General features: G+C 34.7%; 5 protein-coding genes and 3 long non-coding RNA genes across 11 annotated transcripts; 2 read left to right on the top strand and 6 right to left on the bottom strand.

Moving 5' to 3' along the window:
• Positions 1 to 9,064: 9,064 nt before the first annotated feature.
• On the top strand, positions 9,065 to 9,502 carry LOC114309191 (uncharacterized). Its single transcript, XM_028254883.2, has one exon. The coding sequence runs from the start codon at positions 9,065 to 9,067 to the stop codon at positions 9,500 to 9,502; it is 438 nt and encodes a 145-aa protein (XP_028110684.1).
• A 4,691-nt stretch (positions 9,503 to 14,193) lies between these two features.
• LOC145813835 (uncharacterized) lies at positions 14,194 to 15,441 on the bottom strand. Its single transcript, XM_082909957.1, has 2 exons — positions 14,545 to 15,441; positions 14,194 to 14,437 (listed from the first exon to the last, which is right to left on the bottom strand). The coding sequence occupies exons 1-2, from the start codon at positions 15,341 to 15,343 to the stop codon at positions 14,409 to 14,411; spliced, it is 828 nt and encodes a 275-aa protein (XP_082766083.1). The 5' UTR covers positions 15,344 to 15,441; the 3' UTR covers positions 14,194 to 14,408.
• Positions 15,442 to 45,978: 30,537 nt separating this feature from the next.
• On the bottom strand, positions 45,979 to 47,054 carry LOC114257991 (oleosin G). The gene has a single exon (XM_028197823.2). It carries the CDS (start codon positions 46,809 to 46,811, stop codon positions 46,314 to 46,316), a length of 498 nt encoding a protein of 165 aa, XP_028053624.2. The 5' UTR covers positions 46,812 to 47,054; the 3' UTR covers positions 45,979 to 46,313.
• Positions 47,055 to 53,794: 6,740 nt separating this feature from the next.
• LOC114257946 (Adenine nucleotide alpha hydrolases-like superfamily protein) lies at positions 53,795 to 63,432 on the bottom strand. Of its 4 annotated transcripts, none has more exons than XM_082909953.1 (5): positions 62,967 to 63,432; positions 62,725 to 62,846; positions 60,241 to 60,405; positions 59,228 to 59,371; positions 53,795 to 54,063 (listed from the first exon to the last, which is right to left on the bottom strand). In XM_082909953.1, the coding sequence occupies exons 1-4, from the start codon at positions 63,186 to 63,188 to the stop codon at positions 59,269 to 59,271; spliced, it is 612 nt and encodes a 203-aa protein (XP_082766079.1). In that variant the 5' UTR covers positions 63,189 to 63,432; the 3' UTR covers positions 53,795 to 54,063; positions 59,228 to 59,268. The 4 variants fall into 4 exon arrangements, with proteins under 4 accessions (XP_082766079.1, XP_082766082.1, XP_082766080.1 ...); XM_082909956.1 differs by lacking the exon at positions 53,795 to 54,063 and adding an exon at positions 54,687 to 54,717; XM_082909954.1 differs by lacking the exon at positions 53,795 to 54,063 and adding an exon at positions 57,143 to 57,222.
• Positions 63,433 to 65,481: 2,049 nt separating this feature from the next.
• LOC114262963 (uncharacterized) lies at positions 65,482 to 68,033 on the top strand. Its single transcript, XM_082908580.1, has 4 exons — positions 65,482 to 66,029; positions 66,525 to 66,921; positions 67,391 to 67,686; positions 67,804 to 68,033. The coding sequence occupies exons 1-4, from the start codon at positions 65,486 to 65,488 to the stop codon at positions 68,031 to 68,033; spliced, it is 1,467 nt and encodes a 488-aa protein (XP_082764706.1). The 5' UTR covers positions 65,482 to 65,485.
• A 787-nt stretch (positions 68,034 to 68,820) lies between these two features.
• Positions 68,821 to 69,525, bottom strand: LOC114263784 (uncharacterized). The gene is made up of 3 exons (XR_014357051.1): positions 69,325 to 69,525; positions 69,093 to 69,220; positions 68,821 to 69,007 (listed from the first exon to the last, which is right to left on the bottom strand). It is a non-coding gene; the product is annotated as an uncharacterized LOC114263784 (long non-coding RNA).
• A 665-nt stretch (positions 69,526 to 70,190) lies between these two features.
• Positions 70,191 to 70,737, bottom strand: LOC114303292 (uncharacterized). The gene is made up of 3 exons (XR_014356570.1): positions 70,681 to 70,737; positions 70,460 to 70,550; positions 70,191 to 70,336 (listed from the first exon to the last, which is right to left on the bottom strand). It is a non-coding gene; the product is annotated as an uncharacterized LOC114303292 (long non-coding RNA).
• Positions 70,738 to 92,256: 21,519 nt separating this feature from the next.
• Positions 92,257 to 95,352, bottom strand: LOC145813486 (uncharacterized). Its single transcript, XR_014356601.1, has 2 exons — positions 95,322 to 95,352; positions 92,257 to 92,576 (listed from the first exon to the last, which is right to left on the bottom strand). It is a non-coding gene; the product is annotated as an uncharacterized LOC145813486 (long non-coding RNA).
• Between the last annotated feature and the right edge of the window lie 48,827 nt (positions 95,353 to 144,179).

Genomic DNA, 144,179 nt, shown 5'->3' with positions numbered 1-144,179 from the left:
TGTAATTATTTCAAATGTATGGATGTTATGTATTTTCTTCAAACCTTTAAAAAAAAAAAAAAAAAAAAAAAAAAAAAAGAAGAAGAAGAAGATGATGTGATTTACTCTTATTTTAATATAAGTTTTTTTGGCCAAACTAGTCAGTTTTGCTGCTACAAATGCATAGGGGAAATGGGAGATGACCTAACACTATGCCTAATTTACAATTGTGGATTTTTTATCTGCAAATTCATGACAATGTATATATGGATAACCTACCACTACCACAATGTTAAAAATGACAGCTTTTGGTTCTTAATCTATGCCACATTTCCACTTATATATCTTTTTTTTGGTCCTATTGGAAAGTTGCCCAATTTACCATTTTGTTCAATCTACTAATGATCACATATGACCCATTCATTTTTTTTAAATGTCTTTCATATTTGATATAACATATTCAATTCTACCATTCAATTCAACTCATTTTTTTAAATATATATTGAAATTAATGTAATCTTACTAATGTCTTAACATGTACGCAATTTTAAATATTTAGAAACATATATTTGAAAAGGGTGCTCTGGAAAGATGGTTAAAAGTTGAGTTTTTGATTTTCTTTTAGCTTTTTTTAAAAAAATGTGTAAAAAATGTGACCCAAAATAGGTTAAAAGTTGAAAAGTAATTTTTAACTCATTTTTCAAAAGAGACCAAAGTAATTATGCTGAGAAAAATAAGAAGAATGATATAAGTTAGCCCACTCAGTCAATTGACTTTAGTTGGGGGGTGATTAGTAATTTTATTGCAAATTTTGATACAAAGATTTTTTTTTTATTTTTCATAATATCTCTCAAGCATGATAAGTTGATTTCACTCTCTGCTGGATGGGATGGAAGAGAGTAGAGGGAAGATGACAGAAACGATACAGAGAGAGAGAGAAACAATTTTCAGAGATTCTGAACATTTGATATTTTTTCCCCTCATTCCATGCATGCTAAAAAAATATCAAAAAAGAAAATTCACTGATTTGTAAACATTTTTTTTCCATTTTTCATTTTTTTAATATTTTCATCTCATTTATGCTATCTCACATTTTATAATGCCATGCATGTTAGATTATATTGTTTATTAAATACAAGATAGTGGAACTTTGGTGAATATATATATATATGTAAAATCTATTTATTCAAATAGGAAGGAAAACAAGAAAAGAAAACTTACATTCATAATAGAAAAATGCTTGGGAGTACTAATTAGTGCTCCCACTAATTAGGTGGCAGTGGGTCCCGCCATTAATGATGTGATGTTTTGATCTTGGAGTTGTATTTTTTTTTTTTTTACTTTTTTAACGCATTAGTGCTATTAGTGGTGGTGTTTTTAGTGGGATGAATCATTGTTGTTCATAATAATAAGACTTGAATTCGGGGAAATAGGAAGGAAAACAAGAAAAGAAAACTTACATTCATAATAATAAGACTTGAATTCGGGGGGGGGGGGGGAGGGGAATAAAAAATAAATAAAAACTTCAGACATGTTGAATTTGAAAAAAAAAAAAAAAAGTAGATAACAAAACAAATGTCGGAGTATTTTGGGAAGATGATTAAAAACTGTTTTTTTTTTATTTTTTTTTGATTTTTTTATGAGAGAAAAAAGTGAGTTAAAATGTGAGAAGTGACTTTTAATTCATTTTTTAAAATCGGCCAACGTGGATAGTTAGTGGCATAGCTTACCCCATGAGTGGACTCCATGGTGTATTAGATTTATAGTGAGATATTGCTCACACAAATGGTCCACTTGAGAAATTGGGTGGTAGTTCCATCAACAATTTTGGTGGAGCCAAGCGTGAGAAGAACCCTAAATTTCAAAAGTTGCAACTCAGTCCAACTATGAAGGGCCTCCCAACCTTACAAAACTTAAAAAGAGACTACTTGCAAATGGTGTAGGCATATATCAAGTCAATCTCACTACATCTACGGTTGACTCAACCAGCTCTTCCCATTCATTGAATGAGGTTAAGGTATTGGTGCGTTTTTCATGAGTAATGTTAGGGATACTAAAATTTTTACCAAATATTTTACTAAATATCTCGCATGAGATGGGTCCCACATAAATGTGAGATTTACATCTATGTGAAATATTTGATAAAATATTTGATAGAAATTTTAGGACTTCTACTATTTTTCTTCTTGGATAGTCTATGTTCACATATTACCATGAAGTTTTCACTCACTATATTATTATAGAAAAATTTGTAAATAAAAAAATTAAACAAAAAAAAGTTATAAAAATGATATGGCAACAGCATTTTAAAAATTGTAAGACATGTTAATGGGTCATTTGACTTGAAATGAATTGACGTAGACGGTGTTGGAAATGGTTATAAAATTCTAGATAAAATCAGAATTTTTTCTTAAGTTCGGTCTATTTTTTAGGTGGACCCCGAGTGTCGATTTACTCGGGTCAAAGTGGTAACGCGTTCTATGCCGCGTTGTGATTCACGTGGTATATTTGGTTGATCAAAACCATTACCGAGTGAATGGGAAATTAAAGCCAAAGTGTGCTCCATGGAAATGGAGTTTTGGTGGAAATTCCTTAAGGTTGTAAATTGGCTTGTCCCACATTGATTTGGTGGGAAGGTTTGAAAGGGTTTATAAGGCTTAGGGTGAGATACTTGGGGTGTGCCCCAAGGGGTACCCAAGTGTTTTAGAGGGAGAGTTTATGGGCAAAATGGACTAGACCCATTGGACCCAAAAATCACTACACGCGCGCCGCCGTCCGTCCGGGCAGGGCTGGGCTTGGGCGCGGGTGTGTGGTTGGGTTTCTAATCTTTTTGGGCCAAAAACATTTGAATTTAATTCTATTTTTTATTAAAATAAAATCCAGAATTCAAATTAAATTGGTTTGGATTTTTTGTTCATCCAAACAGGGCCCTTCCCGTTTTCAAACAGAAATAAACTGTTTTGGAATTAGTGCACACCCAAACAGGGCCCTTCCCGTAATTGCTATCTGTTTGAATTGTTGAATCTGTTTGAAATTCAAAACCCAACAGGTATCATACCTGTTCAATTCAAAACCAAGAGCCACATACCTGTTCAATTCAAATCCAAGAGCCACCTTCACATCTATAAATAGGACCACCCTTATTTGATGTTTTCCATTCAGAAATTTCGTATTTCACTTCTGCTATTTATATTCTTCATCTTGCTGCATTTTATTTCCGAAAGAAAGAGTATAAACACTTAGTGTGTTCGTAAGGCAAACAATTAGTAGTGCTGCTATTGTTTGTGGTAGATCATTTCATTCTGGGAGATAGACGTCCGAATTCTGAAAGCACCGTGGAGAGGACGAATCTGTCTTAAGGACACAGTGTCAAACACTGGACTTGATCAGAAAATAATTCAAAGAAATTAAATCAAGTAAGTTATTTAATTTATTTTCAGTGTTGTTTTTATTTATTTAAATCAGATTTTAATTTTGTTTTTGTAACAAAATAAAATCTGTTTTTATTTATTTATTTTTATTTCAAGTTTGATTTTTGTAATCAAACAAATTCTCTCCTTTTCTTTATTTCTTTAAATTCTAATTGTTGTTGTGTACACAATAGAATTAAATCTTTTAAATACAGTGAAGATTGTCCAACAGACGGCTCATTTGGCACGGTGGTTAAAAATCAACTTTTAACTTTTAACTTTTTAATTTATTTTGAATCACATTATTTCTTATATTTTTTATTTAGAAAAAGATTAAAAAAAATTAAAAAATTAACTTTTAACCAACTTTCTAAAACACTTCATATTTGTCACCTCATTTTGTGTGGACTTTTTGTATAATTTTTGTTTGTTCGTTGGTATATCCCAACTAATTATTATATAGAAAAATTCCATTCTTATAATTTTTTTTCACAAAAATAACAATTCTATCGTCCTAGAGAGAAAAAAATTCAAAACTTATATAAAAATATTAAAAATCTTAAAAATTTTATTAAACATTTTATCAAATATCTCATATAGGTATGAGACTCACACCATATAAATTTTATGTGAATCTTACACCCATATAAAATATGTGCTAAAAAATTTAATAAAATTTTTGAAATCTATAACCTTCAAATTTATTATCAACGGCCAAAATTTATTCTCGTTGCGGGGTCACATCAAGAAGGGTAAACCGACACCATTGACCTACAATCTAGGAATGTTTTTGGGCATTTAATTGAGGGAAAATATTATGAATCTCAAATAATTTATTAAATTTTTTTATTAAATATTTTATATGAATGTAAATTTATATAAATTTATATGTGTGTGAGTTCTACACTCATATGAGAGATTTGGTAAAAAAAATTAATAAATTATTTAGAATCTCTAGCATCACTCTTAATTGAGTCCCTAGACTACCTATTGAAAAAATAGAAAAATGTTTTATACACTAATAGAGTATCACATGATACTATTTTCTACTAAATATAAACATATATGTTTTCTATTATTTTTTAAACACTTAATATAAATATAGTATATTCTATTGTCAAATCCAATTACAATAATAGAAGGTACTACATAACATATACTCTATTCGCATACAAAAATTACTCACAAAAATGGCATAGCAATATTATTTTTGTAAATAAACTCATCTTTGTGGGTATTCTGCTTTGAAGTGAAATATTCATATTAAACTACATTATTTTGTATGAATTTTTTTAATTATATATCATTACTCTTATTATATTTATAATATTAAAAAAAAAAGAATTGAAATTTGATGTAATCGAATTCTAGCACCTCGAGCTAGCTCTTGAGGTGTACTCGTTTCAAAAAATATTTTCTGATACCCCGCTCTTGTCTCCAAACCTTATCAAATGGGAAAAATTTTTAGTATAATTTGAGATGGGTATGAACGAGATGGACTAGAGGGCAAAATAGTCATAAAAAATAACATAAAATTACTATAATATAAAGATCAAGGATATGAAGAAGAGGGGGAAAAAAAATCAATACAGTTTCTAAAATTTTAACCATGGATATTGTACAAAAAAATTTGAGAGTCATAATATTTTTAGAAATGTAACAAATAATGTTTGAAGAATCAAATGGCTAAAGTTCTTCATAATATTAAACCAAGTTTTTAAAGAGTAAGCAAATTTCATAAAAATAGATCATTATTTGTAAAAAAAAAAAATTAAATAACAATACTTTAGTGACACTATTTCATAAGGGAAAATAATATAGCAACGAACAAATCTCGCTACGGTTTTTTTTGCTTACAAACGTGACACAAAATAATAAAATTGTAGATTCGAAATAAAAATCACTAGAATAATATGATAAAAATAACTCACTTGCATTCATAAGTAAGAAAAATCAATAAGATTTGTTAATTTATTATAATGTTGATTATCAAAATTCAAATACATATTAACTATAACGGTAATGACATTTTATACACCAATCAATAAAGACTACAAATAAGATTAGACGGAGATTCCTCATTACTGCAATAGTAATCTTCATGATAAAATATAAAAAATTTCAGTAATATGTCTTTTGGGATACACCATCAAGCACAAATCACAGCTGAGTGGAACACACGTGGAAGTCACACGATATATAGTCATGTCATGCTCATCTTCTCTTGGTGGAAAGATGAGTTTCCACAAAGTTTAAGGGATGTTTGAAACAATTTTTATTAAGAATATACCTTAAAATTTAATAGTTTAGCATTAGCTTTTGATTGGAAAATGTGGATAACTTGGATGATAAATATGTTTTGATTTTGAAGGAAAATAATTTTTTTCGTGAGATACACTTGGTTCGTTTTCAAAAAACTATTTTCTATTTTTGAAACAAAAAATGAATTTTAAAACAATATTTAACTTTTAGTGCATGAAATTTTTTTTAGCAAATTTTATTTTATTTTATTTTTATATATAGTTTTTTGAGCTTGAGGCTTGTGATTTTTTAAATTTTTGATAGAGAGTTTTATTGTATTACAAACAACATTAGAGTTACAATATGATTTTTAAAGGCTTTATTTTTTATTTTATTTTATTTTAATTTTAATGATGGGATGTTAGTGAATTTGTAAATTAGGTTATAACGAAAGGGTCACAATTATTTTACCAACTCGAATCATGAACTTCTAACTTTTTTTAAGAGACAGTTATATAGACTACTGTACTGGGCCATCTATCATGTCCACTAAATTGGGTATAGATTTTTTTTATACTAAAAAAATTTGTAATTACAAAAAAAAAAAAAAAAAAAAGAAGAAAAAAAATTAGAGTAAAGTACCAATAAATCTCAAAATATGATATTGTAAACTGTTTAGTCATTCCTTTTTTTCTTATGAACCTAAAGGTCCCACTAAAATGAAAATTATATAAAAAGGTAGTCACTTACGTGTTTGGATTTAATTTTCTAAGAATAAAAGTGAGTTTCTCTACATGTAAAATTACACATTTAGACAATTCGCATTATAAAGGTTTTGGATTTTCCCTCCTAGAACAAATCTCACATTACCAGGGGAAAAAAATGTAATACTCCAATAACATAATACTCTAATGTAACACTAACGTGACATCCAATGCAAAACACTAAAAAACTCCATGGTGCACTTTTTCTAAACATAACAATGTAACACTCCAAAAAAACTCATTAATATACTTTTTTCAAACGTAATACTCCAATGTTACACACAAAAAAATTCCTTAGTGTATTTTTTCTGAACGTAACACTCCAATCAATATAATTCCAAACATAATACTCCAATACAAAACACATAAAAATACTAAAAAATTTCTTAATGTAATTTTTCTAAATGTAACACTCACAATTTGAAATTATACATGCTCAAAACTTATTAAGGAGTTTTTGTATTCCTTTTGGAATTGTTTGAAGAATCACACATCCTTTTGGAATGGTTTGAAGAATCTCACGTCCTTTTTTTGGAGTATTACATTGAAGTGCTACGTTTGAAAAAAGTATTTTTTTGTGTGTTACATTAGAATGTTATATTAAGGAATTTTTTTAGAGTGTTACGTTTGAAAAAAGTACACTAATTTTTTTTTTTGAGTATTATATTAGAGTGTTACATTTGAGTGTTATATTAGAGTGTTACAATTTGAAATTATACATTTGTTCAAAGTTTATTAAGGGATTTTTGTACTTCTTTTAAAATGTTTGAAGAATCCTACATCTTCTTAGAATGTTTGAAGGATGCCATATTTTAAGTAATTTTTGTACTCTTTTCAAAATGCTTTCCAAATAAAAAAGATTTTTTTATAAAAACTCATCACAAATTTGATTCTCATAAATTGTGTACATTACATTTCTAGTACAAAAGAAAAAAAGAGAAGGAAACATAATAGAAATAAAAATATAACCGTAAATCTAATTTTTAAATAATATATTAAATCTATCTTTCCAAAATCGATGGGACTAATTGGTCTGTAAAAAATCCTTGAGACTAAATAGATCATCATTTCTCAAAAAAGTAAAACAAGTAGTAGATTCAACAATTTAAAATTTCGTTCGAGTTCCGTTTATTACGACGGAACTCATTTTTGTTGTTTGGTTGAACGAAAAGCATGTAAAACATTTTTTAAGAAAAATATTTTTGCATCATTTTTTAAAAGATAACTTACTTTTAAAAATTTCATAAATCAAATTTTACAAAGTTGATTCTCACTCATTACATTTTTAATATATTTAGTATTTTCAAATAAATATCTTAACTCACTAAAAAGTCATAAATGACAAGTTATTAAATCAAAATTTATTGTTTAGGCAATAAAATATTTTTGTTTTAAGTGTCAACTAAATGTCAAAAAAATAAAAAATAAAAGATTTCTATGTAAAATCAATTTATAAGAAAAATAATTTTTTGCATAAAATATTTTACGTTAAAACAAACATAACCTAAATGCATTCAAATTTCAACCAACACGATTAGTCCAATTGACTAAAACTCATATATCTCACTAAGAGGTTAGCGATTCGAATCCCGTCACCTACCTATGATTGTAATTAACTAGACTTCATCATAATCAAATAAAAAAAAAAAATCATTCCAATTTCATTAATTGCTGGTACACTCCTTAAAATAAACTTCTTACTTTATTTGTATTTTCCTTTTGTTATTAATGGTAGTTTCTATTGAATTTTAGATTTACTTTGGAATAGGGATTCATCGCATCCACCCCTAGATCTCTGTAATCTTTTTATTTTTTCATACTTGTCAAATATAATCGCCAAAACATCCGCAAATAAAAGAAAATAACAAATTAATTATATATTCAAATAAGTGTTATCGAAAAAGATGGACAATATATTAAATTGTGTCAATCAAATTTGAAATTACCGCAAAAAATAATGTCAAAAGCCTTATTACTAATAGGAATTTTTTTAATATAAAAATGTTGGAAACACGGATCAAATCATAGAACAAGTATAATTGTATTTTTATCTATACAAAACAATTTATAATTTTTGATAGATTTCTTTTTTGTTTGTTGTTTTAAATAATTGATTACGTATTTCGCAATCTATCATCATAAAAAATATGCTTAGAGAAGTTTGTTTTTTTTATTATAAACGAGTTGAGTCCAACTAAATAAGTAATTATTTACATTTAACTTGAAAATTAATCAGTTTAAAAATATGTCCAAGTTTAACATATTTTAGGTTGATCTTAAACAAATTTTAATTAAACGGTCACGATCAAACTCAAGTAATTTATTCTTTATAATCGACATATAACTTACTCAAGTCAAATTTAGTCTGAATAGTAATGTTGTTCAACTTTAATTTATGAATTTTAAAAAAAATAAATTACATTTATTAACAATTTAACCTGAATGATACTCAAGCTAGACTAGTCCAATTTATTACCTTATTATCAAATAATATATTAAATAAATTTCAAAAAACTTGCCATAGAAATACAAGCAAATATTAGACCAAGTCAAAACAAAGTGCCACCGGCTATAGACAGTAACCGGTATACCAGCCACCCTCGACCCTATAAATACCCAACCTCCTCCTCATTCCTCTCCGGTAATCCTAAAACCACCAAAAACGAAGCCATGGCCCGAACATTCACAAAACCACCAAGCTTCACCGGCTCACAGAAGCGGCTCGCCACCGGCTTACTCGAGTCGGTCACTTCTCTCTGGGTTCTATGCGCCAAGCGCGCCATCCGAATTTCCAGAAAGCTCCGAGTCGAGAACTCGACCGGCTCGCCGAGGTCGCCGAAGCAGCTTCTGGTTACGATTAGCAACAAGGCGATTCAATTCAGGCTGAGGAAGAAGAGATCTTGCTCCGCCGCCGCCGAGGAGTTTGAAATCGAAGCCGGCGATGGAGAGCTGTGGCAGAGGACGATCTTGATGGGGGATAAATGTCAGCCGTTGGATTTCTCCGGAGTAATTTATTACGATAACAATGGAAATCAGCTTTCCGAGTTGCCACTCAGATCGCCGCGTTTGAGTCCGCTTCCGAGTTATGTTTACGCGAAGCGGGACTAGTAGTTTTTTTCTATGGTCACCGGCCGGTCACCTATTCAGGTCACTCCTCATATTTGATAGGTGAACATAGCAGTTATGGGTGTGTAAAATGTTCAGCTTTTGTTTTTGTTCTTGTTTTTGTTTTTATGAAAAATTAGCGACACAAAACTCAATCACAAAAAAAAGGGAACACAATCTCTGGCGGGAAGTGAATTTTATCTTTTTGTTATTCCCATGTAAGAATATCATGTTTTGTTTTGTGATTGTTTTTTTGTGTAAATAAAATTATCCTAGTTTGGTGATTAGTTATACCGCAATGTTATTGTGTAAAGGATTAGTTACTCTTATATTAGAATGATATTCGATTTTTTGATTTATTTTTCTTTCTAATATTGATTTATTTTTCTCTTAATTTTTATACAAATAGAAGTATTGTATTGTAATTAGTTGAATCACACGCTTCGTTTGGGAAGTATAGCTTTGTAAATTTTTGGATTTTTTTGCTCTTTTAATCCGGAGCTAAAAAATCTCGTTCGGATTGGATTTTTTGATTTTTTTAACTTTAATGAGAAAAAGAATAAATTAATTATAATTTGAATGTGATATTTTGTCTTATTAATTTTTTAATCTATTTTATTTTTTATGATCATTTTAACCTGATAATCTCATGCCATACGATGACATAGTCACATAGTTTAAAGAATTCTAAATTAGCACACACAAATCAATCACAAAAAAAAGGGGGCATAATTGTCAACATAAATTTCAGAACATAAACCTTACACTTTGGATTATTTACCATGTGTATTATCAAGAAATCAAGATAAAATGACATACCTGAATCCATTGATGAACGGTTAAACGGAAGCGTGATTATCAATGAACTCTTTGTTATTAATTATGTTATTGCCTTCTAATCTTTTCCCCTTTGGTGCCTTATGTTTCTCCTTGAGAGGATTTAGAAAGAAAAATAACAGTGTTCTTATTTTTCCACTTGGGAAGGAATAGGGACCATAACCTTTTAAAGGTTGTAATTGGTTTTCAAAACTGAAAGGTTGTGGAAGTTCAAAAGGAATGAAAACCAACTTTAACCATTATTGGTTTTAATTTCTATTTATTGGTTTTCAAAACTGAAAGGTTGTGGAAGTTCAAAAGGAATGAAAACCAACTTTAACCAATATGTTTTAATTTCTATTTCTGCCCCTCATAGAAATAGAAATTATACAACTAGTATCTACACATTAGATCCATAACACATATACCCTTAAGCCTATTAACTAAATTGAATCACTTAAATTGTAGGCTTCTTATAAATGATAACATCACATTTAATTATGTGGTCCCATTGAGACATTATCTAACAATCTCCCACTGGACCACATATGTATCTTGAAAAATGTGCTTAACTTTAGTGAGCTCAGAAATTTGTTATCATAACTTGAGGGTATCCAAACAATCATGTCCATTAACTATATTAACATAGGATCAAAGCGGTCTTCGTTACATCAATCGTAACTCGAGCCACCAATGGTCACGTATACTAATACAGCTAAATGACATAGATCAATCATGGATGCGTAGCATGGAAATTACATGTGATGTGATCCATACATGCCTATTTCCAACTGGTCCTACTTAACTTTATTGAGATCAATACTTCACAATACATAACAGAGCGTAATAAACTGAATATTTCATTTCTGCAGAAATTAATCTAATTACATAGATAAAACTCAAGGCTGACATAAAGCAGTAATATAAATACAAACTCCCACTAAACCAGAATGTTCTCAAATAGAACAACACCCATCTGAGCAGTGTGCTCATGAAAGACCTTGGGTGGTAGTCCTTCGTAAGTGGATCCGCTATCATGGAGTTTGTCCCAATGTGCTCTATGGAAATCTGTCCACTCTGCACTCTTTCTTTTACAACTAGGAACTTGATATCAATATGCTTTGATTTTGTCGAGCTCCTGTTGTTATTGGAATATAAAACTGCAGACTTATTGTCACAATATAACTTAAGTGGTCTTGCAGTGCCTTCCAAAATACGCAACCCAGTGACAAAATTCCGCAGCCATATCCCTTGGTTTGATCCCTCATAACATGCTACAAATTCTGCGGCCATGGTGGATGAAGCTATGAGCATCTGCTTTGCAGACCTCCAAGAAATTGCTCCGCCAGCTAACAGATAAATATAGCCTGATGTGGATTTCCTACTGTCTTGGCATCCAGCAAAATCGGAGTCGGAATATCCAATGACCTCTAACTTATTCGATCTCCTATATGTGAGCATATATTCCTTTGTTCTCTGTAAATATCGCATAACACGCTTGACTGCTTTCCAATGATCCATGCCAGGATTACTTAAATATCTGCCTAACATGCCAACTATAAACGCAATATCCGGACGCGTACATACTTGAGCATACATTAGACTCCCTACAGCCGAGGCATAAGGAATCTTCTGCATTTCTTGAATTTCAAGACTGCTCTTCGGGTATTGGCTGAGACTAAACTTGTCTCCCTTAGCAACCGGGGTTTCACCTGATTTACAATTTTGCATGCCAAATCTATTGAGTACTTTTTCGATATAGCTCCTTTGTGATAATCCCAGAATACCCCGAGAACGATCTCGGAGTATTTCGATTCCTAATACAAAGGAAGCATCACCAAGATCTTTCATTTCAAAATTCTTAGATAGAAATCTCTTGGTGTCATGCAATAAGTTTATATCGTTTGTGGCAAGCAATATGTCGTCAATATATAAAACCAAAAATATGTGTTTACTCCCACTGAACTTGTGATACACACATTCATCAACAACATTAGTTTCAAAACCATACGAAGTGAGAATTTGATGAAATTTGAAGTACCACTGACGAGAAGCTTGTTTGAGTCCATAGATGGATTTAGTCAATTTGCAAACTATATTCTTTGGGTCTCCTGACACAAAGTTTTCTGGCTGCACCATATAAATTGTTTCTTTAATGTCACCATTAAGAAAAGCTGTTTTGACATCCATCTGATGCAACTCAAGATCAAAATATGCAACAAGCGCCATAATTGTCCTAAAAGAATCTTTCGAAGAAACTGGAGAGAAAGTTTCTTTAAAGTCAATTCCTTCTTTTTGAGTAAAGCCTTTGGCTACAAGACGTGCCTTATACCTCTCCACATTACCATTTGAATCCCTTTTGGTTTTAAATATCCATTTACAGCCTACGGGCTTCGCACCAACTGGTAATGAGACAAGTTCCCAAACTTTATTGTCTTGCATAGACTTATATTCTTCATTCATGGCTTCTATCCACTTATGAGAGTTGGAACTTTCCATGGCTTGACGAAAGTTGATTGGATCATCTTTCGACATTCCATTTTCTACCTCATGTTCCTGGAGATATACAATATAATCATCTGAAAATGTAAATCTCCTTTCTCTGGTGGATCGCCTTAATGGCACAGATTCTTGAGGTTGAGGTTGTAGAGTTTGTTCCTCAGGAACAATTACCTCATCTTGAATGGGGGTTTGAATTATATTATCTTGAACAACATTGTCTGGTTAAGGATTCGAAATTACTTCTCGAGCAATGACAGGTATAGGAACCTGTGATTGGTCAAAAGTAGTAGTAAGAAATGGGATTACTCCTCCTTCCTCCTTAAAGACAATGTCTCTAACTGGATTTCTCCCCCCAAACTCAACATCCTCAAAAAATGTTGCAATTCCCGTCTCAAATATTGACCTATTTGTGGGATCATAAAACTTGTAACCCCGTGATCATTCGGCATAGCCAATAAAGTAGCTGCTAATGGTTTTAGAGTCCAATTTTCGTTCATGAGGTTTATAAGGCCTCGCCTCAGCAGGACACCCTCATACATGCAAATGTTTTAGACTAGGCTTTCGCCCAACCCAAAGCTCATAAGGTGTTTTTACAACTGCTTTAGTTGGCACCCGATTTAAGATATAAGTTGTTGTCTTTAGAGCCTCACCCCAGAGGGACTCTGGTAAAGTAGAATGACTAATCATACTTCTTACCATATCCTTAAGAGTCCGGTTTCGTCTCTCAGATACACCATTCATGCTAGGTGATCCTGGCATGGTGTATTGTGGGACGATTCCACATTCCTCCAGGTATTTTGCAAACGGTCCTGGACGTTGTTCACCTGATCCATCATATCTGCCATAGTATTCACCACCACGGTCAGACCTAACACTTTTAATCCGTTTGTTGAGTTGTAACTCAACTTCGGCCTTAAATTTTTTGAATACGTCCAAAGACTGTGATTTCTCATGGATAAGAAATAGATACCCATATCTGGAATAGTCGTCTATGAATGTGATAAAATATTGTTGACTATTCCAAGACGCCATAGGGAATGGGCCACAAATGTCCGTATGAATTAATTCTAAGACATCTGTAGTCCTATGGGCACCATATTTCTTTATTTTGGTCTGTTTTCCCTTGATACACTCAACACAGACATCAAAATCTGAAAAATCAAGAGAATCCAAAATTCCATCAGACACAAAGCGCTCAACTCTAGATTTAGAGATGTGACCTAGGCGTTTGTGCCATAATGAGGCTGAATTTTCCTTAGTTAATTTATGCTTTGTACCTCATGATTCCACGTGCAAGGTTGCAGTATAAGATGCAATAGTTTCGAGCAAATATAGATTATCAAACACATTAAGTAAACCAGTACCAACAACATTGGAATTAATAGACATACTAAACTTCATATTTCCAAAAGAACAATAATATCCCAATTTGTCCAATACAGAAACAGAAATTAAATTCCGTCTAAAGGACGATACAACAAAAGTGTCTAATAAATCCAAATAATAACCGGTTTTCAGTAATAATCTAAAGTGCGCTATTGCCTGCACTTCTATTGACTTGCCATCACCCACAAAGATGTATCTTTCAGCATCAGTTGGCTTTCGGTAGTTCAGGCAACCCTGCATAGAAACACATATGTGAGTAGTAGCATTAGAATCTACCCACCAAGTGTTTCTTGGTACTGAAGCTAAATTTATTTCAGAACAGACCAAAACATGAAATGTACCTTTCTTTACACGCCAGGCGACGTATTTGGCACAATCCTTCTTTCTGTGTCCGGGCTTGCCACAAAAGAAACAACCATCCTGCACTTTCTGTTTCTTTGGTTCCGGACCCTGAGGAATAGCAACTTCCTTTCCCTTATGCTCTCTTTTGCCCGTATGCTTGGAGGTGCTTGCCAGATGAGCACTTTCAGTCCTTTCTTGCTTCAATCTCTCTTCCTCTTGCACACAAAATGAAATGAGCTCATTGAGAGTCCATTTCTCCTTCTGGCAGTTATAACTGACCTTAAATTGGTTAAATTGTGCAGGAAGAGAGATGAGAACTAAATGCACGAGCAAATCATCAGATAGGTCGAGCTTTAGTGCCTTAAATTTTGAAGCAAGATGAGACATTTTCATGATGTACTCGCGAACATTACCCTTGCCTTTATACTTTATTGAAATCAAGCTTGCTAAAAGCGTGCTTGTTTCAGCCTTATCGTTTTTAGCAAAACGCTTTTGAATTTCTGAAAGAAATTCATCGGTAACGGTAACATCCTCTGTTATTGCACCTCGAAAAACTTCTGGAATCCCACGCTTCATGATCATAAGACTTAGCCTGTTAGAACGATCCCACTTTTCAAAGTACACAGTTTCCTCAGGAGTACTTTGTGCAGTGAGAGCATTCGGTTTTGGCATCCTTAATGCCAAGTCTATGTCCATGCAGCCGAGAACAATCAATATGTTCTCTTTCCAGTCCTTAAAGTTTGTTCCATTTAACATTGGAACATTGTTCATGTTGGCAGAGATTGAAGTAGTCGACATTAAAGCTGAATAGAAAAGAAAATAAAAGGAATAAACAATTATGCTCACATTAAGTTACCAAACAGATAATCTCTAAATAAATTAATTTAATGACAACATCTCAAAATACCTAGCACAACATTAATACCAAGCCTTTGGGTAGCGATATTAACTGTAAATGGTATTCTTGTTGTAATGATTAAACATTGACAATAAGTTATGTCAAATAACAAATCTATCTTTTGATGGATTTATTATTCACATTAGGTTTTCTTGACAATTGGCACATGTTTATCACCACAAAATGTGTGTGTAATTCTGCCAAGTCTTAATCATGTCTTTGGACCGATAAATACCCGCATGAGATACACAGACATGAACTTCAAAACATTCCATATAAAACAATCTAGACAAGAGAGATCACTTTTGTGACATCTTTTTTGAATTGACTTATATTGAGAGTGTTAGAAAATTAAATTTCTGTAGACGTTGTATGAAATTACATTAAATTTAAAAATTTCTAAATTTGTGACCCCGTATATATAATATAATCTGCAGCAATTCCAATTATATATATACATATAAATAAAATTGACAGGTCCAAAAACAAATAATTTTTTTTTTTTTATGATGTTCAAAATTAAACCGATCAAATCGCAAGATATATCTATATATATATAAATACATGATGTTCATCCATTTGAGAAAAAAAAAAAAGAAAAAAAAACTGTCCACCGAATCATTTTACAATTCCAGAAAACAGATTGCCATTTTCACAGAACAAAACAGGGAAAAACGGAATTTACATCCATAAGAAAATTCAGAATTTGATTCCAGGAAACTAAATAGAATAAATAAAGCATATCAATTCTGATAAGACATATGATATGCATGCTCTGATACCAATTGTCAACATAAATTTCAGAACATAAACCTTACATTTTGGATCATTTACCATGAGTATTATCAAGAAATCAAGACAAAATGACATACATGAATCCATTGATGAACGGTTAAACGGAAGCGTGATTATCAATGAACTCTTTGTTATTGATTATGTTATTGCCTTCTAATCATTTCCCCTTTGGTGCCTTATGTTTCTCCTTTAGAGGATTTAGAAAGAAAAATGGCAGTGTTCTTATTTTTCCACTTGGGAAGGAATAGGGATCATAACCTTTTAAAGGTTGTAATTGGTTTTCAAAACTGAAAGGTTGTGGAAGTTCAAAAGGAATGAAAACCAACTTTAACCATTATTAATTTTAATTTCTATTTATTGGTTTTCAAAACTGAAAGGTTGTGGAAGTTCAAAAGGAATGAAAGCTAACTTTAACCAATATATTTTAATTTCTATTTCTGCCCCTCATAGAAATAGAAATTATACAACTAGTATCTACACATTAGATCCATAACACATATACCCTTAAGCCTATTAACTAAATTGAATCACTTAAATTGTAGGCTTCTTATAAATGATAACATCACATTTAATTATGTGATCCCATTGAGATATTATCTAACAATAATCTCTCGTTAGAAGTGAACTTTTTGTTAGTCCCACACTTATGTTGTAAGAATATCGTGTTTTGTTTGGTGATTAATTTTTGTGTAAATAAAATTAGGAAAATGATTTAGAGCCCTAAAACCCCTCCCCCTAATCCCCCTAATTTCCTTTTCTAGAAACTGCTTTCTTTTTCTTTTCTTTTTTTCTTTTTTTTTTTTTTTTTTACTTGAAATGGAAATTCGAGAGATTCGAGTTCCCCCTTTTCGGGGGATGAATCACGGTCCATAAAATTATTGTATGGGGATTAGTTATGCTGCAGTGTCATTGTGTAAAGGATTAGTTACTCTTATATTAGAATCGTGTTTGATTTTTTAATTGATTTTTTTATCTTAATTTTTTTACCAATAGAAGTACTGTATTGTAATTAGTTGAATCACAGTCTCATCGTTTAAAGAACTCTAAATTGTGGTTTATTGTTATGTGTTTTAACTTTAAAATCATCTATTTGGATTTTTTTAAACATGTTGGTTACACCTTGTATAAGGGTTGTTTGTATTAAAAAAAAAAAGAATAAAAAAATTATAAAAAAAATCGCTTTAGAAAATTTAAATATATAATTTTGAAATTAAAAGGAATAAAATAATATTTAGTGATAACTGAAAAATAAATGATATATATAGAAGGTAATTAACCCTTGTTTCATAATACAATTGGTTTGTGTTGATTAAAAAAAAGATAATACATTGGGTTTGAGCGAGAAGTAAGGAGAACAAAAAGGGGAGTAGCTTCCCTCTAGTCTTATAGCGGATTGAAGAGTGTTGTTGGCTTGTGGGGATCCATCACGGCTTTCATTTTAATAATATAAATCGTTTAATGTGTACAACTCGTCAAGTATTATATGTTTGTAAAAAATCTCATTGATCGAATATCGATAGGCATCTCATCGGATCAGTTTTCTATCAACCGTTAATTTGTTCACCATTCATTTTTTTTTTACAAAATTATTTTGATCACATAGCTATCGATATCCGATCAACATGTTTTTTTACAAGCATATAGTACTCGACGAGTTCTACACATTGACAGTTCGGATTATCAAAATAGAACCCATGATGGGTCTTCACGGATTCAACAACACCATCCAATCTGATCTAGGAGTGGAGATGAGCTACTCCGTAAAAAAAGTGAAAAAAAGATTCAAATTCTTAGAGGTAAAAGATTTTACTCGCACAAATCAAGTGCATGAATCATTTATACTTTTATTAGTTTGAAATCATTTTTTTTTCTTTTGTTTTCAGCGAATGGCGTGCTGCCACGTCACTGGGGGTCAGAAGCAAGGTTCTTTTCTTAAGAATGAAGCTTCCGATCCCCAGTGGGGGTGCTGGGGGTCGTGCGTGTCGAGCCGGGATTGGCCAAAAAAAAAGCTGTTTTTTTTTTTTTTCCTTTTGTTTTCAGCGAATGGCGTGCTGCCACGTTACTGGGGGTCGGAAGCAAGGTTCTTTTCTTAAGAATAAAGCTTCTGACCTCAGTGGAGGTGCTGGGGGTCGTGCGTGTCGAGCCGGGATTGGCCAAAAAAAAAATTATTTTTTTATTTTTTTTCTTTTGTTTTCAGCGAATGGCGTGTTGCCACGTCACTGGGGTCGGAAGCAAGGTTCTTTTCTTAATTCTTGCCTTTCTTTCTTTATTTAATTTTTTTTTTTGTCATGTGTATCATGCTTTTAATTAAATTTAAGGTTTTTTAAAGTTATCTTCCAAATTTGAATCATAAATTTACAGAGTCAAAGGAGAAAAAAAAAAAGAAGAAGAAGAAGAAGAAGAAGATAGCAAAAGGACAGACAAAATTATAACGGAAGATTTTTAAATGAAAAATATTTTTCAAAAATATAATTATTTTATTCGGTTCTCATAAAAAAAAAAATTGAGTAAGTATATATGATTTTTATTTTCCTTGACAAATCTAAAATTAAAATATAGCACTAGTTTCATTTTTAAGTAAGGTGGTCTTCAAGAGGAAAATATTTAAGACTCCTAAACATCAATCTTAAATTTAATCTTAATTTTATGGATTATCATATTAGTTATTGATTTGTTTAAGAATACCAGCAAAAGGCCCAACCCGGCCACCTTCAGGAGTGATGTTAGCAGATAGTTTTGCAGAATAAAGCCACAAAAATGATCTCAGAATTGTTTTTTCTTCTTTTCATTAAGGTTCTCCTCCTAAATTCGAACTATGAACAAGAAAAAAATAATAATTTATGGCCAATTTTACGCAGGCATACCATATATTTTGGTTATGATTAAAAATAATGTTGGTTATAAGTCATGTACATTGTGACTTGAAGCTGTGCTGATGAAGTAGATTTATGTTGGTTCTAATGTTAAGTTTGGTTACGAATGTTAATTATGAGTTAAATTAGTGATTTTGGTTAAAAGAGAAACTGGCAAGGTTTTAAAAAGCGGCCGCAACCGTTACGTAACGCCGTTACGTAACGGTTTTGGCAGTTACCACCACCCGTTACGGCCGCTTTTGCAGTGTGATTGAGATTCACAGGTGTGTCGGCCGTAGCGGCTGCCGTAGCGGTCGTAACAGTGCCGTAACAGGCGTAACGGCCTGTTACGCACCGTTACATAACAGTTTCAAACTGTTTCTTTCGAAAAAACACAAAAAAAAAAACTGAAAATGGGAGAAGAGGGATAGAGAGAAGAGGGAAGATAAAGAGAGAAAATGGAGGAGCAAGAGATAGAGAGAGAGAAGAGGGAAGATGAAGAACATGTTATTGATTTGTTAAAACTGTAAGACCTATGCTATTCTATTCAGCTGCTATCACTAAATCATTTTATTTGTGTGTGTCTATCTATATATTGTTTGAAAATAATAATAACAATAAGTGTGGTCATTATCTATTTGGCTTGGTTAAAATATATATATATATATATATATTTAAGCTCTGATTTATTCTTTTACTTTTATCATTGTTTATCTTATATATAATAGTTAGTGATTGATTTTTTATATAATATAAAGTCATTAATTATTAAAATAAAATGTAAAAAATTCAATTTATAGTTATTTAAATATATGAAATATATTGCATCATACTTAAAATTTACAAAAATTGATCAATATTTATTTTTAATCCAATAAATATGATCATGGAAAAAAAATATGCATATCGGTAAGTTTTTTTCAAATTGTGCAAAAAATAAAACAATTCACGGTTCCGGTTACCGCAACCGTTACACTACGGCCTTTACACCCCGCAACCGCAACCGCGTCACCGCCACCGTTACGGCGACCGCAACCGCTTTTCAGAATCTTGGAAACTGGTGTTAGTTATGAACTAAATTGACTATAGCTGATTCTTCATTATTGGTTCAATCAAATTCATTAATTTAGATCTTATGATGGCAAGTCTAAATACATAGGGTATGTGTGGGGACATATTTTCTGAATACCAACACGTGGCATGGTGACGCCGACGTGTCAGCCGAGGTGCCACGTGCCCTGGTAGTTAAGCCGAGGTAATCTCGAATAAGCCGAGGTCATCTCCGAAGATGTCGGAATCCGAAGATAAGGGACAAGAGTCCTGAAGCAAAGAGGGGACTTAATTAAGATAAGGATAAACCTCTTAGGGAGTTTATCTCTATCTCCTAAAGAGTCCAGAGTAAGTACTAAGATTGGGGTACACAGAAGTCATATTTCTAGTTGGACTTGGATTAAGTATATTATAAAAGAGAGGCACCCCCGTGGGTCTAAGGTATGTAATTCATACTTTGAGTATTTAGTTTAATACTTGATTATCCTTGAGAAACATACTGACTTGATCGTCGGAGTGCCCCCGGGTGGAAGAACCACCGCCGGAGCTTTTCCTTTCTGTTACAGGTTGTTGGAGCCATCTATTCTGCCGGTGCTTAGCTGCTGATCACTAAACGGGCAGTGTGGTCAGATTTTTACCCACACAATTTGGCGCCGTCTGTGGGAACGAAAGAAGAATAGATGGCCACTAACGGACAACAGGAAAATATTGGGGATGACGCTCCCACTGGGAATGGCAGACCAATTGGCCTCGACATTGAAGGAGACAACCACGATTCAGAAGCCCGTGGCCAGGGCCACAGGGAAAACGACGTAAACCTGGAAGGCGACACGTCAAAAAGAACAAACCAAGGAACGTACTACAATGAAGATAACCTCCAGATATGGAGGGACAGGTGCCTACGGAGGGATGAGGAAGTAAAAGAGTTGGCGGACAAGTTGACAGACCTTCAGTCAGTCGTCAACTTCATGATGCAGAATAATGTTATGCAGCCACCATACCCGCTGCAAGATACGCCGATACCAGCGAACAACACACAGAAGGAGGTAAGAAAAACAATCCCCGAGGTCCCTCAGCATACCAGAAGCGGAAGGCATTCACACCGACCTTCCAGGGAAGTCGGACGGGAAAAGCCAAGGCAAGAGGAGTCCCGACGGACACACCACATGAAGAATCCAGACCCCAAAGAACATCGACATGTTCAGGGGCAAGTACTCCATTTTGACACATCCCACGAAGAAAGATCCAAACGACCCCACCACGAGGCCGAAAGCAGTGTACCAAAAAGACTAAAATCCAAAGACAGCCGAGCTCCAGGGAGGAGCAAAGAAGACTTGAGGGACTACCTCAAGAGGAGGCAACAGAACGGAGAAGCCGAGGTAAACTCCCTAGTGAAACCAAAGACAGCCTTCTCGGCGAAACTGGACAAATTCGAACCACCCAAAAGATTCAGTATGCCGAGGTTTCAAATCTATGACGGTAAATCAGATCCGAACTTTCATGTTGGGTTGTACCTAAATTCAATGGCGCTATATAGCGGAAACGAGCCGTTGCTCTGCAAAGTATTCCCCTCGTCCTTTGGGGAAATTGCATCTGATTGGTTCCACAAGTTACCAAAAGGAAGTATAAAGACATGGGAAGGCTTGGCCGAGATGTTTGTGGCCAGATTCGTGACCAACAAGCTGCAACCCCTGAGGGTTGATGCTTTGATGGCTCTACGAATCACCAAAGAAGAAGACCTCAGGGCCTATGCGAAGAGGTACTACGAGGTGTTCAACCGAATACCTGAATGCAACCAGGAAGTAGCAGTCGTATCCTTCAAGAACGGCCTGAAAGATGACTGCCCACTACGGAAATCTTTAGCAAAAACATTGCCAAAAAGCATGGAAGAACTCATGGCAAGGATTGAGAAATACGCCAGGGCCGAGGAGGATACATCGGGAAACAAGGAGGTGAAACAAGAAAAGGGAAACGGCTCGCCAAAGCGAGGCCGAGTCAACAGTGGACCCACCAGACAAGAAATAGAATTAAGAAATAAACAGGCGGTAACCACGGTATTCCGGATCCCAATCCATAAAATCTTGGATCGGATTCGAAATCAACCATATTTCAGGGCTCCGGAAAGAGCACCAGGGGAATTCATGGGAAGAAACGTCGGCAGACGTTGCGCCTACCACAATGAAGAAGGGCATCCAACTCAAGGTTGCAGAGCCTTAAAAGCACACTTGAAGGACCTAGTAAGGCAAGGCCTCCTGAGGGACCTGGTCGATGAGGCCAGAACAAGGGAAGAACAGGCAAGGTTGCCTCAAGCACCAGCAGCACCCCCTCCCCCAGCACAGCTACCACAGGCAGGAGAACCAATGGTGGTCAATGTGATCCACTCAAGGGTCAACGAAAACGAAGTCAGAGGAGAAACCCAGAGGGTAAGACATTTACAGCATATCTACCAAGTTGGGGACAAGAGACATCGGCCGGAAGAATGCCAAGGGCCAATGATAGCCTTTACCGAAGCCGACCTAGAATTGGTCCAACATCCGCATAATGATGCCTTGGTAGTATCCCTCCAAGTTGGGGAGTGCCAAGTAAAACGCATCCTAATAGACCAAGGCAGCTCCTGTGATATCATGTACGTCAGATGTTACAAAGAGCTAGGCCTTCACCCCGATGACCTAGAGCAATCCAGCGGCCCGATGGTCGGCTTTAATGGAACGCCGACATGGCCACTGGGTGCAACAAGCTTGGAGGTACAAGCCGGCACTAAGAAGATCAGGACAGAATTCCTGGTCATTGACACACCCTCACCATACAACATCATCCTTGGAAGACCGTGGTTGCATGCAATGGGGGCAGTTCCCTCGACGTTGCATCAACTACTCCGGTTCCCAACAGAGCATGGGATTGAAGAAGTCAGAGGGGATCAACTACAAGCCAAAAATTGCTCCATGGCAGCAATAAAGTCCACCTGTAGTATACGGGAGCCAAAGAAAGCAGAAGTTGAAGATGAGGACATAGAAGTCCTGGAAGATGTTGGGAAAGAACCAGCCGAGAAAAGCGAAGAGGCGCTAAAGAAAATCCTCGTCCAGGAGGGCGACGAAGAACGATTTTTTCTTCTCGGCTCCGGCTTAGCCAGAGAAGAGGAAAAGGAACTGGAAGATTTTTTAAGGGCAAACATAGAGGCGTTCGCCTGGACACCCTATGAAATGCCTGGCATTGACCCCGAGGTCACTTGCCACAGTCTGAACGTCGACAGATCGGCAAAACCAGTGATTCAACGAGCCAGAAGGCCGACGTTATTGCACGTCGAAGCAGTGGAAGAGGAGGTAGACAGACTCCTTGAAGCCAGGGCCATCCGAGAAGTTCAGTACCCGACATGGCTGTCCAACACAGTAGTAGTAAAAAAGAAGAATGGCAAATGGAGGGTTTGTGTAGATTTTACCAGCCTCAACAAGGCTTGCCCAAAAGACAGCTTTCCTCTGCCCAAAATCGACCAACTGGTAGACGCCACCTCGGGACATGAAAGGATGAGTTTTTTAGATGCATACAGAGGGTACCACCAGATTGCTATGTACCCTCCAGATGAGGAGAAAACCGCGTTCATCACCCCGAAAGGCCTGTACTGTTACAGGGTAATGCCTTTCGGGCTGAAAAACGCAGGAGCAACCTATCAGAGGTTAGTGACAAAGATGTTTAAACACCTGATTGGCAAAACGGTGGAAGTTTACATCGATGACATGGTCGTAAAGACCAAGAAATCAGAAGGTCATCTTGCCGACCTAAAAGAAGTCTTTGACATACTCAAACGATATCGGCTCCGACTCAACGCCTCGAAGTGTGCCTTCGGAGTTGGGTCAGGTAAATTTCTAGGGTATCTGGTAACAAGAAAGGGCATTGAAGCCAGCCCAGACCAAATCAAGGCCATCCTGGAACTACAGAGTCCAACATCGGCAAAGCAAGTTCAAGTGCTCACTGGAAGGGCCGCAGCCCTAAACCGATTCATCAGCAGAAGCTCAGACAAGTGCAGACCCTTCTTTAACCTGGTGAAAAAAGCCACAGACTTCCTGTGGACGGAAGAATGTGAAGCTGCCTTAGCCGACCTGAAAAAGTACCTGACCACAACCCCGGTCCTTTCTAACCCAGTCCCAGGGGAGGAATTATTTTTATACTTAGCAGTCTCTGAACACGCAGTCAGTGCAGTGCTAATCCGAGAGGAAAAAGGGGAGCAGAAGGCTGTCTATTATGTAAGCAAGACTTTGGCTAACGCGGAAACAAGGTACCTTCCACTGGAAAAATTAATGTTAGCCTTGGTAATGGCCTCAAAGAAATTGAGCCATTACTTTCAGGCACACAAGATTGTGATTCTAATAGAGCACCCATTGAAGTCCTTATTACATCAAGGAGACTTAACAGGAAGGATAGCAAAATGGGCAGTAACACTGGGCCAGTTTGACCTGGAATTCAGGCCAAGAACAGCAATAAAAGGCCAAGTTTTGGCCGACTTCGTCGCAGAACTCACCCCTGAAGCCATCACACCTCAGGCTCCGTCGAGCCGAGATAAGCATCACCCCGACAAACAAAAAGAAACCCAGTCAAAGACAAAACAGCAAGAGAAAGAAAAGCTCAGACCATGCAGCATCTACATCGGCGATTCGTTCAGACTATTTGTCGATGGAAGTTCAAACTGCCAGGGAGCAGGAGCAGGAGTACTGCTGATATCTCCAGATGGAGAAATTGTAGAACAGTCCATCCGGCTGGGGTTCAAAGCCTCCAATAATGAAGCGGAATATGAGACATTAATTGCAGGACTAAAGCTAGCAGCAGCAGCAGAGGCAAACGAGGTAATTGTTTTTTGTGATTCACAATTAATTGTTAACCAGTCAACAGGAGAATTTGCAGCCAGAGACGAAAGAATGTCGACATATGCAAAGGAAGTCATCCGACTGGCGGCCCTATTCCAGAACTGCAGATTACTCCAAGTAAGCCGAGATGACAACACCCACGCCGACGCATTAGCCAACCTGGCCAGCTCAATTCAAACTGGAAAAACAAGGACAATTATGATCGACTACATGTCGGCCCCGAGCATAAATAAACAGAACATCGAACAAGAAGCAATGTGCGTGGGCTTTGGACCAAGTTGGATGGATGCAATCATTGCATTCCTAAAAGAGGGGAAGCTGCCAGCAGACCATAAAGAAGCACATAAAATTAGACTGAAATCGGCCAGATTCAGTCTAACAGCGGAAGGCCATCTCTACAGGAGGTCCTTCACTGGACCACTTTTAAGGTGCGTACACCCTTTACAGGTTGAAGATTTTCTTTATGAGATTCATGAAGGAATTTGTGGAAGCCATACTGGGGGCAGATCGTTAGCCCATAGGGCCATTACCCAAGGGTATTGGTGGCCCTACATGCAAAAGGATGCCGAAGCCTATGTAAAGAAGTGTGAGCAATGTCAAAAGTTTGCACCTCTAATACATCAGCCAGCTGCCGACCTAAACCCAGTATCCAGCCCCTGGCCGTTTGCCCAATGGGGCATGGATCTGGTTGGACAACTTCCCCAGGCAACTGGGCAGAGAAAATACTTGTTGGTAGCAACAGACTACTTCACAAAATGGATAGAGGCAGAACCTCTTGCCAAAATCCGAGATGTGGATGTCAAGAATTTTATTTGGAAAAACATAATCACCAGATTTGGGATTCCGAGAGCTATAGTTGCCGACAACGGAACACAATTCGACAGCAAACTCATCAAAAACTTTTGTGCAAAATTCAAGATCAAGAATTATTTCTCAACACCAAGTTTTCCTCAAAGCAATGGGCAAGCAGAGGCGTCCAACAAAGTAATCCTGGATGGAATAAAGAAGAGGCTCCAGGCAGCAAAAGGAAAGTGGGTGGACGAGCTACCCAACGTACTTTGGGCATATCGGACTACACCAAGAAGATCAACAGGAGAATCCCCCTTTGCCATGGCCTATGGCACAGAAGCAGTCATCCCATTAGAGATCGGCATCCCAGGGATCAGAACCCAGGGAGTAGAAAATGGCACCAATGACATACTCTTAGCCCGAGACCTGGATTTACTAGAAGAACGAAGAGAGAAGGCTGCAATTCAGCTTGCAGTATACCAGCAACAGCTTGCCAGAGCTTACAACAAGAAAGTTAATCCAAGGGATTTTCAAGTCGGCGACTTAGTCCTAAGAAAAGTCGTCGGAAACAAGAAGGATCCCAGGGAGGGCAAGCTTGGCCCAAACTGGGAAAGACCCTACAGAGTCACTTCAGTATTAGGCAATGGAGCATATCGGCTTGAAGACAACGAGGGCAAAGCATTGCCCAGACCTTGGAATACTTGTAGTTTGAAATTTTTCTATCATTAGAAAAACATCATTGTTTGGCCGATGTTATCAATAAAATCTTTTCAGAATCCTTTCAACATGATCGATTGATAAAGTTATGCATGGATGTTTTTGAAGACATATCAAACTCAAAGATAAGCCGATGTTATTCCTTGATCCACTTGTTGAAATTTGTAGCAATTTACAAGTTGGAATCAAGCTGATTCCTTATCTTCACTTGTTGAAATTTGTAGCAATTTACAAGTTGAAGATAAGCCGATGTTATTCCTTGATCCACTTGTTGAAATTTGTAGCAATTTACAAGTTGGAATCAAGCTGATTCCTTATCTTCACTTGTTGAAATTTGTAGCAATTTACAAGTTGAAGATAAGCCGATGTTATTCCTTGATCCACTTGTTGAAATTTGTAGCAATTTACAAGTTGGAATCAAGCTGATTCCTTATCTTCACTTGTTGAAATTTGTAGCAATTTACAAGTTGAAGATAAGCCGATGTTATTCCTTGATCCACTTGTTGAAATTTGTAGCAATTTACAAGTTGGAATCAAGCTGATTCCTTATCTTCACTTGTTGAAATTTGTAGCAATTTACAAGTTGAAGATAAGCCGATGTTATTCCTTGATCCACTTGTTGAAATTTGTAGCAATTTACAAGTTGGAATCAAGCTGATTCCTTATCTTCACTTGTTGAAATTTGTAGCAATTTACAAGTTGAAGATAAGCCGATGTTATTCCTTGATCCACTTGTTGAAATTTGTAGCAATTTACAAGTTGGAATCAAGCTGATTCCTTATCTTCACTTGTTGAAATTTGTAGCAATTTACAAGTCGAAGACAGGCCGAGGTTATTGCTTAAGTTTTCATAGCAATATGTGGGTTGTTTAAACCCTAGAGAAGATGCTTAACACTTGTTGAAATTTGTAGCAATTTAAAAGTTTATGTTAAGCCGACGAATGATCACCCACTGAGGTATACAGAAAATTAACAGGTTGAAGCAAAGGTTAAATATATTGTTGAAATTTGTAGCGATTTACAAGTAGATTAGAACGAAATCATTGTTTAAATACTTGTTGAAAACTTGAAAAAAAAAAAAAAAAAAAAAGATGGCAAAAGTATACATTGAGTAGTATATGTTTTGTGCTTATCAAAATTTATACAAGGTTTGCAGGTCAGTATCTTGCCGAAGTAAAAGCTTTGCAGTTATACCCGAGGTATGTAACCCCGAGAAGATCGCACAAAGAAAGCAGAAAGCAAGCAAAAATTTCTAAGTATAGAACTACGCAGAAGCAAACAACAGAACATCATAAGATTGACATATCCATAGCAAGAACAGTTGCAAATACATACTAAAAAAGGCACATCGGCCATAAGAAGAAATATACATTGTCCAGGAATTGAAAGAAAAAACAAAGTCCAAAATCCAGAAAAGAAAGAAGGGAAAATCAAGACTCTTGAACATCAGCAGCAGCAGGAACTGGAACCTCGGATGATTCAGCTGGAATCTCCTCGGCCACCTTCTCCGCTTGTATTTCAGCGTCTATCTCTGCCAAAGTTGTGTCAAGACTTCTTTCAGTCAAAAGGAGGTCAGATGATAGACACCCTGGAACAGACTCCTTGGACACTTCCTCAGCATCATCACCCCCCTCATCTTGAGTTAAGTCCATAACCAATTCAGCGGGAGGAGGGGACTTGACTTCGGCAGCATTCTTGGGTTTTCTCACCAAGGCCTCACCATCATCATTTTCTTCATCTTCCTCCTCGGCCTCGGACTCTGACTCACCAGCAGGAGGAGGTGGAGGAAATGGTAACGGAATAGCATCGGCCTGACGCAATGGCGAGTCAGCAGGAAGGTCAAGCTTCTTTATCAAGGACATCCAACCAAAGGAAAATCCCCTGTTGCATGCCTGCCTGACTTGAAGCTTGTAGTCTTCTGCAACGTCGGCCATACCTTGAGCATAGGCCTTTTCATCGGCCTCTTTGATTTCGGCCTCCTTGGTGGCCAGCGCTTGTTGAAGTTCTTTTTGCGCTTGGACCTTCTGAGCCTCGGCCTCCCTTTTCTCGGCTTCAGCTACTTTTTTAACGGCTTCAGCAGCTTCGGCCTTTTCAAGAGCTAAGGTTTGGTTCTTCGTTGCAGCCTCGGCTTGATCCTCTAGTTTTTTCATTTTTACTTCAAGGGCCCTTAATTCTCTCTTCATTGAAGTTGCTTCCCTCTTCATATCAACCAATTTTTGACGATTCTCAAAGGATTGCATTGAAAATGAATGGGCATGTTGGATAGCCTGAATGAAAACAGAAGTATCAGAAAATTTCCTCAGAAAGGAAAAGAAGGAAGAAACATAAATACAAACAGAAATACTTACTTGAGCGGAGTGTTGGAGCATAAGAGCATAATTTTCATACTCACTAAAACTGGCATTTCGCTCCAAGTCATTCGGTAGGAGGAGAGTAGTGCTAAGAGCGACAGCAACATTAATGTCGTCAGCACTCTCGCTAGCCATAATGGGCCTGTCCTCCAGAGATAGATCAGGGGCCCATGGGACGTCGGGCTTCTTTGAAGCCGAGGTCGTCGCAGACGATGACCTTGGCCGCTTTGTTTGTGTAGACCCAGAGGGTTGACCCTCAGCAGATCTCTTGGTGGAGACAGAGGCTGATTTCTTGCTTTCTGCCAGCTTTGAAATAGGCACAGTATCTTCAGCTTCGGCATCTGTAGCCTTGGCCTTAGGCTGAGCCCTTTTTACTCTCTTTTGTTTGGGTGGGAGCATTGTTTGCGCTGGTGCGACTTCGGCGTCAGTTGAAATATCGGCAAGAAGATCTTGGACGACAGGCTTTGAACGAACCATTTCGGCTGTTTTTACAAGCTTTCTTCGGCGTCTACGTTCTGGAATTGGAATTAAGTAGGGGGCCGAAGTTGATGGAAGATCGGCTGGGGCAGATGTGGATTCTTGATCCGTTCGGGATGTAGAAGCAGTTAAGGTTGTGGCTGTAGGTGGAGAAAGGCTCTTTTTCCTTTTTCTTGGGACGTCGGGTAAGGTGGATTTGTATGTAGGGATGAAGTTTAGTAATACTGGGGCTTTTCGTTTATGGATTGGGAGGCCAAGAAGTGTTTTCAGATCTGTTCCTGGGAAAAAGGATTGACGAAAATTTTTCGGTGGTTGATGAAGATCTGCAAAGAATCAGACGTCAGAAACAACAAAGTATTTAAGTGTTGAATGAAAACAACTAAGTATTGACTCAGGGCTCTTACTCTTGCCCTCTGTAAGTGTTCGAGGAAGAGGGTAGAGGTGGACATCTTCATCTGGGCCAAATTCCCAATTTCCAGAGGCAATAAGAAAGTCATCTCCAGCCCCCTTGTTGGAGTCTGGAAGGTCGGCTATAATCTTGTACTGAGTGGATCTCGGCTTAAGGTAATAGACAAAACCCCTATCCTTCAGATCGAGAGGACACATGGTATAACAATATTGAAGGTCGGCTAGGGTGATTCTAAGGTTTTCTTGCCTAGCTAAGGCAATAATACCGTTAATTACCCTATAGGAGTTGATAGTGAGTTGCATAGGGTTCAGCCTATAGAAATGGAGAACTTGACGAAAGAGGGGATCGAGTGGAAGCCGAAGTCCACATTCGGTAAAAACAACTATTGGAAAGGGCATTGTATGATCTGTGGGCACGATGGTATCATTATCCCCAGCCAATTTAAGATGAACATCGGCTGGGATAGAAAATTCTTGTCTAAAGTATTCAAGTTTTGTTGGGGTATTCACTCTATGCCTCCACATACCCATTATGTCGGCTTAGACTAAGAGGAATATGTCTTAAAAGATGGGCGTTTTTCAAGTTTCCCTAAAAATTAAGGGTTCTACAGACAAATCCCAAATCTATGAACTATGAAGATAAAGATCGAGGGCACAGATCTGGGACAGATACAAAAAAGAAGAAAACAAAGACGAAGTTTCAGATTCAAGAACAGAGGTATAGTTCTCAGAAGCAATAGAGATACAGAAACAAATCAAGAAACAGCGGCAAAGAGAATGATGAAAAAGCATAGAAGCTCAAAGTATAGCCACAAATTCAAGAGACAAATAAATCCCAGACCTCGAACAAAATCAGTAATGGCAGTAGACAGACAAAAGCACATAAAGAGAATTGAAGAATTAAAAGAAAGGGTCTTACCAGAACAAATGAAGCCAAGGCAGTGCTCACCGAACCCAGAAACCAGTTGCAACAACAAAGAGGGCTTTTGCAAGAATGAAGGATCAAAAGCAGTTCCAGAAGAAAGTTTGAAGCAATGGCGGATTCGAAGAAGAAAAAGCTTTCAGAAAGAGAGAGAACGAGAAGACAGAATAAAAAAGTAAAGGAAAAGAAGAGGCAAAAAAGAGTTTTGTCAAAAATTTGAAACGGCGGCAAAAATAGGGCAATTATTGCGCCTAGAGCAACGCACGCGTCAGACGGCGCAGACGAACGAACAGACAGCTTCAGGCGCGTCACTGACACGCTCCAATAAAGATAAAACACGTAAAAGAAACAGTTAGATATGCATGACAGCTCATGCGCGTAGGGGAGTACGACCGAAGCCTCGTTCTCCGAAGAGAACACGTCGGCTGAAAGAAGATAATCTTGGCAAAACAGTTTTTTTTAGCCATTGCCCAGAAAAGAAGTGACAAAATTTCGGAATAGATTCCATCACCTCAGAATGCCGAGGTAATGGAACCTAGGGGGCAGTTGTGGGGACATATTTTCTGAATACCAACACGTGGCATGGTGACGCCGACGTGTCAGCCGAGGTGCCACGTGCCTTGGTAGTTAAGCCGAGGTAATCTCGAATAAGCCGAGGTCATCTCCGAAGATGTCGGAATCCGAAGATAAGGGACAAGAGTCCTGAAGCAAAGAGGGGACTTAATTAAGATAAGGATAAACCTCTTAGGGAGTTTATCTCTATCTCCTAAAGAGTCCAGAGTAAGTACTAAGATTGGGGTACACAGAAGTCATATTTCTAGTTGGACTTGGATTAAGTATATTATAAAAGAGAGGCACCCCCGTGGGTCTAAGGTATGTAATTCATACTTTGAGTATTCAGTTTAATACTTGATTATCCTTGAGAAACATACTGACTTGATCGTCGGAGTGCCCCCGGGTGGAAGAACCACCGCCGGAGCTTTTCCTTTCTGTTACAGGTTGTTGGAGCCATCTATTCTGCCGGTGCTTAGCTGCTGATCACTAAACGGGCAGTGTGGTCAGATTTTTACCCACACAATGTAGTTTATAATTTTATCACATATAGTAAGTTCGACTTGAAACTCGTTCGTAAAAATCCTATTAATAACTCTTGAGTGACAAATACTTCTAATTAGTGCATTTCCAATGGACCTGTCATTTGAGTTGCTATTGTAACAGATATAACATATTGGGCATACCATATTGTTCTAATGGACCTGCCATTTGAGTTGCTATATGTTAGCACTATCATCCCTTGTTGCGCCAAATTGGACACAATTTTAGCCAAATTTTGATAAAATTTTTCTATCTCTCTTTTGATGCAGCTACAAATAAAATTTGTATTTATTTTTTTTGTAAAAAAAAAAGGAAAAAAAAAGAAATAATATTTGTTTCACTAAAGCAAACTTGTCAAATTTTGACATTTTAAATACATTAACATGTCAAAATTTAAGACTTTGGTAAATCAATATTGGATATGCTCTTTTAAGTGTGGATGATAATCACCTACACTTATGGGTTTAACTGTGATCCTGTTCGCCCAAACCAACCCAAATCTTGTATCGCAATCAATTGGGACTACATAAATCATTTTTCTTTGTTTACTCTTAAGGATTATATGTTTAGTTAAATTAAGTATATTAATTTCATTTTAACCTTAACATCTTGTATCAATTTAAATCTTCCTCTCCCCTAGTGTGGTCTTGTTCCAAGAAATTTTTTTAAAAAAAAGAACAAAAATACTATTTTTTAAATTTATAATCTAAACCTTAAGAAAACTAGGAATATCAGATGGATAAGAACTCATTTTTCATCCAATTCATCCCGGGGGAGGTAAGATTGCATGCTAAAAGTCATGAGGAGGATAGGGTCCTTTTCAAACTTCAATTGGAATTTCATATTTTTTCTAGTCATGGCTTATTTTGGAAAGGTTCCAGCTTGTCTCAAGTTGAGATCAAGACTGGACCCGTCCAGTTCGGCTTATGGGATTCATTTTTTTTTGCTCGTTTTGATAATCCGAACCGCTGAATGTGTAGAAATCATCGAGTACTACATGCCTGTAAAAAATCACGTTGATCGGATATCAATAGCTATGTGATCAAATCAGTTTTGTATAAAAAAAATGGACAGTGAAACAATTAACGGTTGATAAAAAACTGTTTGTTCACATAATTATCGATATCCAATCAACGTGATTTTTTAAAAACATATAGTACACGACGAGTTCTACACATTGAACGGTTCAAATTATCAAAATGGGACCCGTGGTGGGCCCCTACCGGTCTAACAACACGGTCCAATCCGATCTTGGACTGGACCAAAGCCACTGCCTTTTGGAAAGTAGGTTAAAAGCAAATTTTTTTATTTTTTTAACTTTTTCTAAAAAAACATGAAAACAAGTAAAGAGGTATTGTGATTTAAAAAAAATCAAAAAGTCAAAAAGATAATTTTTAACCCAATTGCCAAAATCAACAATACTATAGACTCCCAAAAAACATAACTCCTACAATCCCCACTTACTTGTGATTGGTCCATAAAGGAAAGAAAAAAAAAATAAAAACAAAAAAACAAAAACATATAATTAGTTCACATTATTTTGAGGGCCATGGGGGCCTCCAACTTTAGGGGTCCCAAGCATTTTTGTATTATACAAATAGAAAATTTATACAAAATCATAAACCAAATCAATGTGGCTGCCTCAAGTTTTCTCATTTTAAAATCACAAGTTCACCAAAATAATTTTTATTTTTAAAAACATTATTATCATAATATTTTATATAAAAATTTTGTTTTTAGATTATTTTTTAATATTAATGGTTTGTCCACATGAGCTGTATCTTGTTGATTCTTAAAGAACAAATATTCATTAAAATTAGACCAGTTTACGTACCTTTTCACTATGGAAAATTTTAAGCATACAAAAAATTTATAAAAAAAAAAAAAAAAAAAACTTGATAAAAATGATGTAATAATATTATTATTATAAATAAATTTATCTTCAATAATATTTTATTTTAAAGTAAAAAATTCATAATAAATCATATCATTATGGGGGTGTTTGGGAAGGAAAAAAATAGCCTAATTTAGGTTAAAATTCACAAAAAGACAAAATAGGTTAAAATGGCTAATAAGACAAAATATCACATCAAACCCATAATCATTTCACTTTTTCTCTCACATACATCACATCCAACCATAAAAAAATTCAATTATCTTCCCAAACACAAAAATTTTAGCCTACTAAAATAGCCAAAAACTAAAATAACCTACTAAAATAGCAACTTTCCAAACGAAGCCTATATATAATTTTTTTGTTTATGTAATATTACCATTTCACTATTCAATTAAATTATTTTAGTGTCATTGTCTTCGGACTATTTTAAGAAGTGAGTTAAAAATCACTTCTTAACTTTTAACCCACTTTATTCTTTTATAAAAAATCAAAAATAATTTTTAATCATCTCTCTAAACACCGCTCCCTATTTGTCTTTTGAGGTGTAAAAAGCTGGTGATGTGGTAGGTTGTGTTTTCGATGAATCTGGGATCATGGGTGATGTGGTGGGTTGTTGAATGGTTCAACTTCGCACTCCCAAAAAATTATTATTTTATTGTGGATGAGAGAGAATCTATGGAAGTTTTTGGTGGAAATCCAAAATTCACTAGTCAATGTCAAACTGAATAAGAATTTTCCAGCAAGACACGTAAGTTATAAAAGTGTCATAATTTTAATGGTTGTTTTGCTATGTTTTATAAGCGTCCGTTTGGAGAGTGAGTTAATTTTTTATTTTTTTTATTTTTTTTGACTATTTTAACTTAAGGTTAAAAAGTTTAATTTAGAAAGAGTTTTTAATTTTTTTGGTTTTGTTGACTTTTTTGTGAGAAAAAAATGTAATGATTATGGATTAAATATGATATTTTGTCTTATTAGGTTAAAAAATTTATTTTATTTATTGTGACTAAAATAACAAAAAAAAACCTGGCTTTTTGGCTTTTCAAACGAAACCTAAGTTGATTTTTTTTTATTATAAAAAGATACGTAGAAAAAATGTATAAATTGTGTTAATCAAATAAGTTAATAAGTAGTTTATTTATGGTGTTGTCAAATGAACCCAAATATCAATTGAAATAAAGGCATTGCTTGGCATTTTCTTTATTTTAGTACACTTTATTATATTTTTATGTTTTTTAAGTCACACCATCTATTTATTTTTTTACATATTTTTTCGTAAAAAATTAAAAAAATACATTTATTTAGATCATTTTAAACACCCTCATAATTAAAGACACTTTTAGGTTTGGTTTGACAAGTGCTTGTTTTAGCCTAAAAGTTAAAAGGTTATTGAAAACAAAAATGCTGGAGATCCTAAAAATTATATTAAAAATTATATCAAATGTCTCAGTGTGGAACCCACATGGGACGCACATTGTGTAGGTCTCACACCCATGTGAGATATTTGGTGGAACTTTTGGTAGAGTTTTAGAGTCTCTAGCATTACTCTATTAAAAAACACTAAAAGCTTATAACCTATACTAAGGCCTAGTTTGGGAAGACTAAATAAGTGTACTTTTTGACTTTTTATGAAATATGGATTAGGTTTGGGTTGGGTTTGAAGTGATGTGTTAGAGAGGTGATGTGACTTAAATAAGATGATGTGACTTAAATAGGATAGTGACTTTTTGACTTTTTATCTTTTTTCAATCATGCCAAACTTGGCCTAAAAAGTCAAATATTCTCTTTCTTTCTACTTTTTGAACATCTTTTCATAAAAAATAAAAAAGTCATTCCAAATATATATATATATTTTTACCTCATATTTTAGCTAAAAAGTTAAAAAGTTACCAAAATAACCTGTTCCCAAACAAGGCCTTAGTTACAAGAAAATGCTACAATATATGCTTGCACATTGTAAGAAAAATAATAATTTTTGTAAAAAAAGTTACTAATTTTTTGTGATGAAAGTTACGATTTTTGTAATAAAAATTATGAATGATGAAATTATGATGTGCACATAGTTATACTTTTTGTGAGAATTAAAAAGCTTTATTTTTCGTGGAAAAAGAAAAGAGTTTTATTTTTTATAACAGAAGTTATATATTTTGTGATAAAAGTTATGTTTTTGCCTAAAGTACATATCATATGCACCCCCAAAAAGGTATACATAGTAGGTTTTTGGGAAAATTATTTATAAATTCTATTTGAAAGGCTTATTTAATGTGAAATTTTATGAATATTCTTTTAATGTTTGAAATTCTATTTAAATATAAATGTGTTCCATAAAATCTTATGAATTGTAAATGAATGATATTAATGTATTATTATACCCTTAATTTGGCTCCATATTGTACCTTATTTTCTCATTCATCATATCACGTTTGGGAAGGCTTTTAGGAAAGACAAGTCTACAGACAATAACGGTGTGAGTTTTTTTCGCCTTGATCGCAGGATTCCAGCGCATTTTAAGTTTGTGAGTTGTGTGTTGATTTCTTCGATAGATTTCGACTCCAATCAGATGAGGGGAAGAGGTATATATTTATTTTTGTTGTTGAAGTGTGGATTGTTCATTTTTAATAGGGTATTGACAATCTATTACACTCATTGATAGGTACACTTTGGCCAATATCCTAATTGAATATGTGTATTTGACATTGTGATGGTTGATGCGCTTTGATATGTTTGATGTGTGGGGTGGTGTGTATGGGTTCAAGGGTTGGGTTAGGGGTATTTGGTTTTGATTGTTAATTGGATGTCGAATTTGAACCATGTCATCAGATGACAATTGTACATTGGGACCTGGATGATCATGTTACGATGCATGTTACATTTAGTGTGTAATCCACATATACCATGTAGTAGATGCCATTTTTGTATTTGTTCGGTTATAGATGTGTTTAAATATGTATTGTGTCTTTGTCATAATCAGTGTTTACATACATGTCACAGTACGTTATGCAAAATTATTGGGGATTTGGGTTGTAATTGAATGTGGATTGAATCTCATCGCTCGATATTGAAGGTACGCTAGGTTGGGGGTGATGGTGGTTCAATACATGGGTTGGTTTGGGATGTTATATGTTATATTTAGGAGGTTACATTATTCATAATTCAACGGTGGAGTATTGGAATGTTATGTTGGATTTGAGATGAGAAGCATATGGGAATGTCACGGTGGGTTTGGGATGAGAAGCATATGAAAATGTCACGTTAGGTTTGAGAATACCACATTGAGTTTGGGATGTTAGATGTTAGATGTTACATGTTACGTTTATGTTTTGAATTTTAAATTTCCAATCATATAGATATGATCGCAATCCTATGGTAACATTGGATTTCCCTTATATGGTATTGTCATTAACCAAGTTATTTTGAATTTCAGAAACATATGAGAGTGTCACGATGGGTTTGGGAATGTCGCATTGGGTTTGAGATATTACATGTTACATTTACGTTTTGAATTTCAAATTTGCAACCATATATAGATCACAATCTGTGATAACATTGAATTTCTCATATATGGTATTACCATTAATTAGGTTATTTTGAATTTTAAATTTCTAACCAATAGATATAATCACAATCTATAATAATATTGGATTTCTCATATATAGTATTATCATTAATCAGGTTATTAATTAATTAAAATTGGGGGTAGATGTATCCACAAGAAAACCACACGACCAATTGGGTTATAAGTTTTTTCATAAGATCATATCTTGTATTTTTCAAATAGGACTTATAAATTATTTACCCTAGATTTTTCTTTAGTTATAATCAAAATAATAATTACAATAGGTTATAACTGAATACTACTTGAGGTATAATCAAAGACACTTTCGATTATAATTAAAATAATAATCACAAAACATCACAGTAACTAAATTAGAACTAAAATAGTCAATAAAGACAAAATATAATAAAATAGTTAATAATGGCCTCGTTTGGGAAGTGGCTATTTTAGTAGGCTATTTGGTTTTTTGGCTATTTTAGTAGGCTATTTTAGTTTTTGTGTTTGGGAAGATGAGATGAATTTTATTTGAGTTGTTGTATTAAAAAATGTGTTGAAATGATGCTTGAAATTAAAATGACAAATTTATCCCTAAAAAAATATTTTTTTAAATTGCTATCGAGGGGTAAAATTATAAAATGCTCATTGATGGAACAAGTGACAAATACACTGCCGCTGTGCAGTACTATATATATATATATATTTTTTTTTTTGAAAAAGCTAGCCATTTGTGGCTTTTTGGCTAAAAATTTTTTGTAGGCTATAATAGCCTCTTTAGGCGGTTCCCAAACAGCGCCAATATAAAATATCACATTTAAATCATAATAATTTTATTTTTTTTCTTATAACTATCAAATCAACTATCATGTTAAATTTAACTTTTTAAGTTAAATTAAAATAATTAAAAAATAAAAAATCAACTAAAATAAATCTTTCCAAGCGACGCTGTAAAAAGTCCCATTTAGCACTCCAAAGGGACGATGGAAGGAAAGCTTGCTTCTAAAAAGTTTAAGGTGACATGACATGACTAGTTCAACATTCAAATTTGAAGGCCATGAATTCTAATAGAGAGGCCACCATCTCACGCACCACTATCACCCTATGAGCTTTGAATGTATATATAAATAAGTGGTGTTTTGAAAAGTTAGTAAAAAATTAATTTTTTAATTTTTTTTAGTAGTTTTTTTTGACAAAAAGTTGGATTATTTTGAATAAAAAAATTAATTTTTTTGATTAAAAAAAATTAAAAAATTAAAAAATTGACTTTTTTGACGATTTTCCAAAAGAGCCCTACATGAGAGCCGACCATCTCAAACAAAATTAATTAAATAAATGAATAAATAAATACAATCAAACTTCACTACGCATAGGACTTGACACAAGTAACCGAGGGGGTGTTTGTTATGAAGGATTAGACTATGAGATTGGATAATTAGTTCGGATGGATTAATAATTTGTTGTTTGGTATTAAATTTTTGCTTCAGAAGTTGTGCAGTCGTAATTGTTGACTTTTGGTGAATAGTATTAACTTTTTAACTTTTTGAGTAACTTTTTAACTTTTTTACAAGTTGCCAAACATGACCTAATAATCCTTTCGGACTATTAATCCTATATTTGTTGGCTTATTGTATCTGGGAAGGGGGGGGGGTTGGGACAAAATTTGTGGGATGAGTTATCCCATGCGATTAGCCAATGAATTACATTTTTGACCCGCAGTATTTCAGCCAGTGAATTACATTCTTGACCCGCAGTATTTCATATCTCTTTCTTCATCTTTTGTCCGTTTTGCTTTCACAACAGCTTCATCTTTTGCCCAAGGGAATTTCTTGCATCTGTGTTGTATTTTTATTTTTATTTAATACGTTCTTCCCTTGTGACAGACAAAACAAATTAACTTTACTCTCATCTCAAAGATTTGGAAAATTATTTAGTAGTGCTGGAAAATTATTTAGTAGTCATAAAATTTAAAAAACTTAATTACAAATTAAAATAAATTTATGTAATATTTATTAATATTCTATTTATTTAATTTTTTAAAAGTTCAATTAAAAAAATTAAATAAAATTTATAATTCAGATTTAATATTCTTATTATTTAGTAAATAATTCAAAAGGGTAAAATAGTCTTTTGAACATTTATCTTTCTCTATAATATCCCAAACAAATATGGGATTCAATAGAATAGTTCAATTCAAACATCTAATCTCATGACTAAACATACATAGGATACAAATCTAGTCCAACCAAATAGTCCAGGGACAATGCATCTCAAGACTAACAGTCCGATGGATTGCAATCTCCCCTTATCCAGTCCGTCCAAACAAACATGCTCTCTGAGGGTTATCCCATTTGATCCCAAAAAATAAAAATAAAAATAAAAATAAAAACAAAAATAAAAATAAAAATAGTACAGGTAATGTTAAGTACAAAAAAAAAATAAAAAATAATATACATACAAAAATTCAATGCGTCACCCAAACATATTTTTGTGCGGTCTTCTTCACACTTAAAATAAATTTAAATCATACATATATATATATATATATATATTTTATACATTTAGTATTTTTATTCTCGATAAGGTAATTTTAGTTGGGCAGTTTATGTGGAAGGAAACAGATTGTCTCGAGTCTGTTTGATCGACCAGTTCACAAAATTCATCACGAGTTGTACTTTGATGATATTATATCTATTCATTTTGTAAGTTTTACATGTAGACTGTTCATGAAAAAAATCACTTTTCAAACAAGTAAATAACAACTATAAATTTAAAAATAGACTGTTCTTTTTTTAGAATAAACATAATGAAATAAATGTATTACAATTAATTGATTAATTTTGATTTTTTTTTTCAAAAAATCTACACCACTTATAAAATAAACGAATTGAATCATCAAACTAAAACTTGGTATGTACCCCTTGAGCCCAACTCTAGGGCAGTTCTAAAGTTCCATAACAAAACATTCAAAATTTGTAATAAATGGCTAAGATTTATTCATTCTGTAGTCCCATGTCAACAAGTTGAGTAATGTTAGAAACCTAAAAAATTCAATCAAAATTTCTACCAAAAGTCTAACATTGGTGTAAAATTTTAGAACTTTTAGTAGAATTTTTGGGGTTTTTAATATTTTTGTAACAAGTTTAAACATATGTAATAGATCTAAAAATCTGGACAATTTTCTAAACACTTTTCTAAATACTTTCTCGTAATCTTACAAAGATGATTTAATGGTGGTTTGTAATCTTACTATGATGATTTAATGGAGTTTTAAATCTTAAATTAGCCTAAAACCACTCAATTGATTGGCCTATGAAAATTCGTTTTTCAAATATTAAGAATGTGTTTGAAGTGTAAATTTAACCAATAATTTGAAAAATGAAAGAGAAAATATGTGTAAAATATAAGTGAAGTGTAATTATGTTTCACCTAATTTTTTTTTTCTTTTCATTTTCTTTTGTAAGAGCACTGCATCAGTCTCAACAAATTTTGAGTCAAATTATAACTCGAAATTCACTTTTGTATTTTAGCTAGCCTCCTTTTTATGTACACACTCCATCAAACTCTATCCTAAAATTCTATTTCATTAAAATATTATGAACAAGTAAGCATAAACAAATCAGATATAATTTTTCAAAATAATTACATACTCATAAAAAAAATTTTAACTTTAATAATAAAATTTATCATTAATTGTTTTTTTCTACCAAAAATATATCAATTTTTCATTTTTTCTTATTTTTTCATGGTTAGCAGTGCTATAGTACGTCGTTAGAAGTAACTAGCAACTGTAGTTCCACATTAAATTACCGAACATGGAGCCAGGCTGTTGAAACAAATTTTCTTCTATTTTACTCGTTATCTCCACTAAAAATAAGGTTTAATAAGATTGATGAGGATGCTTTAAATTCATACTCCAAATAAAAGACTTTTAATTTTTAATTGTTCATGGTGTGGTCTCCATTGACTATGTTTTAAAACTTCTCTCCTCCCTATGTCGACAGTTTGAAAATCAATTCAAGTGCTTGTAAATAACGTTCAAAACAAAAGTGCCTATAAATAAATCAGTTAGACCTTCACTATGCATTCAAAGTCTTGTACTACGACTATAATTTACCTTTCATAATACATAATTGCACATCGAATTTTAATGTTTAATTAACAAATAAACTCAATGAACTACGAAAATAATATGCTTGATTCATTTGACCAATAATTCTAGTTAATTAACCAACTTTTACCCTAAAAATGATGTATAAAGGTGTACATTTAAAATTAGAATTTTGTAAGCCAAATCCAAAATAAAACTTATCCACATATTTTAATTTTGGATAAAAAATTAAATATTTTTTTTGATGATGTAAAACAACTATTATTTAATAGATCAAGTTTATCATGAAAGCATCTATACCCCGGTGGTGCTATACGCACAAATTGATATGCTAATTAGTGTACCAACATATATCATGACATTGTCATTTCAAAATTATGACCCCTCTTATTCTACAAATGACAAAGACTCAAAACCTTTAAAAATATATCACATCATTTGTTAATACACTAATTGGTATTCCAATTAGTACCCCGCAAAAAAAAAAAACCTGCCTATCATTATAAACCTCTAATTTACATATTCGGCCATTTAAAAATTTGTATGTCAATTTTTTTAAAAGGCATGTCAAATAAACATCTGTAAATTTGACATTTTTAAGAAAAATACTTCAATTGATATGTCAAATTTATTATTTTTACTTTAATCTTTTTTTAAACTATTTTTATAGTTCCATACTATTAAAATAATAAAAATAAAGAATTTGACATCTTCTTTTTGCTATATCAAATTTGGTATTGCTCAAGACACGTTAATTGCTAACTCACTTTTGCAAATTTGGGTAGAGCACAATTGGATGCCCAATTTTAGTTATCAAATGTACTACCTCATAAATATTAATTCAGGTGGAGATACTCTTACACTATGTTTGGTTGGAAAATTTAGAAAGGGATTAGGAAATGAAAAAGAAAAATATAGGTCAAATATAAATAAAATATACCAATATTTTATTTAATTTCACACACTTTTTTCCTTTCGTTTTCCAAATCTCTCTCTAAACCCCCCAACCATTATTTTTTACCCCCATCAAATCCAAGTAAAAAATTAATTAAAGCTTAATTTAATATAGAATATAGCAATCCTTATTACTCTCTTTCTATTTTCCATCAAATTTGAGTAAAAAAACAGTTCAAAACCTCCAATCCTTACTATTTTTTAATCAGAACTTTTTAAAAATTTCTAAGGTTAGTTTAAAAATCTGTTTTAACCATTTAAAGAAAAAAAAAATCTTCAATTCTTACTTTAAAAAACAAATTAAATTTGAATAAAAATATCACTAATACAAATTTAGTGAAAAATTTATGCGAAATGATTGTAGCTCATTCCTTCCTCTTTTAAAAATTTAAAACAAAAAAAAATCATATTTGAGTAAAAATATCACTATTAAAAATTTGATGAAAATTTTAATTCCTTCTTGATTTGGTAAAAAAAATTGTTTATTCCTTAATTTAGGTCTCGTTTGTCAACTATACATTTTAGTTAAAAATTCAAAAAGTCACTATAAGTTGTCATATCACTCTCTCTACTTTTCTGCACATCTTTTCGTAAAAAGTCAAAAAATTATTGCACGCTCGCAAGTTTGATAAAATAATTGAAACTTATTTTTGGTTCTTTATTTATTAAATTGAAATTTGATATATAAAAAAATAAAAAATAAAAAAAAATTGGTGAAAGATTTTGAGATATTCTTAGAACGTCTCTAACACTTACTCATTTCTTTCATCAAACTTAAATTTAATGAAAAAATGTCCAGTTTTGGTGCTCTAATTATAACATCAAGCTAATATCAAATTGATAATGTCTTAAATTTTTTATCAAATTAAGGATGCCTGGAACATTTCCTTAAATTTATAGGTGATTGTTAGGTCGGATGTCTATTCGAACATTATCCCGGACATCTTCTTGAATAATCTCTTCCTTGCAAAATTGTCTTGCAGGTTGTGATCAATTTACACCAAATTGGTCGACCAACTGGACATCTGCCCGATCGTCCTCCTGGTCGATTGGTGCTTTGATAAAAAAAAAAATTTCTCAAATTTAATAAGAAAATAAATAAATAAATAAACATTAGAGATGTTCTTAGAAATTAGTACTAATGAAAATCTTCCATTATTATCCTCGAGTCCTTATCATCATTATGTAGTGTGAGCTACATAATAATGTATTGGGGAAATATCAAATTACTATGACAATAAATAAATTATTGTCCTAGAGATGAAATTTTTTTTATAGTGTAACTTTGACATACAATAAAGACCACCATGCACACATAAGATTTGGATCATCCACAGAGTAAAATTGCATCACTATAAAAATGCAAATAATCTTTAATTGTATTTGATATTTCCCCTAATGTATTTTCCAATTTTCATGATTAACATTAGATTTAGATGTTTGGCTTAGTAGTTATGTAACCATTTTTTGTAGTGTGAAATCTTAGATTCAATAAAGAAAAAATTAATATCTTTTGTAGTGAAAGATTGCATATAATTAGTAGTGATTGTTAAGCTTGAACTTAGACTATACAATTGCCCAAGCAATTATGGAAAGGGTTCTTAGGTGCCAAAGTGAGTGAAATTTCAAATTTGAGTCTATGAAGAGATGTTGATCTGAATTGTAATATAACTATTAACATACTAACTGCAATCTTGTGGAAAAAAAAAACAAAACAAAACTTTGTTGTGTTTGGCTTTGTTAATCAAAAAATTATTGACTAATTTGTTTGATAATATAAATGTTTCTCATATTCTCCTACCGTTTAATAAAAAATTCTCATATCTGTAATTATTCTTTTATTGTTTAACCAAAAATTTGTTGACTTTCTAGGAACTTCATACCCTATAAAAAAATAGTGATAATAATATTTTTACAATTCTAAACCACAGATTACAACAATAAGTATTTTATCTTGGAAAAAAAAAGAAAAAGAAGTCACGCTATAAATTACATAAATTTACAAATATTTTATGGTCGATACCTCTACATGTGCATAACTCTTTTTTTATTTTTTATTTTTTTTATTTTTAAAGTTATCTCCTAGGATTGAGTTATCACGTTGTTTGGTTCTAATTTCTTAAATTTAATTTTATAAAAAATTAATTTTTTAATTTTTTATATTTTAAATAAAATTTTTAATATTTTTTGTAATTTTTATTTTACTTTTTAAATAAAGTTAATATAAATAAAATTAAAAAAATATAATATTTATAAAAAAAATTTAAAAATTCACTAAATATAAAAAATATAAAATATATAAAAATTCAATACATTTTTGTGTTCTTATTTATTTATTATTTTTTTTATAAATATATTTAAATTAAATATATCTAAAAACTAAAAATTATTTAAAATATTAAAAAATTTATGAAAAATAAAAAACTCAATTTTTATAAAATGAAATTCAACAGATTAGAAATAAAGAAAGTGATATTCAAACTTACAAATATTATAACTTCCCTATGATATACACCCATTGTTCATTGGTTGTGAGTCCACTTCGGACTCACTTCGGTAATCGGTGTTCATTGGTTGGGAGTCCAGTTCGAGCTCACTCCGGTGATCATAATTATTCGAAGTAATCACTCACTTCGTGATTGTAATTATTCATCTTCCAACATAGATTATTCATGTTAAAAAATAATAATAATCAAACATCAAAAATTATATAAATGAATCACATTTATTTTATAAGAAAAAAATAGACACTATGTGATTTTTATTTTTTTAAATGATTCAATTCTGCGGTGACAGGAATCTAATGTCTAAAATAATCTAATATTTTAAAGGAATAATCTACTCAATACTAACAGATAAACATGTCAAGATGAGCCCAAATTGGGTCACGAACCTCCAACGGTAGTAGGCATTTTAACTATCTAAATATTACTATAAAATATATATTTTATTTTGCCTATCAACTGTTTTATGTTTTTACTCCAACCATACCCTTTAGTTTAGCCATTTATCCAAATGCTATTAATTTTATAGAATGCTACGTCAACAACAAAGATGGAGGGAAATGATCATAATGATTGAATACATTTTGCCTAGCGTTGAAGGCTAACTACATGTAGCTAGTGAATATGAGTTGAGCAAAAATGCCTAATCATATGCCTAGTGCATTGGAATTGAAAAAAGTGAATCACACTAGGTATTTTAACTAACAAGTATTATATGTCTAGCGCATTGGAGATGCACATAGTGCACTTGGAAGCTTATTTCATCCCAAAACAAATTCTTAATTGACTCCATAAAAACCAAATCCAAATCCAAATTGAGTGTTGGTTTAATTAGCATGAATCACATCATGATACCTAGGATCTTTTTGGTAGAATTGTGGGAAAGTGCTTATAGCTTATGCCTAAACAGCTTATAGCTTATAACTATGAACATAAGCTGATTTCTGACTTATAAATTAAGCATCTTCTGTCCCACTCAAAGAATAAGTTGATTTCTGACTTCCAAAAAGTTATAAGTTAAAAACTATAAACTAAACCAAACACATCAAAATAACTTAAATTAAGCTAAAAACTGAAATAAGTAACTTTTAAACTGCACCAAACAGGCACATAATGCAATACACAATGCAAGGATGTTACCACACAAACAAAAGCCTTGCTTATCAATCTCACTCTCTACTCCATATATGTGATTCTTTTCCGCTAAATCCAAAAAAAAAAAAAAAAATGTATATATTTTTATATTACATCGGATCAATTAACGTACAACTCGATTAATTCTAAAATCTATTGATCAAATCTTTCGCATCAGTCAAATCTTTATGCGTGAGCCCAAAATCAATCAAGTGCAAGACCAACAAACATCCCCAAAAAACCACATTAAAGTTAACACAACTACCCCGATTTCCGATTTCCATACCACACATGAAGGATTCACCTCAGAAACATAAACACACACACAAAAAAAAAAATAAAAAATAAAAAAATTAAGGTACACAAACCTAAATTGAGTACCAAACATGTCCAAATAAAACCCGACCGGCTATTAAGCGCCCGGCGCCGCATCCTTGACCCTACTATGCAAATACCCGCCGTACACTCTCGCATAGTCCTTCACGTGGTTGGCCGTGTCGGCAATCCGGTTCCTGGCATAGTCGACCTGATCCGACCCGGGTGGGTGAAACCCGCGAAAGTAGCGGTACATCCAGGACATAACCGCCATGGTGACCATGCCGAAGCCGCAAAGGGATAAGAATCCGGCGACTGCGACGAAGATGACGGTGACGAGCGGGACCCATATGGGGCTCGTAATGAAGAGCAGTGGAGTGAAGAAGATGAGGCCGAGGAAAGTGACGGTGACGGTGACTCCTGTGAGGAAGAGGAGTATAGCTCCGGAGATAAGGAGGGTTAAGAAGCCAATGAGTCTGGTTGAGTTTGGTGAATTTTCATGGAGTCTTCGAAGAAATGCAGTGTGGTCGTTGGTGGTGGTGGTGGGTCTTGTGGGTCTCTGGGTTTGGGTGGAGCCGCCTTGCCGATCAGCCATTGTTGAGAGAGAGAGAGAGAGAGAGAGAGAGGGGTTTGATTGATTGATGAAGATGAAGATGAAGATGAAGAAGAAGGGTGAGGAAGGGGGTGACACGTGTGTGGAGACATGCAAAGGGTACACGTGGGGGTTGGAGTTGTTGGAGGCTTTGGACTTCCCTATGCATATGCATATGCTGTGGGGAACTCTTGACTTTTTCTGTGGGCTGGGGTTTGAGAATTATTTGGGTGAAGCACAGACCACAACCTTTTTTTTTTTTTTTTTGTATTTAGCCCATTATTATTTAGGTTTAAAAATTAAATTTATTTTTTAAATTTAATAATATAATAATTAATTAAAATATTTAAGATATATTTATATATATATTCTCTAATTATTAGTGGAGTTATCTTACCCATCTGATAAAGGAAAAATAATATGGTGATTTTAAGACAAATTTATTTATTAGTTAAGGGATTGTTTTGCATCCTCTATATTAGTATATTTTTTTTTATCTTTTTATTTTTTTAAATCATTATCTCTCTATTTTTTAAGTATATTTTTTCATAAAAAAATAAAACATACACTTATTTAGGAAAAAATTACTCATAAATCCCATTTGGAGAAAAGTTATTTCATTTAGTCCTAAAAGTTTTCTTTCAAACCAATTAGTCATTTTTATTTTGGGTATGTTGCATTTCCATAATTTGGGGTTTGAAATTTTACTTATTTGCCCTTATGTGTGATTTTGTTTGAATTTTTTTCTAATGTTGGGTATGCGTGGGTAAGGTAATTTTTTACGTTTCTATTTATTTATTTATTTTTGTGGGAGATTAGGTAGAGTGATTTGTAGGTGGATGATGTTACTCCGTTTGTGGTGTTATTGGTGTGATGTTTGTTCTTTTTTGTGGTGTTTGTCCTTATTGTAACATTGACATTAATTAACATTCAAATATAATACTAATGTAACACATAAAAAAACTCATTACTGTACTTTCCCAAACGTAACACTCCAATATAATACTAAAAAAAAAATTCCTTAGTATAACACTCTGAAGTAACACACAAAATTTTTTTTTTATTGTAACACTCTAATGTAACACACACAAAAATTCTTAGCGTATTTTTTTCCAAACGTAATACTCTAATATAACACACAAAAAAACTCCTTAATGCAACACTCTAATATAACACACAAAAACTCTTTAGTGTAACATTCTAATGTAACATACAAAAAAAATTTCTTGATGTACTTTTTTCAAATATAACACTCTAAAAAAACTTCTTAATGTAACACACAAAAACTTCTTAACATTCTAATGTAACACCAAAAAAAAAAAAAAAATCCCTTAATATACTTTTTTCAAACGTAACACTTCAATATAACATCTCAAAAAAAAAATCTTAGTGTAACAGTTTAATGTAATATACAAAAAAATTCTTTGGTGTACTTTTCCCAAACGTAACGCTCCAATGTAACACAAAAAAAAAAAAAAAACCTTCTTAGTGTACTTTTCATAAACGTAACACTCCAATGTAACACTAAAAAAAAATATGAGATTCTTCAAACCATTCCGAAAAGAGTACAAATATTCCTTAATAAGTTTTGAACAAATGTATGATTTTAAACTATGAGTATTACATTTGAAAAAAGTACACTAAGAAATTTTTTAAAATTTTTTGTGTTTCATTGGAGTATGTTACATCGGAGTGTTACGTTTGGGGTTACACTAATTGAAGTATTACGTTTGGAAAAAGTACACTAAGTATTTATTTATTTATTTTTTACATTGGAGAGTTACGTTTGGAAAAAGTACACCAAATAAATTTTTCTTTTTTTTTTTGAGTGTTACGTTGTCACGTTTGGAAAAAGTACACCAATGAATTTTTTAGTATGTTATATTGGAGTGTTATATTAGAGTTTAGGTTTCTATTCGTAATGTGTGAAAATCTAAAACTTCTATAATACAAATTGTCCAAATGTGTAATTTTACATTTTGAGAAAATCATTTTTATCCCTAAAAAATTAAACCCAAACATGTAAGTGACTACCCTTTTATGTAATTTCCACTTTAATGGGACCTTTTGGTTTATAAGAAAAAAGGGAGGACTAAACCGTTCATAATATCACATTTTGAGATTTATTGGTGCTTCACACAAAAAAATTTCTTATTATAACACTCTAATGTAACACACAAAAAAATTCTTATCGTATTTTTTTCCAAACATAATACTCTAATATAACACACAAAACAACTCCTTAATGCAACACTCTAATATAACACACAAAAACTCCTTAGTGTAACACTCTAATGTAACATACAAAAAAAATTTCTTGATATACTTTTTTCAAATATAACACTCTAAAAAAACCCCTTAATGTAATACACAAAAACTTCTTAGTGTAACATTCTAATGTAACATAAAAAAAAAACTCCTTAATGTACTTTTTTCCAAACGTAACATTTCAATATAACATTTTAAAAAAAATTCTTAGTGTAACAGTTTAATGTAATACACAAAAAAACTCTTTGGTGTACTTTTTCCAAACGTAGCGCTCCAATGTAACACAAAAAAAAAAAAACCCTTCTTAGTGTACTTTTCATAAACGTAACACTAAAAAAAAATGTGAGATTCTCCAAACCATTCCGAAAAGAGTACAAATATTCCTTAATAAGTTTTGAACAAATGTATAATTTTAAACTATGAGTATTACATTTGAAAAAAGTACACTAATAAATTTTTTAAAATTTTTTTGTGTTACATTAGAGTATGTTACATTGGAGTGTTACGTTTGGGGTTACACTAATTGAAGTATTACGTTTGGAAAAAGTACACTAAGTATTTATTTATTTTTTTTTTTTTTTACATTGGAGAGTTACGTTTGGAAAAAGTACACCAAATAATTTTTATTTTTATTTTTTTTGTTTTGAGTGTTACGTTGTCACGTTTGGAAAAAGTACACCAATGAGTTTTTTAGTATGTTACATTAAAGTGTTACATTATTGGAGTGTTACATTAGAGTTTAGGTTTCTGTTCGTAATGTGTGAAAATCTAAAACTTCTATAATACAAATTATCCAAATGTGTAATTTTACATTTTGAAAAAATCACTTTTATTCCTAAAAAATTAAACCCAAATATGTAAGTGACTACCCTTTTATGTAATTTCTATTTTAATGAGATCTTTTGGTTTATAAGAAAAAAAAAAGGACTAAACCGTTCATAATATCACATTTTAAGATTTATTATTACTTTATCCCTTATTTAGATTATTTTAAACAACCTTTCAATTTATAAGACCGAATACTTGCTAAAATTTTAAAAATTTAATAAATATAAGTGATAAATGATAGGAAACTCCGAGACTAAAAAAAAAAAAAAAAAAAAAAAAAAAAAAAAAAAAAAGTAATCATTCCTGATAAAGATGCTCTCCATTTACAATAAATAAACAATTCTTTAATATTTTTTTCTTTTGGTCTAGGGCCGCAAACGAATCGAGCTAAGTTGAGTTGGAGCTCGGCTCATTTACTTATCGAGTTCGTTTAATGAGTTCATGCTCAGCTTAATAAGAAACTGGGCTCAAACTCGGCTCAGCTCGTTAATATTAAGAAAACTCGAGCTCAGCTCGGCTCAACTCGATAAATTTTTTAAAAATATTATTTATATATATTTATATATTATTTAATATATAAATAATATATTTATTATATAATTTAAATAAAGATAAACGAGCCGAGTTTAATGAGTCGAGTTTATGCAAGTTCGAGCCCAAGCTCGGTTCGTTTACTAAACGAATCGAGTTGAGTCGAGCTGAGCCGAGCCCTTAACGAGCTGGGCCGAGCTTATTCATGAACAGTTCAGTTCATTTGCAGCCCTACCTTGTCCATGGGAAATGATTAGATGAAATTGGCGGGAATTAATCAACCATGAAAAGTGGTGGGATTAAAATTGAAATAAAAATAAAACAAAACAAAACAAAATTCATTGATGACTTACTTCGTCAATTTTTTTTTTTTTTTCACAGGGTTTTAAATAGCGGAATCAAAAGACGAGTCGAGTAAAAATATACAATAATGATAGAGTTCTAATTTTGAAACTCTAAAGAGAGCTCTAATGATGTAGCAAGAGAAAAAAAAAAAAAATACACAAAAACAAAGGCATACACATCACATCACATGTGAGCCTCACTCTTTACCACATCACTAGAGTTCTCTGTAGAGCTCCAAAATTAGAGTTCTCAATCTTTATTTAAAAATATAATACCAAAAAGTTTGAGTTTCTCTCAAATTTAAACTTTAAACTTGAAAGAATTTGAAGAGTTTATGGGTTCACTACAGGTTCTATTTTGGTGATTCGAATAATTTATTTTGTATGACTCTCCAGGTGTATCATCTATTAAGAAAATTAGATTAATTTGATAATTGTAGTATTTTTATTTTATCTTGTTTGTTTCTAAAAAATAAATAATTTACTTTTAAAAATATACTTATTATATATTTTTATAAATAATCACAATAAAATAAAAATATTATAATATATATTTTTTTTTTTTTTTTTTTTTTTTTTTTTTTTTTTTTCACATTTGGTATACACTAAGGTTTGGATGACTGAAACAACAATCGTGGTGCTCTTGAGATTCTGTCAAGTTGAAAGAAACCCGACCACCTTATTGTATTTGAGGCCATTGTGGCGATGTCATTATCAACACTCTTGGGCCAATCTGGGCCTGGGGGAGTCACTGCAGCCTGCAGGCATCAATCATCTCAGAAATGTGATCCGTGAGGAAGACAACCCAGCCCAATAGTGAGCAATGACTGCACTTCGTTTGTATAGATAATTTCAAAATTATATAGAGTAGTCTCTAATTTTTTAAACTATAGAATACTCTTCTTAAAGTAACAATTCTGGATCCGTTCCTGTCTACAAAGCATGTTGACTTTTTTAATGCCTATAATTATGGATGAACCCAACTTCTGTATCAATAATGATTCATCTTACTAAAACTAGAGCTCTAATTGAGCTTTAGTGATGTGGAATATCAAAAAAAAAAAAAACAAAAAAACACACAAGGCCAAAACATCACATCAGATGGGATCCACACATACATTAGAGCTCATTTTCTAGAGCTTCCAAACATTTTCCCTTCTATATTTCAACTTGAACCAGAATAAATGGGCAAACAGTTACCCAATTAGTCATTTGTGTCAGTTCGATCAATTCAATAATATCTGTTAAGAAATTAAACAAAAATTAAGAACAAAATATCAAAGACAAAATTAACTCTAGATGTGCAATGACTGTAATATCCTTGGTTATGTTTGTTTAGCTCCATAGGATAGAGGAGATTAGGAGTACGGTATGATTGAATGGGGATATTATTAGTATGGTAGTATTAGATTGGAGATGCAGGATAAAAAGGGTTTGTTTGTACACCACTTGATTAGTAATGCTATAGATAGTATTAATATATAAAATTAATATTTTTTAAGTTTTAGTATTTGTTTAATATTATAATTATTTTGTTATTCTAAAAAATATAATTTTTACTTAAAAATCATTTAAAATTTCACTAATCCCCTCACTCAATTTCTAATCCCAATGATCTTATGGCTTTATTAGTCCTACCACATGGGGGGATTACTAGTCCAAAGGGATAGATAATCCCCTCACTCATGTCCCTAACCAAATACTCTTTAGATGGGTTCCACGGTCTAGGGGTGGGCGCAGGTCGGTTCCGGCCACGGAATCTCCAATCCGCCATCCATCCGCTAAATTGACAGATTGGAGAAAATTAATCTGCATTTGTCCGTGAATTTGGTAGATGTGGATTGAACAGATTGGCGGATGGAGGCGGATCGGTTTGAAAATTTTATAAATTGTCAACATAATTTAACTAGTGCACTTCCTTAAAAAAAAAAAAAATATTACAGTCAATGACTTAAAAAAATGTTATAATTACTGCACGTATCATCCAAAAAAAGAAAGCTTGAAACTTTAGAATATTACAATTATTGAATGTCTCATCCACATATTACAATCACATTATGCCTCATCCGCATAAAGTATTACAATCTATGATTCTTAAAATATAAAAACAATTCAAACCATCAAAACCCTGAACAGAGTAGTAGTAGAGATTGTTTGGTTTGTATTTGAGAAACATGTTTTGAGATAAAAAGTACGAAAATTTATTTAGTTTGAATTTTTTTCAAAAGATGTTTTGAAAAATTATTTTGAGAGAGAGTTTTGGAAAAAGTAATTGATTTGATGTGTATGAGAGAGAGATTTGTTTGGAAAATTTATAAACCAAACAAGTTTTGGAAAAAATTTTGAAAAAATTTGTTTGGTTTGATTACTTTTGAAAACTTATTTGTAGAGAATTTTTCTCAAATTTTTTTGAGAAACACAAACCAAACAAGGCCTGATGTATGTCTTTATATTGTTACATCTATATCTGTTTTTGAAAACAAAAATCAACCAGCATATTTCATCTTTTTATTTGTTATTTTTAGAGTTAGATTTAAAAATCAAAAAATATATCCAAGTTGAAAACTCTTTTTGAACAGAATATATTCAACAAAATATTTAAACTCTTTTTCAATTGAAAACACAAATAGAAAATTTAAATAAATTGAAAATACTAAAGTCTTACAAATTAATAAGGGTGCTCGCGGTTTGACGGTTCGGTTGTGGTCAAAGGAACCTCAAATCCGCCATCCATCCAAAACTAGGCGGATTGAAAAAAATCAATCCGCAACCATCCGCTCGTCATCACGCATTCGTCCAAAATCAGACGAATCAGTTCAGTTCGGTCGATTTGAACAAATCGGTATATCCACTACTTACCTGTCACGACCCAACCCTGCCTCTATAAGTTTAGCATCGTAACCGGCCAGTAATCATGGGATTACCGAAGGCCTCTGAGACAAATTAACATAATAATAAGGGCTAGCTGAAGCAAATAACAAATATACCACGTCCATTGAGCTGTGCAGACTTATATGAGATAGAAAAATTTTAAACTTTTTATATACATATGAACATATCATCCCTACGTCATTATATGTATACAGATTAGACAAAAAGGGACTTAGCTCTATTTACAAAATATATAAGACTAGTCTAACCAGTCAAGAAAACAAAACTCAAATTTTAAATCACATAGCCATAGTCACTTGACATATCCGGAACCTCCACGGGAGGCACATAGGTTGGCTGACAAAAACAGATTCCAGATAGATGCCTCGAAGCCTGGTCACGCACCTATTCACCTACATACATAAATAATACAGTGAGCTAGAACCCAGTGAATAATAACAGAGCAAAATATTTTAATGAATGATATCCATCACAGAGTCAGAAATCAGAGTTTATATCAAAAACATATTCTCATCGGAAACAAAGTCTTTTGCATATTCAGATTTCAAATCAGAAATAGATTCAGATACATGTTCATATTTATATTCATATTTTGCATAAGATCATACGTGGTGCATCCATTAGCTATCATATCGACTTGGTCCTGAGACCCACATGTATAGTCGGTACCGACGACCATAAAGGTCCATATCTTGCGCGCAAGTAGTCATGTTATTGTTACCCCCAGGCGAGGGCCACGTGAATATAGGCCTCGGTATTGTTACCCCTTGGCAAAGGCCACGTGAATATAAGCCACAGTATTGTTACCCCTGGGCGAGGGCTACGTGCATATTAGCCACGGTATTGTTACTCCTGGGCGAGAGCTACGTGAACTAAGGGTGCCATAAATACATTTCAGAAAATTGGATATTCATTCATAATTCATAAAATAGTATTTCAGAAAACAGATCGTTTCATATCAGTCAGAAAATACTTGAAGTTAAACACAACTTTACAGAGTCATTACTCACAGTGTTCTGGTGCTTGATTCGACCCTGCATTTGACCCTACATAATTCATAACACATTGGGTCATATTACAATTCATTTCATTCTTTAACTTGTTTAACATTCTTAGGCTCCTTTCATGTTTTTTAATTCATCTGCAATGTTCAATGCATGTCTAAGAGTGTTTTAAAATGAAAGAGAACGGAAAAGGAAGCATAAAACTTCTTTTCAAAATTTTTGAAACAGGGCCCTTCGCTCGAGCGGACCCCTTTGGTCTGGAAAGGTACTGGTTGCTTGCAATTTACGCTTGAGCGAGATTTTTGACGCTCAAGCGAGGAGTCTAGTAAAACAGGGTACGCTTGAGTGAGACTTTCCACGCTCGAGCGGACGTGTTGAATTCTGAATTTTTCTAGATTATGTTTGAGCTTCAAAACTTGATTTCAACCATTGTAATTAATATCATAAGACTCATACCATATAACTTTTAACATGAATATAAGGGCTAATTTCACAAGATTTGAATCTCAAATTTACAGAAATCCATCTTATAAACTCGAATCATATCAAACTCACTTCATAACCTCAAGGCTCATGCAAATTAATTTTCATATCATTTTTAAATATACACGCATGTGAAATATAGGTTTCATTTTCAACTTAAATAGTACAATTGATGATCACTTCATGAAATTCAACATTATCATGCTTGCGTGTGCCAAATAACATTCAATTCATTATAAAATGCATATTTGTAATCAAATATGCAAACTTATGACAATCCCTTACATGCATGCACATACAAACTTCAAATTCAACAAATTTAACTCAATTCATGTTCTTCGTATCAAGCCCAACTCCAAGCTCACAAATTCTAAAACTTAAATTGAGTTTTCAAAATAATTTCAAGACTTGGGTTCATACATGGCTTATCTAAAAACATACAATTCTTAAATAATCAAGATAATATGATCAATTTTAAATCATTTACATCAAAACTCTTTTAATTTAAACATTGAACTCATTTGTTCATAAATTCATAATTTTCCCAAAGCTTAGTTTTTATTTCATCAAAACATGAAATCAATTCCAAGAAATCTATGATGCATGTAGATTTACATCTCATATATATATCAAGGTTTCCAAACCCTAGCTCAATTGAAGAATTATAATTATTTCCATATTGATTAACCTTAACCATGTTCATTAATTAATTCCTTAATTTCTCCAAATTACATGCATGTAAAAATAAGGCTCAGATTCATATAAGATATTCAAAATCAAACTCAAAATAATTAATTTCTAAGTTAATTTTCATAATTATGAACCTAACTCATTTTCTTGCTAATTTATTTTTTGTTTATATAAAATTGACTTCAAAATCCTTTTCTATCTTCCTTCAAGACATGAAATTAAAATTATAAACTTCTTAGATAGTCTTTTGCATGTATGAAATTAAGATCAAAACAATATTTTCAAATCATAATTTTATTTCTTGAATTGTTCTAATTTAGGTTTTTATTCCTTTTCTTCATATCAAACTTAATTTAAGGTCATAAACCTTTAAATCATGAATTAACGTCTAGAATCTTGGAAACCCACGATGCATGTAAGGTTAGACTTCAAATTTATGAAGGATGACAAGGATCAAACTCAAATATTGAATTACAACATCAATTTCTTAATTATTAAACCTAACTCAAAATTTCTTCATTCTTTTCCTTGATGATACTTTCGTTATTGGATGCTCCAAATGGAACGGGTCGGAATGATCTACGCTTCCCAAGCCGTTGTCCGAGGGTTGGACCTGCAGGGAATACCTGCAAAAGAGTTCAACGGAGAACGGGGAGTCCCCCAGCGAACCCTCCGACGAGCAAGTTAGACAGGTGAGGGTGATGGAGATGTAGGAAAAGGATGGAGATAGATAACTAAACCTTTTCTTCGTCTTAGGAGCCTGCTTATATCTTTTGCTCATCATTTCCTTGTCCACTTCGGGCTGTCACGTTGGCCAAAAGTCTATGTTTTAGCTTGCCTTGTCCATGGTGTGGCCATTCTGTTCCGACGTGAAGGGTTATCGTAATAAATGCTGCAGGGAAGCTCATTAATGACTGATGTGTGGTGCAATAACTCTGCAGGATCTTTGTCTGCTGATGTGGCTGGCTCTTTACTTGCCAAGTGTTTAGATGTTATTAGTGCTTGGTGTGACGTTGGGCTTCAAGAATATTGAGAATCATGGACTGGGCCTTAAATGGTGGGCCATGTCCTTTATGGGCCCACCCATGTCATTCCTAATTCTTTCTATTTCCATGAAATTAAACCCATTTACTTCTTGATTTTGGTTGTTAAGTAATCAATCTATAAGGATTAAGCTTGAATTTCTTACCTAAACTCTTGAATTTGATGAATCTTTGATAAATTCTTGAACTCCCCTTTAATTCCACACCTTTTCCAACTTCGCCTTCCTTATTTCTTCTTCTTCTTAAACTCTTGAGTTGGATTTCCAGCAGCTAGCTGTCTCTCTGGTCCTCCTCTTTCTCTCTCTTGATCCTTTTTGCTTCCATTGCATTCCTATTCAACATATATATTGAGTTCACCATTTTTTTTTTTTTCATTGACTCTAAAACTCACCAGCGCACACACACCTTTGTCTCCACATTACACGTGTATACACACACTTGTATAACTAGAATTCTCAGCACACCCACACAGGTTTCTCTCTACACCCACACACTCACAATTTTAGATTCCTTCTTAATTTAATTCATGAATAAGATTAGCTTAGTTTAAATAACACTTAGTCTTAATAAATCTTAATTAACACATAATTAAATTAATTACAACTAATCATAATCTCACATAATTTAATTAATTTAATTTGACTTCCATTAGAGCTCAATTAATTATATTTAAATTTATGAGTCTAAGTCAAATTTTTAATCAAACTCCCAAAGGCTCTAAACATCAGATTAAATTTCCATTATCAATTTTGATTCCTCAAATTATTAAGGTCTTTAATTTCAGATTAAACTTCAAAATCTTTGTTCTATAAATTACATATTAAACTAAGCGCCTCATAAATAAATTTAATTCATATTAATCTTAATTCTTAATCCTCATAACTTAATTAACTCCAATTCGGACCCAATTGATCAAACCTGAATTTATAAATCTGAATCGAATATTTAATTGAACTCCCATATGGTCCGTTACTCGAAATTAAAATAATTCAATTCACCATTTGTACTGTCTGCAGCCATTTAGGCTTTCAATTTCTAATTCCAAAATAAATCATCAATAGAATCACATACGAATCAGTCTCCATAATTTTCATAAATCTCAGATTAAATTAGAATAATTGGCAATTAAAATCCAAATCTCCTTAATTAATTAAGTGCTAATCATTTTACGTGATGGGGTCGTTACAGCCCTACCGCAGACTATTAGTCCAATCCCTTTTTCTAAAGAGCTAAACAAACATGACATTAAGCAATAAGTCCTATGCATTTTTTGTTATTTTCTTTTTCTCTTTTCTCTCATACATATAATTTATAATTTATAACATTAATTCAATTAAATCAAAATCCATAATTATTTTTTGTATTTCCTAACTTTTAATCTAATTTTAATTTAATTATATTTTAGATTACAATTAATCCTTGATCCTTAGTTATTTATTGTAATTTCGAACATCTTAATCTGATTTTACTTTTAATTATATTTTAAATCAATCCTTAATTATTATTTATTTTATATTTTAGATCAATGCTTAATTATATTTTAATTATGTTAATTTTAAGTAACTTCTTAATCTAATTTTACGTTTGGAAAAGATGGGGTAAAATTGTCTTTTGATATGTTAATTTTAACTTTTTTTTTTTTTTTTAAAGAAAACCAAATATACTCCAAAAGATAGTGTGTGGTACACCTTTCATTAGTTTAAATGGAAAACTAACAGCGAAACTTTAGTCAAAAGCACATAGATTTCTAACTATATTTTAACCATAAGGGTTAAAATACCCCAGTTTCAAATGGGGGCAAAATTCTCCAACTTCAAACCAGGATAAAATGAATTTTGCCCCCATTTGATGTTCATTCATAATTCATAATATATGTATGTTCATTCATAATTCATTCATATATATATGTTCATTCATAATTCATGTGAATAAATTTGCCACAGCCTACTAAAACAGCATAAAATGCCAGTCAAATATTTCAATCCATCAATTGGCATTGTGGGAGAGGTTCAGCTCTATCATTTGCGAATTAATGAATGGCTGTTTTTTAGTAGTACTTTTTTTCCTCAACCATTTTTTTTCTTTTTTTTTTCAAAGAATGAATGTTCCAAGGGTATACATGTGCCTGACATATATACCCCTTGCTCTTTGTGAACAAATACAATGATATATGATCACTGCATCTATCTTTACAAACCAAACCAGAAACTTGTGATTATGAACAGCTCTATATTGTGTCAATGGCACTTTTTTCGTGTGCATGTCGTGTGAGAAAAACTAAAAACTAATGCCCAGCTCAAACATCCAAGCCCTAGGCTACAAAGATCTAGTGTAACCTGAATTTTGCTCATTCGAAGATGAAAACTATAGTCTGCTTTCAATGATTCCTCTTTCTTCTAGTCTTCCTTGATCTCCATATAATTGCAGAAGGGTTTGGACATATTTGGTATGGGATTTTCTGTGGTGGTACATCCGGGATGCTGCAATATATCATTTGTGGAATTGGATAGTTAGAAGTCTACAATATACAAATTCGAATAAAAAAATGTCTATCCGTCTATTCTATCACTCTTAACCACATGATCTAATGAAAAATCAGATCGTATGGCAATAAATGCATGGGACAAGAGGCAGGCACATGTTTGGGGACAAAGGATTCTGTGCCCATGTTTTTTATTCTTTTTTTTAAGGCTAAAATCTATTATTAAAAGTAAAGCTAGATGGAATATGAAATGTGCATTCATCTAATGGTTATATGGGGTTATGCAGATTCCCATATTGTGGTAATCTTCATTATTGAGCATGTAATTCTAAAGATTAGGTACTTTCAAAGCTAAAACAAAAGAGCAATTGTGTAAATTAATAACACATACAAAGATATATAAATATAGTTGGCCTTTGTTTCATTGTCAATAAGATAAAAGACTTTTACCAAGTGGCATGAAATAACCTAACAACGGAAGTCATAAACATAGATTAATAATGCATTGTTAACTTTGGTTGATATCAAACATAAACAATATGAACATAATGGTATATCATATATGTATACGATATTCATCTGATGAGGACATCTTGGTCATTTCGCATGTGATCACCGGGGAAAAACAGAGTCAAAACTTCTCTCCACAACCACCTCTTTTCACGCAAATTGAGGATGGTATTCCCACAAAGTTAGGTGTGGAGAGAAATTTAACGGTTATATTTAAAAGCACCCGAACTTATAGGGAGGTTTTTCCAGGTCAAAAAAAAAATTCATACAGGGAGGAAAAGACACGTTAACTATGGAAAAGTAAAGGGAGCAGGTAAATATGTAGAAGTGGATGGAAAATTCAAAAGAAAATCTCACCTTAACTCAGCAGCAATTTCAACCTGAGAGAAGTCCATGTTGGTTGAACTGTCTTCTGGTACTCTAATATTAGCATCCATTGTTGTCAATGGTGTTGTTGGATGCTTGATGGCAAGAACCTTGCAATTAAATTTGCTAGCAATATTGTTGTGGGCCATGGCCAACCTATGATCCAACACCACACACACACACACACACACACACAAAAAAAAAAAAAGAAAAAAGAACAAAAAAGGGAAGTGTTTTGAGTTCCACTGCCAATTATTACTCCTAGTTCCTATTTTGTATCATTCTGGCAATAATAGTGAAAAGTTCTCTAGGGTCACTGCACTAAATTCTGTGTGTAAGGCTAAAGGCCAAATTGTCAAATGAATGCCCATATGAATATATATTAGGCATGGACCCTCCCTCATAAATAATTGTCCACTGAATGCTTTTTGACTTTGGATAAATTACATTTTTCATCTTTATAATTTCACATACATTTTATTTGATTTCAATTTTGAACAATGTCAACTCTAGATTTCAAATTCCTATTTCATTTTCGTCTTTCCGTTCAAATTACCATCAAAAGTTTCACATGTACTCCTCATGTCAAGAGTTGTAATGTCTAAATTGGACGAAATGAACTGAATTGAACTTAAGATATAAAATTAGCAGTGTTCAAATTGAAACATTCTACAGAGATGAAAAGTATAATTAATCCTCGATTTAACTAGTGATTTGAACAATAAATGTATAAAAAACAAACATAATTTACAAATTTTATTTATAAATTGATGTGGCTTATTACCAATCTTCAACTTGGAGCTTGCATGGCCACATCTCCACAGCCATTTTGATATCATATGTATGTGGTCCAACAATGTTAATCAATTTTTAAAAATTTAGTCTGTGTTCTTTTGGCATGTTGTAGCTTTTCTCTTAGAAATTTTTATAGTGCCTTTATTCATGGTCAAATCACCAGACAGTCTGGTTATCCAACTCTTCTGCCATTACAAACATGCCACGTGCCTTGTCATTGTGCATGTCTAATGACCAACATTTCATTATATATACTAAGGGAAGCATGTTCAAGGGAAGTGATTGTCCAAACATGTCTTCAAATTAATTAATCTATTTTAGTTTTTCCAATAGATTAAAAATATAAAACATTAATCATCCCAACTATACAAAACTTACTACTTAACCACTCTAGCTAACATTTAACTGAAAAAACAGAAAAAAAGAAAAATACCTACACAAAATTAAATAAAAAATTATAAAATATATGTCAACATAACGAGGCTCAAATTTAATGAAATTGCAAATGCGTAACGATATTTCTAATGTGTCCCACTATTTCACTATATCCAATATCTTAAAAATTTTATATAATTTAATTCTACCAACAATGATTTTGGTACAAATAAAAAAAAAAATGATTTTACTCTATAAAATTTTACCCATCAATTCAGTGATAAATAGGACAATATTTTTGATAAGTAAAATCAACACCACTAATAAATCGGACCAAATCATTTTGGTTTTTATATTGTTTTATTTATTACAAATCAACAGATGAATTTGTTCTTTTAAAAATTGGGTTTTTTTAGTTAGGCTTCTTTTTTTTTTATAATTTTTTTAATCTTACAGTGAATTTTTTTTAAAAAAATTATATCAAAATTTCTTCCCAAACACCACCATGTGAGTTGGGTTGAGTTATGTCTAAATTAGTCACTAATAGACAAAATAGGTAAAAAATAATTAATAAAATAAAATATCATATTTAAACTATAATTATTTCAATTTTTTTATAACAAAAATAAATAAATAAAACTAAAAAAATTTAATCCTAAATTTAAAAAGTTTCAACTCCAAAAAAAACTAAAAGAAAAATTTTACTAAACGACAATTAAAGGGTTGTTTAGGATGACCTAAATAAGTGTACTTTTTATTTTTTTACGAAAAGATGTGCAGAAAAGTAGAGAGGTGATGTGATGAAAAAAAGATAAAAAAATAAAAAGATGAATTATTTTGTATATGCCAAACTTGGCCTAAATATACGGTGGTGCTATATGTATCAATTAATATACACACTAGTGTACCAATACTAGTTATGATATTATTATTGACCCCACTCATTAATCACACAACAAATATTAAAAATCTCTTAAATTATGTCACATCAACAATTAATATACTAATTAATACATATAGCATTATTTTTAATAATAGTATAGTGCACGCCATAAAAAATTCCACGTGGAGGAGCAATGGCAGTTAACCAAATGCCTGCCTGGCTGGTGCCTAATTGTGAATTTACCAGAAAACCCCCCATAAACATGGCGTTGACCACCATTGAAGCCTAGCTTGCTTGCTTGATCAATCCAAGCACATTCAATGCTCTAATCACTAACCAATTGATTGATTGATCCTAGTATTGTTAATATATTCAATACATTGTATTGTATTAAAATTCCTTAACTAATTAATTAAACTTACTTGTAAAGAAAGCTCTGATCGTGAAGCCCAACAACAAGCGTGGAAGCTCCAATTTCTCTCACTACCGTCGCAATCGTCCCTCCTTCCAAATCACCTTCTCTCACTACAATCTCGATCTTCGCCTGCAACAAACCCTAACACATTCATATATATATATATATATATTTATAAATAGAATCGATTTGAATCATTCTAACCAAGTCATTGAAGAAGAAGAAGAAGATTAAAAAAAATGTATATACGTTGGGGAAATTGTTGCAAATGTCTTTGAAAGAGAGAGCTAATTGAAAGCCTTTCAATCTATGGAGTCTGAGCTTGTTCCTGTTTCGAGATCTCGTTGTAGGGAATACATGGAGGAGAGTGATTACATCGTCATGGCGAATGAGGTTGTGGAGTGCCCATTGGAGTGCTGTTCTCGCCGCTTCTACGTCTTCTACTACCACTACGATTTTCCTCACATCCATTCCTCAACCTCAGCGCCGCCGCCCTTTCCTTCTCTCTCTCTAGGATTTTCTCTCTCTAGAGTTTTGAGGAGAGAGTGGGAGTTTGGAGGCTGTGACATATACCATGTATGATTTGATCAATCATGCTTTTTGAATGATTAATCATATCATACAATTGTTTGGTTTTCTTATGGCCGGCCCTCTCTTTCTCTCTCTAGACTTTACCAGATTGGGTTGGTGAGATATTACAAAATAAAAATAGACTGCGGTATTATTTGGTATCTTTTTTATAAATGTGTGTGTGTGTGTGTTTTTTTTTTTTTAAGTTTTATCTTTTTATTTTTACACATTTTTTTTTGTAAAATTTTAAAAAATATATTTATTTAGATCATCTCAAACATTTTTTGAGAGACAATGTTATGTACCTTTCTATAAGGCTTGTTTGGAAAGTTGGATTTAGATTAACATAGTCAATAAAAAATAAATTAAAATAATTAATAAGACAAAATGTCACATTCAAATTATAATTATTTCATTTTTTCTCTCATAATCATCAAATCAACAATAAAAAATAATTATTATTATAAACACAACTTTTTTAACGGGATTTTTATTGATAAATTCATTCTAGAGTTGTTATAACTCATTAGGTCCACTAAAGAATATTATAACCTAATTAGTCCCATAAACTTTTCTGGATATTCCATAAGGTCCATTTTTCTAATTTAATATAATTTCTTGGACTATTTTGCCCCTGTATATATATATGTACAGTGTTAATACGTAATAGGTGTCTGTTTCTTCGCTCATAAAGTTTGGCAGTTTCTATTTTACGCTTTTCATCATCAATCCAATTCCGAGAGATACGTTTATGTTTTGCATGCTCGTTGCAAGGATTGGTTGTGCCAAGGTTTTATCCTTGCTGTTGGAGTCTGGTTCTGTGGTTTGCGAGTGAAGACGACGAAGAGGAGGGTGTTCGGTTGTTACATTTGCCGGATTATAACTAGTTCAAATCAGTTTTTTTCAACTTTCTGTACGATTGTAGGATTGCATGATCAATGTTAGTATCAATTTGGTTATGAATACATGTTCAGTTTATGATTTCATTCGTATAATGGATCAGATGCTCTGTTTTTGGATTTATATGGATTGAATGCTCTGTTTTTTCAATTATATGCATTTTACGTGGTTATGTGGAGGGGAGTTCATTCGTATTATGTGAAGATTGTGTAGTTCTCATTTGACTTCGATGCATGCGTAATGAGGCTCTGTGTGGATGATTTGATTATCAGTATATATATCAATGTGAATCTGCACATTTTGTGAATGTGGAATATGTGAAGAATGTGGATGTTCTCATTTTAAATTGATGTTTGCTTAATGAGGCTCTGTGAAGATTGTTAATATTATGTGAAGATTGTTAATGTTCTCATTTTACTTTGATGCTTGCTTAATGTTAACATCTTGTTAATATCAATGTGAATGTTTACATCATCATAAATTGATGTGAATGTTCACATCATTATGCACTGATGTGAATGTTTACATCATCATACACTGATGTGAATGTTCACATCATTATATTATGTGAAGATTGTTGATGTTGTCATTGGACTTTGATGTTTGCTTAATGTTGACATCTTGTTAATAGTAATGTGAATGTTCACATCTTCATATTGTGAATTATGGATTTAGCAGTTGAAATGTACACGTAGTCATCTATTTTTTGCACAATGTGAATTTTCATATCGATTTTCATTACTGTTCATTGTTGTGTTTTTGTGTTTTTACAGGAGATGGATACCTTTATGCTATTGGTGTGTACATATGGTTGCAGTACAACTGTAATAAATGTTGCCCGCGCAATGTGTTATTCTCGTTTGGTGGAGTGTTTGTGTGAGAAATGGGATGAGTTGTCTGCTGGTTCTATTTCATTGTTCTGTAAACTACCTGGGATTAATAAGTGTCATTTGGACAATGAGGAAGAATTTCAGAACATGATACTGCTTGCTAAATCAATGGGGGTACAACATGTAGAAGTTGTGGTTGAGTTGAAGGGTGATATTGGTCAGTCAAGTAGTTTGGGATTGCTGCGTGTGGGGGTTGAGGATGAAATTGATGCACTACGGAGATTTTGCCACCATAAGGAGAAGGTGTTGTTGTCAGCCCCTTGGGCAAATGGTATTACGCATGTAGGACAACGGTTTGTTAGAGGTGCACAAGAATTTCGTGACGTTTTATGTAAGTATGCCATCCAATGTGGGTTTAAGTTCACATACGTGAAGAATGAGACAACAAGAGTTACTGCTGTGTGTGCGATGCGGGAGGAGAGGGGGTGCTTGTGGGCTATACATTGTAGAGCACAACGAGCAAATGATTTTTTCTACATCAAGAGGTTTAGTGATGTGCATACTTGTGGTACGGATGTTCGAACATCGAAGAATCCGCGAGTTAGTTCGGATTTGGTGTCGAGTACCATATCTGAAATTGTGAGGGACAAGCCGTTGACTCGGCCGTGTGAAGTGGTGACTATTTTGAAGAGGGATTATGGGCTAGATGTGAGTTACCATGTCCTATGGTTGGGTGTGGAGAAAGCAAAGGCTGGTATCCATGGAGATCACTCGTTATCGTTTGACCAGTTGCGGTGGTATTCGGATGCTGTGATGCGGTACAATCCGGGGAGTTATGTCAATATTGACTATGATGGGAGTAGTCAACAGTTTTGTCGCTTCTTTGTGTCATTCGCTGCGTGTATTTCTGGGTTCAATGCTTGTCGGCCTTTATTATTCCTGGATGGAACATTCCTCAAAGGAAAGTACAAAGGTCAGCTACTTGCGGCAACGGCGAAAGACGGGAACAATGGTTAGAAGTTTTTTTTACCTGTCTATTCATGTCAATATTCGCTCTGAGCAGCGTAGTCTGGACGAAAGAGTGATTGCTAAATTATAAGTAATGTGAACATTCACATCAGTGACATTAGTATGCACTGATGTGAATGTTCACATCTTTGTATGCTAATGACAGAAATGTTAACATCAGACTGATGTGAATGTTCACATCAGACTTATTACAGACTGATGTGAATGTTCACATCAGTGTATACTAATGTTAGTTGATCTATTAATGAATAGTACTGTGAATGTTAACATTTTCAGTGACTCAACAATCAACAATGAATTATTAATGGTCGTTAATGTGAATGTTCACATCGTTGATGTTTACGAACCTGAATCCAAAAACAGCAATAGTAAAGAGGGCAATGTACATATGAACATTCACATGACCTGTTTCGTTTATACTAATTTTCTATTCACTTTGGAATATTGTGAACAGTTGTGTATTGGTGTTGTGTTGTAGGTCTGTTTCCTGTTGCATTTGCAATTGTTGATTCGGAGACCACGGCTAATTGGTCGTGGTTCTTGCATGAACTTGGGAAGGTTGTTGATGGGAAGCGCCATATTACTTTTATTTCGGATCGTAATCTTGGTCTGTTAGAAGCTATGCCAAAGGTGTTCCCATCGGCTCATTACGGTTATTGCTTACAACACTTGAAGAGCAATTTAAGAGACCGGATGAAAGGAATTGATAATGGATTCAGGGATCACCTAGTAAGTAGTTTGGGTGACTGTGCCTACGAGCCAACTGTGGTAGGGTTCCATGAAAAGCTTGCAAAATTAAAAGAGAAGGGTAAACAACGAGCTCATAATTTTTTCAAGGACTTAGCACCTGAGCACTGGGCAAATTCATACTTCAGGTAATAATAGTTTCCTAAGGTGTTCCATTTTTGAAGTTTAGAATGGTAGTGATGTGAATTTTTAGTTTATAATGGTGACAATCTTCGAATTGTGTTTCATCTTCAATGTACATGATGTGAATGTTCACATCTGCTAATGATGACTGATGTCATGTTCACATCTGTTAATTTGTCAAATAGTCATGCAATGTATTACAGATTTGAATGTTGACACGTGTCATATTTTGTTGTTGCTGTTAACATTCACATCTGTCTATCATTTAAGTTGAGAACGTAATAAGCATATAATGTGAACATTCACATTATTAAAACCTGGTAGCAGATGTGAACATTCACATTATTATACCCTGATGTGAATGTTCACATCAGTGTATACTAATGGCAGTACTGTGAACGTTCACATTTGTCAACATTAATGGTCAGGCCTGTCAAATTCCGTATTGTACAATGTTTGTGATATACTGTGCAGGGGCATGCGTTATGGGGAGATGACATCCAATGCGGTGGAGTCATTTAATAACTGGATTAAAGAAGCACGTAATCTTCCTATCACTCAAATGGTGGACAAAATTCGTACTCAGTTGATGCGGCAAATGTCTGCACGGCGTGACCAAGCAAACAAATGTGATGAGATTATTTGTCCGACATTCGAAACAAGGCTTATGGATTCGTTCAATGACAGCAAGTCTTGGCAAGTTAGCAAAGCCAACGAGGATGTGTTTGAAGTTCATTCGATACCATCGGTTACAGTTGATGTTGCGAGGCGTACATGTTCATGCTTCAAATGGCAAATCAACGGATTCCCGTGTGACCATGCTGTTATTGCCATTCAGAAGAGCCGCTACAATCTCAATGATTGTGTAGAACATTACTTTCATGTAGAGACATATCGTGCAGCCTATTCGGGAGCCATATTCCCTATACCATCGGTGGAGAAGCCGCCTTTTGATCCCACGGACTTTACTATATACCCGCCTACTGTGAAAAGACCACCCGAAAGGCCGAAGAAGAATAGGATCCCATCAAGGGGTGAGAAACTGAAGCAAATAAGGTGCGGGAGATGTGATAAGTTGGGGAGCCATAATCGAAAATCATGCACGGAGCCGATATAAGATGTACCTTTTTTCATTTCAGCATTGTATTTTACATTGGATTCTTATATTCATTTTTGAAATAAGATTGTGTTGTGTTGGGAAACATTGGGTTGCAATAAGATTACGTTGTGTTGGCAAACATAATAATGCATTAGTGTTTGATTTGTGTTTTATTTTTACTTTTTTAAGGTACCAATCTGACATTTATGTTGGTTGTGTTTTGGATGAATGCATGCTGTTAACATTCACACTTATGCAATATAATCACATTATGTGAATGTTCACATTGTTCAACTTTCAAACATTTCTGTGGTGGGAATGTTCACATTGTTGTTACTGTTAACAGCAATGTTTACATCAATGTAACCATTCGCATCATCAACTCATAAGATGTGAATATTCATGACATCATTGTTGCCATTCGCATAATCAGAAGTTATGATGTGAATATTCACATCATCAAATTGTTAGATGTGAATATTGACTTGTGTTAAGAAATATCATAATCACACCTGTCATATTGCGTTACATGAACACTTTAAGCAATATTCACATCCATGTAGTATGGTTTAAAATAGAAGAAAGTGTACGATCATTCTGTGATGTGAACATTGACATCATGTCATGTGTATCCAAAAAAAAAAAAAGAAAATACAATCTCAATGTGCATGACCAACGCAAAATAGGCCTGAAAATGCATATACATATATTGACTGAAAAGTATCTGTACAAGCAGTGATATAGACTTGATTTACAATTAAGCTAGTGAAACTAAATTGTCTTAAATGTGGATAATAGATTTGGGTAACAGTGATAGGTGGACACCCCCCACCTATAGGTTTTCACATTGCACTGTCTTTCTGTGGTTCAGAAAAAGGTGTACTAATGAGTCTCTTATTTGACACCATTCAAAGCGATCTAGGCTGACAACAATGTCTTCACGATATACATGCGCCCTCATGATGTAACAAACTGCAGGCCCACAATCCACCCTGAAAATGCAAACTTCTTGTTAGATTTTGAAATTTAGGTGGGTAAAGGTTGTGGAACATGTGTAGAAATCGATTTTAGGCTTACGAATTTGATGCTTGCTGAGGACAGATGTCCACTGATATGATTGTTTTCGAAGTATTTTGGCTTGATAAATTGGTCCATAATGGTGATGACGGTCCAATGTTGTGCACCAAAGCTGTGATGTAGTCCCTCTGCCAACAATGAAATTTCATATTAGGCACCAACCAACATAGGGCATACGTCCAAGTTCAAATATTACACATCACGACAAGTATTATTTTTGTCAGCCACTTACCAGTATTTGTGCTTTGTCAATATGTGGGTCATGTATGCCTTCTCTTGGGCGCAGTGAGTTATAATGCCTCCATACATTCTCTTTCACGTCGTACACAACAATTGTCCAGTGAAAGTTGTCGTGTATTGGGAAGATTAAGAATCTCTGGCCTTGATACTCCTTGATGTGTACATCAATTAGTTTATTCCTCTTGTGGGGGGTACTGTTCAATGATTTTCTGCACACAAAGGGCATACAATGATGTACCAAATATTTATATCAATGTTTGGTGTTAATGATTTGAATGTTCATCTGCTAATGGGGAGTTATGTTACTGATGTGAATGTTCACATTTCCTAATGGTGAGTGATACTACTGATGTGAATGTTCACATCTGTTAATGTCAATGACATTACTGGTGTGAATGTTCCCATTTGCTAATGGTGGGTGATGTTACTGATGTGAATGTTCACATCTGTTAGTGTGAGTAATGCTACTGATGTGAATGTTCACATCTGTTAATGTCAGTGCTATTACTGATGTGAATGTTCCCATTTGCTAATGGTGGGTGATGTTACTGATGTGAATGTTCACATCTGTTAATGTGAGTAAATACTGCTGATGTGAATGTTCACATCTGTTAATGTGAGTAATACTGCTGATGTGAATGTTCACATCTGTTACTGTGAGTTATATTACTGATGTGAATGTTCACATGTGTGTATCATTTAAGTTTATCAACATAATAAGCATATAATATTCATTGCGAATGATGTGAATGTTCACATCTGTCAATGTGAATCTTCTCAAAGGTCATTTTATGTTGTTGTTAACATTCACATCTGCCTATTATTTAAATTAACAATGTAAGCATGTAATGCTGAGAATAACATCCACATGTATTGAAACATAATCAAAATTAAAGTCTAGTGGTTACCAAACATGTGCTTGTAAAGATGAATGATGAATCTTCCAAACTTGGGTTGACTAGCCCTTGTAGTTCAAGTAGAATTTCACCATAAGCATCTATCACCTGCAGAACCGGAGGGGTGGCAGTACATTATTTACAGTGTCTTTACTCTATGTGTATGTGTGTGTGTGTGTGTGTGTGTGTGTGTGTGTGTGTGTGTTTTGTACACATTTACAGTTGCCATACGTTGTTGGTTATTGATTCTTCCTTGATGAGGTGTATGATGTCATCAAAATACACATGTTTAGTCTTTGAGTCCCCTCGCCACACTAGCAACCTGTGCATTGTGATTACAGAAAATGTTAATGTCAACATTGCACATTTATGAAATGATCTAATTTATTAAGTATGTATGTGAACTGAACATGATGGAAAAAAAACAGTTGGGGATATGTAAGATCACTTACTCATCACCGCCGTTCTTGTGCAAATTTTGGACTTTTTGCTTGTTGAGTTTGTTCATGTGAGCCCAGACCTTTAGTTTATTGTTCAAGGATAACTTCTTGGACTTTGTTGGCTGTTTTTTTGGTGGTTGCTTGTCTAAATCTTGTGCAATTTGGACTGCATGTGATTTCTGTTGGGCTCCCTCTTCCCCTTTCTTCTGACCAGGCAGGTTGGGGTATTCAAACTCGTCCAACCTGTGTTCTTTCCTTACCTTCTGCTTTATGCGCTTTACCCTTGATGGGGGGCTGATAATGTGTTCCAATGCTGCAGTGAGATTGTTGTTAAGGCTGTCATGAGCCTTTTGTGCTTCAACTTGAGTGATGATGTGTACGGACTGATCATCAAAAAGGTCTTGAAGTATTATTTTTTCACATTCCAAGTTGATGACCAACTTTGTCAGCCGCTGAATTTCTGTATCTTTCCACTCCATGCAAGTCTTCATGTCCATGTCCACATTGGATGAGCCCGATTGGTCAAATAGTTTGGCTTCAAGGGCAGCAATCACCCTTGCCCTCAACTCCCATGATTCTTCCAACTGTTTGTATTTCGCTTCCCATTGCCGTACAAGAGCCCAAGCTTTTTGGTTTTCTTTCATGAGTACTTCCACAATGTCGGGCTCAGTTGGTTGTGCTATGATGATTCCTTTCTCAGCATTGGGGGTGTTACAGTTGGGGTTGATATAATGTCCAACATCATTCAGGTCCACTGCATCGACAGAAAATGCATCCCTGTCATCACTGCGTTGACTGTCTTTGCTTTGATCCTCATTGCTTTCATCTTTCTTTGCTACTGCACTTGACAAAATCTCAGGTTTTGGCTCCACATTCAATTTTGTATGACGATACATCTTCACTTCAGTTGGTGATGCCATTAGCTCGCCGCCATATACCTGCATTTTGAGACAGTATGTTAGTTAGATAGTTCCTCGTCTCACTATGTGAATAAGCACAATATATTTGGTTGTACTTCTACCTCTTTTAAACCTAGCTTAGCCAGAGTTATGGACTTCATGTTGCTATGTAAGGCTGTGAGGTCCCATTTTACGCATCGTGGAATGGCATTGGGGTTGCGGGGTTGTAAGATTGTTGTATGCTCACACAGCCAATACTGAAACAAATAACAAATATCAGTAATTTGAATGTTCATATGAATTAACATTGATGTGAATGTTTACACCACTGGTGCAGTAATGTGAATGTTCACAGTGCACCACTATGCCAGTAATGTGAATGTTTACATCACTTAAAACTGATGTGAATGTTCATATGAATTAACATTGATGTGAATGTTAATTCATATGGTGCACTTAACATTGATGTGAATTAGCAGATATAATTTGAATGTTCATATGAATTAACATTGATGTGAATGTTTACACCACTGGTGCAGTAATGTGAATGTTCACAGTGCACCACTAGGCCAGTAATGTGAATGTTTACATCACTTAAAACTGATGTGAATGTTCACATCTGTTGATGTGAATGTTCACATCTGCTAATGTGGAGTAATGTTACTGATGTGAATGTTCACATTTCCAAATGTTGAGTGATACTACTGATGTGAGTGTTCACAACTGTTAATGTGAGTGATATTACTGACCTGAATGTTCACAAATGTTAGTGTCAGTGCTATTACTGATGTGAATGTTCACATTTGCTAATGGTGGGTGATGATACTGATGTGAATGTTCCCATCTGTTCATGTTAGTGTTATTACTATGTGAATGCTCACATTTTGCTAATGGTGAGTGATGTTACTGATGTGAATATTCACATCTGGTAATGTGAGTGGTACAACTGATGCGAATGTTCACATCTGTTAATGTGAATGTTTACACCAGCATCTACTAATGTGTGTTTGTACATTACTGAAACAGTAATGCGAATGTTTTCATCAATGTTGTCAACTTCCACACCAAAGCTGAGAAATGTGAACATTCACATCAGAGTGTTCAGAGCCCGTATATGTTCATATTAAACATAGAATAAGTTGTATGAGATTTGATTTACCATTAACAACATCACACATCCGGTGACTCGTCCTGGTTTTCCACAGTTTTGGCCCAATGAACCCATCAAGGTTGCCCGGATGCTCTCAGCCCAATCATACTCGATCATCTTGTGTAATGGGTCCATGTATGAGTAGAAAACCCATCCAATTGTTTCTCCGGATGTAGAAAAGAATAGCTTGACGCATGCATACATGCAAACTAATCTTGCGACCTCCTCATCGTCATGTTTTTTTGTGCCCTTCAATGCTTCCCTCAGAATTTCTCGTATTTTGGCAGCACTTAACCGACTAACATCCTTGCACATTTGGTGTATGATGCCGGTTGTTGGTTTTGCACCATAAGAGAGGTCCATCGACTTGGTGCCGCAGTCCACCCCAAAAATCAGTGATACGTCGCTTCTAAAAATCTGGATGTTCTTATCCCCAATGTAAAACCTTCCACTAGATTGCTTGAATGTTTGTACTATACGTACAATGACGTCATCATATTTCATGCAGTGGTTGAGGTCGATTTCGTTACTGATCAAGCTATCAAATAATGGCCAGAACGGTGTTTTCCTAAGGCACTTCAATTGGCCACTTGTAAATTTCGTATCCTTTAACAGTTTGACCAATCCAGTTATATTTGACCGGTAGTTCACTTTTTTCATGTTCACTTCTTCAGGAACAGCTGTTTGATCAGGCTTGGTTTTGAAACGGGATTCCCCTCGCTTTCGCTTGCCATCAACTTTATGGGGAAGACTTGTGTGTTCAAATGAGCACATGTAATTGGTTGAAACACAGAGGATGGAACCCGAAGCACCAAACAACATTCAACAACCAGCATTGACAGTGATTGGAACATTCACATCATTATACAGTGATGTGAATGTTCACATCAGTGTTTATTACTGTAAGTTTACACAGTAATCAATACTAATGTGAATGTTCACATCATCCATGTTTGAAAAATAAATTCGAAAAACGACAACAGTTACTGGGCAATGTAAATGTTCACATGGGTGATCACATTATGTTATAATTTGCTAAAAATCAAAGGGGGAAACCAACAGCGCCAAATTACACCCAATAACACAAACAACTTGGGCATTGATGTCACAATGTGAATGTTTACATCATACTCCATCACAGTATTGAGTGAAGTTTGGGGATTCTGACATTAATGTGAACATTCACATGATGTGAATGTTCACATCAATGTGTACTACTCTAAATTTACCTAGTACTCATTAGTAATGTGAATGTTCACATTATCCATGTTTGAGAAATAAATGTTTACATGGGTGATCACATTATGTTATAATTTGCTAAAAATCAAAGGGGGGAACCAACAGCACCAAACTACACCCAATAACACAAACAACTTGGGCATTGATGTCACAATGTGAATGTTTACATCATACTCCATCACAGTATTGAGTGAAGTTTGGGGATTCTGACATTAATGTGAACATTCACATGATGTGAATGTTCACATCAGTGTGTACTACTCTAAATTTACCTAGTACTCAATAGTAATGTGAATGTTCACATCATCCATGTTTAAGAAATAAATTTCGAACACGACAACAGTTACTGGGCAATGTGAATGCTTACATGGGTGATCACATTATGTTATAATTTTCTAAAAATCAAAAGGGGGAACCAACAGTGCCAAACTACACCCAATAACACAAACAACTTGAGCATTGATGTCACAATGTGAATGTTTACATCATGCTCCATCACAGTATTGAGTGAAGTTTGGGGGTTCTGACATTAATGTGAACATTCACATGATGTGAATGTTCACATCAGTGTGTACTACTCTAAATTTACCCAGTAATCAATAGTAATGTGAATGTTCACATCATCCATGTTTGAGAAATAAACGTACTACTGTAAGTTTAGCAAGTAATCAACACTAATGTGAATGTTCACATCATATATTTCTACAAAATTAATTCCGAAAACATCTATGTTTACAAATTCAAATCCGAAAACCAGAAGGTGTATGTATACATCAATGATGACATTATGATTGAGAAGCAGAAGGTGGAATGGTATTCCTTACTTTTGTTCGTCATGGTTGGTGGGTATGGATCACACTCAGTGGATAAAATAAACTCAATGGGGCGACAAGAATCTTCGAACGACGAAGCACCCTCCTTCCGATGTGAAGCTTCGCAGTGGTGAGACGAAGAGGAATCTAGGGTTACTAGAGGCAATATCAGTATCGTTTCGTCGATTGAGTTTTTGTTTTGGAAATTTTGTGGATTGAATATTTCGAATAGGAATGGGTTTTTGCAGAATCGATTTCACGCGGGAGAGGCGGAGAGGGTTATTTCGTCCTTTAACAATTAATGGACCTACGCTCCGGCCTGAGGTCAGGCTTCGGGCTACACACGAGTCACGGGCCAATTGTACACACTTATCAACGTGAATGTTAACATGTCAGTGTGAATATTCACATTGTCAACAGGCCGGGCCGGGCCTGCCCCGGGCCATCCACGGGCCGTGGACGGGTTTCGGGCAGTCACAGGGCGCGGGCTAATTTTATACTCCTATCAATGTGCATGTTAACATGTCAATATGAATATTCACATTGTCACGAGTCGGGCCAAGCCCGCCTCGAGCTGCGGTCAGGCTTCGGGCCGCCCACGGGCTGCAGGCCAATTTTACACTCTTATCAATGTGAATGTTAACATGTCAATGTGAATATTCACATTGTCAACAGGCCGGGCCGGGCCCGCTCCGGGCAGCGGGCGGGCTTTTGGCCGTCCATGGGCCGCGGGCCAATTTTATACTCTTATCAATGTGAATGTTAACATGTCAATGTGAATATTCACATTGTCAACGGGTCGGACCGGGCCCGCCCCGAGCCGCCCATGGGCCGTGGGCGGGTTTCGCGCCACCACAGGACGGGGGCCAATTTTACACTCCTATTAATGTGAATGTTAACATGTCAATGTGAATATTCACATTGTCAACGGGCCGGGCCGGGTCGGCTCGCCCTGGACTGCTGTCCAGTTTTATACTCTTATCAATGTGAATGTTAACATGTCAATGTGAACATTCACATTGTCAACTGGCAGAGCCGGGCCCGCCCACGGCCCGTGGGCGGGTTTCGGGCAGCCATGAGGTGCGGGTTAATTTTACACTCCTATCAATGTGAATGTTAACATGTCAATGTGAATATTCACATTGTTAACGGGCCGGGCCGGGCCGCGGGCGGGCTTTTGGCCGCCTATGGGCCGCGGCCCAATTTTATACTCTTATCAATGTGAATGTTAACATGTCAATGTGAATATTCACATTGTCAATGGGCCGGACCGGGCCCGCCCCGGGCCGCCCATGGGCCGCGGGCGAGTTTCGTGCCGTCACGGGACGGGGGCCAATTTTATACTCTTATCAATGTGAATGTTAACATGTCAATGTGAACATTCACATTGTCAACAGGCCGGGCCGGGCCCGCCCACGGGCCGTGGGTGAGTTTTGGGCAGCCACGAGGCACGGGCTAATTTTATACTCCTATCAATGTGAATGTTAACATGTCAATGTGAATATTCACATTGTCAACGGGCTGGGCCGGGCCCGCCCCGGGCCGCGGGCGGGCTTTTGGCCGCCAATGGGCCGCGGCCCAATTTTATGCTCTTATCAATGTGAATGTTAACATGTCAATGTGAATATTCGCATTGTCGACGGGCCAGACCGGGACCGCCCCGGGTCAGCCATGGGTCGCGGGCTGGTTTCGCGCCGCCACGGGACGATGGTCAATTTTACACTTCTATTAATGTGAATGTTAATATGTCAATGCGAACATTCACATTGTCAACGGGCCGGGCCCGCCCCGGCTTGCGGCCGGGTTTCGGGCCGCCCACGGGCCAATTTTACATTCCTACCAATGTGAATTTTAAAATATGAATGTTCACATCATTAAATTGCTAATCATTCAAAAAATATTTATAAGGGTATCAAAATTAAATATAAGGGCATAAGTGTCCAAGAAAATAGTGTAAATCAAGAAAATGGACTTTATGGAATAAAACTATACATACATGGGACTAAATGGGTTAAAAAATTCCTTCATGGACTTCTTGGGTTAAAACACTTCTAAATTGGATAAAATAAACTCAATGGGGCGACAAGAATCTTCGAACGACGAAGCACCCTCCTTCCGATGTGAAGCTTCGCAGTGGTGAGACGAAGAGGAATCTAGGGTTACTGGAGGCAATATCAGTATCGTTTTGTCGATTGAGTTTTTGTTTTGGAAATTTTGTGGATTGAATATTTCGAATAGGAATGGGTTTTTGCAGAATCGATTTCACGCGGGAGAGGCGGAGAGGGTTATTTCGTCCTTTAACAATTAATGGACCTAATGGAATATTCAGAAACAGTTTGGGTTTCATGGAACAAAACAGTTATAAATAGGACTTATCAAAAAATGACCCCTTTTTTAACCAAATTATAATAACTGAAAATTAAAAAAATAAATTAAAATAATCTTTACCAAACATGCGTAATATTCTTCTATTTTGTATTTGTATTGTAAAGTGTATGGACCTTACCATATTTTTTTTGATTCATATATGGACCTTACTGTATGAGATGTTTAGAAAGTGAAATTATTTTCATCCATTTCACATTTCAAATTAAAATATTTATAAAAATGACTTATTATTTTAAATTGAGAAAATTATAAATAAAAAAAATTACAGTTTAATGCTTGTTAGTAATGGGCGCCCATGTGGCATGACCATTTAAATTTAAATTTGAACATTATCCAAATAGGTTTTGAATTTGAATTCAAACCTATTTAGGATAACCACTCAAGATACAGATGTTATCAGTTTTAACTGATATGGATAGATATTATAATATATTATATATCTGATATATGGTTATGGGTAATCTAAGTGAGAAACAACGTATAGTCTGTTTCTACCCATATACTGACTCTCTCCCACAAAAAACAACGATCAAGTCTTTGACACTGTGGTTTGTGTGGGTGATATTCAATCTGTGATATCACTCCACTGCTGGGTTGGTTCATCAAGAAGTTCCCTGGAAGCACGTGATTTATCCAAGAAGGTTTTATCATTGAAGAAGGTATGATCTGATTATTTTATCCGCTGCATATTTTGTGTTTTTAGTTTACATTGGTATCAGAGCATGTTTATGGATATTTTCGTGTTTCCTTTAATCATGTGTATACTTTTATATGTATATGTATATATTATACACATGAATATTTGTAGAGGGAGAAAAAAAATTTATCAGATTAGGAGCATAAAAATATATTTTTTTATGTTCATTAATGTCTTTTTTCATATCATAAATAGTTTTATTTTGAAAAAAGGAGTCCGGCAGTACAAAAATCGGACCAGAAAACACCCTGGAAGGCGGCGGGTGGTCTGCACGCGCCACCTGACGCCGTGGGCCGTTTCCACGCGCCCCCACGCTCAGCCACGCACCCCCACGCGCCAGCTGCTCAACCGACGCGCTTGCACGCGCTTCACGCTAGCGTCAGCGGCGCAGCCACGCGGGCGCCCTCCGCGCCACGCACGCACGCCGTGCTCTGAGCCGCGGACTGAGCCGCGCGCTGAGCCGCGAGCCGAGCCGCCGCCGAGCCGCGAGCCGAGCCGCGCGCTGAGCCGCGAGCCGAGCCAAGAGCCGAGCCGCGATCTGGGCCGCGTGCTGAGCCGCGCCGTTTTCCTCGGCTGGCTTGGCTGCTGGCGATTAGGCACTGTTTGTTTTGTTTTTTAATTCTGAATTGCGTTAAATGGTCATAATTAATTCATTACATATTTGTTTTATGCGTGGCTTATACTGTTAGACTCAGAATTAATTTTTCTACATTCTGTAAAATTTTGAAAATTTTCAGAAAATATAAATTATTTTTCCTGTGTTAATAATTCATGTTTTATGCTTTAAACTGCTTCTGGTGTTGCATAAATAATTTTCTGGGGCTGAAATATTTATTGTAGACTTCTGAAAGGTTTTATTATTTACTGGTAATATTGTCTCATTTTATCAGTTTCTGGATTTTTTATTTCTAATTTTATGTGTATTTATTAGTCATTTAAAATTCCAGAATATTTCAAAAAAAAATTTCAGAATATTTCAGAACAATGTACATTTTAATTATGGCATAATCTGAATATTGTTTCTGTTTACTAGTTTCTGGATTTTTTTTATTCCTAATTTTATGTGTGTTTAATTAGTTATTTAAAATTCCAGAAGATTTCAGAAAATTCCAGAAAATTTCAAAAATGATGTACACTTTAATTATGGCATAATCTACATATTAAATACAACTTTTTTTTGGTTTTTTAATATGTTGCAATTAAAGAAGCATGATTAATTATTTATTTGAATTCCATCATTAAATAAATATAGCATGAGTTGTTTGTAAATTTATATTGAGATGCTATTGTATGTAATTTATCATGCTTTGTATATGCCATAAATAGTGGGAGATTGTTTGATTATTTTTTGCGCATGGAATGAAATTAAATTTTGATAATTATCACTAGAGGCGCAAGAGATGATTACGAGCATAGCAAATTTTCGATCTTGAGACATGTGTAAAATTATCATTATTTAATTTAGATTCTTTTTTGCTGCAAAATATTTGGTTTTGTGTTGCTATCATTAATATCCCCTGCGCATTTATTTACTCTGTATGTAGAAATGGCTGCTAAGACAGTGGTGGCAGACTTAACTAAGGGAGAGAAATTGGATGGCGACAATTATGACATATGGTGCCGTAAGATCCAATACCTCCTCAATGAGCAAGAAGTGTTGACCACACTTGAACAAGTGATGGTTGAGCCAGAGCAGGGCAATACAGCTCAACATCGTCGTGATCTTGAAGCCTTTCAGACTTGGCGTAACAAAGATCGGTGTGCGCGCTTTACTATGTTAAGCAACATGCACAACGACTTGATTAGTGAGTTTGAGCATTGCCCGACTGCATTTGAGATGTGGGAAGCTCTCAAGCAAAAGTTTGGTATTACCTCTTTGGCAAAGCTACGTGGGCTGACTATGAAGTTTGACTCATATCAGAAAAGGGCGCATCACTCGATGAAGCAGCATTTGAGAGTCATGTCAGCCATGATACGTGAGCTTGCGGCTGCTGGGCATAATTTGACTCAAGAGCAGCAAGTACAGGCTGTGATACGCTCTCTGCCAAATTCTTGGGAGCAGATGAAGCAGAACATGATGCATAATGAGAGTGTGAAAACATTCGAAGACATATCGCGTCATTTGGAGCTAGAGGCTGAGCGCCTTGAGGCGGCAAAGTCTGATGGTTCTGCTATGGTGGTTGAGTCAAGCTCACATAGGACTTCTCAGTTCAAACCTGAAAAAGCAAAAGGTGCCCCTAAGAAGCAAGCAGCGGTTGCGCTTAAGCCCAATGGCGCTAGAAATTTCAAGCGTAGGGTAAGAAGGCAAAGGCTAAGATGACATGCTTTAACTGTAACAAAGAAGGACACTTCGCTCGGGATTGCCCTGAGCAGAAGAAGGTACTCCCATACTTAATTTCTCGCATTCAATGCTTTGTGTCTAGTCAAGCATTAATTGCTCATTCTCCTCATTTTTGGGTTGTAGACTCTGGAGCAACAGACCACATCGCGAGGGACAGAGTAGGGTTCGTTGAGTATCGCCGAGTACCTGCTGGGAGCAGAAAAGTTTACATGGGGAACGAGTCCAGTGTGGAGGTGCTTGGCATTGGCACATTCAAGCTGGAAATGCGACGAGGGCGCACCTTGTATCTTCATGATGTTCTTTATGCTCCGGATATTCGGCGAAACTTAGTTTCAGTTATTAGCATGATGAGCCTTGGTTTTAGCTTTTGTTTTGAGAATAATGGTGTTAGCATTTATTTGGGAACAATTTTTTATGGTTTTGGTTATCTTTCAGATGGTTTTTTAGTTTTGGATATGGATGATTCTAGTATTAATAAAAATGCCAATGGATCTATTTCTAATATTGCATCTTTTTGTGATAATGATTCTATGAGATGGCATGCTAGATTAGGCCACATAGGGCAAGACAGGATGACTAGATTAGCTAGAGAAGGTCTTTTAGGCCCACTCGCTAGAGTCACTTTGCCTACTTGTGAGCACTGTCTTGCTGGAAAGGCAACAAGAAAACCATTTGGGAAAGCCATAAGGGCATCTATCCCATTGCAACTTATTCATTCTGATATATGTGGACCAATGAATGTGAGGGCAAGGCATGGAGCCCCTTATTTCATCACATTTATAGATGATTGCACACGTTTTGGTCATGTCTATCTGATTTCTCACAAGTCAGAAGCATTGGATTGCTTTAGACGGTATGTTAATGAGGTTGAGAATCAATTAGACAAGAGCATTAAAGCTCTAAGGACTGACCGTGGACGTGAGTATCTATCTGAGCAATTTAAAGTGCTCTGTGAGGAAAAAGGAGTTATCAGGCAATTGACAATTCCTAGGACTCCGCAACAAAATGGTGTAGCGGAGAGAAGGAATTGCACATTGCTTGACATGGTTAGATCAATGATGGCGCAAGCTAATCTTCCAATTTCTTATTGGGGAGATGCTTTGTTGACTGCTGCCTACGTCCTTAACCGTGTGCCCTCCAAATCAGTTCCTTCCACCCCATATGAGATGTGGACTGGCAAAAAGCCTGATTTGGGCAATTTGCGGCCTTGGGGTTCGGCAGCTTACATACACAACGCTTCTCATAAGTTTGGGAAGTTGGGCCCTAGAGGAAAGAAGTGTATCTTCATTCGCTATAGTGAGCATTCTAAGGGCTATGTGTTTGTTGGGGAGCATCCGGATGGAAGTATGACTGAAATTGAGTCGCGAGATGTGGATTTCCTAGATGAGGATTTCCCTAGCAGAGGTGAGGTAACTAGAGAAGTAGAATTCTACGAGATGGAGGATCTACTTGAAGGCGCACCTAGTAGCTTAGTAGAGAATGAGGAAATAATTCCTCAAGCTCCTAGGGACAGTGGGAGCGATCTACCTACCCATGGATTAGATCCAATGGATGAGGATTCTCAACTACGTAGAAGCAAACGTGGAGCTATACCCCGTCGTCGTTTTGAGATTGAAGGGGAAGCATTCATGATTGCTCCGAGTGATGAGATGGAGCCTAAGAATCTTAAAGAGGCTCTCTCATCCCTTGCTAGTAAAGAATGGAGTACTGCAATGGAAGAAGAAATTGAGTCTATGAAGAAAAATCATGTCTGGGACTTGGTTGATTTGCCGCTAGGGCGCAAGACTATTGGGAACAAATGGGTTCTCAAAATCAAGCGCAAGGCGGATGGTTCTATAGAAAGGTATAAGGCTCGCCTAGTGGCGAAAGGTTACACCCAACGAGAGGGTGTGGACTATGAGGAAACTTTTTCACCAGTTGTAAGGTTTGCCTCTATTCGCCTAATCCTGGCCATAGTAGCTCAGTTGGACTTAGAGCTATATCAGATGGATGTTAAAACTGCATTTCTCAATGGAGAACTGGATGAAGAGATCTATATGGATAAACCAGAAGGCTTTGTGGCAGTAGGTCAGGAGCGCAAAGTTTGCAAGCTTCAACGATCTATTTATGGCTTAAAGCAATCATCCAGACAGTGGAATCTGAGATTTCATCGAGCCATTATTTCAAATGGGTTTACGATGATTGATGAAGATCACTGTGTGTACGTTAAGCGGTCCAAGAACATTTTTCTGATATTGTCATTATATGTAGATGACATATTATTGGCTGGAAATGACAAGGAGATGATTGTCGCCACTAAAATGTGGTTGTTCTCTACATTTGAAATGAAGGACATGGGTGAGGCGAGCTATGTGCTCGGTGTTAAGATCTTTAGGGATCGCTCTAGGAGACTTCTTGGTTTGTCTCAAGAGACTTACATTAAGACTATTCTAGAGCGGTTCCAGATGCAGAGCTGCAAACCCATTGACACTCCTGTTGCAAAAGGCGAGAGCCTAAGCCTTGATATGGGTCCTAAGACTCATGAAGAAAATGAAAAGATGGCCCGTGTTCCCTATGCAAATGCTGTTGGAAGCTTGATGTATGCTATGATGTGTACACGTCCTGACATTTGTTATGCAGTCGGATTGGTGAGTCGTTACCAATCCAACCCAGGACCAGCTCATTGGAAAGCAGTTAAGAGGATATTACGATATCTTAGAGGAACTGCAGATTACACACTTTGCTACCAGAGTTCAGATCTACATCTAGTTGGCTATTGTGATGCTGACTGGGGAGGAGACCTAGATGAGCGTAAGTCTACTTCAGGATATGCTTAATCCTGCATCGCCTTATCGACCATGGAGGCTGAGTTTGTGGCTTGTTCATCTGCCGTTCAGGAAGCCATGTGGTTGAGGAGATTCCTTCAGCATTTGGATGTTGTCACACACACTTCAGACCCTGTGACTATCCATTGTGACAGCATGGCTGCACTCGCTTACGCTAAGGATCCTAAATACCATGGCAGAACCAAACACATTGATGTGAGGTTCAATTTTATCAGAGATATTTTGGCGCAGAAAGAAGTGATCCTGGAGCACATCCCTACGAGTCGCATGGTTGCGGACCCTTTGACTAAGCCCATTGCTAGAGATGTTTATCTTACTCATGTTAGGGCTTTAGGACTACGTAGGTGGTGATATTTTTTTATGTGTATTCAGCTGAACTCATTTTTTGGGGATATTTATGCCATTAGTATTCATACTTGTTTCTATCACACATTTATGTTTACTACTTTTAGTAATGGTTTGTGAATTAGCATACACAAAACAATTAAATTGATGTTAGCAGGCAAGATTGGCTCACTCACACGAGCAATCGCCCTTAGCGCTGGGTAGCGAGTAAGGATGAGACTAGAAGCTAAAATTATCCACTAGCTATGTCGCCTTGGTTGGAGCCAAGATGAGGTCTTGTTAGAGACCGACCATGGATATGAGAGTACCCACTTTTCCATGATATGTGTGTTATGGATAGCCAGATGCGAGATCTCATTTGATGCCTGAGAGGCGAGCAAATAGAGAATTCGAGTTAGACGCTAGGAAGCGACTCGTGCGCTTAAGAGCGACTAGACTAAGATCTGTATGGTGTGTGAGTTTAACATCACTCTTTGGAAGAGTAACTCCACTATAACATGCATTCATACTGCATGTGCTTATCGACCCGTTAGCGAGGTGAAAGAATGGATCCCTGCTTCTTCACCGTGTGAGTCCTAAAAGTCATTTTTTCCTAAATGACTTTACTTTGTGCCTTTTGTGACCTTTGACTATGTCATAAGATGAGGAGTTGATGTTCAGCTACTTTGGTATGTTGCCTGCGGTCATGTATGATTCGGCTTTAAGGGACATTACTGGGAAAGCGGTCAATTTCAAATTGAATGATATGAGGGTGAAGGGAAGATCATCTAGTTCTACATCTCTGCTCTATATTCACTGTCGACAACTCACATCGCTCTTTATAGGATGCTGATTGGGTGTGAATATAATGCGGGACCTAGGAGAGTCAAACATGCTCTTTGAGGGATTAGAGATGTTTTTTGGACTGATGTAGCTAGATGGGTCTGGGTACATGAGACACTATTTCTGTTCTTTTTGGGTTGATGTCTCTATGCTGACTCATATTGAGTTTCTAGTATAGAGCTCCCACTTGCAGGTGTTCTCAGCGGTCGCACGGTGCATTGGCTAGTATGAGATTGTTCTTTTTGGGGAGATTGAGATAGAGATGTGGCAGTGTCATGCCAACTCATGTGCAAGTGGGAGATGTTAGTAATGGGCGCCCATGTGGCATGACCATTTAAATTTAAATTTGATCATTGTCCAAATAGGTTTTGAATTTGAATTCAAACCTATTTAGGATAACCACTCAAGATACAAATGTTATCAGTTTTAACTGATATGGATAGATATTATAATATATTATATATCTTATATATGGTTATGGGTAATCTAAGTGAGAAACAACGTATAGTCTGTTTCTACCCATATACTGACTCTCTCCCACAAAAAACAACGATCAAGTCTTTGACACTGTGGTTTGTGTGGGTGATATTCAATCTGTGATATCACTCCACTACTGGGTTGGTTCATCAAGAAGTTCCCTGGAAGCACGTGATTTATCCAAGAAGGTTTTATCATTGAAGAAGGTATGATCTGATTATTTTATCCGCTGCATATTCTGTGTTTTTAGTTTACAATGCTTATAACAAAATAAATTTTTAATTTTTAATTATGTCAATTTAAACTTTCATTTTTTGATTTATTTTCAATCTAAATTATTCGTTTATTTTCGTTAAGTAAAATCGACAAGAAAAAATATATTTTAGTTATTAAAATCAATAGAAATGATATTTTAAACATTTTATGTACACTTACATTGAATTTAATGACTCAAATATTACCTTTTTCGTCGATTTTACTTAATAAAAATAGGCGAATTATTTAGATTTCATACAAATTAAAAAATTAAGATTTAAACTCACAAAATTAAAAACTCAAATTTTATTTCATTACAAGGGTCAAACTCTAATATATATTTTTTTTGTTGTTGTTGTAATTTTCTCTTGTAATTTGTTATTCCACACATCATTTTGGTCAAATTGTTTGTACAAAAAATTTGTTTATAAATCATTTTCCAACCCTTAAAAATAAACCCTAAACTTACTTATTGTTAGTGCAGTTAATTCCTAAACAAATTAATAATTGACCTACAATAATCCACGTAAATCACGTTATTATAAGTAAATTCAACAGTGATATTTTATGAATTTTAAATCAAACACAAAATCAGATATGTAACAAATATAGATATATAAAACAAACACCCCCAAAGTTTTGCTGAATTTGTTGATAGAGCCTACTTTTGAAAAATCATGCCTCCGTTTGGGAAGTGAGTTGGCTTTTTGACTTTTTGGTTTTTTTGGCTATTTTAGCCTGGGCTTAAAAGCTTGGTTTGGGAAGGGCTTTTTGGCTTTTTGACTTTTTTGAGTTTTTTTGTGAGAGAAGAATGTAATGATTATGGGTTGGATGTGATGTTTTGTTTGTTATGGCTAAAATAGCCTATTTTGTCTTTTGTGGCTAAAATAGCCAAAAAAGCCCAAGAACCAACTTACATACATTTATATATATTTTTATTTCAAATTTTGTGTTTAATTTATGAGTTCTGTTACGGTGAGCTAGTTTTTAAAATCTTTTTAATGACTAGAGTTGATTTTTTTTTTTATTAAAATAAACAAATTAAATGATTTAATTTTTATTTTTTTTAACATAAGCCAACTTGTACTAGTCAAACAAAATCGAAAAAATATGATTCAAAAATCTTATTCAAACATAACCATATGTATTATTATATACACAAATAATACAATACAAAAACTTATCATTTTATTTTTTCACTCAAAAATTAAAAAAATCACCACAACAACACATCAATTCTTCAATTGTTATCACTCCTCTCCATCACTCTCACATTATATAAATAATTTATTTTGATATTATTTTGATTTTACTAATGATTTTACAAATAACTTTATGTATAACTCATATTAATTTTGGACAGACAATCTCGAATTGTAAGTCATGGTGGGGGTGAGCTTAGATAAAATGTTCATGAATGATTTTTTTTCTTTTTACTTAAAAACATACAACAAACAGAGAGAATTAAAATGAATATTAGAATTTTTATTTTATTTTTTTAGATTTTTTTAGTCAAAGGTATTGAGTGATTAGATTTATATAAGGGGAAAATACTTAAAATTATAATATTTTTCATGATTTTGTAATTAAATTCTATAACATCACTGACAAATAATCTTCCTTTCGTAGAAGATTATGTCTAGCTCCGTGTTCTCCGCAATGACCAATCTAATAATTGGTCTTACCTATGAGCTGTAAGAAAAATGAGTTGCACCCCTCAAGGAGGCGCCCCTTTAATCCCTTCTCTTTTTGATTGGTCAGTTTTTTTTTTTTTCTTTCTCTTTTAATCACTACCCGTCACGTGTGTGTGGGGTGATGGGGGGTGGTGATTGGAGGGGGTTTTAATCACTTCCCAAGTTTAAGTCACTTTTAAGGGATTGTTTGAGATGTTTTAAATAAGTGTATTTTTTAACTTTTTATAAAATATGAGTTGGGTTTGAAGTGATGCGATAGAGAAATAATGTGATTTAAATAAGATGATGTGACTTAAATAAGATAGTGACTTTTTGACTTTTATTAAAGATATCAAACTTGGCCTAAAAATATTCTTATCCAAAAAAAAAAAAAACTAAAAAATATTCAGCCCCATCTTACAAGTCTATCTCAATAGGCATTTCATATCAGTTTTGATATGACCTTAATTGTTTGGTGGTGTTTGTATGAGATGTTTATAATTATTTTTATTTGAGAAATGAGAGAGAGTTCTAAATATAGAGCTCTAATTTGAGCTCTAATGATGTTTCAAAAAAATAAAAAAAACAAAATAAGGCACAAACATCACATCAGGGTAGGATCCATATTTCCATTAGAGCTATTAGAGCTACTATATTAGAGCTCTAAAGCATTTTTGTTTTTATTTTGATAGTGTGTGTCAAATTATTTAATGTAATTGTTTTTATAATTTATTATACAAAAATTATTTATATAAGTTAAAAAAATGAAAATCTAAAAAATAGGAAAGAGATGTTTTTAATTTCTTTTTTATAATTTTAGATTTTAATACGTACGCACCCTAACCCGCTTTTGAAAATATTGTCCATTATTATCCCGTCAAAATCAGCATTATTTTTTTTGAGCTCTAAGTCCCCCAAAAAAAAAAAAAAAAAAAAAAAAAAAAACTTTCAAAATAAAAATGTCATATGTCATTTCCAAAAAAAAATTTAGTCACTTCAATAATAATATATATATTTTTATTTTATCATGTTTTTTTTTTTTTAACAAGGGAAAATTACATATACCTCCCTCGAGATTTAGCTAAATTACAGATACCCTCCTAAGGTTTTGAAAATTATAGATACCCCTAAGGTTTATATTTTCATAACAAATTGTCTCATGAGGTTTATATTTTTATAACAATTTATCCCATAATTTGTTATGCAAATAGTACCTTCAGGGGGGTATTTGTAATTTTTCAAATCTCAGGGAGGTATCTACAATTTTGCTAAACCTCGAGGGGTCTATGTAATTTGTCCAAAAAAAAAAAATGAATACCTTATTTTTAAAAAAAAAATTGCCCATTTTTGTGTGTAGACAATATATTTGGAAACTTGGGTTGGTTGGGTTCACTTTCTAATGACTTTTTAGTTTTTTGATTTTTTTTAAAAAAGTTAAAAAAAATAATATATTTGGAAACTTGTAATGATTTGTTAATTTATGTGAGTAAAAAATCTGACATTTAATTTTTTTAATTGATGACAAACTAAGTACTTTTGAGCTTTTTAATTTTTTTAATTAAAAAATGTTATTATTATTAGTAGATCCCAAACATTGCATAGAATACTGTTGAAAAAAAAAAACATGACATAGAATAAATTTTGGTATGTATAATATCATGAAATTTTCAATTGATACATACTTTATGGACGAATAAAAAATTATCACTATAAAATTTCAAAAATATATTTAAAAATATAAATTTCTGTAATTTTAAATTATTTAAAAAGATTTAACATAATATATAAAAATTGTCAAATTTTGGGGGTGCGTGCGACCACTCCATCCGCGCCCCTTAAATCCATCCTTTGGATGCATTAATCACACAATGATGGTATAATTAGGGAGATAAGAAAAATCGAAAAAATCGACTAAATCGATTGAATCGGATCATATCAGTTATATTTGATCTTTTTTTTTTTTAACAAGAATTAGTCTACGTGATTTTTAAATTTAAATTTTTTTAATTTTGAGTTCGGTATCGGTTTAAGTACTTTGCGCATCGATCTACACCCAAACCGACTGTTTTAATATATATTGTATTTATAATATATATATATATATATATAATCTAATAATATAATGATATTGATAAGTATAATAAATCATTAACCTTAATTAATTAACCTTATCATCTTTATAACTTAAGTTTGTAAATTCTTATTATATATAATATTAACTTTAATTCATTATTCTTGAAACTTTAGTGTTTTTAATTTTTTTTTTGTTTTTTTTTTTGTTAATTTAAGAATTAAAAAGTATATATTAAATGGATAGATTGGATATATTTGAAATGATAGACAAATAACTAATTTAATGTTTTTATATAAATTAATGATTATATTTAAAAGTAATTCAAACTTGAAAAATTCTAAATCGATTAAATCGCACCAAATCGAATCGTTTTAATCGGTTAGGTACGGTATGATTTGATGGAAAAAGCGATCCATATCGGTATTCAAAATAATAAAATCAATATTATTAATTTAATATACTTTTTTATCTAAATATTGACCGTACCAAACCGCTTAATAATCGTCTCTTTATACCTACGTACATGAGGAGTATCGTGAGATAACGACGAAACGGGACACGTGTAGGGTGAGAGAGGTATTGATTAAAAATAGTAAGATGTGAATCAGCGGCTGCAGTGTCACACAGCACGTTCTGTTATTTTAAAATTGAGCACCCGCAGTGACGATAGAAAAGCGGCTGTCGTCAGATGCCGTGTGGTTTTGTGTTTTGTTTTGTCTTTGGTTCGATTGATGCTTTGTCTTCAACCTTGTGGTGTTTCCTGGTTTGTACTTTAGCAAGAAGTATTTGGTTTTAATTTTAAAAAAATTAAATTATTTATTTTTTATATTTTTTTATTTTCAGGGAGTATTTTTTATATTTTAAGTAGTTTTTTTTAAATACAACTTATTTAGATATATCTAAAAAATAAAATTTTTGAAAAAATCAATAAATATAAAAGAATACAAAAAAATATCCTGAATTTTCAATTTTTTTTTTTTTGTATTTTTGATATTTAGTGAATTTTTTAAAGATTTTTTTTACAAATATTATACTTTTGAAATGTATTAATTATGTTAGATGTATTTAAAATTAAAAACATTGTTTAGAATTTTAAAAAAATTCAATGAAAATAAAAAAATACGAAAAATAAAAAACTTTAATTTTTTAAAAAATGAATCTTGAAAATAGGAATCAAACAAGCTGATTCTTTATTGGAAGAAAACCTTGGAATATCTTCAATCTTATAGTGTTCTATTTTGGGATTTATTTATTTATTTATTAAGAGTAAATTACACTTTTCTTTTGAAGTTTTGAAAAAATATAATAATTTTATAATTTTAATATAATTTTTTGAGACTTACGTGTATATTCTAATAGGTGGATTTATTGTCTAGTAGGTCCTATGATAATTAATGATATTTTTTTATCAAACACTATTAAAAAATATCACTAATTGTTAATTTTTAGCGATAATTTAAAAATTTTGTCACAAAAAATGTCATTAATTATAAATTTAGCGGCAGTTTAAAAAAATAGTCAGTAATTTAACTTTCAGTGATAATTTAAAAATTCATCATAAATACATGTTACTAATTGTAAATTTTAGCGACAATTTATAAAATCGTGACAAAAAAAAGTCACTAATTTTCAATTTTTAGCGACATATACAAAAAAAATATTTTTAACGACGATTTTACTAGGACTTATTTTTAATAGGATTTAATGAGAATTAAATTCAACTATTAGGATATATTTGTAATTTATCCTAATTTTTAAATTTTTTTAATAAAATTAAACGATTCAAAATTAATTTAAAGAGTATAAAAATATGAGGGTAAACAAAAATAAACATACATTATAGTGTAAATGATATTATTTTTTTATTCATATGACTAATAAATTATTAATGAAAATTGAATTAAGAGTTATATTAATTAAAATTTTAAGATAACTCAATGTAATTATATTAAAAAAAGTAGGACTTGTTATATGTTTTTTAAAGAAAAATGCTAAAAATAATCTTTAGGGCTGGTGTTAGTATTGAAAAAGTATATTAAAATATGCAAAAATATTTTCGAATGGGTAAAGAGTGGATTAAGATTATAAATGTTTTAGTTTTTGTGCTTCTTATTAACAGTCATAAATTTGTTATTAGTAAAACACAAGGTTCTGAAAAGCGGTTGCGGTCGTCGTAATGGTGGCGGTGGCGCGGTTACGGTTGCGGGGTGTAAAGGCCGTAGCACAACGCTTGCGGTAACCGGAACCGTGAATTTTTTTTATTTTTCGCATAATTTAAAAAAAATTTACCGATATGCACATTTTTTTTCTATGATCATATTTATTAGGTTTTAAAATAAATATTGATCAATTTTTATAAATTTTTAAGTTTGATCCAATATATTTCATATTTTTAAATCACTATAAACTGAGTTTTTTACATTTTATTTTAATAATTAATGACTTTATATTATACAAAAAATCAATCACTAACTATTATATATAAGATAAACAATGACAAAAGTAAGAGAATAAATAAAAGCCAAAATATATATATATATATATTAATCAAGCCAAATAGATAATGACCGCACTTATTATTATTATTATTATTATTATTATTATTATTATTATTAATCAATATATATGGTTGAGTGATAGCAGCTGAATAGAATAACATAGGTCTTACAACTTCAACAAATCAATAACATGTTCTTCATCTTCCCTATTCTCTCTCTCTATCTCTTGTTCCTCCATCTTCCCTCTTCTCTCTCCATCTCTCTTCCCCCATTTTCAATTTTTTTTTTTTTTTGTGTTTTTTCAAAAAAAAGCAATTCGGAACCGTTACGTAACGGTGCGTAACAGGCCGTTACGGCCGTTTCGGCACCGTTACGACCGGTATAGCAACCTCTACGGCCAATACACCTGTGAATCTCAATCACACTGCAAAAGTGGCCGTAACGGGTGGCAGTAACTATCACAACTGTTACGTAACGGCGTTACATGCGGCCGCTTTTTAAAAACATTTTTCTTTAAACTGCAAAGAAGGTTAATTTGTTTTCCTTATATGATCATTATTAGATCATCTTTATGACAGTATTGGGCAGAGCTTGTACCTGGTATACATTTGTTGTCTAGACAATTCAGTTGGGCATATAAACCCACCACGAACTCATTTTAATGATTTGATTAGTTTATTCTACAAATTTTTATGTATAGATTATTTATAAAAAAAAAAATTAGATTAATCAATTCTACATCTAATTCTTTTTTTTTTTTTTTTAATATGTGAAATGTCCCATATTTCTTCACCTATACCACAGAGATGAAGGACTTCTTTTAAAAAAAAGATGGTTAAATTAAATTATGATGTTTAATTAAATGGAATCACTCAAATTTTATATGACATCTAAAAACAGGCTCAGATTATAGTATTAAAGGCTAGGGACCATATAAGTATAGTGGTTTAAGTAGAGGTCATATCATTTTTTTTTTTTTTATTTTACAAGCTCCGATTTAATTATTCAAAAATTATATTACAATTCAGATATAAATCTTACACTATACAAATTTAATTCTAACCACCCACTCATTCCAGATAAATTCAGAATAATTAAGCGAAACTTATATAATTATTAATTATTACTTCCTTTTGGTGTTAAAAAAAATAAAAAAAATAAATTAAAATAAATTTGATTGTACAATGCACAATGCACAATGCCCGTGAGTCCACGACACATTGCCCCTCCCTAGTTTTGTTGTTTTGTCCTCTGCCAACTTGAAAAGGAAGGATCATGATCCGGTAAGCTGGACCATTTGATTATACTATTTCTGTGCGTGAGCAAATCTTCATGAAACACAGCTTCTGATTTTCTTCTAAAGAGGCAACCCACCACCACTTCATATTTAAAGTTTTAGTGCCTAAAAAAAATCTGTATAACTAAACATCAGTTAGATGGATAAACCAAAAAAGCAGTTAAAATAATTCAAAAAACGAGAGAGAGAGAGAGAGAGAGAGACAGAAAGAGAGAGAGAGAGAGAGAGACAGAATTTTTAAATATTTTTGTTACTGTTTCGATTAAAAAAAATATTTTGACAGTTAGTATGGCAGAAAATAAAAATAAACAAAAACATTTTCAATAGCCAACAAATAATGGGTTGAGTTGGGTAAAATATATATATATAGTTATTTTTAAATATGAGAAATATTTTCTCAATTAAAATCTTACTACTGCTGTTATCGCCACTTATACTAGTGTTACCCTATCATCGTATCTCTACCACCACCACCACCTCCAACCACCGCAATCTTCACCACTACCATCACCACCTTACTACTGCCTAACTCCAGCACCAAACACCACAACTGCACCAACAATACCACAAGCACTAACAAATCTTTTTTAAGAGTGCAATGGAAACATAAAAAGGTTTTTGCAGAAAGTATTTTTTGCATAAAAAAATCGTCTCGAAAGAAAATGCTTCATGTCGAAATAAACAGGACATAAATAAGAGCATATTGGATGAATTTAAATACCAGGTGTTACTTAGGGAGGCAATCCCTTCATACTTACTTCTCAAAAATGATTCAAATAATGAAGCTTTCCCTCCCACTACAAGAAAAATTACTTTTGGCGATTAAATTTTTAGTCGTCAAAAGTCGACTTTTTAGTTTTTCCGACTAAAATTTTTAGTCGTCGCTTTTGTTGCGAATACATGGTCGCCGGAGGTATTGGCGACTAAAACTTTTTTAGTCAGCAAAAAACAGGTCTTTAGTGACCAAAGTTTTAGTCGCCAATAGTGATTTACACTTTTGAAAATCATACATTTAGGGTGTGTTTGGTAACGTTTACGTTTTCAGTTTATATTTACAAAAATTTTATAAACTGGTTTTTGTTTATTTTTAGAAAAACATAAACTATAAACGCGTTTGGTAATTGACAAAATGTTTACAAAATTTAAAAAATATAAAAAAGAGTGAAAAATGACAAGTAGTGGCAAGTGGCGGCGAAAGACGGTGGCAGCAAGTGGCGGCGAAAGACGGTAGGTGGTGGGTAGCTGGTGGTGGTGGTGGGTGGGTGGGTGACGGTGGCGGGTGGTAGCGAGTGGGTGGTGGTGGTGGTGGTGGTGGCGGTGGCGGGTGGTGGAAAGTGGTGACGGTGGGTGGTAAGTACTTGGTGGTGGGTGGTGGCGGGTGGGTGGGTGATGGTGGCGGGTGGTAGCGAGTGGGTGCTGGTGGTGGTGGCGGCTGTGGCGGGTGGGTGGGTGATGGTGGCGGGTGGTGGGTGGTAGCGAGTGGGTGGTGGTGGTGGTGGCGGGTGGTGGGTGGTGGTGACAGGTGGGTGGTGGATGGCGGGTAGGTAGCAGGTGCTGGTAGTGGGTGGGTAGATGACAGTGGTGGGTGGTGAGTGGTGGCGAGTGGGTGGTGGTGGTGGCGATGGCGGGTGGTGGGTGGTGGTAGTAGGTGGGTGGCTGATGGCGGGTGGTGGTGGGTGGTGGCGGGTGGATGGTGGGTGGTGATAGTGGTTGAGTGGGTGACGATAGCGGGTGGTGGTTGGTAGCGATTGGGTAGTGGCGGTGGCGGCGGTGGTGGCGGCGGGTGGTTGGTGGTGGTGGCAAGTGAGTGGCGGATGGCGGGTGATGGCGGGTGGTGGCGGGTAGGTGGCGGGTGGTGGCGGGTGGGTGAGTGGGTGACGGTGGCGGGTGGTAGGTGGTAGCGAGTGGGTGGTGGTGGCAAGTAGGTGGCGGGTGGGTGGTGGTGGCAGGCAGGTGGCGGGTGGGTGGTGGGTGATGGTGGTGGTGGTGGTGGTGGTAGTGGTGGTGAGGGCGAGTGGGTAGGTGACAGGAGGCTGGTGGTGGTGGGTGGCTGGTGGTGGTAGGTGGTGGATGGTGGTGACAGGTGGGTAGTGAGTGGTGATGGCAAGTAGGTGGCGGGTGGTGGTGGCGGGCGGTGGATGGTAATGGCGGGTGGTGAGTGGTGGATGGCAGGTGGGTGGTGGGTGGTAGTGGTGGTGGTTGTAAGGGGTGGGTGGTGGTGGCAAGTGGGTGACAGGTGGGTGGTAGTGGCAGGTGGGTGGTGGTGACGGGTGGTGGGGGTGGGGGTGGGGGTGGGGGGTGGGTGGTAGTGGCGGAAGACGGTGGTGGAAAATGATGGTGTGCGGTGGCTAGTGTTGGGTGGTTAAAAAAAAAAAACTGAAAACTCAAAATGGAAACACATTTTTTGTGTTTTCATTTTCTGGCCAAATTTATAAACTGAGACCACTGATTTATAAATCAAAAATTTTACCAAACAAGTTTTTATTTGAGTTTTTAAAATTTTTGTAAATATAAACAGAAAACTGAAAACGTAAGTGTTACCAAACGGCACCTTAGCGACTAATCCTTTAGTCGTCAATACTCACTGAATCGCCGACTAAACCGTTTAGTCGCCAAAATAAAGACTTTTTGTCACGACCCGCTCCCCGTACCCAAGGGTTAGGTATCGTGATGGCCAGTAACTGAGGTTACCTCCGGCCAAATCTTTAAACAAATTAATAAACGCAAGCGGAAGAAATATTTAAATAAGGGTATTAAAATAATTATTGGAGCGTCTATTTTTATTACAAAATGTATTGACCAAAAAAGTCGATATTTACATAAAAAAAAAAAATACATCAATAAAAGTGCTTTGTGCCTACCCCACACGCTGATCCCGACATGTCACCTGAAAGTGGTAAAAAAAAACTATAAGCTCATGGCAGAGTGAGAAATATTATACCAAGAGTATAAGGCATAAAATTCACCATGGATAATTAGTTAGGCCAAAAAGAGCTTGATATATAACATACATAATACTGAAATCATTTGACGTATACATATAATACGAAAATCATTATACAACTATAACCACGGTACATCACTAAGTGCCAAGCACTACACTGGTCAATGGATCCACGACAAACACTGGACCACAAAGTGGTCAATCATTAAGCCCATGGTTATTTAAGTCCCCCAAGGCATGGGACTCACTAAGCCAATGGTTATTTAAGTCTCCCAAGGCATGGGACTCCCGTGGTGGTACTTACAAAACATATTTTCATATAAAGTCATAGCCAAATATTCTTTAAAAGTAAAACAAACATATCCATGGGTTTCCTTTTAAACAAATAGGGTTCATACAATAATCCACGTAACTAAAATCTTTATAAAACATAACTTTTATAAATATACTAATAAAACGTAACTTGTATAAAATAGATTTTGGTCAGTCAAAACATAAGTAAAACACATTTTGGTGACTCAAGGTATAATATAACTCACCTTAACTTTAATACTTTACTATTTCTTTCTACTACCAAAAACCCTTTCACCTTCCACTATTCGTTCCTTCCTTTTCTCTCATTTCTCTTCTTTTTTTCTTTTTCTTTTCTTTCTTTCCTGGTCTTCTCTTCTTTCTTTCTTCCTTTTTGAGTCAACTTCTCCCTAGGGCTGAGTAAGGAATCCGTGAAATCCGTAATCCGATCCAGTCCAGTCCAATCCGATAGGTTTGGATTGGTTTTTTGAATCCGTGGTTTGGTTCCGGATTGAATAATTAAAAATCCGTAGTTCACGGATTGGTTCCGGATTGAATCCCACGGTTCCGGATTGGAACCGATCCGGACCGTATACAAATAGTCTATATTTTTATTATACATCCTCCCCCATAGTATCTTTTCTTATTCTATGTAAAATCTAAACTCAAACCTAAAATCGTATAATATCTTCTTTTATTACTTTTGTTTGTTAGTTTTAAGTTTTAATTTGCAATGGTCTAAATACTTATGGTGAAACCAGTTTTCTTATGGTTGTTTAAATTCTAGAACAGTATGTCGTTATTATAGAAAAACATGTTGCTATTATGGAACTAATATAGCGCTATGTTTATATTTTTATGAAATTCAAGTGTTATATATATTTTTTTGTTATTTAATTATGTGAATCCGTGGTCCTAAACCGATCCAATCCGTATTTAAATGGATTGGTTCAGATTGGTTCCATGATTTAAACGGATTGGATTGGTTCCAATTTTTTAGGAACCGTAAATAACGGATTGGTCCTGGTTTTATCCCAATCCGGTCCAATCCGGACCATGCTCACCCCTACTTCTCCCCCTTATATACAGAGGCAGCCGTGGGCACCAAGCCACGGGCTGCCACGTGTCACACTCCCATTCGCTTATCATTAATTAATTCTTATCTTTAATACATATTTAAGATAATTACCCATTGACCTAATATTTTAATATAATTATATAAATTAATTAATTCTTAATTAAATTACACTTTATCATATACCAACATAAAATTAATTAATTATTTTATTATTACGTCCATTATTATTATTATTATTTATATTTTGACCCCTAAACTTTTAATAATTATATTATTTTACAAAATCACGCATAATAATATATAATAAATTATATATTTTCCGAACTGAGATTAAATAATATTAGTATAAATTCTACAGAATAATTAGAAATTTAGATTGTTACAATCTTCCCTCCTTTTAAAATTTCGTCCTCGAAATTTTCTATATGTACAAACTGTCCGCTGCGCACTCTGATAAATATGTATTAGATGATTAATCTGATAGAAATAGTACCTCAAAAAAAAAAAAAAACTTTACCAAAAATCACTCACTGTTTACTTGTCAAAAATTAAGGTTGGTTTGGGATGTCCTAAAAAAGTGCACTTTTTGACTTATTGGTGGGTTTGGGTTGGGTTTGGGTTGGATTTGATGTGATGTGTTAGAGAAGTAATGTGATTTAAATAAGATGATGTGACTTAAATAAGGTAGTGACTTTTTGACTTTTTGACTTATTTAGAACATGCCAAACTAGCCCTTAGTTTGGCCAAAATGAGAAATAATGGGTGACTTTAAAAAAAAAATTTCACTCGTATTGTTCACGATAAAAATAAATAAATGGAAATAAAATGAGACCACAATGACATAATCATATGTGAGAGTTGAAAAAAAAAAATTTGAGATGAACTTTTCATTGATGGGAAATAATTTCAAAATTAGTATTTTTAAAATTTGAACCCACTTTTAAAAAGTCAAAATTTTTTTTTTTGAATACTAAATTATAATTTATGTATATTTAATTATATTATAATTTTTTTGTGGGTGTTTGAGATCTTTTGTTTCTTTTTCATTCGTAAATTATATCTAATATCCTTCACAAATTATGCACACAAAAAAAAAAATTAATATATATATAGAAAATCATAGAAAATTATAATATAATTAAATCGACGAACTAAATATAATATTTAGGTACCAATTACCCGCTATCTCACTTCTTAAATGTGTATGTGTCCTATGCTCCAATAATGTTTTTTTTTTTATTTTTTTTATTTTTATAAACCATTGCTCTGATACCATTTGTCATGACCCGCTCCCCGTACCCAAGGGTTAGGCATCGTGATGGCCAGTAACTGAGGTTACCTCCGGCCAAATCTTTAAACAAATTAATAAACGCAAGCGGAAGAAATATTTAAATAAGGGTACTAAAATAATTATTGGAGCGTCTATTTTTATTACAAAATGTATTGACCAAAAAAGCCGATATTTACATAAAAAAAAATACATCAATAAAAGTGATTTGTGCCTACCCCACACGCTGATCCCGACATGTCACCTGAAAGTGGTAAAAAAAAACTATAAGCTCATGGCAGAGTAAGAAATATTATACCAAGAGTATAAGGCATAAAATTCACCATAGATAATTAGTTAGGCCAAAAAGATTTTGATATATAACATACATAATACTGAAATCATTTGACGTATACATATAATACGAAAATCACTATACAACCATAACCACGGTACATCACTAAGTGCCAAGCACTACACTGGTCAATGGATCCACGACAAACATTGGACCACAAAGTGGTCAATCACTAAGCCCATGGTTATTTAAGTCCCCCAAGGCATGGGACTCACTAAACCAATAGTTATTTAAGTCTCCCAAGTCATGGGACTCCCGTGGTGGTACTTAGAAAACATATTTTCATATAAGGTCATAGCCAAATATTCTTTAAAAGTAAAACAAACATATCCATGGGTTTCCTTTTAAACAAATAAGGTTCATAAAATAATCCACGTAACTGAAATCTTTATAAAACATAACTTTTATAAATATACTAATAAAACGTAACTTGTATAAAATAAATTTTGGTAAGTCAAACATAAGTAAAACACATTTTGGTGACTCAAGGTATAATATAACTCACCTCAACTTTAATACCTTACTCTTTCTTTCTACTACCAAAAACCCTTTCACCTTCCACTACTCTTTCCTTCCTTTTCTCTCCTTTCTCTTCTTTTTTTCTTTCTCTTTTCTTTCTTTCTTTCTTTCCTGGTCTTCTCTTCTTTCTTTCTTCCTTTCTTAGTCAACTTCTCCCCATTATATACAGAGGCAGCCGTGGGCACCAAGCCGCGGGCTGCCACGTGTCACACCTCCATTCGCTTATCATTAATTAATTCTTATCTTTAATAGATATTTAAGATAATTACCCTTTGACTTAATATATTAATATAATTATATAAATTAATTAATTCCTAATTAAATTACACTTTATCATATACCAACATAAAATTAATTAATTATTTTATTATTACGTCCATTATTATTATTATTATTATTATTATTATTATTTATATTTTGACCCCTAAACTTTTAATAATTATATTATTTTACAAAATCACGCATAATAATATATAATAAATTATATATTTTCCGAATTGAGATTAAATAATATTAGTATAAATTCTACAGAATAATTAGAAATTTGGGTTGTTACACTTTTGGCGACTAATAATTTCAGTCGCCAAAGGTGCTTCCGTGAAAAAAAAAAAAATCAACTTTTTTGCTTTTTCTGAGATTCAAACCACCAACCTGTCCCACATTCTAAACCTTTAGCAACACACTCTCTCCACTACGCCACTACAACACCACATGCATATATATGCAATATATATTAGTTATATAGTATATTGACCCGTATTAATATAAAACTATATATATAAATATAATTATTTTTATTCAATATGATTTATGTAAAAAATAAATTATTTACTAAAAGAAAATTGAGCCCACTTTTGGCGACTAAATCCATTATTTAGTCACCAATTCTGTAATTTTGGGCTACTAATTATTTTTTAGTCGCTAAAAAAATAAGTTCCGCCTAAAAATAAACAGTTTTGGCGACTAAACCTGTTTTTAGTCGCCAAAAATGTCCCCTTTTGGCTAGTAAATTGAATTTTAGTCGTCAATTGCCTATTTTTAGCTACTAAATTTTTTTTAGTAGCCAAAAAGCTTCACTTTCAGCGACCAAACTGTTTTTAGTCGCCAAAACACGTATAATCAGCGACCAAACTATTTTTTAGTCGCTAAAACCTATACTTTTGGCTACTAAATTATTTTAGTCGCCAAAAACCGTCACTTTTGGCTACTAAAAAACTTTTAGTCAGTAAAACCCATATAATCGGCGACTAAATTGATTTTTAGTCGCTAATAACTATACATTTGGCTACTAAATTGTTTTAGTCGCCAAAAGTCTTCTCTTTGACTTTTGGCTACTAATTCCATTTTAGTTGTCGAAAATGGCACTTTCAGCGACGAATATAATTTTTTTAGTCGCCATTTCTGCATTTTCTTGTAGTGTCCATACAATACAGTGATGCAAGGTAATTTCAGCATGAATAATGAGAAGTAAAGTTTTTATTTTATTAATGTTGTTCAAATTGTGAAATTAAATAAATAAATTCACGAATAAATAAAAATTATATACCAAGAACACATGCTGAGAGTTACAACTAAATTACAACAGAAATACCTAATAGATTAAAATGGTAAAAAAGCAAATCGAAACCTGCACGGTAGCAGTTTTCTTAAAATAGATTTTCGTCGCCTCACAGGTCGAGTGCTTGAGGAATTCCGGCGTCTGTCTCCCAGGAGACGACAGCCAAAAACCAGCTACGGCAGAAGCACTCTCTGTCTAGCTTAGCGAACAAAACTCGTGGCAGCACTCTTTTACTGTAGAAACTTTCTAGAAAACTGACTTGTAAAATGGAAGCAAAATTTTTTGTCTTGAGACTAGACAGAAGGGTCTCAATTTATATATGCCTCCAGCCTATGTGGCTAGTCACTAATGCACCATTAACCTGCCTTTATGGCAGGTCATTAATGTACCATTAATCTCTGTAATATTGTAAGAGTTACAAACATATTATAAACACCAATCCCACCACCTCTTTTATGAAGCTAACTTCATAAGGTAATTTCTCATTCAATTCTCTATGATTTTTTGCCATTCTTTTTGTGGTGTAAAGATTTCATTGCAAAGTATCTAGACCCACTTAGACCCAACGTAACAGATGGTTGTGGCCCACTTTAATATTTAATTAAAGTCACCAAAAATCAATTTTTTTCCAACAATCCCCCACATGAATAAAAATTGACCGAATGACTCAACAAACGAACACCGTTCAACAAAAATGACTCGGAGAGAGATTACAACGGACTAACCCCGACGTTAGAGGAGGTAGTTTTTGGCTTTGAACCTCTCCCAGTGAAAACCTATCGAGTTTACTGGCTGATCAGTGAATATGACATCTTGAATTGTTCTGCCGTTTATGTAAACTGAGACAATAGATCTTATACGGGAATTACTCATACCACCATTATGTTCTCACTAGTATGCCGTGTATGGCCCTAAGCACTAGCCTGGTTCAGCGAGTGGTTTCAAAGAATTTTGGCCTTCCCAATTCTTCTAAAAACAGCCCCACTTCACACTTACATAGATGACTCTTCAAAGTGTTTTGCCGTACCCTGATTGAATTCTCAACACATAAGAGTCATTAAAAACTTTGCTTAACCTTCACCTCCGCAGGTATCACTTCTAAAAGGAATGGCTAGAGGGTTTTAACCCCACAATGACATACCATTGTTACACGCAATTAGGTTGTCTCATTGAATCTAGATCTTGGGTTCTCCACTTAACTAGGTTGGGTTTCCATTTCAGTAACTTCCAAAGGCCTTAGCCCTATTCTTTTTGATGACATCTTGACTAACACTCGATTTAACCCTTTGGTTAGCGGATCCGCAATATTGTCCTTGGACTTTACATGGTCTATAAAAACAACTTCATTCGAGAGTAGTTGTCCTATGGAATTATGTCTACGACAGATATGTCTAGACTTTCCATTATACATATTACTTTGTGTCCTACCAATTGCAGATTGACTATCACAATAAATATAAATAGCCGGCACAGGTTTAGACCAATGTGGGACATCTTCAATGAAATGGCGAAGCCATTCAGCTTTTTCCGTTGTTTTATCTAAAGTAATAAACTCTGATTCCATCATTGATCTAGATATACACGTTTTCTTGGAAGATTTTCAAAACACGACTGCCCCACCAAGAGTGAACACATATCCACTAGTGGACTTTGAGTCCTTTATATTTGATATCCAATTCGTGTCACTATAGCCTTCTAGCACCGCTGGATAACGAGTATGATGCAACCCATAATCCCGAGTGTAGTGTAAATACCTTAACACCCGCACAATATCCTTCCAATGAGTAACATCGGGATTACTCGTGTATCTACTAAGCCTGCTAACCGAGTAAGCTATATCCGACCTAGTACAACTCATCAGATATATCAAACTTCTAATTACCTGAGAATATTCTAATGGAGAGACACTCTTTTTATTATTCTTGGTAAAATGTAGACTTAAGTCTACAGGTATTGGTGACACACTCGTATCTGATCCACTAAACTTCTCAAGTATCTTATCAACATAATCAGATTAAGAAAGTACAATTCCGCCATATGTTCTGGTAATCTTAATTCCCAGAATAACATCTGCAATGCCCATATCCTTCATGTCAAACTTAGAGTTTAACACTTCTTGGTAGTTTTGATCATTTCATCATTACTACCTATAGTGAGCATATCATCAACATATAGACACAAAATGACATAACTTCTGTCAGTGTCTTTGACATAAATACACTTGTCACATTCGTTGATTCTAAACCCACTTGACAACTTTACGTTGCCAACCTTCTCATGCCATTGTTTAGGTGCTTGTTTCAAACCATACAATGATTTGACAAGTCTACAAACTTTATTGATATACCTTGGAGCTGAAAACCCTTCAGGTTGCTCCATGTAGATTTCTTCATTTAAATCTCCATTTAAGAAAGTTGTCTTTACATCTATCTGGTGTATCTCCAAATTGCGCAAAGCTACTATCGCAATAATCATGCGAATGGATGTTATCCTAGTTACAGGTGAGTACATATCAAAGTAATCCAGGCCTTCTCGTTGGCTGTACCTTTTGATAACGAGCCTAGCCTTATACTTATCAATTGACCCATCAGCCTTCATCTTTCTTTTAAAAATCCACTTGTAGCCTAAAGGCTTACTACCTGGAGGTAAATCCACTAACTCCTAGGTGTGGTTCCGTAAGATGAAGTCAATCTCACTTTTGATCGCTTCTTTCCACAAAGGACTTTCGGGAGAAGTCATAGTTTTGTGAAAAGTTTGAGGTTCATTCTTAACCATATAAGTCAAGTAGTCCGGACCAAAAGACTTGGACATCCTAGCCCTTTCACTCATTCTAGGCTTATCTAAAACCTCAATTTGATCATTAGCATGATCTTGATCATCAAAATGATCATCATCACTAGCAGGCTCATCAAATTGCTCCAAAGACCTTGGAACCCCTTATTGGGTTCGGCAAGTAAATGTCATACATTCCTTGACTCCATGATGGTATTCCTGTGTGTGTTTGAATTTTCAGACTTATGTACAAGAAATCGATATGCACTACTAGTATGTGCATAACCAATAAAAATATACAATCCACGAATTTTGGGCCTATCCTAACCCGTTTGGATGTGGGTATCGCCACTTTGCAAGACACCCCCACATTCGTAAGAATTTATAGGAAGGCTTAACGCCTTTCCATAACTCAAAAGGGGTCTTGTCCACCTTCTTTCAGGGTATTTTATTCAGAATGTAATTTGCAGAGAAAATTCCTTCCCCCTACATGTTCTGTGGCAATCCAGAACTTATCAACATTGTATTCATCATTTCCTTTAGCGTCTTATTCTTCTGCTCAGCAATCCCATTTGACTGAGGAGAATAAGGCGCCATGGTTTGGTGGATAATCCCGGATTAAGCACAAATCTCAATAAACAGTGATTCATACTCACCACCATGATCACTTCTTAAAGCCTTAATCTTGCAGCCTAATTGATTCTCAACTTCATTCTTATAAAGAACAAATTTGTCAATAGCCTCATGTTTGTTTTTGAGCAAATAGACATAACAATACTTAGTGCAATCATCAACAAAAGTGATGAAGTATTTATTGCCACCACGAGATTGTATAAACTTTAAGTCACACACATCACTATGCACTAAGTCCAACGGCTCTGAACTTCTTTCAATAGAATGAAACGAAGATCTTGTCAACTTCGCTTTAACACAAGTTTCACACTTATGTTTTGGATTAATTTTAAAAGATGATATGTGATCTAACTTGATTAATCTACGTAAAGATTCAAAGTTCACATGTGCTAGTCTACCATGCCACAAATTGGAAGACTTAAACATGTAAGTAGAAGAATATGCAGTTTTATTCATCTTTGGGATAATAGTCATTACATTGAGTTTAAACATATCCCTCAACATATATCCCATACCCACATGCACTCTGCTCTTGGTCAGAATAACCTTGTCGGACTTGAAGACCATGCGAAAACCATGTTTGTTGAGAAGAGACCCTGAGATAAGATTTTTACGAATGTCCGAAACATATAGGACTTCGTTCAAGGTCAGCTCCTTTCCTGAGGTCAACTTCAGGACCACCATTCATTTTCCTTCAACAATTAAGGTAGCAGAGTTTCCCATAAATAACTTCTCACCGTTTGTAACCGGCTCGAAAGTTGTAAACAACTTTTTCTCAGAGCAAATGTGGCATGTAGCCCTAGTATCAATCCACCATTCTTTTGCCCACCAAATTCACCTCAAAGACAACGGCAGACTAGTGCATGTCATCCTCATCATGGGAGTGCTCTTACATATCTGCCACATGAGCACGAGGTTTGGTCTTGTATGGCTTCTTCTATTTGTGGCAGTCACTAGCCCGATGCCCTTCGCTACTACAGTTGTAGCACTTCCCTAAGAACCAATAACCAGGTTCCTACAGTTTATATGCCGGCTTCTTTGCAACACCACCCCTTAGCCCTAGCTTTGAGCCCTTATTCACAAGGGGCTTCTTCCTCACCCTAGAAGATCTGTCATGCTCAATGACATTAGCTTTCACTGAGGAGGTACTCCATCATTTCTTTCTATTATCCTCCTTAATTCGGAGTCGGACAATCAGGTCTTCAACTGACATTTCCTTGCCCTTGTGCTTCAAGTAGTTCTTTAAGTCCTTCCAACCATTGGAAAGTTTCTCAATGATCACAACAACTTAGAATGACTCATTCAAAGGCATCCCCTCAGCATGAATTTCATGCAAGATCACTTAGAACTCCTAGACTTGGCTTATCACAATTTTTGAATCTATCATTTTAAAGTCTAGGAACTGGCCAACCACAAATTTCTTTGTCTCGGCGTCCTTAGTCCTGTACTTTTTGTCCAAATATTCCCATAATTCTTTTGCTGAGGTTTTGGCACAAAACATACTGTAGAGTGAGTCTGCTAAGTTGTTGAACACATAGTTTTGGCAAAGATAGTCTGTTTGCTTCCATGTGTCAAGTGCCATGACTTTCTGCCTGTCTGGCTCATTCTCTGCCACGGCTGGAGGATCCTCGCTAAAAACCTTTGCAAAGTTCAGCGTGGTCAAGTAGAACAACATCTTTTGCTATCATCTCTTGAAGTTCACCCCTAACAAATTTCTCTGGATGCTCGTGGTGACTGAACGGTCCTCCCGGAACAGTCGGAGTAACACTAGGGTTGACCGCAGAGGTCACAGTTAAAGTTGGCAAGTCAGTTGCCCCAAGATTCAGATCCCCACCAACATTAGCAGTAGCAGCATCATTGTTGACAGTTGCCATTTTTGAAAAATACAATAGAATATCACTTTCTGTGTTTCTTGAACTTAAACTTAACCCTTAGAAAACCCACAGTTGGAAATTTAATTCAAAAACTAGTCTCACCACTTAACCTAGAATCGAACATGGTAAAGAATGTTCCCAAGAAGACTAGAGGGTCACATCAGTCTCACTTAAAACCCAGTTAACCTTTTGACAAAACTTTCAAGAGCACGTTGGCTCCTAATCCGTGATAAAATATTATAAGAATTAAATTCTCCAAGGGATGAACTAGGTTAAAACAAACTAGTTCCAAACTTACAAGAAATTAGAATAAACAATTACAAGCAATATAAAAAATTATTACAACAAAGGGGGAAAAAATTGCTTCTAATATGCCAGGCAAACAACCTTACTTAAAAAATTGACAAGTGACTACTACTAAATCTTAAACAAAATTGCTTAAATAATATAGTCCAAATCATTCTTTTCCACGCTTAGGTATTCTTGTAAAAAAGTTAGCAGAAAAACCAAAACAAAAATACAAACCAAATAATCTAGGTAGAAAGTATATATAATAAATTAATTAAAACCATCTAACAAACTAATAATTAAATTATTACAAAGGTGACAAAATCTTATACCTCCTAAATAATTAAACTTCTAGACATGAGTCTTCAAAATTAAATTCAACTTTAAAATAAAATTTGTAACTCCAAATTAAATTACAACTTTAAAATAAAATTTAATAGTCATAATTCCAAATAAATAAATTTAATTCAAAAATTCACCAAATTAAATTACACAATAGTCATGTACATAAATTTAAACAAGTTACAAAACTCTATAACTCCAAAATCTTAAATTAAAATTTAATAGGTTAGAGTTACATAAAATTTAATTCACAATAAACATGTAACAAACTTGTAAATTATTCTAGCAATTAACGTGCAAATAAGTCTATAGTAATTAACATCTAAATAATTCTAGAATAAGAAGCATGCACAATATGAATCAAAATCTAAAACAATTTAGAACACACATATTAACACATGAATTAAACTAGAAAAATAGAACATGACAATTTTAACTAAACAACTTCAAAACTCTTGAGTACAGAAATTATAATTTGAATCTATTAAATAAAGATGCATACATATCATGGTAAAAAATGATAAACCATGCTCATAAAATAAAATTACACTAAACCACATAAGGATGTTGTTGTTTACTAGAGTTCTAAAATTAACATAACATTACATATATTCATTCGAATCATGCATACCCAAATAAAAAACCAATGGCCAATACACTAAAACAGTGCCAGTTAAAGTATGAATAAATATTTCATATTCAAATACCAACAACTACTCAGTTAATAGTACGCACTCAAGATAAAACAAATGACATTGTACCAAAGCAATTCACAGTGGCATGCTGGGAATTAAAAATTACTTGATCTTAGATATTTTATGGCTATGTCCAACGCAACAGCAAGCAGAATCAAATTTTGTTTTATTTACCGTAACAGGAATTTCTATATGAATCTAATCAATTAATTTTATAGAAAATATATTAAAAATCTGTTTTAAGCTTGTTGTCCAAATTGTGAAATTAAATAAATAGATTTACGAATAAATCAAAATTATATATCAAGAACACATGCTGAGATTTACAACTAAATTATAACAGAAATACCCAATAGATTAAAATGGTAAAGAAAGCAAACCAAAACCTGTACAGTAGTAGTTTCCTTAAAACATATTTTCGCCGCCTCACGGGTCGAGTGCTTGAAGAATTCCAGCGTCTGTCTCCCAGGATATAACGATCAAAAACCAGTTACGGCAGAAGCATTCTCTGTCTAGCTTAGAAAACAATACCCGTGGCAGCACTCTCTCATTGTAGAAACTTTCTGGCAAACAGACTTATAAAATAAAAGTAAAAATTTCTGTCTTGAGACTAGATAGGAGGGTCTCAATTTATATATATATATATATATAGGGGAGAGAGGAGGAGCCTCCAACCTTTATGGCTGGTCACTAGTGCACCATTAACCTCTGCAATATTGCAAGAGTTACAAACATATTTATACACACTAATCTCACTACCTCTTTCATGAAGCTAACTTCATGAGACAATTTTTCATTCAATTTTCAATGGTTTTTGGCCATTCTTTTTGTGGTGTAAATATCTCATTGCAAAGTATCTAGACCCACTTGGATTCAAGACAATAGATGGTTGGGCTCACTTTAATATTTAATTAAAATCACCAAAAATCCATTTTTTCCAACAATTAATATTAATATTATTATTATAGACTTACACATAGGACAATCTGGATTAACTGGTGTTCCCATCATCTCAAAAGTTTGTCTCTCTAGTAGCCAAGAGGGCATCCAATTATCACTACTAAAAATTGGACCTTTTGCGACGATTTCAAACGTCGCAAAAGGTTCACATGCCGTCGCAAAAGACTTTTTGCAACGGAATAGCGACAGGAAATAGGGGGGTGGCAGAAGGGGCGTGACAAAAGGTATTTGTAACGGCTACAAACTATTGCTTCTTTGTAGCGACGGTAAATCAAAGGTTTTTGTGACGGTTTAACCTAACACAAAAAAGCTGAAAAAATATCACTTTTAGAGATGGTTTAGGATGCCGTCACCAAAATTTTTTTTAGAGACGGTAGTTGATGTCGCGAAGAGTGTTATTAGCGATGTTTTTAAACGTCGCAAAAAAGAAAAATTAAATCAATAATGTATTCGCGACAGTTTGAATCGTCGCTAAAGATGGCACTAATATGTATGTGCGGCAGATTAACCCGTCACTAACAAAATGTAAGATGATTACATTAGCGACGGTTTATTACTATCGCAAAATAATTATTTTCATAAAATAAATATATATTTTTAATAATTCATTCCCTGTATAAATTATTAATATTTTCTAAAATAAAATACATCTACATCTACATCCACATCCACATTCACATTCACAAAACCATATATATGACTAATAATATACATGTACCCTGTTATAATACAATGTCAACCAAACATTCCTCACAAAAATATATAAAATATCCGCCAACAATATTAATAATTTTTGACTATTCAAGAACTCAAATTTGTATCTAAAACAAAACAAAAGTATCGACAGTACAAATAAAAAATATATATACTATAGCTTGTTTTAGAATCAATAATAAGCTCCAATATCGATATGCGAAGATATCATCACGTACTCAAAATGGTAGCATCTGCAAAAAGAACACCAAGTTGGTTTTTTGCCCTCTTCGCAACACATCTTCCTCTCTCTCTCTCTCTCTCTCTCTCTCTCTCTCTCTCTACTTATGTATATACCTCAAAATCTAGCTACATTCAAACCCTTTTCATTGGATTTAATTAGAAAAATAGTTTAGATCAAACGTATTTCAATTTTCATACTATTTTATTCTTAATCAAAATTATTCAATCAACTATAGCTCAAAGATAAATAAAGGAGAAATAAGAGAAAAAGAGGAGAGAGTATGCGAGAAGAGTAGAGGAGAACTATACTTGGATGCTGAAAGAAGAACTGGTGGGAAGTTGTCGTCGTCGCTGCTAGAGAGAATCTGTGAAGGTTTACGAGAGAGAGTGAGAGAGAGTGTTAGGTTTTATTCTTGGCAACCCCATTTGACAAAACTTCTTTCAGTTGTATTTGTTTTCGCACCTTTTATTTCAGTAAGACTTTGAGTTTATTATATGCGAATCTAACTCGAATCGTGCCTTTGTCAATTTCCATGGATCAAAACCGAGGTTGTAACAGGATCTAGTTTTCCAGATTTTCCAATTTTGGTCGTCCCGCTCGAGCGGGGAAAGTGACGCTCGAGCGGAGATTGCAAGCTCACAGCATCTCTGCTTCGCCTGAAAAAGTACTAGATGGTGTGAGTTGACGCTCGAGCGTGGAAACTTCCGCTCAAGCGCGAAGTCTTTATGAATCACACAATTTTGAAGCCTCCGCTTGAGCGGGAAGTCCAACGCTCGAGCGGACTGCGTGAACACAGATTCTTGGATTTCTATAAAGAATTGGTTTTCTTCCAAAACTAGGATTACTTTGGTTTTCTATAAGTAGTTGGTTTTCTCCCAAAACTTGGAGAACTCCTCCAGATCTTCTTTTTGAGTTCTAAGGTTTATATCTGGAGATTTTTTGCTAGTTTTCTTTGATGTTTTCATTAAGTATTCAACTCATGGTTTAAGAAGCATACATCAAAGGTTTGTTTGTTTATTCTACACAAAAGAGAAAGTTGTTCTTCGGTGGATTCTGAAGAATTCGACCCTGAAGCTTTGGTAGATTCCGGAGTGGCTCATCGTCAAGACAATTCCGAGGTGAAGACGGGGTTGGAAGAGACACATAAAGGTTGGTTCAATTCGGGCGTGGATTCGCTAGGTAATTGAGAGTATATCTGTGTAATTCATTTATATCTTCTTAGTGGATTGTTTAGTGGCTGTTGCCCGTGATTTTTTTATCATAATTGGAGGTGTCCAATTATGATTTTTTCACGTAAAATCGTCGTGTCGATTTGTCTTGATTGTTTGATTGTGATTGTTATATATTACTTAAAATTGATACATAATCACAAATCAACATCTAGGGGATTTCTAGATTTTTCAATTGGTATCAGAGCAGGTCGCTCTATTTTTTTGTTTTACAAATCTATTAGAGCGAGATCTTGTTTGATTTGTGATAATGGATACAATTCGTGAGGGAAATTCTATGGTTCGACCACCCCTACTTGACGGATCCAATTATTCTTTTTGGAAAGCTCGGATGAGATCGTTTTTGAAATCAATAGATGAAAAAGTTTGACAATCTGTCGTGAATGGGTGGACTAAACCAACAATTACTATTGATGGAGTAACTTTTCCCAAACCAATTGAAAAGTGGGACACAATTGATTACCAAAATAGTAGCTGGAATAGTAAAACTATCAATTCTCTCTTTTGCGCTGTCACACCTGAAGAGTTTAGTCGTATTTGCAATTGTGAAGTCGCAAAAGAGGCTTGGGATATCTTACAAACTATTCATGAGGGCACTCCTTCTGTTAAACACTCAAAACTTCAAAGGCTCACATCTAGTTTCAAAAACCTTTCAATGAAAGATAGTGAGACCTTTGATGAATTTTATGCGAAGTTGAGTAACATTGTAAATTCCAGCTTCAATTTAGGTGAAAAATACCAGAATCCAAAGTTGTGGGAAAAATTTTGAGATCCTTGCCCGATCGGCTCCAACCAAAAGTTACGGCTATTGAGAAGGCTCAAGATGTTGACAACCTCAAGTTGGATCAATTGGTTAGAAATCTCCAAACTTATGAGGTACATAGGAATTTCAAAAAGAAACAAAAAGATATTGCTTTTAGTAGTTCTCATAGGTCATGTTTGATTCACAAAACTAATAGTGAAGTATTAATAATCCTATTAAATTAGTGTGGTATTCACTATCCAATTGGGTTCATAGCCATTGGATTAATAATCCCACCCCTACCCCATTACTAATAATCCTACAAATTTGTTGGATTAATTATCCATTGGATTAATTATCCTAAACCAAAATGTTAAAACAAACATAGGATAATTGGGCCCACGGATTAATAATCTCAATCCCATGCTCTAATCCACCCAATCAAACATGCCCATAGAGTTTGAGAGGATTCTGATGAGGATTGTGAGATAGATTTTAAGATTACGGCTGCTTTTGTTAAACAATTTAAAAAATCTTTTCTGAAAAAGAATCCTAAACTTTTGGAATCTACTCATACTCCTAAATCTAAAGGCAAAAATAAGCTCAAAATTAATTCAATAGCCAAGAAGGAGAAAGGAAAGATACAAGGGAACTCTGAAAGAGTCCAATGCTATGAATGCCAAGGATTTGGCCACTTTGCTTCAGAATGCCCCACTCGTTTGAAGAAAAAGAAAGCCCTCGCTATCACTTGGGATGATGAATCAGAATCTGATGAAGATGAAAGTAACAACGAAGATCAAGGCGAAGAGGGATATAAACAATTCCTTGCTTTCATGGCGGCTTCTGAAACTAAAGGACGAACAGAGTATCCGAAGAGCCCAGTTGAGAATGCCACTGATGATGAATCCTCGGGAAGTGATGATGAAGAGCTTGAGCAAGCTTATGAAAAGTTGTAGAAGGAATCTCTTAAGCTATCCAAATTGAATAACAAACTCACTATGAAACTCACAGCATGTGAAAGTGAGAATGTCAAACTAAATGAGGAGATTTCCGAGTCTAGGATTGAAGTCATCAAGATTTCTAATGATCGACAAGCTCTTTGTACAAAACTCTTGGCTTGTGAGACAAAGAGGAATGAGCTACAGCAAATCTATGCAACATATGAAGAAAAAATTGAAACTCTCAAGATGTCTCAAGTTGCTTTGGAAGAACTAATGATCAAGAAAGAGGAAGAACTCAAGTGTGCTATGGCTACCATTGGTCTTTGGAACAGAGGATCAAAGACTTTGGACAATATCATTGAGTCTCAACAAATTTGTTCTGACAGGAGTCATATTGGCTTTGATGATAACAAAGAGCAAAAGCAGAGTGCTTCCACATCTCATGATACAAGAACTCAAGGAAAGGGAGAACAAAAAATTCAACATAAGGATGGACTTCTCAAACTTCCTAGAGTTGGTAAGGTAAAGGAAAAGAAGGTACACCCTGTGCACCCTATTTTTATTTGTCATCATTGTGGTATGCATGGTCATATTGGGCCCTTATTGTTATAAGTTGCATGGGAGAGTGTATTTGCCTAGACCTAAAAATAGGATGTTGGAAACCAAGTCGAGACGGGTTCCCATTGACAGCAAAGGGAACCACAACGTCAAGACACCACTCAAGAACCGCAATGCTCACAACTTTGTTTATACTAAAGCGGTTTGGGTGAGAAAACTTAACTTGTGTTAATTTGTTTATTAGTTTTAGTTTTTAAGTTTTTGAGTGTTTTTTTTTTGAAAAAAAAATGTGTGCATGTTCGTTTTTATGTCTTGCTTTGTTTAAAAAAAAAAAAAATCTCAAAAAGATTTTCTTAGTTTTGTTTTTCAAGCTTGAAATATTTTAGATGTCCTTGGTGCATATTGGAATTGATGAGAATAACCATTACTTGTTACTATATGTGTGCTTTCTGTGATCATTACTCATTTTGGAGTGTGTGTTTTTTGATTAGTATGTCTCATTCTGTACACACTCTTGGATTAACAAATATTAGAGTTTTCCGCCTTAGTGATTATTTTTTCTCTATGGACTTCTTGCATTGTATCTTTTACTTTTCTAGAGGAATTGACCTATACTAGCATATCATGGGTGATGTTGAGTCTCTTAACCATCTTCCATCTTTTTGCATCTCTACGGCTTTCCCCTCTATTCTTTGTAGTCCAGCCATGAGGAAAAGGCTACCTTAGAGTCACCAACCAGGCCATCCTTATTATATCCATGCTTCTCTGGTTCGGTTTCCATACTCTTGAGTGTGTCAGCCGCCAATAAGTGTGCAAAAGAAAGAAAAGATGTGCAAAAGAAAGAAAAAAAAAATGAAAAAGAAAGAAAAAAAATTGTGCAAAAGAAAGAAAAAAAAATGTGAAAAAAAAAGGAAAAAAATAAAGGATTCATTGATTGAGGGGGAGCCTCCGCCTTTACTCACCAAACACCCCTTGATTTCTAGTGGTTTGACTTTCCTTTGTTGTGCTTAGATTCTCTTGTCGGAGGTCCAACTTTCAGATCACTACTAGGATTGAATCTAGTGTTTGTCGAACTCCAAGAGTCACACACACACTTTTTTCATGGGATCTATGCTTTTCACATAATGCATCACTTTCTTTCATGAGGAATCTTCTACAGATTATGCACATTGTGTTTACTAGTAGTTGTGCCTCTTGGATAATCTTGTGTATTTTAAGGTACAAATCTGAGATTTCTTGCTTGCTCCACCATATTATTTTTGTCGTTTTCTTCTTGTTCACTGTTTCAGTGTTTGTGGTTGCTTTTAGTGAGGGGGAGTTTGGTTTATCATTGCAAGAGTTTGTTAGCATGAACACTTTGATTTGTTTGGTAAGGGAGATTGGCTAGTTGTTTTGCATGTTTATATGCACTGTTTGCTAATTATTTCCTTCTTGCATGTTCTTGGTATTTACATTGTCATATCATTGCTTGGGTTGGTTTATGATCTTGCTTTTGTTGTTTGAGAGTTATTTTTCATGAGTCTTAGTTTTCATCTATTTATGTTTTCCATCTCATGTTTCAAGATAATCGTGTCATATGTCTATTGCTTTTTCATATACTCTTGTGGGACTAATAGTTGTTTTGAGATTGTGGCACAAATAACTGTTTTGCAGAGCTTGACCTTGAGAAAGAAGTTGGCTTTTGTTGGCTGTGATGGGTTGGGGTGATTAGGATTTTATTTGTTAGGTGTGTTTTGTCACGGCATTGCCAAAGGGGGAGATTGTTAGGTTTTATTCTTGGCAACCCCGTTTGACAAAACTTTTTTCAGTTGTATTTGTTTTCGCATCTTTTATTTCAGTGAGGCTTTGAGTTTATTAGATACGAATCCAACCCGAATCGTGCCTTTGTCAATTTCCATGGATCAAAACCGAGGTTATAACAGGATCTAGTTTTCTAGATTTTTCAATTTTGGTCGTCCCGCTCGATCGGGGAAAGTGATGCTCGAGCGGAGATTACAAGCTCACAGCATCTCTGCTTCGTCTGAAAAAGTACTAGATGGTGTGAGTTGACGCTCGAGCGTGGAAACTTCCGCTCAAGCGCGAAGTCTATATGAATCACACAATTTTGAAGCCTCCGCTCGAGCAGGAAGTCCCATGCTTGAGCGGACCGCGCGAACACAAATTCTTGGATTTCTATAAGGAATTGGTTTTCTTCCAAAACTAAGATTACTTTGGTTTTCTATAAGTAGTTGGTTTTCTCCCAAAACTTGGAGAACTCCTCCAGATCTTCTTTTTGGGTTCTAAGATTTATATCTGGGGATTTTTTGCTTGTTTTCTTTGATGTTTTCATTGAGTATTCAACTCATGGTTTAATAAGCATACATCAAAGGTTTGTTTGTTTATTCTACACAAAAGAAAAAGTTATTCTTCGATGGATTCTGAAGAATTCGAGCCTGAAGCTTTGGTGGATTCCGGAGTGGATCATCGTCAAGACAATTCCGAGGTGAAGACGGGGTTGGAAGAGACGCATAGAGGTTGGTTCAATTCGGGCGTGGATTCGCTAGGTAATTAAGAGTATACCTGTGTAATTCCTTTATATCTTCTTAGTGGATTGTTTTGTGGCTATTGCCCATGGTTTTTTTTATCACAATTGGAGGTGTTCAATTGTGATTTTTTCACGTAAAATCGTCGTGTCTATTTGTCTTGATTGTTTGATTGGGATTGTTATATATTGCTTAAAATTGATACATAATCACAAATCAACATCTAGGGGATTTCTAGATTTTTCAGAGAGATTGTAAGGGTCTGAGCGAGCGAGAATGAGAGGAAAAAAAAGGATATGAGAGGAGACCTGGACGCCGGTGTTGTTGTCGCTGCGAGAGAGAGTGTGTGAGGACTGGCGCTAAAGAGATAGTGAAATTAGGGCAAGCAGAAGAATGAAAGTTTTTTTTTATTTTATTTTTTATCCGAAGAGGAAAAGTCTGGAATTAGGGATTAAGTTTTGGCGACGATTTTAAGGATAGTCGCAAATGAGTGAAAATCAAACTTTTTGCGACGGATGAACAAAGGGGGTCGCAAAAGGAAAAACAAAAATCGCAAAATTTGATTTTTGCGACAATTTTCAAACTGTCGCAAAAAGTTCTGTGTCTAAAGCCTCCTTTTCTAGTAGTGTATACTTGAGATTATACTAAATTTTTCTCAATTTTTTTCTTTCTTTTTTTAAAAAATAAAATAAAATTCTTACTTGAATTCATAATTCAAACATAACCTAAGAGTTGGCTGATGTTTCCTTATTAAGTGTGATGTTTAAACTTAAATCGTACCTATTATGTGATATAGTAGTCTTTTAATTCTCAATTCCCTTCTAGATGCCTAACCTTCTTTTCTTTTTGAAAATTGCTAACATACTAAATTATGTAACATGAAAGATTTTGAATAGAAAATAACAATGTTTATTACCAATCTGGTTGCACCAATTACATTACTCCATTTGGACTTAACTAATTCAAAACTGGTGAAATCTTACTTTGAGTTTTATTGTTGCAAATACCTTCTTTTTTTTTTCTCTACAATTTTCTTGTCCTTGTCAAGTTGTTAAAAAAAACAAAACAAAACAAACAAACAAACTATGATAAACCAAAGGAAAATGAGTGAGAGTACTAATTAGTGCTACCACTAATGATGTGGCAGTGGGCCCCACCATGAATGATTTGATGTTTTAGCCTTGGTGTTGTATTTTTTTTCTTTTTTTATTGAGTGCCATGTCATTAGTGATCTTTTTAAAGATTTAAAATTAGTGATCTCTATCATTGTTGTAAACCAAATCAATAGAACTAATCTACAACGAATGATGTCATGGTTAGAAATTCATAATGTGTCACACATCACTCCACTACTAGACCCACTCCAATTGCAACTCCATTGATTCGCATGGTCTACTGAGAGACACCAAACCATATACATGTCATAATTTAAACATTAATTTGTAAGATGGGACATATATATATATATATATATAACACTAGTATAGGATTCGTTTGGAAAGTGAGTTAGCTTTTTAACTTTTTATTTTTTTTAACTATTTTAACCTAGAACTAAAAAGTTTCGTTTGAGAAAGACTTTTTACTTTTTTGACTTTTTTGTGAGAGGAAGAATGTAATAATTATGAGTTAGATGTGATATTTTATTTTATTAGACTAACAAATTTATTTTATTTTTTGTGACCAAAATAACTTTAAAAAGCTCCAAATTTAGTTTTCCAAATGAAGCCATAGTAGTGTCATTTACCTATTGGATGTGAGCAATTTAGATTTGGTTTGATCTTTTCCCAATCATTTTGCTGATCCCAACACTACTATAAAAATACAGTTTTTTTAAGGACCTTCATTGGACATTGGTGCACACCATTAGGGTGATTTCTCAACCTTGAATTACTCCAATTTTTATTTCTCTTAATTATGTTTAGTTGACAAAATTGTTGAAAATGAATCAGAAATGCGATTCTCATCATTACAACATTTGAGTGATTGAAATGAAATGTGGGGATATATTTTCTGAGTACCAACACATGGCAAGGTGACGCCGACGTGTCAGCCGAGGTGCCACGTGTCTTGGTCGTTGTGCCGAGGTCATCTCGGCTAGGCCGAGGTTGCCTCCGAAGATATCGGAATCCGAGATAAGCGGATAAGAGACAAGAGTCCTAGAATGAAGAGGGAACTCAACTTGGATATGGACAAGAGTCCTAGATTGAGAGAAGACTTCAGTTTGGGTAAAGATAAAACTCTTAGAGAGTTTATCCTGATCCCACTGGGAGTTCCAGATTAGCAGTAATCCTAAGTCCATTAGGGCCAGGCTCCTATTGGGACTAGGATTGGATTGGCTATAAAAAAGAGGCACCCCCATGGGTCTAAGGTATGCTTTTTGATACTCAAGCTTGTGAGTTTAGTACTTGATTTATCTTTGAGAGATATACTGACTTGATCGTCGGAGTACCCCCGGGTGGTCGAAACCACCGCGGGATGCTTATATTTCTGTTGCAGGTCAGTCAGGTGCCATCTATTCTGCCAGTGCTCTCCAGCTGGTTACTAAGCGGGCAGTGTGGTCGGAAAATCACCCACACAATTTGGCGCCGTCTGTGGGAAAGAAAGAAGAATAGATGGCCAATGACGAACAAAATGACTAGATTAGAGACTACGCTCCTGCTGGGAGTGGAAGACCTATTGATCTCGACGTTGAAGGGGACAATAGCAACACAGATACTCGTGACCAGAGTCACGGAGTGAAAGAAGCCGGCCAGGAAGGTGACGCACCAAAGACAACAGATCGAAGCAACGAAGACGACCTCCAGGTATGAAAGGATAGATACCTGCGGAGGAACGAAGACCCTTCTAGAAGGGATGCAAAGACAGGGGGCATGAGCGCTCCCAAGAAGATAACATTCAAGTATAGAAGAGCTCAACCTGAGTGAGCAAATCCCGGATCCCAGATCCCAGAAGACATGATCTCGGCCTAGATTAGTAGGTCCGAGAAAAGAAGAGCTCAACCTGAGTGAGTAGATCCAAGATTCCAGAAGATAAGATCTCAGGACCTGAGTCCGAGAAGAGAAGAGCACAATGAGCAGATCTCAAATCCCAGAAGATAAAAAGGAAACACACAAGATCAGACTAAAGTTGGCCAGAATTGAGAAGTATGCTAGGGCCGAGGAAGACATGCCAGGAACAAAGGCATCGGAACAAGAAAAGAGAAACGGCTCGCCGATGCGAGGCCGAAAATCAAACTCAGGTTGGAGCCAAGTAAGATCAATAGAGAAACCAAGGCCGACAACCTCGGATTGAATTCAACCTCGGCGATAAGGTCGAAGCTACATGATGAGAACCCAAGTGGATTTTAAGTTCACATTGGGGGCAAAGAGAAGAAGAATGCGGTTACCACTTGTTGAAATTTGTAGCAATTTACAAGTTGGTTAAACCAATATGATGCTTAGCCGAAGTTAAGCCGATATGATACTTAACTGAAGTTAAACCGAGATAATGCTTAACCGAAGTTAAGCCGAGACGATGCTTAACCGAAGTTAAGCCGAGATGATGCTTAATTGAAATTAAGCCGAGATGATTCCTTGTCTCCACTTGTTGAAATTTGTAGCAATTTACAAGTTGGAGTCAAGCTGATTCCTTGTCTCCACTTGTTGAAATTTGTAGCAATTTACAAGTTGGAGTCAAGCTGATTCCTTGTCTTCACTTGTTGAAATTTGTAGCAATTTACAAGTTGGAGTCAAGCTGATTCCTTAATTCACTTGTTGAAATTTGTAGCAATTTACAAGTTGGAATTAAGCTGATTCCTTATCTTCACTTGTTGAAATTTGTAGCAATTTACAAGTTGGAGTTAAGCTGATTCCTTATCTTCACTTGTTGAAATTTGTAGCAATTTACAAGTTGGAGTTAAGCTGATTCCTTATCTTCACTTGTTGAAATTTGTAGCAATTTACAAGTTGGAGTTAAGCCGAGATTACTGTTTCTCTTCACTTGTTGAAATTTGTAGCAATTTACAAGTCGAAGTGAAGCCGAGGTTATAGTCTGCACACTTGTAGCAATCTACAGGTTGGTTAAACCAGAGAAGATGCTTAACACTTGTTGAAATTTGTAGCAATTTACAAGATAATGTTAAGCCGACATGTGATCATCTGTTGAAATTTGCAGCAATTTACAGGCTGAGGTAAAAGCTAAGTATATTGTTTAAACACTTGTTGAAATTCGTAGCAATTTACAAATAGATTATTGTTTAACACTTGTTATGTTAATCCTTGTTGAAATTTGTAGCAATTTACAAGTAGGCTAGACCGAGATCACCGTTTAAACACTTGTTGAAACTTGAGAAAAAGTTTGCAAAGTTAACATTGAGTAGTATATGTTTCACACTTGTTAGAATTTATGAAAAGTTTGCAGGTCAGTATCTTGCCGAAGTAAAAGTTTTGTAGCTATTATACCCGAGGTATGTAACCCCGAGAAGATTGCACAAAGGAGGCAAAGTATGAAAGGCATGCACAATATTCTAAGTATAGAATCTTGCAAGAGCAGTTAGAAGAAGATCAAAACAGAATTCGTCGTGATTGACACACCTTCACCTTATAACATCATCTTGGGAAGGCGATGGTTGCATGCAATGGGGGCAGTTCCCTCAACGTTGCATCAACTATTGCGGTTCTCCACAGAACATGGGATTGAAAGAGTCAGAGGGGATCAACTGCAGGCGAAGAATTGCTCCATGGCAGCAATGAAAACTACCTGCAACATTCGGGAACCAGGGAAGGCAGAGATTGAAGACGAGGACATGGAGGTCCTAGATGATGTCGGCAAGGAGCCAGTCAAAAAGAGTGAAGAGACACTGAAGAAAATCCTTGTCCGGGAGGGCGACGAAGAGCGCTTCATTCAGAGAAGGAAAGTTGAATTAGACATTGAAGAACAAGGAGGCACATCGGCCATATGCAGAGCTTACATTATCTAAAAAACAAAAAGGTACAAGAGTACAAGCGACAAAAAAAAGGAAAAACTTCAAAAACTGAGATGATGCTTAACCGAAGATAAGCCGAGATGATGTTTAACCGAAGTTAAACTGAGGTGATGTTTAACTGAAGTTAAACTGAGATGATACTTAACCGAAGTTAAACCGAAATGATGTTTAAGGGACAAGAGTGCACAAAGTTAAATGTCGGCAAAAGATTTGCCAGAGTCAAACGACGTTTTGATTAGAACCACTAAGTGCACGCCAAAAGTGGTGACCGGAATTGTGAAAGGAATAAATGCTTCAAGAGACAGCGATTATAATTTGCAAAGGCCAAAGAGAAAGAGGGTCTAAAGGGGGTGAATTAAATACCAGAAGTTGTAATACATCGGCGAAAGAAGAACACATCAGGTCTACAGCACGAGGCCCACTTCCCTAATGTGATCCTAAGTACAACTTGCGTTCACATTAGGGGGCAGGGAGAAGGTGTAGGGGGGAAGGAATGATAATTAAGGAGCAAGGAATGTTAACACTTGTTGAACTTTTTTGAGCAAATTACAAGATGAGTTAACCGAAGATTATGAAGTCTACCACTTGTTGAAATTTGTAGCAATTTACAAGTTTGGTATAGCCGAGATAACACTGAAAGACGTTTTCCGAGATATGATCAACCGAGATGACCAACTAGCTTGTTAAGAGCTGAGAAGGTTGGCAAGTACAAAAATAAAGACCTTAAAGAACTAGGGACTGAAAGCAAGAACGTCGGACTAATCTGCTTCAACGGACGACAATGGCTCAGCCTCGGCAGTCAGTTGGAGGAGCTTCTCTGTCATTACCTCGGCATCAATTTCAAGAAGGAAGTAAAACTACTCGGCATCAGCGGTAGGTTGTGTCTCACCCCCAGAAGACAGTTGGAAAGAACTTCTCACCAGCCTTCTCAGCCACGAGCTCAGCATCAACCACCTGAAGAGTTTGATCAAAGCTCTTCTTAGCGATTGGCACCTCGGAGTTTGAAGGCAAAGATTGAAAGCAAGAATCTGGAAAAAGACACAGAAAACAGAAACAAGAATGTAATTCATAATCAAGAATGGTGATGAGGCTATCAAGAAATCAAGACCAAAAAAAAAAAAAAGATTGCACAAGTGTGTCAAGCCAAGAACAGTGGTAGAAATCAACAGATATGTGAACAGTGTGTATTCAAGAAGAAGGTTTAGAAATAACGGGTAAAACAAGCAATGGTGATTAAACAATGAAGCAGAGCTTCTTGGAAAGCAACAAGAAATAAAACCAGGAGGAACAGTGGCTTACCAGAAAGAGGGAAGCCGGAATGAGAGACAAAGTTCAAGAATAACGCCAAGTGCACAGGCACTAAGTAAGTATGTGAAGAACAAGAAAGTAATGACCCAGACATGATGCTAGCAACAGAAAGCGGATATGACAAGAACAAGTTCCAGACATTTTAGCAATAAGAAATCAAAAACTTGAAGACAGACGAGAACAGAAAGCCACAGATGGCGAATAAACAGATTCAGAAGAGTTATGAAAGATTGAGCTTAATAGCAAGTAAAGAGTTTATGAACCTACAAAGTGATATGAACGTTGATATGAAAATCGCCGGAGTCAAATAGATGACTGGAAATCGGGAACTCACCAGAGAGTGCGAGTGGAACAGTTGCAAAGCTCTTGGAGTTTACGAATTAATGGAACCAGAACCTCGGCTAGGAGGTGCAATTTCAAGCAGCTTGGAAGGCATAAATCTTGATACTTGACAGAAGTGGACAGTAAAGTCCAGGGAACTTTGAGGTCGGCAAGTTTGATCTCGGACAGAGGGGCATAGATGAACGAACAGTGTAGGTTCCATCACCTCAGAATGCCGAGGTAATAGAACCTAGGGGGCAGTTGTGGGGATATATTTTCTGAGTACCAACACATGGCAAGGTGACGCCGACGTGTCAGCCGAGGTGCCACGTGTCTTGGTCGTTGTGCCGAGGTCATCTCGGCTAGGCCGAGGTTGCCTCCGAAGATATCGAAATCCGAGATAAGCGGATAAGAGACAAGAGTCCTAGAATGAAGAGGGAACTCAACTTGGATATGGACAAGAGTCCTAGATTGAGAGAAGACTTCAGTTTGGGTAAAGATAAAACTCTTAGAGAGTTTATCCTGATCCCACTGGGAGTTCCAGATTAGCAGTAATCCTAAGTCCATTAGGGCCAGGCTCCTATTGGGACTAGGATTGGATTGGCTATAAAAAAGAGGCACCCCCATGGGTCTAAGGTATGCTTTTTGATACTCAAGCTTGTGAGTTTAGTACTTGATTTATCTTTGAGAGATATACTGACTTGATCGTCGGAGTACCCCCGGGTGGTCGAAACCACCGCGGGATGCTTATATTTCTGTTGCAGGTCAGTCAGGTGCCATCTATTCTGCCAGTGCTCTCCAGCTGGTTACTAAGCGGGCAGTGTGGTCGGAAAATCACCCACACATGAAAAATAATTTATAACGACTTATCACATAGCTACTTTTAAAAAACTAATAATAATAATTCATCACCAATGGTCGTGTATAAATCTCACATTTCTAAAAGAATGCCAATCATTTTCAAATCCAAAAGATGTTTTTAAATTTTTAAATTTTTTAAGTTTTTATCATTCATGAAAATTTTCATATTTTAATCATATATACATTTTTTTTTTCACTTTTAAAATAAATTTAATTGCCGATGATCTGTTTGGGATGAATTTTTTTTTTTTTGAACTAAAATAGCTATATCAAAACACTCAATCACATCACTCTTTACTTTTGTACACGTTTTTTTGTAAGAAGTTAAAAATCTAATTAAAATAGTTAATTTCCAAACAAGCACCTCCCACCACCACCACCTGTTGGAAAAAATGATTTTTGGGAACTTTAATTTAATATTAAAGTGTGGTGACTTTAATTAAATATTAAAGTGGGTCCTAACTATTTTTTGTGTTGGGTCCAAGTGAGCCAAAAACCATTGGGTTTTGAATAAGAAATTGCCAAGAAATTGCTTCATGATGTTAGATTCATGAATAGGATTTTAAAGAGTATTTAAATCTTTTTTCTTGGCTAAAGGGTGTGAATCCTTTGGGCATCCATACTTTTCATTTTGTGGAAAGGGGCTATGGATGCTTGGTGTTTTAATGACTAGCCTTAAAGGCTGGAGGCTTTTCCTCTCTCCCCTATACATGTATAAATTGAGACCCTCCTGTCAAGTTTCAATATAGAAATTTTTGCTTTCATTTTACAAGTCAGTTTGCTTGATAGTTCCTATTGTGAGAGAGTGCTGCCATTGTTTTGTTCGCTAAGCTAGACAGATAGTGCTTCTGCCGTAGTTGGTTTTGACCGTCGTATCCGGGGCGACAGACGCCGGGTTTCCTCAAGCACTCGACCCGTGATGCGGCGAAATCTGTTTTAAGGAAACTGCTTCCATGCAGGCTTCGGTTTTGTCTCTTTACCCTTTATTGTTTTTTGTGTATTTCTGTTGAAATTTAGTTGTAATAATCAGCATATGTTCTTGGTATATAATTTGTTTTCTTCATAAATCTATTTATTTAATTTCACAATTTTGAACAACAAGCTTAAAACAGATTTTATATATCTTTTCTATGAAATTGATCGAATAGATTTATATAGACTATTAGGTTAGCTTTGTATAATGTTACTAGGAATTGTTGCGGAATTGCTCACTATTTCAATAATTGTAAATTATGCAATGGTACTCTCTAATTGCTTAGTTTAATTAGAATGCTCTATTATAATTTGCATACTTAATTATATTAGTATGATCTTGTTTTATGCGTATGGTTTATCATTTCCCTACCATGATTTGCATGAATTTTAAGGTTAGAAAATATAATTTATGGATGTTGCAATTTTGACATGCTAATTCTATTCTAGTCTCAATTTGTTACATTCTTATTATTTTCTAGGCTAGATTACATAATTTAATGTATTTGGAGTTATAGAGTTTTATGAATTGTGTACATGATTAATCTAAATTATCTAATTGTGTGCATTAATATGAATTATATAATTGGGTGCATTAATCTAAATTATCTAATTGGGTGCATTAATCTAAATTATTTATTTGGGTGCATTAATCTGAATTATTTAATTAGGTGCATTAATCTGAATTATTTAATTGGGTGCATTAACTTTGAATTTGACTTATCTATTTGGAGTTATTAGTTTAAATGTTTATTATGAATTAATTTCATTCATGACTCATGAGTATTGAACTTTATTTTAAAGTTGTAATTTAATTTTGAAGTAACACATTGTATTTTGTTTTGGTACCTTATATTAGTTGGTTACTTATATAATTAATAGTTGGCTAGATGGTTTCAATTATTTATTATAATTAAATTTTTTTTAGATTATTTGTTTGTATTTTGTTGTGATTTGCTACTAACTTTCTTTGTAGGGATACCAATGCGAAAAACAAATATAAAACCAAATGAATAGAATTTGGGATGTAAAAACAAAAATGTTTGGACTACTAATGTTTGTGTTGAATAGGAATACCTAAGCGTGGAAAAGCTTTTGGACTACATAGAATCCTTATGGATTGGCTATTTTATCAAAATGTTTGAAGCATGTTTGCTTGAGATGTAATTGATTTGTTTACCAATTTGTAGTAGCAAGTTTTATTTGCTTATATTGTTGTAGCAATGGTTTTACATTGCTTGTAAAAGTTTTGGACCCTGGTTTGCTTTAACCTAGTTCATCCCTAAGAAAATTTAATTCTTAATTTGTTTATCACGGATTAGGAGTCAACATGCTCTTAAAAGTTTTCTCAAAAGGTTAACTGGGTTTTAAGTGGGACCGATGTGACCCCTCCAGTCTTCCTGGGAACTTTCTTGACCATGTTCGATTCTAGGTTTTGTGGTGAGACTAATTTTTTAATTAATTTTTCTTCTAAGGGATTTTCTAAGGGTGAAGTTTAATTTCTGGAAACACAGAAGTGATATTCTGGTGTAATTTTCAGAAATGGAAACTATCACTGATGCTGCTGCTACTGCTAATGTTAGTGGGGATTTGAACGCTGGGGCAACTGGATTGCCAACCCCTACTGCTGTGACCTCTGTGGTCAACCCTGGTGTTACTCCGGCTGTTCGGGGAGGACCGCTTAGTCACCATGAGTGCCCAGAAAAATTTGCTGGGAAAAAATTTAAGAGATGGCAGCAAAAGATGCTGTTTTACTTGACCACGCTAAACCTTGCCAAGGTTCTGAGTGAGGATCCTCCAGCCATGGCAGAGAATGAGCCTGACAGGCAGAAAGTCATGGCGCTTGACACATGGAAGCAGACAGACTATCTTTGCCGGAACTATGTGTTCAACAGCTTGGCAGACTCACTCTATAGTGTGTTTTGTTCCAAGAGGTCAACAAAAGAATTATGGGAATCTCTGGACAAAAAGTACAGGACTAAGGATGCCGGGGCAAAGAAATTTGTGGTTGGCCGTTTCCTTGATTTTAAAATGGTAGATTCTAAAACTGTGATAAGCCAAGTCCAGGAGTTCCAAGTGATCTTGCATGAAATTCATGCTGAGGGGATGCCTTTGAACGAGTCATTCCAAGTTGCTGTGATCATTGAGAAACTTCCTAATGGTTGGAAGAATTTCAAGAATTACTTGAAGCACAAGCGCAAGGAAATGTCTGTTGAAGAGCTGGTTGTCCGACTCCGGATTGAAGAGGATAATAAAAAGAAAGGAGGGAGTACCTTCTCAGTAAAGGCCAATGTCGTTGAGCATGGCAAATCTTCTAGGATAAGGAAGAAGCCCCCTGTGAACAAGAGCTTTAAGCTGGGGCCAAGGGGTGGTGTTGCAAAGAAGTCGGCTTACAAGCCGCAGGAATCTGGCTATCGGTTCTTTGGGAAGTGTTATAACTGTGGTAACGAGGGGCATCGGGCTAGTGACTGCCGCAAGCAGAAGAAGCCATACAAGACCAAACCTCGTGCTCATATGGCAGACTTACAAGAGCACTCCCATGAGGAGGATGATATGCACTTGTCTGCCGTTGTCTCTGAGGTGAATCTTGTGGGTTCAAACCTAAGAGAATGGTGGATTGATACTGGGGCTACACGCCATATCTGCTCCGAGCAGAAACTGTTTACAACTTTCGAACCGGTTACAAACGGTGAGAAGTTGTTTATGGGAAACTCTACTACCTCGATTGTTGAGGGGAAAGGAAAGGTGGTCCTGAAGTTGACGTCAGGAAAGGAGCTGACCTTGAACAAAGTCCTGTATGTTCCGGACATTCGTAAAAATCTTGTCTCATGGTCTCTTCTTAGTAAACATGGTTTTCACATGGTTTTTGAGTCCGACAAGGTCGTTCTTACCAAAAACGGAATGTATGTGGGTAAGGGTTATATGTTGGGGGGTATGTTTAAACTCAATGTTATGACTGTTATCCCAAAGATAAATAAAGGTGCATCTTCTTCTGTTTACATGCTTGAGTCTTCCGATTTGTGGCATGGTAGACTAGGACATGTGAATTTTGAATCTTTACGTAGATTAATCAAGTTAGATCACATACCATCTTTTAAGATTAATCCGAAACACAAGTGTGAAACTTGTGTTGAAGCGAAGTTGACAATATCTTTGTTTCATTCTATTGAAAGAAGTTCAGAACCGTTGGATTTAGTGCATAGTGATGTGTGTGACTTAAAATTTATACAATCACGTGGTGGCAATAAGTACTTCATCACTTTTATTGATGATTGCACTAAGTATTGTTATGTCTATTTGCTCAAAAGCAAAGATGAGGCGATTAACAAGTTTGTTCTTTATATGAATGAAGTTGAGAATCAAGTAGGCCGCAAGATTAAGGCTCTAAGAAGTGATCGTGGTGGTGAGTATAAATCTCCGTTTATTGAGACTTGTGCTCAATTTGGGATTATCCACCAAACCACAGCGCCTTATTCTCCTCAGTCTAATGGGATTGTTAAGCGGAAGAATAGGACGCTAAAGGAAATGATGAATGTAATGTTGATAAGTTCTGGATTGCCACAGAACTTGTGGAGGGAAGCAATTCTCTCTGCAAATTACATTCTGAATAAAGTACCCCAGAAGAAGGTGGACAAGACGCCGTATGAATTATGGAAAGGCGTTAAGCCTTCGTATAAATTCTTACGAATGTGGGGGTGTCTTGCAAATGTGGCGATTCCTACACCCAAACGGGTTAGGATAGGCCCGAAATCTGTGGATTGTATATTCATTGGTTATGCACATAATAGTAGTGCATATCGATTTCTTGTTCATAAGTCTGAAATTCCAGACATACACAAGAATACCATCATGGAGTCAAGGAATGCATGTTTCTTTGAAGACATTTTTCCTTACCGAACCCATGCAGGGGTTCCAAGGTCTTTGGAGCAATTTGATGAGCTTGCTAGTGAGGATGATCATGTTGATCATCCAGGTGATGATCAAATTAAGGTTTTAGATGAGCCCAGACGGAGTAAATGGGCTAGGACATCCAAATCTTTTGGTCCAGACTTCTTGACTTATATGGTTGAGAACGAACCTCAAACTTTCTACAAAGCTGTGACTTCTCCTAAGAGTCCTTTATGGAAAGAAGCGATCAAAAGTGAGATTGACTCCATCTTACAGAACCACACCTGGGAGTTGGTAGATTTACCTCCAAGTTGTAAGCCTTTAGGCTGCAAATGGATTTTTAAACGAAAGATGAAGGTCGATGGGTCTATTGACAAGTATAAGGCGAGGCTCGTTATCAAAGGGTACAGGCAACGAGAAGGCCTGGATTACTTTGATACGTACTCACCTGTAACTAGGATAACATCCATTCGCATAGTGATTGCGATAGCAGCTTTGCGCAATTTTGAGATACATCAGATGGATGTAAAGACAGCTTTCTTAAATGGGGATTTGAATGAAGAAATCTACATGGAGCAACCTGAAGGGTTTTCAGCTTCAGGACAAAGCAAGAAAGTCTGTAAACTTGTCAAATCTTTGTATGGTTTGAAACAAGCGCCTAAACAATGGCATTAGAAGTTAGACAATGTAATGTTGTCAAATGGGTTTCGAATCAACGAATGTAACAAGTGTATTTATGTCAAAGACACTGATAGAGGTTATGTCATTTTGTGTCTATATGTTGATGATATGCTCATTATAGGTAGTAACGATGAAATGATCAAAACTACCAAGAAGTTGTTAAACTCTAAATTTGACATGAAGGATATGGGCATTGCAGATGTTATTCTGGGAATTAAGATTACCAGAATCTCTGGCGGAATTGTACTTTCTCAGTCTCATTATGTTGATAAGATACTTGAGAAGTTTAGTGGATCAGATACGAGTGTGTCATCGACACCTGTAGACTTAAGTCTACACTTTACCAAGAATAATAAAGAGAGTGTCTCTCAGTTAGAATATTCTCGGGTAATTGGAAGTTTAATATATTTGATGAGTTGTACTAGGCCAGATATAGCTTACTCGGTTAGCAGGCTTAGTAGATACACAAGTAATCCTGATGCTTCTCATTGGAAGGGCATTGTGCGGGTGTTAAGGTATTTACGCTACACTCGGGATTATGGGCTACATTATACTCGATATCCAGCGGTGCTTGAAGGATATAGTGATGCGAATTGGATATCAGATATAAAGGACTCAAAGTCCACTAGTGGATATGTGTTCACTCTTGGTGGGCAGCCGTGTCTTGGAAATCTTCTAAGCAAACGTGTATATCTAGATCAACGATGGAATCAGAGTTTATTGCTTTGGATAAAGCAACGAAAGAAGCAGAATGGCTTCGCCATTTCATTGAAGATATTCCACGTTGGTCTAAACCTGTGTCAGCTATTTGTATTCATTGTGATTGTCAATCTGCAATTGGTAAGGCACAGAGTAATATGTATAATGGAAAGTTTAGACATATCCGTCGTAGACATAATTCCATACGACAACTACTCTCGAATGGAGTTGTCTCTTTAGACTATGTAAAGTCTAAGGACAACATTGCGGATCCGCTAACCAAAGGTTTGAGTCGAGTGTTAGTCGAAACGTCGTCAAAAGGAATGGGGTTAAGGCCTTTAGAAGTTACCGGAATGGAAACCCAACCTAGTTGACTAGAGATCCCAAGATCTAGGTTCAATGGGACAACCTAATTGCGTGTAACGGTGGTATGTCACTAAGGAGGTTAAACCTCCAGCCATTCCTTCTATTAGTGATACCTGCAAGTGTAGAGGATAAGCTGAGCTTTTAATGACTCTTATGTGTTAAGCTGTTGAGCTAAGTATTTCAGGATACTTTAGTAGAGTCACCTATGTGAGTTTGAAGTGGGGCCGCTTCTAGAAGAATTGGGCAGGCCAAGATTCTTTGAAACCACTCACTGAACCAGGCTAGTGTCCAGGGCCACACAGGGCACACCAGTGAGAACATAATGGTGGTAGGAGTAATTCCCATGTGAGATCTATTGTCTCAGTTTACATAAACGGTAGAGCAGTTCAAGATGTCTTATTCACTGATCTGCCAGTAAACTCGATAGGTTTTCACTGGGAGAGGTTCAAAGCCAAAAGCTACCTTCTCTGTTGTTGGGGTTAGTCTATTGTACTCTCTCTCAGAGTCTTTATTGTTGAACGATGTCCGTTTGTTGAGTCATTCGGTCAATTTTTATTCATGTGGGGGATTGTTGGAAAAAATGATTTTTGGGGACTTTAATTTAATATTAAAGTGGGTCCTAACCATTTTTTGTGTTGGGTCCAAGTGAGCCAAAAACCATTGGGTTTTGAATAAGAAATTGCCAAGAAATTGCTTCATGATGTTAGATTCATGAATAGGATTTTAAAGAGTATTTAAATCTTTTTTCTTGGCTAAAGGGTGTGAATCCTTTGGGCATCCATACTTTTCATTTTGTGGAAAGGGGCTATGGATGCTTGGTGTTTTAATGACTAGCCTTAAAGACTGGAGGCTTTTTCTCTCTCCCCTATACATGTATAAATTGAGACCCTCCTGTCAAGTTTTAATATAGAAATTTTTGCTTTCATTTTACAAGTCAGTTTGCTTGATAGTTCCTATTGTGAGAGAGTGCTGCCATTGTTTTGTTCGCTAAGCTAGACAGATAGTGTTTCTGCCGTAGCTAGTTTTGACCGTCGTATCCTGGGAGACAGACGCCGGGTTTCCTCAAGCACTCGACCCGTGAGGCGGCGAAATCTGTTTTAAGGAAACTGCTTCCGTGCAGGCTTTGGTTTTGTCTCTTTACCCTTTATTGTTTTTTGTGTATTTCTGTTGAAATTTAGTTGTAATTATCAACATATGTTCTTAGTATATAATTTTTTTTCTTCATAAATCTATTTATTTAATTTCACAATTTTGAACAACACCACCCACCATCACAAATAACCAATAACCAATCACTTCTGACTGACAAGCTCCCGTCATCCCAAGACACTTCAACCACTAACTTCGAAAATCACATCCGTCCGCCATCCACTACCGACTATCACCTTCAACAACTCACCAAATACATTTCTTTATTGTTTATTTTTTATTTTTTCTTTTTAAAATATTTTTTACACCAAACAAGTTTCTTTGTTTTTTTTTTAATTGAAAAAAAGAAAAAATAAAAAAGAAAATAAAAGGGAAGAAAACTGACAATATTATCAAGTGATAGCTTAACCATCCATGCAAGACCTCCACTTGAAAGGGTTTATAAGGACAACAATGCTAGATTCAAACAATTTTTTCCGCTGAGTCATTTCCAAATGAGATTCTTACTGGTAAGAGTTTACTAAACGTCAAACTCTTACTAGTAAGAGTCAATCGGGGAGATTCAGAAGAGAGAGAAATTGTATGGATGAATCATTAATCTTATCCATAATTTAAATAGAGTCCACAATCCATATGGTGGAGGAAGGAGCTGTCACTGGCTAACAACAGTAAGATTTTTGCAGTAGCTATTGTTCAAATTGGACAGTTTCCCAACCCCCAATTTCTGTGGTAGGAGCTAAAATACAAGAACAAGAAACAACGACATCCTTTGTAGAATTCCCAGCTTGATCTTGTTATTTCTTGTACCCATTAATCACCTTCTTTTAATTATGAACTTAAATTAAACAAGGGTAGTCACCGACTCAAATCCCTGTATGACTTTTTCTAGATCCTACACATAATGATTAAACCTGTTGGGGCAATCTCACATCGCCTGGGAGGGACACTTTCAACCAACTTATAAGCGTACTGGCCCCCTCCACCTTGTAAGAGGCCTTTTAAAGCCGTGAGGCCGACGGGCGTCGTTTCGCCACCTCGCCAGAGCGGACAATATCTTACCAGGGCGCGAGAAGCCAGTCACGTTAGTTTGGTGGCCCATGTAGGTCATCCGACAAACTCTCCCGCTGTTCGCAGCCCAGTCCGCTGGGGGATTATGTTGGGGCAATCCCACATCGCCTGGGAGGAACACTTGCAAACAACTTATAAGCATACTGGCCCCCTCCACTTTGTAAGAGGCCTTTTAAAGACGGGCGTCGTTTCGCCACCTCGCCAGAGCAGACAATATCTTACCGCGGCGCGAGAAGCCAGTCACATCAGTTTGGTGGCCCATGTAGGTCGTCCGGCAAACTCTCCCGCTGTTCGCGGCCCAGTCCGCTGGGGGGTTATGTTGGGGCAATCCCACATCGCCTGGGAGGGACAGTTACAACCAACTTATAAGCGTACTGGCCCCCTCCACCTTGTAAGAGGCCTTTTAAAGCCGTGAGGCCGACGGGCGTCGTTTCGCCACCTCGCCAGAGCGGATACCAATCCCATGGTTTCTATCCCACCTCTCCACATAGAATAGGATAGTCCCATATTTGTGGGACTAATAGTCCGGGAGAACTATTAGTCCAAAGCAAAAAAAAAAAAAAATGAAGCAAACAATGGACTATTAGTCCAGTGGGACTAATAGTCCAATCCCACTCCCTAATCCTTCAAAACAAACACACCCTTAGTATAGTGTTGTGGTATTTGTACTGTATGAGATAAAGTAATTTATATTCATTTATTTTAAATTAAAATATCAGTTTATTATTTTAAAGCTGTTATTCATTCTGTACATTATTTTGGTATAATTTTTTATGCAAAAATTATGTTCATGAATTATTTTTCAACTCTTAAAATATCCTCCTAGGTCTATTGATTGGGTAAAAATTGAGTTATAACTAAATATCATTTGAGATATAATAACCAAACAACTCTTGGATTATAACTAAAATAATTTCATAACTAACATTGCAATATGTTATAACCAGGGGCGGAGGCAGTGTATGCCCAAGGTGGGCACGTGTCCCCCTTCAAGTTTTGATAATTATATTGGTACCCTTATATATATTATATCATATATGTTATACACCTCCAAAAGGGGTGTACCATATACTAATTATTACTTTATGGTATTGATATTATAAATTTTCATAACCAAATTATTTTCATTCATTACTAAAATGACTACTATATAAATTATAACCAAACAACACATCTTCAATTATAACCAAAAAAAAAAAAAAAAATTACAATAAGTCATTACTAATATCAGAATGAGTCATTACGAATCATTACTTGATGTATAATCAAAGACCTCTTCAATCATAACCAAAATAACAACCACAATAAGTTATAATTAAGTTATATCCAACACTATAATGTGTCATAACTAAAAACTACAAATATTATAACTGCGACATATGATAGACATTTTTTTTGCAGGGTGTTTTATAGAATCTCTATTAAAAGATATCATTTCTATCTCAACTTTTCTTCTTTTTTAATTTTTCAATTCACCTAAACTAGTTACTTTACAATATTTGTATAAAATTTAACCTCAAATCCTTTAATTTAAAATTCATATCTATCCAAATAAACTCTTAATATTTATATTATACTAATTAGTAATATCTCATTGTTGTTTATTAAGAGAAAAAAACAAAATCAATATTATCATTAATTTGTGCCTACTCTTCACTGAATTCTTGACTCTGTCGCTAGTTATAATTAACAACATAATAAGTCATAACCAAAAATACAAAAAGTGTAACTAAACGTACATATGGTGTTGGAAAAAATGGTTTTATATAGGCATATTTTTAACCCAATTTGGGTGGACCCCAAACGTGTTTTGGGGTGGGTCCGAAGAGGTGACGTGTTCCTTGCCGCGTGGCAAGTCACACGGTGAAGACGGTACGTCAAAACCATTTATGAGTGAATGGGAAGTTGACGTCGTTTTCGGGTTTTACATTAATTTTTTAGATAAAATTCATTTGAATTTTTTCAATAAAAATTATTGTGGGAATTTAATTTAATTCTAAAATTCAAATTTTGGGTTCGTATTTAGTTTCCTAAAAAAAAATTTGTCTTTGTAAGAATTTAATTTAATTCTAAATTCCTAAGTGGTTTCCTAAATGTTTGTACATTTTCATTTATTTATTAAACAATTTAATTTGTTTAATATATATATATATATATTCAAAATAGTTTATGTAAATGAATTTGGAACAGTTGCTCAACAGGCATTTGTTTTCCACTAACGGACAAAAAAACCTCCATTCTTTAATGGGTGCAATGTTTAAATTTGGTGTGCAACGTTTTCACTTAAATAGCACCTGTTCGGAACATTTTTTGGTTGCCTATATATATATTAACTTTTCCAGCAGTTTGGGCATTCGGAAAATTTAGTGATATTTTGTTCCTTTGTGTTATCCAGATTTTCCTACTTTTGCTTTATTCTTCATTTTAATTTTAGGAATAAATATTCAGAGAGTATAGATCACAGGTTTGGTTCGCCGAACAAATTTATTTGAAGTACTTCTATAAATTTGTGAAGATCATTGTATCCTGGGAGATAGACGCCACTCAACCGTAAGTACCATAGCGGGGCGAATCTGTCTTAAGGACAGAGTGTCACACACTCGACTTGGTCTTGTAATTTTATTTGGTTCGACAAAATAAATCCGGTATGTTATTTATTTATTTTGTTTGAATTTATTTCTAGTTATTTTATTTACACAAAAGATTGGTCCAACAGTTGAATCATAAATTTTTTCCTGTTGATTACTAAACAAATCAATAATTGACAATATCCACATAATACACATAATTGACATTAAATTTAAGAGTAGTGTTTAAAAGTTTTAAGCATTTTTTAGTATAAATATCAAACACAAAATCAAATATATATAAAATACACAGACATTTTCAAATTTTGTGTTTAATTTATGAGTTCTATTAGGATATCATATTTTACGGTGTTTTTATTTATAGTCCAATTACAAAAATATTAAAGTTCACACCATCATATGGTATGAGCCCAACTCCAGTTGCATTTATCTTTTAAACTAATTTATTCACTTAAAATAATAAATTCACAAATAAATTGTTGCTTAAATAAGATAATTTGTTTGGTATATTTTTAACTTTTTAAAAGGCTAATTTATTTATTTATTTTTTTGGGAACAAAAACTGAACCTGCCGAAAGACCTAAAACTTTTTTTAAGAAAATGAATTTATAAGCCGACCTATAAACCTAGTCCAAAAAAATCTAAAAAATATGCTTCAATAATCTTACTCTTAATTTTTTTTATATCAATAATCTTACTCTTAATTTTATTTTATGTATTGCTAGACTTATTGAGCACTAGAACTCTTTCAAAGGCATATGCATTGAAATATGCATACAAACAAAACAACCACACATCACAAGCAATGGATGTTTCCTTGTTTTGTTTGGAGGTGGAACATACTGCGAATTATAAATATAGTTTATAAACCATCCAGGCAGGTTTGCATAACTCCTATTTAGTTGGTTAAAATTGACTCGTTAGGTGAATAAGTTAAATTTAAAAATAACTTAAACTTTTTAAATTGGGAGATTTACCAATAAATCTCAAAATTTAAACTTATGAACCAATTGGTCCCATTTTTATTCTATTAAACCGTTTAGTCCCATCTTTCTCCTATCACACACAGATACACACATACATTGTGAGGGGCAGACAGACACACACACACAGATACACACACACATATACACACACACACATATACACACACCCAGACAGACACACACACACAGATACACACAGACAGACACACCCACACAGATACACACACAGATACACACAGACAGACACACACACACAGATACACACATTTCTCTGTTTCACAAATGAGAATGAATCTGTCACTACAGGATTCATAGCCTCACTCGTCTCTCAAAAATTTTGATAACTGAAGAGATCTCCCTACTAGCAATGTGAAAAATAATTGAACCTAAAACAGAGTGGCTTAACTACAAACATCAACATCGCCGTGTTCGACTCCGATTCCAACTCCTCCGCCATCGAAATCCACTCTCTAACCCTATCAAACCCCTCAAATCTAACAGTACACACCATTGTGCATCGTCAACAGTATTTCAACCACTGTTGATGATGAATGCTGATCGCTGGCCCTGATGTTGATGATGAATGTCGATCGCCATTACTGAAACCCTAATTTTGAAACCCTAATGTTCTCTCTCATCTTGACTTTGAAACCCTTTCTTTTTCTCTCTCAACCCAAATCCCAATTCTACGCTACCAGCAGATCCAAATCCAATAGGCTTTGGCGTTGTGGTGGTGTTGATTGAAGCCCATAGACTGAGGATCTCGTTGGTAATTAATTATATGATATCACCCATCTATGTGGATGTATATATATATATATATAATGAATTTGATGAATAATGTTGGATACAGTGTGTGCTTCACATGGTTAATAAAAAAAAAAAAAAAATGACCAAATATGGAAAATAGGATCAACAAGTAACAAACTTCCCCACTGATAGGACTTATCCGAACAAAAGAATAAAGTTGGGACTAATTGGTTTAAGAGTTTATGAAATAGGATTTATTGGTAAATTTCCCTTTTAAATTTGTAAGTCGAATTTAAACAATTTATTATTTAATTTAATAAATTTACATATACTATAAAAAAAAAATTAAATTACTTGAGCTCAACTTATGTTCAACCAGCTTAATATTTATCTATGTAAATAAATTAAATTTAAATATATTTTTAAAAGTTATTAAGCCAAATTTAAATAATTTTTCAGGCACGCACAAGTTGGATATGAGCACTCAAACCCGAACACTATTTTGTAAAAAATAATTTTTTGATTTTTTGTAGCATTTGTCTGGACTAGTCAAAGATATGTGATTAGATTTACCTATTGCTAAGCCCGCAATGACCTGTCTAATAATTGGTCTTATGAATTTGTCTGCCTCATCTCCAAGTATAAAAAGCACTTTTAAAATAAAAATATTCAGCCTCATTTCAAAGTTGGCATTTCATATCCGCGTAGGTATGATTTTAATATCACTTTTGTTTTGAGAATTAAGTTAATAAAATTATTAGTTAGAAGATGGTTGGTGAAAAAAGTATTAATATAGAAATTGTTAGTGATGAAATTAAATAAAAATTTATTTATTTTGATGATAATATAGGAGATGGTTAGAGATAGAATTTTAAATTATTTTTATATAAAAAAATTAAAACAAATAGGTACACTTGATAAAAAATAAAAAATAAAAATTATACAAAATATACTCAATTTGCTTACTATTTTCCTAATCTAATCCAAAACCTAACCAAACTAATCTTCAAAATTATTAAGCCCCTCCCACTATTAATCCCTCATCTCAAATCATCACCAAACAAATTGTGGGTGGAACCCACATCCATACCATTCAATCTGGTCCCCACGCCGGAGCAAGGATCCCCTCCTTGCATCATTTCCTACTTGCAGGGCCATTGGGCCTACTTTTAGGTCCAATTTTGATAATCCGAACCGTTCATATTTTAAGATTTGTTTAGTATATCCTACGTGTAAAAAATCAAGTTGATCGGATATCAGAAAGCATGTGTTCAGAAAAATCGAACTGCAAACTATTTTTAAAAAAAAATTAATAAACAGTTTTCCGAACACATGCTTTCTGATATCCGATCAACTTGATTTTTTATAGGTATGATATACTGAACAAATCTTAAAATATGAACGGTTCGGATTATCAAAATTGGACTTAAAAGTGGGTCCAATAGCCTTGCAAGTAAGAAATGCAAGGAGGAAGTGCAAGGAGGGGATCTTGACTCCCCCACGCCGTCGCCTAACTTTGATATTGGAGTTGTTTGGTATAGGTTGTGTAAGATATTTATAATTTAACAAATTACCTACACCTTCCTGAGATTTAACTAAATTATAGATTTCCCTTTAAAGTTTCAAAACCTATATCTCGTCTTTGAGGTTTATATTCGCACAAAAATTTAGCGCCTACCATTAACTAAACGTTAAGAATGGTTAATTTGACATCACCAAAATATAAATTGGTAGACGATATTGCCCCTGTTAAAATCCCTTGATAAAACAACATTTACAAAAGAATTACGTTAGATGGAAAAAAAATTAAGTTTTTGGAACCATATTTAATTTGTTGTTTAGAAAAAAAAAATAGAATTTTAAAAAAATAAATAAAAACTAATTTAATAAAAATAAATATGAAAAAATATATGTAATTTGTAAAAATTATTTCTGACCACTCAAAAGATAAAATTATATAAAAAATACTTATTATTTTTTATTTTTTATTTCTTAACCAAATTAATTTTTAATTTTTTAAAAAATAAATTAAAAATAAATTTCTAAAAATCAAACGATCCATATTTAAGAATTTTTAACAAGTCATTTCTTGTGTTTTTGCTTATTTAATTATTTGTTAATTTTATGATATTTTCACCATCTGACACTACAACATATAAGAGTTTTAGAGACTAATTTTTTTGATCTTTAAAAGTGAAAATTTTGTTGTAAAAAATATTTATAGACAAATTTCTATCGTTGTGAGGACAGTCGCTAAAATGTTGTCCTGAAAAGTAAAAAATAAGGCTTTTAGCGATAAAATTTTGAAAATGTCAATAATAAATAGATTTTTAGGGACGAAATAATTTGGTCTCAAAATGGTTTATTTTTTGAGACAAAAAATTTGATACCAAAAAGATAGTAATTAATCACTAATGTTCAATTTCGTTACTAAAAATATAATAGCGACACTTTTCGCAACAAAAATATTCACTACAAGAAAATGCATGTTTGGCCACTAAAATTGGCGACCAAACCAATTTTAGTCGCCAAAAACACCAAATTGTGCGACTAAAAACCTGCTTTAGTCGGCATTGATTAAACCTTTTAGCTACCAAATTATTTTAGTTGCCATATACTCTTATTGGAGACCAAATATACCTTTAGTCGCTGTTTGTTACCAATTTAGGCTACTAAAATTTGATTTTGTCGCCGTATAATTTCATTTTGCGACTAAACATTTTTGTCGCCAAAAAATGGGCATATTTCTGATTAATTTTTGACGACCAAAGATGGGTTAGTCGTTGTATATTCAATATTGCCGACGAAATTTTGAATTTAGTAGCCAAAGAAGCATCTTTAGGCGACCAATTTTTTGTCGCCATTAAGGTTTTTTGGCGACAAATAGTTGTTTAGTTGCTAAAGCTTCGAAATTTTTTTTAGAGGGAAAATAATTAATTTTGGCATCCAATATATATATTACACACACACATTTTTTGTTCTCTTTTGTCTCACACACCAACATCAACATACAGAGTAGTCCATACCAAACCCATCGCTCACCACCGGCGATCATCACCATCGCAGGCCACCGGCGCTCGCCACCACAACCACTACAAATCGGCCCCACCACTGATTACAGGTATGTGTCTGTCGTCTCTCTCCCTCTCTGTCGATCTGGGTCTATCTGGTTCTATCTATTTCTCGATGTCTCTTCCATCCCCTTCTCTCACGATGCAAGTAGGGTTTGACATGTTTTTTTCCTTTCATTTTCCATTTATTTCGTAAACAAATTTTTAGGGCTTTTTCTGATTTCGTGAATGGGTGTGGTTGAAATTGCGGATTGTGGATTTGGATTCTCGATTTTGGATTGTTGAACTATATCACCAAATGTGCCTCTGTTTCTTTTAATGCTCCATTTCTGAACTCTTCAATCCTGTGTATTACATAATTTCTAAATTCTTTTTTTTTTTATTTGGAGCATTTTTTTTTAATTAGATTTTGGGGCTGTCTTATATTGCTCGACAGTTTGGGCATCTAACATATCTCTATCTCTATTCTTGACTTTGGTTAATACTGTAACATGTTATATATATATATATATATATATATATCTAATATATAACTTACAAATATTATATTGCCTTCCAGTATTGCTTTTGAATAAATAAATGACATCATTATTCAGCTTAATAATCATATGCCTAAATAATTTCTTAAAAATCACAGTAAAGATCTTTGAGTACAATAAATAGTTCTAAAAGATTTCTTTCTATCATTAAAATATGTCCATTAAAGTTCTGACCAACATATAACGGCAACATATTTTCGATAGATTGACAACAAACTGATATATATCCTATACCCATGTAAATAAAATCAATAATTACAAGAAGATGCAACATAATTATATGATGAAATTTTGGTAATTAAAGCATTCGTTAATAATTTACAAAATGTTACATATAATTTCATTCTTTATTGTATTTTATCATTTCTAGTTACCAGTGAGTGGTCTCATATGAGTCTCATTTGACTTATGTTTAGAAGTGAAAAAATAAAGTATGAAATAAGCTTATATATTTACAAATTTATCTCCAAAGATCCATGAAAATAAAACTAAAAAAAAAAAAGAATTTGATAATTATATCATATAACATTAATTAATGCAATAAGAAAAAAATAAGAAAAAAAATAAGTAGGAGTCTAATACTATTATATATGTCATCATCAATAGCCACTCAACATTTGTCCCCATTAACCCCATAAAAAAGACCAATGAATCTAAAAGCTATGGGCAAATTGGCGAACTACATTAACCCCATGAAAGAAGAAATGATTTTAAAAAGTGATTATAAGACTCTAATATGTATAAAGTCGTGATTGAAAGAATGGTTACGAATTTTGTCAAGCTTTTTGTGTCCAAGTTCAACGAAATCCAAGGTCAAAGGAAATATAGTGCATAAGTTTTATTGCATACGAATAAATTTCAAAAAATAAAGAACTACCTTCGATGACCGCAACGGAGATACATATACATTATGAACACATACCCCATGACGGCGTGCTGATGACCAATCAACAAACACACTACGAAAAACTTGAGGTTTACACTGTCGTTGCTTTCTATAGTTGAAAATAATTTCTTTAAAAGTCAGTCTCAGTTGAGAAATCTGTGGCCAACACATAAGAAATTAGGATTAGAAAGTGTGATTAATCAATAGTCTAAATACTCTCACATCTTTCTACTACAAACCTTTGGAACTCCATAAAAACAATAGAGGATAATCTGGTCAATATGATGATTAAAGAACATGGTCGTCCTTTCACTCATAATTTGTTAAAAAAGGAAGAAAAATAATCTCTCTGATCTCCTGGGATAGCTGTAGCCTTTCAACCATGCCGTTGATTCTGAAAGCACCTAACTTTACAATCTAAGTTGCACAAGAAGTTGCACTATGTTACTGTAGAATGGGGACAATAATAGAATGGCAATGGCCAATGTAAGGCACCAAACCATATTGTAACTACATTTTTTTTTGTCTAGGCCTTCAATAGGCTTGAGCCATCTCTACTGTAGACCAAAATGCCCGTACTGGAAGAACACGAAAGCCATCAGAAAGTAGAGAACTCATAAAGGGGTGCTAATCTATGTAAATATATCACATTCGAACATTCTAGACCAAATGTACAATGTAATTAGTAGTAGTTGTTGGGTTTGAATTTTGCATTTTAGTAATTGATTATTAGATTTTGTTGACTTTTTAACTATTTGAAGTTAATAGTCTATTTACATGAGATTTACATATATGGTCTCATTACTTTTTTTTTTTGGTTAATAGTCTATTTTAAGTTAATATTATACACCAATTACTTTATTTTTTTAAATGTTTCAAAACTTTAAAATTTCATTACTTTTGTTTTACCCATCTGATTTTCATAAAATAAATTAGGTTTACAAAATGTATTTGTTGTGATCTATTCAAGGAAAGTTTATATTGAATATCAAATTTAATTTCTCTTTACATTTGGTTAGATTAGCACCCCTTTATTTCAATGGAAGTTTCTCAGTCCAATAAGCGTGTACAACCCGAGGGTGTTATGGATGATGCTTTCATCTGCGATGACGATGATGAACTAACAATCTCGGGTGATGACGAAGAAGATGAGATGGAAAGTGATTTTGATACAGATACGGACCTAGAGTTTTAACTCAGTTTGTTTCTTTGTTCAGCTTGTTTTGTTGATGTAATGGGGGTAGTTAAGAATATTGATGAACCTTGTAATTTGAATTTCATGTAATTTGAACCTTATAATTTGAATTTCCTCTACGATTTTTATGAACTTTGGCAGCAAATTGAAAATCAAATTCATACTCAGTTTAGATTTTCCATTCGGACAGCTGTGCTGTTTGGCTAATTTTTCCACAATCTGTGCCAGATTTGCACATCTGCTCTGTCTCTGTTGACCGACCTTAAGACTCAGACGTCACCGATTGAGCGCTTGGTGATGTTGCATAATGTGCTCGTTCAGAAGTTTCGTTTTAAAGAACTAAAAATAGGCTTATTTTGAGCCCCTCTTGAACATTGAAGAATGGCTCAACACTGTTTGGGACCTCCATGCTATACTTGCCTTTATATCCCTCTTTGGTCCCCATTTCTTGCATGTTTTGGTAGCCTATTATGCTTTGGTTTTTGGCCGTTTTACAGTACTATAAAAAGTCTTATTTTGACCTTATTAACATGTTTCATCAAGGGTCTTTGGCTGTTTGATGAATATTTTGTAGACTTTGTGTTATAGCCACTTTTGAGCCTCATTTTGCATTGCATTTCTAGCATGTTTGTATACTGTTTTGGGGTTTTTACAGCTCTGTAAATATGCATATTTTTGGTCCCTCTTCAATGTTGTAGAAGGTAATTTTTCAGTTTGGGCTTTGCATATACCACTTGCCTCTTTGGTCACCTTTTGGCCCTTTTCCTTGCATAAGAGCTTAGCTATATCTATGTTTGTTTTTAGGGTTTTTACAGTTCTGTAAAGTGGCTTATTTTTTTCCCCTCTTCAATGTTTTTGAAGGGCCCTAACCTATTTGGAGTTAGCAGCTGTGAGTTGCTTAATAATCTCATGTTTAGGGCCATTTTTGCATGCCATTGTTGCCCTATCTTTGCTTGCTGTTTGGCCATGATTTGTACTGTAAAAATGCTTATTTTGAGGCTTCCTTGCTTCTGTCTTTTCATCTCGTGTACCAATTACGCATGCTTTGTATAGTTGTAGTTCATTCTATGCGCCTAATTTGCATTTCGGGAGAGATTCCATGCATCGGGTGTGTTTTCGCCTCATTTCGGGGCTGTTTTCCCCCACATTTCATTGCTGAAAATCCATTAGCATGTTTTCATATCATTTCCATGTCATTTGCATTGCGTATGCCATTGCCTCGGTTTGCGTGCCCGTGTGCACGCATTTCGAGGCACTTCATTTTCATCCATCGGCCTCTTATGTGAGTGTGGCCGAGGCTCTCTCATGTTAGTGTAAGTCCATGTTGCATTCTATATGCCATTTTAGCCATATTGCATTGCGTATGCCATTGCCTCGGTTTGCGTGCCCGTGTGCACGCATTTCGAGGCACTTCATTTTCATCCATCGGCCTCTTATGTGAGTATGGCTGAGGCTCTCTCATGTTAGTGTAAGTCCATGTTGCATTCTATATGCCATTTTAGCCATATTGCATTGCGTATGCCATTGCCTCAGTTTGCGTGCCCGTGTGCACGCATTTCGAGGCACTTCATTTTCATCCATCGGCCTCTTATGTGAGTGTGGCTGAGACTCTCTCATGTTAGTGTAAGCCCATATCACATTTTCATGTCATTTGCATTGCGTATGTCATTTTTTTCGATTTGCGTGCCCGTGTGCACGCATTTCGAGGCATCTCTTTTTTACAGCATAGTGCATACTAGGTTGTATCTTAGATCGCATTCAGTTATTTTCCTCAGTTTGCGTGCCCGTGTGCACGCATTTCGAGACATCTCATTTTCATAGCATTGTGCATGCTAGGCTGTATCTTAGTTGCATTCATGCATATCATGCATATTGCATCGTGTCCGGGATAGGAGTTAGCCCGGGCACGGGAAACGAGGTACGTTTCGTACTCCGAGTGACGGAACGTGTCTCAATTCCCCAGTCACCGACACTCCGGATTACCCATGATGGAGTTAGGGTTTGTTGTGTTTATACGTGCATTCATTCTATATTAAGTTGCACATTTCGACTCCTCTGCCATCATGCATCGATATGCGTGATTGGTGGCACGAGGATCGAGGCATGCATATATCTGTGAAAATACATTGCTATGCCCCTTTCCTGCTCTCTGTTGCAGCAAATGAAGAATCAGCAAACTTCCGGAGTTTGGCACGCTTTCCAAGAAAAATCACAAAACAGAGGCTAATTGGGGCATCCCAGTGGATTTTCGCGCAAGGCAACCCGGACATGCATCATCCATCAGAAGCAAGGCAGTCCCTGGCTTGCACGCCAGTTTTACAGTTTTCTTATTTAATTTGTTAATTAATTAGGAATTTGTATATTATTTGGACTGTAATATTTGGACTGTAATATTCTTTTATTCGGAACTGTATTATTTATTCGGACCCTCTGCACGAGGGCACAACTGTAATAAGTGTGCGTGTGTGTGATGTATGTCTTCCAACCCCACGTCTTTCTCCCTTTTATTTACCTGCTTATGATGGTTATATTAGGGCATATTTCAATTAGCATACAGTATGATAGCATGTTTGCATTCATTCATCTGTTTTGCATGCACCGGGCTCGGCGCATCATACTAACTGCATTGTATTTTCAATTCCAAATTGAATACATGTTAGCTGTAGCATTCCATATGCCATGTTTAGAATAGCCGAGCCTGCTATAGTTGCATTTTGCATGTGTTGCATTAGGCATTTTTGTATACTTAGGATCATGCATGATTTCTAATGTAGTTTCTATTTTGGCTTGGAGTACTCGGTAAGTTTTATGCTTTAGCATCCTTGCATGCGTGTGAGTGACTGCCATGAATAGCATGCTTACCATGAGGCTAATTGCTTGTGTGATATATCTGCCTGAATGCCTGTGGGTGAAGGTTGGGTTA

The sequence above is a fragment of the Camellia sinensis genome, chromosome 15 (genome assembly GCF_055761805.1).
Source record: "Camellia sinensis isolate YWXY chromosome 15, ASM5576180v1, whole genome shotgun sequence".
Classification (NCBI taxonomy): domain Eukaryota; kingdom Viridiplantae; phylum Streptophyta; class Magnoliopsida; order Ericales; family Theaceae; genus Camellia; species Camellia sinensis.
Note: the sequence above shows the minus strand (reverse complement) of the source record. Positions and strands in the feature narration are given on the sequence as shown.

Bases quoted from the DNA above. Each gene is read 5' to 3' on its own strand.
- LOC114262963 (XM_082908580.1), top strand. From the start codon at position 65,486: ATGCGGGAGGAGAGGGGGTGCTTGTGGGCTATACATTGTAGAGCACAA. The intron at 66,030-66,524 runs GTTAGAAGTTTT...GTTGTGTTGTAG, and splicing joins GGCGAAAGACGGGAACAATG to GTCTGTTTCCTGTTGCATTT. The intron at 67,687-67,803 runs GTACATGTTCAT...ACTTTCATGTAG, and splicing joins TACAGTTGATGTTGCGAGGC to AGACATATCGTGCAGCCTAT.
- LOC114257946 (XM_082909953.1), bottom strand. From the start codon at position 63,188: ATGGATGTGAGGAAAATCGTAGTGGTAGTAGAAGACGTAGAAGCGGCG. The intron at 60,406-62,724 runs GTAAGTTTAATT...GTTGGATCATAG, and splicing joins GATCAGAGCTTTCTTTACAA to GTTGGCCATGGCCCACAACA. The intron at 59,372-60,240 runs GTGAGATTTTCT...GATATATTGCAG, and splicing joins GAAATTGCTGCTGAGTTAAG to CATCCCGGATGTACCACCAC.
- LOC114309191 (XM_028254883.2), top strand. From the start codon at position 9,065: ATGGCCCGAACATTCACAAAACCACCAAGCTTCACCGGCTCACAGAAG.
- LOC145813835 (XM_082909957.1), bottom strand. From the start codon at position 15,343: ATGTCGACTACTTCAATCTCTGCCAACATGAACAATGTTCCAATGTTA. The intron at 14,438-14,544 runs GTACATTTCATG...GTTTCTATGCAG, and splicing joins CGCCTGGCGTGTAAAGAAAG to GGTTGCCTGAACTACCGAAA.
- LOC114257991 (XM_028197823.2), bottom strand. From the start codon at position 46,811: ATGGCTGATCGGCAAGGCGGCTCCACCCAAACCCAGAGACCCACAAGA.